The sequence below is a fragment of the Jaculus jaculus genome, chromosome 2 (genome assembly GCF_020740685.1).
Source record: "Jaculus jaculus isolate mJacJac1 chromosome 2, mJacJac1.mat.Y.cur, whole genome shotgun sequence".
Classification (NCBI taxonomy): domain Eukaryota; kingdom Metazoa; phylum Chordata; class Mammalia; order Rodentia; family Dipodidae; genus Jaculus; species Jaculus jaculus.
In genome coordinates this window covers 68,097,269-68,241,447 of record NC_059103.1, presented here as the reverse complement: position 1 = coordinate 68,241,447, position 144,179 = coordinate 68,097,269, and the positions used below count along the sequence as shown (strand labels likewise).

Below are 144,179 nucleotides of genomic sequence, written 5' to 3'. Positions count from 1 at the left end.
AGCTGGCCCCGAAGATTCAAGAATGTGCTGCCCATTAACTTGACAAGGAGGACTGACACCACTCTAAAAAGAGTCCACTATTAATGATTAGCTTTACCCTGGGGAGAGAATACATGGATTGCACTTGGGAGCTGTCTGTTTCAATGCAATGTTCTCCTCCAAGGATTCTAGAGCTGCTTGTTTAAGAGGGGAGTAGACCAAATGATCCCAGACAGACTTCCAGAAAGGACTTGGTAGGTGAGTGGTTTTTATAAGGGATAGAGAAGGACAGGGTCATGCATCATGATGGCATTCACCAGGCTTTAAGAAGCACAGCTAGCAAGGACAAGAAAAATCTCCACATAAAAATATCTCATAATTCTTGGGAGCCACAAAAGAAAGTGTCTATTTATTAGGTCTCGATGAGGCAGCAACAATGGGTAATACCAAGGGGAGCTTTGGCCAAACAAAAAGATAGGACTTGGGAACTTGGGTAAGCATGAGTAAAGGGGGCTAAGAGTGAGATGGTGATCAAGAAAAAAGGCCTGTCTAGGGAGGGGAGGCCAGAAGAATGAGACTGGGCCATCCATGGAAGTGGAGAGGGCCCAGCAACTTCAAAAGCAAAAAGTATCCCTCCCCAAGGCCTAGGAAGGAAATCCTCACCTCTTATTCCTTTAGAAAGTAGGAGAGGGAAGCTGCCAACATACCTAGCAAGCATCTCAAAGACTAGACAATAGGGAGGGTGAGGAAGGGAGGGGAGGGTGAGGGAGAGAATGAGGGCCACAAAACTGGACCCAAATGGCAATGGAAATGGTACCATAAAACTCTACATACTAAAAGACAGACCAAATGGTTGAACCTTCACCAGGCCCTTAGAAGGAACATCTGATTCACAAGGACCTGGAGAGGGTACAACAAAAACCTTTATCTCCTCCTGTTTCTGTTTCTCTCTCTCTATCTCTGTCCCTCCCTCCTTCCCTCTCCCACTCCCTCTTCTCTCTAATCTTTCTATCTCTTTTATATCACTTATCTTATTCTTCCCTCTTCTTGAGCACTGACCTGCAACTCCCAGTGCCAGCAGGTGGCTATCATCCACAATAAGCTTTTGATACTAGAAACCTATAAGGCTTCCCAAAAGAAGACGGATTTCTGTCAGAGCACTGGATGACCCACCATAGGTCAGTGGTAAGATCCCACCGCTGAAGACACCATATGCTGTTGGCATGTAACATGGAGTGACATGGCTGGAAGCCTGAAGAGAGTCAGTCCCCAGACAGTTAGCATGTCTAGGGCTGGTAGATGCTACAGGAGTGACTGGGGGAAAATGACCAATAACTGTCCAAGGAACATATGGACTAACCTACTTAACAGCAAACAACCTGATGTGATGCTCACACAGTGTAATAGTACAGCCATGGTAGGAAACAAACTGCTCTTGATTTGGCTAACTGTTCTGCTCAGTGGAACAGGACCCATAGCTGGAGCTGGGAAACAAGTCAGAACCATATCCAAAAATGAGCCTGTTCTCCATTATCAAGCAACGGCCAATTGTGGGCTACAAGTAGGCATACATCTATTAAACTCTCTCTAAAAAATAGTGGTTGTCACATTTATTTGGTGCTAACTTTACTCTCCATCAGAAAATCTGCTCTTTTACAGATAGACACAGATCCTAAAGAGAGAACCACCCCCAAATACCTTAAAAGGGCCCCAGCTAAAACTAAGAATAATTGGGGAAACATGTAAGCATGTTTTCTTGGCAAACTTGGAGCTAACACAATGGTGAAGGAGATAGACACAGAGAATAATCAACCCCTACCAAACCAGATATTCAGAGACACAGAGGCTCCCAAGACCTCATCACTGAAGCAGACCTAAAATGAACTCAACATGGCTCAAGGAAATTTGAAGAAGAAGGGGTGGAAAGAATGTCAGAGCCACACATTGGGAAATGATATGCAGAGACATTTCTTTCGGCCCAAAACTAAAGACTAACCCCACAATGCACAACCCACATACCCCAACAAGGAGGGTCCCTGTGGAGGAGGAAGGACATGGAAGGGGCTAACAATGGTACCAACTTGACTGCATTCACTGAGTACAATAATTAAAAGAAGAATGAACCAAACAAAAAACTGTCAGAGATGGCTTAGTGGTTAAGGCACTTGCCTACAAAGCCTAAGAATTATGTTTGAATCTCCAGGTCCCACATAGCTAGACACACAGTGATGCAAGTGTGCAGTGTTGCACATGTGCACAAGGGGGCACGTGTTTCTGGAGTTCATTTTCTCTTTCTCTGCCTCTTTCTCTCTCTCTCAAAATAGATAAATAACAAAACAAAGCAAAAATTATAAAAAAAGAAAGTAGGAGAGGGACCTGGAGAGATGGCTTAGCAGTTAACACCCTTGTCTGCAAAGCCTAATTAACTGAGTTTGATTTCCCAGTACCCATGTAAAGACAGATGCGCAAAGTGGTGCATGTATCTGGAGTTTGTTTACAGAGGCTGGATGCCCTGGTACACCCATTCTCTCTGTCTCTCTTCTTTCTATCTCTCTTGGCTTGCAAATAAATAAATAGAAGGAAGAGAGAGAGAGGAAGAAAGAAAGAATGGAGGGAGGAAGGAAAGGGAAGGAAGGAAGGGAATGAAAAAAGGAAAGAGAGAGTGAAAGAAAGAAGGAAAAAAGGAAGGAAAGACCATATGTCATGTGTAACTTTTTCTCTGAGGAGACACAAGCATATATCAATTTACCCCACTCCAGATAGGGCAGAGATGGCAGACCAAAATATGATTGCACCAAAACCAGTGAATGAATGAGTTTATTGTGGTTACTTACAGAGCAGTGTGAGGGGTTTCTTACAGGAGCATGGATGACTCAAAGGCAGCTACATCAGCAAAAAGCCCACCCCAATATAAATGACAACTCATGGAAGCTGCATTTCTGGAGCTCATAGGATGCTTTTCAGCAAGCTTGGCTTGTCAGATTAGAAAGTCTCCTCCCAAGCATTTGTTTAACCTTTATATAACATTAGGGAGAGGTGTTGTAGCCTTTTTCCTCATCTTGATGACCTGCTGATTCTCTTGAGCCTTCCTTCTCTGCCCAGAAGAGAATGTTTCAATTCAGAGAAAATTGCTACACAGCGCTGGTCAGAGTTTGCCCCCTCAGCAGTTATTTACTATTCCAATAACCCTAGCGGAGTGGTTTTGTAACCTTTGAAGTTTCAACTCTCCCAGAGTTGATGTCCCTCCTCCTTCTGGAGGGCATGCTTGAATCCAGAGGATTTGTTATACAACACAGTGTGAATGCCAGACATTGAACATTCTAGAGGCTTCTGCCTAGGTTGGACTCTGACTCAAAGGTCATTAGACTTAAATTCTGCAACCTCATTTTAGTGCATAGGGCAGAACTCAGAGACCAACATATACTGCTTTGGAACTATTTTGCCTAGAGACAGTGTATCTGAAAACAATAATTTACAACAGTTATAATTTCTAAAGTAATTTTGTTAGGTCTGTCAGTCAAAATTCAATAAAAATAATAGATGTGGGGCTGGAGGAATGGCCCAATCAGTCACGTGTTTGCTGTACAAGCATGAAGACTTCAGTTCAGATCCCAGCACCCATATAAAAATTGGTCATTGTGGCACACATCTGTAATATCAGAGCTGGGAATACACAGACTGGAGGGTCTCTGGGGCTTCCGGGCTAATTAGTCTAGCTGAATTAGTTAGCTTTGGGTTCAGTGAGACACTCTTACCTCAAAAAATAAGGAGAGGGGCTGTAGAGATGGCTTAGCAGTTAAGAGCTTGCCTGTGAAGCCTAAGGACCCCAGTTCGAGGCTCAATTCCCCAGGACCCATGTTAGCCAGATGTACAAGGGGGCGCATGCATCTGGAGTTAGTTTGCAGTGGCTGGAGGCCCTGGCGTGCCCATTCTCTCTCTCTCTCTCTCTCTCTCTCTCTCTCTCTCTCTCTCTCTCTCTCTCCGCCCCCCATGTCTGTCTGTCATTCTCAAATAAGTAAAAGTAAACAACAAAAAAAAAAAAACAAGAGCAACTGAGGAAGACAAGCAACGAGGACCTCTGGTCTCCACATGCACATGAATACACATACACATGCACTCATCCACATGTGCAAGTTCACCCACACACACTACAAACCTTCATACACATATGTATACCACACACACACACATGCATGCATGCATGCACAGCCACACCAATAAATAATACTTGTATTTATCACCAATTGATACATTAACAAACATCTTAATAGCTCTTACAATACATAGTTTCCCTTCTGTTGAACCTAGGTTAGCTAAAACAAAACTAAAGGCTGGCTGTCTTATCAATCTGGAACCCAGGCAGAAGGTAGTGTTCACACAGGATTTGCTTCAGGATACCCCTGCACATATGGTAGGAAAGGGTACCCAGGCCAACATAGTTCCACTTGCCTCACTCCAGAGCAATTCATTAAGGCAAACCAAAGCCAATGAGAGGGGGATATGTACTCTCCTTTAGACTGCACTGAGAAGTCACATGGGAATAAATGGGGCCATATAGCCCTACTACAGGAAGGGAAGAGATTTATGGGAACAACAATACAATCTACCACTTGCTGTACTTCAAACCAAACTCTGAAATTGGATGTTCACAGAACAGTCAGAGGTTCTGAGCAGATACTTTTAAGTAATGGCTCACAGAAGGAGATGGAACCATATGCTGATTCATTCATAGCCAGAACAAATCCACCTTGGAGGTAGAAATGAATCGCCCAAGACAAAAGAAGCTGACAATGAGTAGGGGATCTGTTATGGACAGACTCACCTGTGCTGCTCCCACAGGATTTGACAATGCGCTAGCTGTGAAGACTTCACAGATTTTGTATCCTGTATAGTACTGAGATGTCCAGTCACATACTCCACATTAATATCAGGAAAAAGACAGCCATACAGTGAGCACACCAGAAAGTACCTGCCAAGTTCTACTTTGCTAGGAATGTCAGAGATCATTGGGCCAGTATGAAGAATGTAACAGGCTAGAAGAGAAGCAGAATGGTGAAGTTTGGCTGATTTCATTTATTCATCCATCTATTTATTCAGTAGAAATTTATAGAAAACAGAGCTGAGGTCTCATTGGGTAGGAGCACTTGCTGCATACGGATGAAGACCTCAGTTTTATTCCTTAGCACTCACATAAAAAGCTAGTCATGGGCTGGGCTGGAGAGATGGCTTAGCAGTTAAGACAATTGCCTGCAAACCTAAAGACCCTCGCTGGATTCCCCAATTCCCATGTAAAGCCATATGCATAAAGTGGCACATGTATTTGGAGTTTGCTTGTGGAAGCTGGAGGCCCTGGTGTGCCCATTCTCTAGGTTTCTCTTCTATCTCTCTCTGCTTGCAAATTAATGCTAGTCATGACATGCATGCCTATAACACCAATGCTGGAGGGTAGAAGAGACAGACAAACTGCTGGAGCTGTCTAGTCAACCAGCCTAACCGGAAAAAAAAAAAAAAAAAAAACAAGTGTGAGCCCCAGGCTCAATGACAGACTTTGTCTCAGGGAAATTAGGATAGAAAAGTAATACAGGAGGTTGTCTTCCCCTGGTCTCTGCATGTGTGCACATGGGATGTGTGCATCTACATACATACAGCACACACCTAAGCCACACACACACATACATCCATACACACAAAGAAATTTACAAAATACATATTGTGTCTCAGTCACCATAATTAGCTACAAGCAGGATTCACATTTTCTCTGAAGCAATACAAGATGTCAGTAAAGCAACATGGGTGTGTCAGGAAGAAAGACAGGAACCTGGCATACAGTGGGGAACTCAGAAACTGCCCCCCTCATCTGTTCTAGTGTAACTTCCTACATGGAACAGGTTCAATGAGTGAGAGCATAGAAGAGATGGATGAACTTGTTAGACATGTTTAAACACTTGGTCCCTGGCTGGTGATGGCATTTTGATAGGTAGGGCTAGCTGGAGGAAGTTCTGGGGATATGCTTTTGAAGGGTATTCCAAGTTCCTGGACTCTTTCTCTTTTTATGCTTCCTGCCTTCCATAAAGTGAGTAGCTCCAGTCAACATATTTTGCCATACTATGGCTCAGAGTCAATAGAGTCAAGGACTATGGACTAAGGCCTTTGAGACATGAGCTAAAATAAATCTTTCCTCCCTTAAATAAATGTTGTAGTAGCATATAATGCAATGGTAGCCAACTTTCAAAAGAAAGAAAATGTTTACACATGCTACAGCAAAGATGAACCCTGAAGACATGCTGCATGAAATGAGTCCGTCACAAAAGACCAAGTGCTGTATGATTTTATTTACTTATAGCATTTGGAATATTCAAATTAGTAGCAACAGACAGTAGAATGATGGCTACTAGGAGCTGGAGGAAAGGGCTAAGTAATCATGTAATGGGTACAGAGCTTCAGATGGGCATAGTGAAGAAGTTCTAGAGATACCTTCAGGACACTTGTCTAGTTAGTGGCCATGAATGCCTGAATAAAATAGTTAAAATGGGGAGAATAGGAAAGGGAGGGATAAGGACAGCTTGATCAGTGGACACTGAATTACACTTAGAGGGAACCAAATCCTCAGGTAAGCTGTTGCACAGTGGGATCACTATAGATTCCAATAATAGTCTGAAATTTTCATAAAGCTAAAAGAAAGGATTCTCAATATTGTCATTGTAAATACCAACAGACCCAGTTATACCACTACTGGGCATATACCCTAAAACATTCAAACCAAAAGCCAGAGAGATTTGCTCAACCATGTTTGTAGCGGCTCAATTTGTAATAGCTAAAAGCTGGAATCAACCCAGATGTCCATCATTAGAAGAATGGATAACAAAGATGTGGTATATCTACACAATGGAATTCTATACAGCAGTAAGAAAAAAACGACATAAAGAAATTTGAGGAAAAATGGTTGAACCTGGAACAGATCATTCTCAGCGAATTTACCCAATCACAGAAAAAAAATCGACACATAGTCTCACTCATCTGCAACACCTAACCTGAATCTGCCCAAGATGCCTTACATACCCAGCAAGCACCTCATGGACTAGACAATAAGATGGATGGGAGGGCGGGGAGGGAATTGAAGGGTGGAAAACAGTAATCCGGACCCAAACAGCAATGGTACCATAAAATTCTACTTCTTAAAAGACACACCAAATGGCTGAACCCTCACTAGACCCTTACAGGAAACACCTGAACCACAAGAGTAGTGGAAAGGGTAGGATCAAGACTGACCTAAATCTCCTACATCCTCCCTCCCTCTCCCCCTCTCCCCGCTATCTCTCTCCTCTCTAACTCTTATATATTAGTTATGTTTTTCCTCAATTTCTTAGTGGACACTGACCTGTAACCCCCACTTCCAGCTTGGGCCTACCATCCACAATGAGCTTTTGATCAGAGAAACCTACAAGGTTTCCCAAAACAATGACAGACTTCTGTCAGAGTACTTGATGACCCACCAAAGGCCAGTGGTAAGATCCTATTGCTGAAGACTCCATACGCAGCTGACGCATAAAATGGAATGGCATGGCTGGAAGCCAGGAGAGAGTCAGTCCCCAGACAGTCAGCGTGTCTAGTGCCAGAAGGTGCTACATGGGAGACTGGGAGAAACGACCAAGATCTGTCCAAGCAATGCATTGTTTAACCTAATTAGCAACAAATAACCTGATGTGATGCCCACACAAGTGCAATAGTGGTACACAGCCATGGTGAGGAACCAATTGCTCTTGATTTGGCTAACTGATCCACTCAGTGGTACTAGACCCATAGCTGGAGCTTGGAAACAAGTCAGAACCATACCCAAACACAAGCCCACTCTACAATATCAAGCTACCATCAATCACAGGGTATAAGAGGGCCTACACCTATCATACTGTCTATCAAAAAAGTAAGTGTTATCTCAATTTTCCAGGTGCTAACTTACTCTCCGTTGGAGAATCTGCTTCTCTTTTCCAGATAGATGCAGATCCTAAGAAGAGAGCTGCCCCAACATACCTCAAAAGGGGCCCAACTGAAACTAAGGACAACTAGTGAAATAAGCAAGGGTGAGGTTTTCCTGTGAACCGGATACCAGCACAAAGGGGAAGGAGACCAACGCAGAGAAAAATCAACTCCTACCAAATCAGAGAGCCAGAGCCTCAGAGGCCCCCAACACCTCAGCACTGAAGCAGACCAAAAATGAACCCAACATGGCTCAGGGAAATTTTGCGGAAGAGGGGGAAGAAAGAATGTCAGAGTCACACGTTGGGTCATGATATGCAGAGACATTTATCATACCTATAACTGGGGGCTAACTCCACAATGCTTGACCCATTTTCATTAACAAGGAGGGTCTAATGGAAGGGGGTAGATCACAGATGAGCCTAAACAATGGTACCAAACTGCCTGTATTTACTGAAACAAAAACTAATAAATTAAATTAAAAAAAAAAGAAATGATCAATACTTGAAGATATTAACCTTGATTTAAACATTATGCAGTAATGCATGTACTGAACTATCACATGATATACCTATATATGTAGATTCTGTGGCTTTGTATATCAGCTAATAAATTTAAGGGTTGGAGTGCAGCTCAACAAATGGTAGAGTACATGTGGAGCATTCGTGAGACACTAGGTTCAATCCCCAGCATAGCAAAAACTATTTAATTGAATGATAAGAAATAAAATGATGGGCTTTATGTTATATGGGCCTTATTAGACAACTAAAAAGAAAAGCTAAATTAGATAAAAATATATGAAGAAATCTGAGCTGTAACTGACACTCTTCACTTTCATACTCTGATAATGCACAGTGTTATTTCCAGGAAGTACATGAGGACAGATTAGCAGACTAAATACAGAAAGAGGATCTAACAAGGTTCCATTGAGATAGATGTCAAAGACATTTTCAAGAATATAAAATGATGGGACTTCTGGCCAAGACGGCGACCACCTAACTGCACCACACAGCCCCAGGGCAAAAAGGCAAGGCATTAACTGTTCACTGGGTCTTTTAGGGGTGAGAAATCTCTAATAGATTGCCAGTGGGAGGGCACAGAGGGTTAAAAAAAAAAAGGGAATCACTGATTCCCTCACTTATGGGTAGCCCACCAGTCCTCCAATCCCCCAGTCCCCCAATCAGCTGTCATACCCACAGTACCAGCTTCAGGATACCCCTGCACATATGGTAGGAAAGGGGACCCAGGCCAACATAGTTCCACTTGCCTCACTGCACAGGGGCGATCACCCTGCTACCCCTGCCCATGCGTGACATTAGGCAGGCTCCGCCTGCTGGCCCTCTGGAGCTCAGGCTCCATTTGCCTGCCATACAAGTGCCTCTTGTGCAAGCTTAGCCTGCTCTTCACATTTGCCCACTTACTGCTCTGGCCACTGCCTATTATTAACTCGTGAGCCCAGGCCCATTCCAGCTGCCAAGGCGAGCTCAGGCTCACTCTGCCTGTCGGCCTGTGACAGCTCAGGTGCCAGCCCATCCCTGCCTGCCACACCAGCAGATTGCCATTGTCCTGTTGCTGACGAGCTCAGACCGCTTCTGGGTCCCAGTGTTCCACCACGTGTAAATTTAGGTTGCTTTGGTGCTTGGAGCTTTAGCATCCCTCCAAGCACAAGCACAGGCAGCTTTGGTGCATCACAGCATGAGAGCTCAGGCAATGTTGGCACTGCTGCCAGGCAGGAGCTCAGGCAGCTTTGGCAAGTGAGAGCCAAAGCTTGGACTGCTTGGCATCTGGCTCAGGCTGCTTCAGCTTCCCACTGTACTTGTGTTCAGGCTGATCCACTAACCGATGTGTTAGCTCAAGCCCACTCAACCAATCTGCTTGCCTGCCCACTAGTCCAGGCCCCAAGATGTACCACTTCCCCTGCCAATCCAGACCACAGTCCTACTCTCCCTGCCCATATACTGTGATAGGCAGACCCCAGTACAAAAGAAATAACATGAAAAATCAAATGCAAGAAAATACAGTAAGATCACCCAGTCCTACAATGAACAACTCTAATCAAAACATAGAAGAGGGCTAGAGAGATGGCTTAGCGGTTAAGCGCTTGCCTGTGAAGCCTAAGGACCCCGGTTCGAGGCTCGGTTCCCCAGGTCCCACGTTAGCCAGATGCACAAGGGGGCACACACATCTTCAGTTCGTTTGCAGAGGCTGGAAGCCCTGGCACGCCCATTCTCTCTCTCTCCCTCTATCTGTCTTTCTCTCTGTGTCTGTCGCTCTCAAATAAATAAATAAATAATTTTTTAAAAAAACATAGAAGAGTTATTAGGATCAGAACACCAAAAAGAAGTTATGATCAATGCAACCCTGACCAAGCTACTGGTAGAACTTTCAGAAAAGCAACAAAGGGCTGATAATAGTGTGGATGCTGCCATCAGTAGAGTAGACCTAATAGATAAGAAAGTGGAATTAATTAAAGACAGTTAAGAGATATGAAGGAGAGTGAGAAAAAAGAGGACCTCAAAAATCAGCTGGTGATGCTAAATGAAGACATAAAGAAATGCAAGGATAAATTCCAAGAAGCATCAAGAAAATCATAAAATGATGTGAAAAGGGAGCTTTACAGAGGGATGGAAACTATACATAGAAAAGTAGCAGAAAATGCAAACCTAATTGAACAAGTCCAAAACTCTCTAGATGCTCTCAAGAATAGAGTAAGCCATGTGGAGGATAGAAACTCTGATCTGGAAGACAAGATGGAAGAAACAGTTGAAGAGTTCAAAAGTTTCAATAAGTTCAAAAATTGCTGTGAACAGAACATGAGGGAATTGTGGGATACACTTACATCCTAATATCAGGATCATTGGAATACTAGAAGGAGAAGAAATTCAGACCAAAGGCGTACAGAACTTATTTAACCCAATAATCAAAAAAAAAAAAAAAAAAAAAAACTTGCCCACTCTCTCACAATAAAGGCCAATCAAGATACAAGAAGCTAACAGAACTCCAAACAGATTGGACCAAAGAAGAAACTCTCCAAGACATATTGTCATTAAAACTCTAAACATTGACACCAAGAGAAAATTCTAAAAGCAGCTAGGGAAAAAAAAGCACATCACTTTTAAAGATAACCTCATCATAATTACATCAGACTTCTCAATGGAAACCCTGGAATCCAGAGGGCCTGGAATGAAACACTGCAAAGGCTAAGAACTGATGGTTTCCCAACCAAGCTACTCTACCCAGCAAAAGTATCCCTCATAATACATGGTGAAAGAAAAACTTTCCATGACAAAACAGCTTTCCAATTATATGAACATTTAAAAAAAGCTACAGAGAGTATTTTAAGAAATTCTCCACACAGAAGAATCAAATAATCAACCTCAAATGCCTATAAAAAGTAGATCACAATAACCAAACTCAGAGAAGGCACAAAAACTTCAAAGTCCATGAAAAAACCAAACCACATATACCAACTCAATATGGCAGGGATCAAATCAAACCTCACACTCATTATCCTAAATATTAATGGCCTTAATTCACCCATCAAGAGACACAAGCTAACAGGATGGATCAGAAAATTAGACCCCTAATCTGTTGTCTTCAAGAAAGCCACCTCACCACTAAAGACAGACACCTCCTCAGGGTGAAAGGTTGGAAAACAATATTCCAAGTAAACTAGAATAAGAAACAAGCAGGCATAGCTATATTAATATTGGATAAAATAGACTTCAAACCAAAAATAATCAAAAAAGACAAAGAAGGCCACTTCCTACTGATCAAGGGAATGATACATCAAGAGGATATTACAATCATAAATTTGTATGCACCAAACCCAGGGGCACCACAGTTCATAAAGCAAAACCTACTTGACAATAAAACAGAAATAACCAGCAATACCATCATAGTTGGGGACTTCAATACACCATTATCAGTAATAGACAGATCATTCAAACAGAAACTCAATAGGGAAATAAGAGAGCTCAACAAAACCATAGAGCACTTAGACCTAAGAGACATCTACAGAACTTTCCATCCCAAATCCACAGACTACACATTCTTCACAGCAGCCCATGGAACATTTTATAAAATAGACCAAATACTGGGTCACAAAGACTGCCACCATATATCTTGGAAGACTGACATAATTCCCTGCATGATAACAGATCACAATGCTATATTGCTAGAAAGTAACAACAAAAGACCCACCAAGAATCCCATTGGCACCTGGAAACTGAACAGCACACTTTTAAACAATAAATGGATAGTGGACAAAATAAAAAATAAAACTGCAAAATTTCTAGAAATGAATGACAATGAGAACACATCATAACAAAACTTAAAGGACACAATGAAGGAAGTCCTCCCTGGAAAATTCACAGCACTAAATGCCTTCATAACAAAGACAGAGAAATCACAAATCAATAACCTAATCATCCACCTAAAGGCACTGGAAAAGTAAGAAAATTCCAACCCAAAAAGCTCCAGAAGGAAAGAAGTAATTAAGATCAGAGAAGAAATTAATGAATTGGAAACTAAGAAAATTGACAAAACAAAGAGCTGGTTCTTTGAAAAAATAAACAAGATTGACAAAACCCTGGTCAATTTGATCAAGCAAAAAAAAAAAAAAAAAAAAAGAGAGAGACAGAGACTTCAAATTAAAAAGGAGAGATCACAATAGACATAAAAGAATTGGGAGAATCATCAGGACTTATTTCAAAAACCTCTACTCCACAAAACTGGATAATGCAGAGAAAATCGATACATTTCTGGACACAAGCCATCTATCAAAGCTAAACTCAGAGCAGATTAATCTCGTAAACAAAGCTATCACAGTCATTGAGATTGAAAAAGTAATGAAAAACCTCCTCCAAAAGAAGACTCAAGGACCAGATGGCTTCTCAGCTGAATTCTATCAAACCCTCATGAAAGAACTCAAACCAATCTTCTGCAAACTGTGACACACAATTGGAGAACAGGGAAAGCTACCCAACTCCTTCTATGAATCTAGTATCACCCTAATTCCAAAATAAGGCAGAGATGCCACAAGAAAAGAACACTACTGGCCTATTTCCCTGAAGAACTTAGTTGCAAAGATCCTGAACAAAATCTTCGCAAACTGAATGCAACAACACATCAAAAGCATTATCCACCTTGATCAAGTTGAATTCATCCCAGGGACACAGGAGTGGTTCAACATATGGGAATCTGTCAATGTAATACACCACATAAACAAGGTTAAACACAAATACCACATAATCATTTTGATAGATGCAGAAAAGGCCTTTGACAAAATAAAATATCGTTTCATGATCAAAACATTGGAGAGGGACTGGAGAGATGGCTTAGCGGTTAAGCACTTGCCTGTGAAGCCTAAGGACCCCGGTTCGAGGCTTGGTTCCCCAAGTCCCACGTTAGCCAGATGCACAAGGGGGCGCATGCGTCTGGAGTTCGTTTGCAGTGGCTGGAGGCCCTGGCGCGCCCATTCTCTCTCCCTCCCTCTATCTGTCTTTCTCCCTGTGTCTGTCACTCTCAAATAAATAAATAAAATATTTAAAAAAAACATTGGAGAGAATTGGCTTGGTTGGTTCATATCTTAACATAATAAAGGCAATGTCAAAAGCTCCTAAGGTTCAAATAATACTTAATGGAGAGAAACTGGAGGAATTCCCATTGAGATCAGGAAAAAGAAAGAGTTGTCCACTCTTACCTCTACTCAATATAGTACTGGAAGTTCTAGCTAAAGCAATAAGAGAGGAGAAAGAAATAAAAGGGATACAATTTGGAAAGGAAGAAGTTAAGTTAGCTCTATTAGCAGATGACATGATTGTATATGGAGACCCAAGAGATTCCATCCCAAAACTCCTGAAGGTGATTAACTCCTATAACAAAGTAGCAGGATACAAAATCAGTGCACAAAAATCAGTAGCCTTAATATATGCAAATGGCAAACATACAGACAAAGAAAAAAGGGACATGGCCCCATTTTTAATAGCAAAAACTAAAATAAAATACCTTGGAATAACATCAACCAAGGAAGTGAAAAATCTATACAATGAAAACATAAAAACACTCAAAAAAGAAATTGAGGAGGACTTGAGAAAATGAAAAGACCTCCCATGCTCCTAGATAGGCAGAATTAACATTGTGAAGATGGCAATCCTACCAAAGTCGATTTACAGATTTAATGTAATTCCAATTAAAATCCCAACATTGTTCTTCACAGAGATAGAAAAAAAGATCTCAATTTCCTTATGGAAAGGCAGAAGGCCTCAGATATCCAAACATATCCTCAACAAAAGAAATACCTCTGGAAGCATCATCATACCTGATCTAAAGCTATATTACAAAGCCATAGTAATAAAGACAGCATGATACTAGCATAAAAACAGGAGTATAGACCAGTGGAATAGAATTGAGGACCCAGACTTTGGGTCAAGCAACTTCAGCTACTTGATATTTGACAAAGGCCCTAACAATACAGGCTGGAAAAAAAGACAGCATCTTCAACAGATGGTACTGGACAAACTGGATAACCATATGCAGGAAATTAAAACTTGATCCACACACATATCATCATGCACAATACTCAAGTCCAAATGAAACCAAGACCTCAATATAAGACCATAAACTCGGCTACTACTGGAAGAAAATATAGGAGGAACTTTCCATGATATAGGAATGGAAAAAGACTTCCTGAACAAAACCCCAGTTTCACATGATCTTAAACATTCACTCAACCAATGAAATCACATGAATCTGAAGAGTTTCTTTACACGCAGCATATAATAAGCAAAGCCAATAGTTTACTCACAGAATGGGAGAAAATATTTGCTGATTATCCAACTGACAGAGGCCTAATCTCTAGAATCTAAAAAGATCTCAAAAACCTATAAATAAAACCTTTAAACCACAGTCCAGAAAGATTTGCTCAACCATGTTTATAGTGGCTCAATTCATAATAGCTAAGAGCTGAAATCAACCCAGATGTCCATCACTAGAAGAGTGGATAACTAAGATGTGGCATATCTACACAATAGAATTCTACACAGTAGTAAGAAAAAAATTACACAATGCAATTTGGAGAAAATTGGTTGAACATGAAACAGATCATTCTCAGTGAACTTACCCAATCACAGAAAGATAATCGCTGCACAGTCTCACTCATCTACAGCATCTAACCTGAATCTACCCAAGATGCCAAAATACCCAGCAAGCAACTCAAGGGCTAGACAATAGGGTGGGTGAGGAGAGAGGGGAGGGCACGGAAGGGGGTAGAAGACTCAAATCTAGACCCAAACAGCAATGGTTCCATAAAATTCTACATCCTAAAAGGCAGACCAAATGTTTGTACCTTCACCAGGCCCTTAGAGGGAACACCTGAGCCACAAGACACTGAAGAGGGTATGATGAAGACTGACCTTAATCTTCTACAGCTTCTCTCTCTCTCTCTCTCTCTCTCTCTCTCTCTCTCTCTCTCTCTCTCTCTCTCCCTCTCTCTCTCTTTTCTCTCTAACTCTTTTATATTAGTTACCTTTTTCTTCCTTTTCTTAGTGGGCACTGACCTGTAACTCCCAGTACCAGCATGTGGCTATCATCCACAATGAGCTTTTGATCAGAGAGACCTACAAGTTTTCCTAAAAGAAAAACAGATTTATGTCAGAGTACTTGATGACCCACCAATGGTTAGTGGTAAGACCCTACTGCTGAAGACACCATATGCAGTTGCCACGTAAAAAGGAATATATGGCTGGAAGCTGAAAGAGAATCAGTCCCCAGACAGTCAGCATGTCTAGTGCCAGAAGGTGCTACATGGATGACTAGGGGAAAATGACCAATATCTGTCCAAGCAACTCATGGTCTAACCTACTTAGCAGCAAATAATCTGTCCTGATGCTCACCCAAGTGCAATAGTGACACACAACCATGGCTGGGAAACCAGCTGCTCTTGATTTGGCTAACTGATCTCCTCAGTGGAATGGGACCCATAGCTTGAGCTGGGAAACAAGTCAAACATGAGCACACTCTCCATTATCAAGTTACCATCAATCGTGGCCTACAAGAGGACTTACACCTATTAAATTCTCTATAAAAAAAAAAAATAAGGGTTATCTCATTTGTCTGGTGCTAAATTTACTCTCTGTTGGAGAATCTGCTTCTCTTTTTCAGATAGACACAGACCCTAAGTAGAGAACCACCCCATAATACCTCAAAAGGGCCCCAGCTGGGGCTGGAGAGATGGCTTAGCAGTTAAGCACTTGTCTGTGAAGCCTAAGGACCCTGGTTCGAGGCTCGGTTCCCCAGGTCCCACATTAGCCAGATGCACAAGGGGGCGCACGCGTCTGGAGTTCGTTTGCAGTGGCTGGAAGCCCTGGCGCGCCCATTCTCTCTCTCTCCCTCTATCTGTCTTTCTCTCTGTGTCTGTCGCTCTCAAATAAATAAATAAATAACTTTTTTTTTTTTAAAAAAAAGGGGGCCCCAGCTGAAACTAAGAATAATTGACGAAACAAGCAAGGGTGCTGTTTTCTTGGTGAACTGGGTACCAGCAGAAGGGTGAAGGAGATCGACACTGAGAATAATCAACTCCTACCAAAGCAAATATCCAGATACCCAGAGGCCCTCAAAGCTCATCACTGAAGCAGACCAAAAATGAACCCAACATGGCTCAGAGAAATTGTGCGGAAGAGGGGCCAGAAAGGCTGTCAGAGCCACTTGTTGGGTCATGATATGCAGAAACATTTCTCCTACCCATAACTGTGAGCTAACTCCACAATGCATGACCCAAATACCTCAACAAGGAGGGAAAAACTGCCATGATTTTGTGTTTTTTTTTTTTATTAATTAGTTTTGTACTCAGTGAGTACAGTCAAGTTGGTATCATTGTTAGGCTCATCCATGTCCTACCCCTCCTATTGTCTTTGTATAATTACATATACCTGTAAACATATGGCATAATTGCACACACATACTTCCCCTCCACACATCCCCTCATGCAGCCCATTGTTCACTCATCTCTATCTCCTCGTGTTTCTGTGTTCTCAACACATGGATAGGCCTGCAAGTCTCAGACATAATATGGATCATATCAGATACAGGGTGGATAGTAAACATTTTAACCTTATTTCTGGATACTTGGACTTTGGGAGCATACATATTTATCCATCTATTGCCAAAGTTTGATCCACCAGCTGTTCTAAAGGTAAGAGGACACAGTCTGCATTAGTTGGTCAGAGTGAGTTCAAAGTTTTCACACTCCAATTTATTGCCATAGTTTTTAATTCATACAATTTTTGCTAAACCCTGGCCACATGGGTGGACAGTTAGAAGTCAGTAAAGCAAGATAGAATTGTTCTCCAACATAATGGAGCTCATAAGTCTAGGAAAGGAGACAGGCATATGCATAAATGAACAGACTGTATTCAGGAGACAGAAGGTGTAGGTTGTTTATCCTCTCAACTTTTTCCTCCAGTGTTATCAGATAGATGTTATGTGTTAAAGAGATGGTAGAATATCTCCTTTGTGTGTGTGCATTGAATTTTCTTTTCATTTTCAATGCAATGAAAGATGGAGGTTTACATGCAACTAATACCATCATCCTGAATGTACAGTTTGAGGCTAATTGACCTGTGTTATGCCCTGCCTTCATAAGCTCGGGATGCTATATAAAATACCATAGCTGAGAAGCTCAAGCAGGAGACACTTCCCATGGTTCTGAAGGCTGGGAATATGGTCTTGCTCGGTGAAAGCCCTCTTTCTAGTTCATAAGTGGTCACCTTCTTGCTTTACCCAAGAGAGAGAGAAATGAAGGGAGATAATATCACTTCCTCTTTTTCTTATAAGGACACTAATATGTCCTTCAGGGACCCTTTTGCTTCCTATTACAATTACCTCCACAGCTCACATGCGGTCATCCATGAGCTTATCCAACACATGGAACATTCGGTTCCTATAAGGCACCCATGTAACCAGCACCAGATCAAGACTCAAAATATCTGTATAAGTGCAGGTTCTTATACCTTTGCCTTACCAGGCCCGCACTGGTAACGTAATAGTTCTTCCAACTTCCAGCACAGTGGATTTCAACTCTCCATGCACTGTGTGTAAATGCAGTTAGAGGATGTACAACCTTTTGTGCCTTGTTTCCTTTGCCCAACAAAACCATATTGTTACATGTTTCAGAAATTTTCTAAATTGTTCTATGATATTCCATATTAGGAATCTATCATCATTTCTTTCTATCTTATTACTGATGGAAATTTAGGATATTTCCAGTCTGGCAGTTTTATCTGGGAGAAATTCTGAAGAACAAATGGGATTTTATTTTCCTATAGAGTTTGTAGCAGTTAAGATCTCCATGCTACAGCTATTCATTACCATGGAGCAAGGAGCAATGCAAATGGCCTCATTTTTCTTGCTAAGACACAAGAAATGTTGGACTTTAATTATGATGGAAGGCTGGAGTTGTTGCCTTCCTGGGCCGGCAAGTCTCTGGAGCCATTTGTTGCTCATTCTAACATTCATTTGGCTTCCAGAAGCAAACCAGGCCATGAGTAACAACACATGAAAATAAATATAAAGTCCAGTGGGGAACTAGAAAGTGGTGAGTATGTGGGGCAAATGTCTGAGGAGAGTGAGAGGTTAAACTAATAAGAAGGGCATATGCAGGCTGAGCTTGGTATACAGTGAGGCAACCAAGAATGTGACAAAGAACACTTAAAGAAAATGTTTGCATGATGTGCTCATGCTTATCTATCTTTTTTGTCTAGATGCTTTGATGAAACTATTAAATTCCCCACAAAGCAAAGAATGGGGTTGTTGCAGTCCGGTTTGCATTGCTGTTAGAAATCACCCAACCAAGAGTAGCTTCTGGGAAAAAGAGATTTATTTTGGCTTCCAGGCTCGAGGGGAAGCTCCACGATGGCAGGGGAAAACGATGGCATGAGCAGAGGGTGGACATCACCCCCTGGCCAACATAAGATGGACCACAGCAACAGGAGGGTGTGCCAAACACTGGCATGGGGAAACTGGCTATAAAGCCCATAAGCCCATCCCCAACAATACACTCCCTCCAGGAGGCATTAATTCCCAAATATTCATGAGCTGGGGAGCTAGCATTCAGAACACCTAAGTTTATGGGGGACACCTGAATCAAACCACCACAGGTGAAAATGGTATTAAACAACATACCTGTAAATACTGGTTCCACCACTTGCTGGCAAGATACTTTATCCTCTGAATCAGTGCCTCTCTATAAATGGGAATATAAGTACATATTTCAGTACCAGCTCTTTTATAGCATTTCTTTTGAATTGTCAATAGCATTAACTCTCATTTAGCTCAGTTATTACTCAAAAAATATTTTCAGAAAAACTGGCTTGAGATATTCTATTATAAATCTAATCCCAAAAGGGATTAACTAACATCAAGAACCTTGTTTGCAACAGTATCTGGTCTCTTCCCCTGGATGTCAGAGGCATTGTGGACCCTCAGGGAGTGTTTGTGAGGGTAAGTTCTAAAATGAGCAGGATCAGCCAGCCAGGGCTGACAAAAGCGTTCTAGGTTAATCTTGAACCTTTTTATTAGAATTATAGGCATTCATTCCTCTTACTTGTGTCTTGAGGATAGATGAGAATTGTGAGGCTTTTATTTATTTATTTATTTATGAATTTATTAAGTATTCACTGTGAAAACAAAATGCCAAGCTCTTGATTTTGTGGGGACTTCATTCTACTAGAAACACTAGATCAAGAAGTTGCTGGCATTACAGGTGGTAAAATGGCTATAGGAAGAGTAAAGCAAGTCAAGTAGGGGCTTAGTCCATTTTCTGTTCCTAAAACATAATACCTGAGGCTGTGTGATTTATAAAGAAAAGTGTTATCTTTTGGCTCATGGCTCTAAAGGCTGGGAAATCTAAGATTGGGTGGCCATATCTGCTCATCTTGAAGGTAGCCTCATGATGTTTTAACTCATGATGCAGAGAGAATGGGGAAATAAACATATGCAAAGACAAAGCACTAGGAGCCACCTTGCTTTGTAGCAACCCATTCTCAAGAGAGCCACAGCTCATTCCCACTATAATAATCTAATCATCTATTAAAGGCTCTGCCTCCAAATACCTCAATTTCTACATATCCTTTGCTTCAAGCCATATTTTAACAATAGCAGCTGCTAATTCCAACATGGTGGGCAGGAAAGTTCTGTGTCATGGAGACACATGTTGAGAGAAGTCTGGGATTATCAGATACACCAGGCACTGCACTCACCTCCTGAGGTTGAAGTGAGGGATGGGGAAAAGAGGACAGTGATACCCCAACACACTTTGAAGTAGTTGGAGTCCCATGTGCACAATGTGGACTCGCATTATACTATACTAAACCACTTGAAAAAAACACCTGGGGAATCCTGTGTCCTACTGTCTGTCTCCTTTCGCCAATGTGTCTTGCGTGTGACCCTCAGTGCATTCCCCCTCTGCTCTCTGCCTCTCACCTGACTGCCTTCTCTGGCTAGAGAGTCTTCCTGGCAGGGCTCCTCCAGCAGGCTGATGACAGTTCTTGATATGGAGAGTCAGGAAGGGCTTCAGAGCACAGATAAGGACCACAGAGCAAATCATTTCTGACCATAGCGACCCTACTGTGCTAGAGAACTTATTCCTTCTATCTAACTGATGTTACTGATGTGGTTCTTATTTCCTGTAACTCTTCAGAGCACAGTCAGGATGTCTTCTGTGAAAACAGTTAAGTGAAAACCCTGAGTCAGGGGTTCCAGGACAGATGAAGAAAGCTGGGGGAGGAAGGGAAGACACCCACTGTGGCAGGATGAGCAAGGTCCAAAGTTACAAAAACCTACAAGTGTCATTGGAAAGACTGGGAAAGAAAGATCGGCCAAGGTCTAAGAATGAGTGGTTTGCCAAGGGAGAAGCCAGGCTTATTACCCTTGCCATTCAAAGCCAATTACTACAATCTCACCAGAAGACTTGCCTTTCTCTATGAGCTCCCACACCCCCTAGCTCTTGTGTACCATGCAAACAACATTACTGCTCCTGAGCTATGTGCAGAAACCTTCCCACAATAGCACCTTGCCCTCACCCTAAAACATGGCTCAGGCTGTATGCCACTGAAGTCCTTTAGAGCCATGCTGACACTCACACTAAGCTTTCTCATGAACAAGAGCCATGCTTATCCTAGACCCGTGGAAGACACTCTTAGATAAAACTTGAGTTGGACAATCTCTTTTTTAATATGTTTTATTTATTTCTTAGTTATTTGAGAGATATGGAGGAAGAGGAAGATAGAGAATGGGTCTGCCAGGACCTCTGGCCACTGCAAACAAACTCCAGATGCATGTGCCACACTGTTCATCTGGCTTTATGTGGGTATTGTGGAATTGATACTGAGTTCTTAGGCTTTGCAGGCAAGTGCCTTAACTGCTAAGCCATGTCTCCAGCCTGAGTTGGGCCATCTTTTTCCAGGTAAGGATGGTGAAGCCAGAGATTATAAACTCAAGTCTATAAATATTGGAATGTGGGTAGGAAAGACCCCAAATACCTGACCTCAGACCTCCAAAATAATTAAGAACAAAAAAGTTCAATAAGGGCTGGAAAGACAGCTCAGTGGTTAAGATGCTTGCCTAGAAAGCCTAACAACAACCCACGTTCAACTCCCCGGGATTCATGTGAAGCCAAATGCACAATGGCTCATGCATCTGCAGTTTATTTGCAGTGACTAGAGGACCTGGCATGCCCATTCTCTCTCTGTCTCTCTTCTCTCTCCACTTGCAAATAAGTAGGAAAAATATTTTTAAAAAGAAGTTCGATAGTAATGTTCCTATAACTTATTAAGTATATACTATAAGGCAAGCACTGTCTCTAAGACATCTTACTTACCTTAAACTCATTTTATTTTCCCAGGTACCATGTAGAAATCCTTAGAGTCAACCTACTAAACTTAGAATGCTGCTCCACTGCTTACGGGGTGGTTTAGAGCAAACTGCCTCATCTTTCTCACCTGTGAGTTGTGTATCATGAAATATCACAGAATTATTATAAAAATGTAAAGACAATATTTGTGAAACAGACTATGTGATAGATGACATAATCATGATATAGATGAGGGATGCTGAGGTTCTGAGACCAGGATATCGTCCCACTGTGCTCTTCTAGCATTTCTACTGAGCTGCCCCAGTGTGTTCTCTGGTGCTATGAGATCTCTAGAACATGGGTTCTCCCCATTTGACAAATAAATACACATAGGGGAACTGGAAGCTCTATTTAAGGTCATAGCATTTAATGCCAGCAGAGGCTGATTGGTGACCATGAGAAATCCAAGCTATTTTCATTTTTATAGGGATGAAGAAATTAGGTTTCTGTTCTTCTAACACCTGCAATAGTTTGACTTCAGAGATGCCCTTTGACCTCTGTTTACACTCCCAATGATGGAGCTACTTGAAGAAGTATAAACCTAAATGTATCTGTTTCCATACCTGAGTGAGATATAAGAATGCCCAGATATGAAGTAGCCATATTATCATTACCCATAGCCAAGGACCTCATCTAAATAAAGAGGCCAAGCCATTTCTGTGCATTTATGCACATTTCAGGAGTAAGGGGCACTGTGAGCTTGGTAATGCAACTCCAGAACTTTCAAATGTACTAAAGGAGTCACTAAAATGTGCCAAATTGTCCTAAATTGAGCCTTGAATACAGGTTAGGGCATGAAAAAAAGTCAAATTATCCAATGAAGGAAAACGGAAATCAATTGTGGAAAGTACCCTAGAGTGTGCATGAACAAACATCTCAATATTACTCATTAGATGAGAGCCAGAGCAGCAGGAGAAACTCTCCATGGAATAGATGGTGCTGCAGTCAAGTTCACATTGCTGGCAAAAAACAAAAACAAACAAAAAAAAAAAAACACCCAACCAAGAGAGCTTATGGGAGGAAAAGGCTTATTTTGGCTTACAGACTCCAGGGGAAGCTCCATGATTGCAGGGGGAAATAAAGGCATAAGCAGAGAGTGGACATTACCTCTTGGCCAATGTAAGGTGGACAACAGCAACAGGAGAATATACCAAGCACTAGCAAGGGGAAACTGGCTACAACACCCATACCCACAACCAACAATACCTAAATTCCAGGAGGTTCAAATTTCCAAAATTCCACCAAATGGGAACCTAGTATTCAGGACACATGGGTTTATAGGGGACACCTTAATCAAAGTACTACAGATAGGAGACTTCGAGTTAAGATGGCAGTGCTGGAACCACGCCAAAGCAGTCTAGGGGAGAAAAAGCCAAAAAAACAAAAACAAAATCCCAGCAAAATACACTCTTCTATTAAAAAGTGAGGTGTGTAAGAAATTGCCAGTGGCAGCAGAGAAGTAGGAGAGAACCAGAGCATCCAGAGCCCACATAGGAGGCAGGAGCAGCTCCAGCAGCAGCAGCAGCAGGGCCTCAGCAGCAGCAGGTCTATGGTGGCAGCAGGTCCGCGGGGCCACAGCTGCAAGGCTCGGCTTGACCTGCAGGAAGAGCCAGGTGAGGGGACTTTCCACTCACACCGGAGCTCCTCTCAAACTCAAGAAACACGAAGAGAGGACCGCAGTGGCCAACGGAGGAGCAGATCACGAGGCAAAAGTACCGCAGATAGAATAACTGAAGCTAAGGGAAGAGATCCACTTTGACTAAACAGTATAGGGTGGTGATTCACAGCAGGTCTGCCATGTGCAGTTGTTCAGGTAGTAAATTGAACACCTATTCATGACAGCCCTGGGGCAGGGGATTTACATTTCATAAACACCGTAACTCCGGTTTTCTCTGACCACCAGGACAATCCCAAGAAGACACAGATTAACATTTGAGGGGAATTTTGTCTGCTTAGAGACCAAGGAATTAAGGACTCAGATGGGTATCTCACTTTATGGGATGGGCAGATGATATCATCAACTCCAGCTGGCAAGCTTGGCTTCTGACTGGGAAGATTTTCCTGGATCTTCGTTCTGGCTGGTTCTAGAATCTGACCATGGTCCAGAGGTTGGGTGTTCAGGCTTTGCTGAAGACAGACTTCTGCAGGTACCATAATGGGTCGTCAGAGGTACACCACCCTGATGTTGTAGAGAAAGCAGTGATCAGCAGCCCAGAAACCACCCAAGAAGAAGTGACAAGGACAAGTGGCCTCGGGGTTTAAAAATGCTACAAACACAAAACACAAGGACAGTGTTGTAAGGTGGTTAAGATCACAGACTTTGGGGCTGGCTGGTTTCAAATCTTGACCCTGTTAGTTACTAACCATGTGATCTTCTGCAAGCTACTTGGCCTCTCTGTCCCTCAGTTTCCCTACTCTAAAACTTTTTATTGATAATTTTCATATATGTACACAATTGTTTTAATCATAATCCCCTCCCATTACCTCCTTTTCCCCTTCATCCCCTTCTTCTTTCCAAGTAGTTCCCCTTCTATTTGATGTCATTGTTTACCTTCCTCCATCCCCCATGACAACATGTTGATGAGCCCATTATTGTTCAGATCTTGTACAGGCAATGACAGCTACTCTGAGGTTGTGAATGCAACAGCCACTTTGTGTCAAGAAGTCAGAATTCCAAGGCACTCCTTAGATTTCAACTCCTACATTCTTTCCAGCACCTCTCTTCCAGTGTTTCCTGAGCCTGAGAGGGGAAAAAGAAGTCTCATTTGGTGCTGAGTACCAGTCACTTACTCTCAGCACTTTGGTAAGCTTTTAGTCTCCCCAGCAGTCGCCACTATCTGCAAAAAGAAACTTCCCTGACCAGCAGTGGGAACAGCGCTAACCTATCGGCATAAACATAAATATTTAGACCATCAATTTGATGGTCACAACAAACTTATTTAACAGAATAACAGTAATAGCTTCACCCCTAAGGTCATAACCTTCCTGGGAATAGGCTTTTGACCAAGAATGGTTTCCCTCCAATGGAGCAGGTCTCAAATCTAATCAGTGAGCAGTTGGTTACCCCCATAAGTCATACCTCTGTTGCACCAGTGGGCAGACGTTATGGAAATGACCGTTGTGTAGTTCATGGAGACTACTCCTGGTTAAGACTGTTGGGAACTTTACCACCTTTCTTCCAGCAGCCCGCATAACACTTTTCAGCACTGTAAAAGCTAACTAGGAAGGAAGAGGCTTCCAGCTCAGATCCACTTTGATTTCTCAGTATACTGTAACTAAATCATGTGGTATCTTTAGAAACCAGGTTTTGCCATCTAGTTCTTGTGGCACCAAGAACATTGGTAATAGCTTGTATTGTTGTAAGGACCTCAGAGGCCTCCCTGGCCAACAACTCAGGTTATTTTGTTGCTTGGATTTTCCATGTGTTTTATCAGTTGTATTCTTAGAATACAGTTCAGAAGTTATTTCCTCAGTTTAGGAGCTCAAGATGCCACTTGTGGCATCTATGTTACTCCTAGAATAGAATACTTGCAGCAAGAGGGACCAAAGCTGGGAGATATGCCTGCTCTACATATGTCATAGTAGCAAATTTACAATAATGGGTTCTTTGACTTCAAAACTGTTGGTGAATATGTGAAAAAGGCTACAGTGGGGGATGTTAGTTACTTTTAGTTACTAAAAATAGGAGGGATTTAGTGTTAACTTTGGGGACTAGTGTTAACTTTTTAAAAAGATTGAGCTGGCAAACAAAACATATCTGGGAGAGAAATGTTGAGTTTTCCTATTTTGAAGATGAAGGATTGTTGCAAGGATTCAATATGATAATATTTGCTAGGTGCTTAAAATAAGACCTAGCATTTAATAAGCAACACATAAGGATTTGTTTCCTGACCCAAAGAATAGAGGAAGAGTTTGAGCATAAGAATACAGCCTTTGACCTGTGGATTGAGGATAAAGGGGGGAAATAACCCTAAAATACCAGCATAATGAGAATGAGCATAGCTTAGAGTGTGTAGAGAATGGTTAAGGCAGAAGAGCAGTGCCCAGGACACCTCTGCAGAGTCCAAACTGGGCAGTGTCATACTGCTGGCAGATATTGGGTATATGAAATGTGAAACCATGATAACCACCAATCAAGTGAGTCCATAGGAGGGGATCTTCTACCAAGATTTGAGTTGTATACAATTTTATTTTATTTCCTATAATTCAAACATAGAAAATGCATCCCCATTCTTCAGTTGCATAAATTTAAGTTTGGAGAAGATATGCAACTCATTTAGGGTTAGCATTTCTAGTCTTTATTTTCCTCTTTCTTCACTCCTTATATCTACTTTCTCTCCATCAGTGTGTGTTGTCCCTGGGGTATGAAATGAGCCTGGTGTCTATATATTATCCTTCCTTCTTATCCAGTCAATCACTTGATAATGAGCTTCAGTGTGCATCATTCTTATCTGCTAGTTTTCTTCCCCTTGGCCCAGATATTATAAGGCAAAATTGTGGGGATATAAAGATAGTGGTCAAGGTGAATTTTTTTTTTCCCTTATCGCAGGAGAAGCATAAATACTCTGCTATCTCCTGTCTTGACCCCGTCCTTGCTGCAGGTCATGAAGGCATCTGTAGACTTAGCCCCACAGTTCCCCTCCCATGATCAGGACAAATTCTCTAAGGATCTCCAGCTGCACATGATGTCAATAAACACACCATACAAATCTCCATGGAACATAAGGCCTTCAGGATCCCATACCCCCTGAACATGTGGAAGACCTGCTATAGTTCTCTTCTTTAGGGAGAAGACAAGGCCCCTAATTCCAAAGTTCTCCCTACCAGTGACCAAAAAATCCACAAAGACAACCAAACTATTGTCTATGTGTAAAAACTAATGACAGCTTTGACTCAGTCTGAACTAAAAAGTCAAATGTCTGGGCTGGAGAGATGGCTTAGCGGTTAAGTGCTTGCCTGTCAAGCCTAAGGACTCCGGTTCAAGGCTCGATTTCCCAGGACCCACATTAGCCAGATGCACAAGGGGCACAAGTGTCTGGAGCTCCTTTCCAGTGGCTAGAGGCCCTGGCATGCCCATTCTCTATCTATCTATCTGCCTCTTTCTCTCTCTGTCACTCTCAAATAAATAAATTTTTTAAAAAAGGCAAATGTCCACATGGCAACAAGATGCAATCTGTTTCTGGCCTCTGTTTACACTCTGTGCACTGAGTACTTGCTTAATATTCATGGCTATACAGCTCCCAGTTGCAGGTGACAGAAACCCAACTTGGCATCCATTGCTTGCACAGTACCCAAGTTCAAGAAAGAGTGCAGCTTTCATCATGGCTGATCTCAGTCATTCCTATGTTGTAGCCAGAGATTTCTCTTTTACTCCTTGACTCTTTTTGTATTGAAATGTTTCCCTCTATGGCCCTGTCCACTCTAAATGTACATTTTTAACAGCTTAGCAAACTCCAGTAGAGAAAAGGCAAGCATTCCTCCAAAAGCTCCCAGCTTAGGTCATATGTCATTAAACTGATCCCTCTATCCAGGACAAGTGGTCATTCTTGGAAAAAGTAAAGAAAGGATAGGAGAGATGGCTGTGCTATACACCAAATGTTGACTGATGGAAGAATGGGTAATTTCCATACTAAAAGGGAAGTGCTGTTACCAGAAAAGGCAGACAACATGGATTGATGACACCCATTTTTATCTGTTTTCACCATGGGAACAAAGGCTCAGACACTGACATGGCAAGAAGATTCCATGTCATTCAGCTTCTTGTCTCTGTGACAAAATTCCTAAGAAAAACAACTTCAAGGGGAAAATATTCATCATGATTGTAGAGATACTGTCCATAGCTGGCTGACTCCATTGTTTTTAGACCTGTGGCATAGCAGAAACATCATGGTGGAAGTGTGTGACAGGGTGTCAGCTCATGACACACAGGAAACATAAAATGATGAAGGGGTCAGAGACAACTAGGCCTTCCTCACAAGTTTCTTCCACTTCCCAATACTGCCATCAAGTAGAGCCCATCAACAAGTCAAATCCATGAAGTGTTCATGACCTAATCACTAACTTAAAGCACCACCTCTGAACACTGACTAGGCATCAAGCCTTCAGTGCATGATCTTTTTTCTTATTTATTTATTTATTTATTTATTTATTTATTTATTTATTTGAGGGAAAGAGAGAGAATGGGCATACCAGGGCCTCTAGCCACTGCAAATGAACTCCAGACACATGTGCCACCATGTGCATCTGCCTTATGTGGGTTCTGGGGAATCAAACCTGGGTCATTAGGCTCTGCAAGCAAAGTCAGAGCAGCCACATTAGACTGACAGCCTCTTGGATTCTGATGTATCATGGGTGCCAAGGGAAGTAAAAGAAGGGAGAGAGAATAGAAGGAAAGAGGAAAGAGGGAAGAATGTCACAAATTTGGACTGGTACATAGCAAGCATTTAAAATGGGGTATTTTTTCAAAGAGGCTAAACATTAAATCACACCAAATATCTTAGGAATTGTGAATTGTAACTGAATATTTTGTAAGAATGTCTCAAAGTTGATCTGAGTCAGTGTGAGAAGGAGAAAGAGGACCTGGTGTTCCCATGTGACACAGGAACAAATACAGGCTGCCATAAGAAAGGGTGTGATATTGTGTTCCACAGTAATCCTTAGCTGAGGTAACACTTGAAGGGGCTGGCCAGAGGTGAAAGAGCTCCATTTCTTTAGGGGAAATCAGCTGAACATCAGTCTACCACAAGGCTTTTCAGCCTCAAACTGAGAGGGACACAGCACAGCACAGACTCCGAAGTCACATTATTGGATTCAAAATCCACTTCTGAGCTGGAGAGATGGCTTAGTGATTAAGATGTTTGCCTGCAAAGCCAAAGGATCCTGGTTCAGCTCTCCAAGACCCAAGTAATCCAGATGAACAAGGGGACACATGCATCTGGAGTTCATCTACAGTGGCTGGAGGTCCTGGCATGCCCATTCTCTCTCTCTCTCCCCCAGATAAATAGATAAAATATATTTTTTTAAAATTCACTTCTGTCCATTATCTAATAGCTCTGTGTTCCCAGGTTTCCTCCCCTTAAAATGAGGTTAATTATCTCTTCACAGGTTGTTAGGTGAGTTAATATTTGCTTGGCACCAGAAACTTACAGGAATGACGTACATAGCAAGCATTTAAAATGAGGTAGTTTTTCAAAGAGGCTAAGCATTAAATCACACCAAATATCTTAAGTATTGTGAATTGTAACTGAATATTTTATAAGATAAAGTGAAGGGGTTCTATCACACTTTGTATAGCATGTTACTCAAATACCCTTCAATGGTCTTTCCTGTCCTTTCCTCCTACCAACCATGCACAGTCCTTCTGCTCTCTCTTCATGGTAAACAGAGTGGCAGCCTTCTAAGCATTAAACTGGGATCTGACCTATGGCTTCCTTGTACTCTCTATGTGCCCATAGAGTCCAAAGGGTAAACATGTTTTAGAAAAGATGGCCTTTATTGCAACAACTCCACTTTATACTTTCATGCGTTGGCAATGAGGCAATACCATTGTCACCTCTTATCCAAAGCCCCTAGTGAATGACTGAAATCACAAATTTATACCTATGTAATGATATGCTTCTCTTACAGATACTACATAAGTTACTTTCTTTTATCCTGAGACAACAACTCAAAGGAAGGACTTATTTTGGCTCATTGTATCAGAGATATTGCCCCATATTCCTTGTCTACAATGATTCAGGGCCCATATGAGACAAAACATCATGAAAGGAAACATATGGAGAAGGATGTTACCTCATGGTGGGTAGGAAGCAGACAGAGTGATAGGAAGGGGCCAGAGCAAGATACAGCCCTCAATAACACATACCCAGTGAACTACATCCTCCAAACATGCTGTTGCAGTCAGCTCTTCAACGCTGGGACAAACATCCAGCCAGAAGCAGTTTGTAGAGGGAAGGGTTTATTTCAGGATGACAAATTCCAGAGAAACACCACCAGTGATGGAAGAGTCTGGCTCATTTTCATAGATACAAACAGAGAGACACCATCAAGTAGCCAGCACCACAAAACACGAGCAGCCAGAACTCCAAACTGCTCTCCACACACAACTGAGGGCTGGACATAAGATCCTCCCCCGAACATACCTTAGGGCTGGACTCCAAGATCTGCCCCTAGTGATATACTTCTCCCCAGTAGGGCTCTACCCATTGGAGACTCAAGATTCAAGCCTGAGTCTATGGGACCACACATTCAAACCATTACATCTGCCCACTTCCTACTTTTCACCTCATCCCAATAATGCCATCATCTTATAAATCCATTGATGAAGTCATTAGGACTTCATATCCTAATGAACATGGCCATTCATTAGATCAGCCCCTATGACCTAAATACGTCTAAAGACCCCCTTTAATGCTCCCACACCTGTTTTACTAATCTTCTGAGTGTCTTTCAATATACTCAAACTGATAATCAAGATTCACCACTATACAAGCATACTTCTGGAATTTCTTTTAACTTTTTTATTGACAGCTTCCATAAATATAGACAAACCATAAGTTCTTCCCCCAGTCAAGTCTCCCCTCTCAAATCCACCCTCCATTGAATCCCTTCTTCTTTCCAATTAGTCTATATTGATGTCTTCTTTCCCTCCTATTATGAAGGTCTTGAATAGGTAGTATCAGGCACTATAAGCAGAGTATCCCCTCTTTATCCATAGCTTTGAGTTCTATAGTTCCAATTACCTGTGGTCAGCTACAATCTGAACTACATCTGCCCACTTCCTAATTTTCACTACATCCCAATAATGCCATAATAACATGAATCCATTGATGAACTCATTAGGAATTCATATACTAATGAATTTTGTATCTGGAAGATTGCATTGTAAGCAGTCTTACCCTTCCTTTGGCTCTTAAATTCTTTCTGCCACTTCTTCTGCAATGAACCCTGAGCCTTATAGGGAGTGATAGTGATGTCTCAGTGCTGAATACTCCACTGTTACTTATTCTCAGCACTATGGTGGCTTTTGAGACCCTCTTCCCCTACTGGTAAACTCTAATTTACAATTCAAGCACAATAAGAAACTAACAACAATAATAAAATAAATCAATTATAACAATCTACTATGATAAAATTCATTTAAATATGAATCATTTGCTTCTTGAATTTTGTAGTTAATACTTTCAGATTATAGTTGACCACAGGTAATTGGAGCTATAGAACTCAAAGCTATGGATAAAGAGGGGATATTCTACTTATGTGAATGGTTACAGTTGTGTTTAATTGGTAAAAGGGCTATATTTTGCCCACAGACCATAGTTTGTCAACATCTGATCCATCCTACTATTATTTGAACAAATTCACTCCTCAACAAAGTCACTCTGGCTTTATGGAAGAAGTCTCATATGAATTACATATATATATATATATATAGAGAGAGAGAGAGAGAGAGAGAGAGAGAGAGAGAGAGAGAGAGAGAGAGAGCGAGAATTGGGACTAAAATGCAGAGTTTGATATAGAACCTTGGGTGTGTAACCACTTAGCCACATTTTATTCCTTTGTAAATTCTCCTCTCTCCAAGACTATGTCAAAGATCAGTCCACTAAACCTTCCATCCCGGTTCTAACACGTTCTTCTATGCTTGTTGTGGTAGTTTGATTCAGTTGTCCCCTATAAACTTATGTGTTCTGAATGCTTAGGTCCCTGTTGATGCAATTTCAGAATGGAAGCATCCTGGAGGCAGTGTATTGTTGGGGACAGACTTATGGGTGTTATAGACAGTTTCCCCTTGCCAGTGTTTAACACACTCCTGCTGCTATTGTTCACCTGATGTTAGCAAGAGGTGATGTCCACCCTCTGTTCATACCATCATGTCCCCCTGCCATCATGAAGCTTCCCCTTGACACTGTAAGCCAAAATAAACCCTTTCTTCCCACAAGCTGCTCTTGGTTGGGTGTTTTCCACCAGCACATAAGGGTAACTGCAACACTTGTCTAAGGAACTCTCTAGATCTTCTTCCTGCATACAGGGCTGCCTTGGAACTTTCCCAAGCTCTGCCCTCATTCATGAAGCCTCTGGACTTAAGAGGTTCCACTGCAGCAGCTCCTTTGAAAAATCCAACCCCACTGTGGTCATAAATGACACACTAGTCTGAATGGTCACAATAGCTGAGTTTTTATTGGACATGCCCAAGACCATCACAGGGAAAAAATGAGCAAGCAAAGCTTCAAGCCAAGGAGTGAAAGATGTCTGGGAAAGCCCGAACCCAGTGAGACTTCTGAGAGCTCTCTGTATGCTCATTCCTTGACATTTGGGTGCCCAGCCTTTCTGTGAGGACAGAAGATTATGTATGCAGTGGCATGTGTTACTATCACAGAATTCTGACTTGTTAGATGATAGTAGAGAAAAAATGAGGGAGCAAGTGATAGGGGTGTAGAGAAAAAGCTAAGAAAAATGAGTCAGAGAAAGATGGAAACACAAGGTAAATCCAATAAAAATTAAAATAGGAAGGTAAGAAACAAGGGTAGGAAGAAGAAAAGGAAGAATGGAATGAAAGGAAGGATTAAAATACAGAAAATAAAGAATTAGAGAGGCAATTAGTAAAAGAAGGAAAGAATAGAAAGATAGAAAGTGTGGCTGGGACATTAGAGGCTTTCCCAAGTCACTCCAAACCTCAGGGGTATCAGGACCAGAGAAGAGGAAACACTATGGAGCATGGAAGATTTTCCATGTGTTAGACATCATTCTAGACACCATGCACCATCCAATTTCATTGGCTTACATCTCCAGGCTGGACTCATGGTTGTGGGAGAAATGTAAGTACTTCAAAGATGTCAGTTCCTGTGGTTCATATTTTTTGATGGTAGTTATACTTCCTAGAATCAATATTAAAACCATTCACAATCAATATCCTGAAGATAGAGATGGAGAGATGGCTTAGAGTTTAAGGCACTTGCCTATAAAGCCAAAAGACCAAGGTTCAACTACCCAGGACCCACATAAGCCAGATGCACAGGGTGGAGCATGCATCTGGAATTTGTTTGCAGTGGTTGGAGGCCCTGGTGCACTCATTCTCTCCCTGATTTTCTCTCTCACTCTCTCTCCCTCCCTCCTCCTTTCTTTCTCTCTCTCTGAAATAAATAAATAAAATATAAATATAATTTTTTAAAAGCCAGGTTCAGTGGCACACACCTTTAATCCCAGCACTTGTGAGGAAGAGGTTGGAGGATCGCTGTGTGTTTAAGACCACCGAGAATACATAGTGAGTTCCAGGTCAGCCTGGGGTGGAGTGAGAACCTACCTTGAAAAATCAATAACAAGAAAAGGCCCTGAGGATAGTCTTTGGGGAAGATAAAGGAGGGACGTCTCCAGTGGTTTTGTTTGTGGGTTGAGAAACCTATGGAGTGTGACTGGCAGCTTGGGCTATGGATAAACCACAATTGCAGCTCCTAGGGCTTGCTGGTCCATGTTTCTGGGCCCAGAAGAGAAACCTAGAGACCTTTCTTGCAGTATTTGGTAAGATTAAAAAGAACGCAATGGTTCTTGGGCTGGGAAGATAACTTAGCGGTTAAGGTGTTTGCCTGTGAAGCCTAAGGACCCAGGTTCAATTCCCCAGTACCCATGTAAGCCAGATGTACAAAGTAAACCAGATATACAAGGTGGCACATGTGTCTGGAGTCCATTTGCAGTGGATAGAGTCCCTAACACACCCATTCTCTCCATCGCCCCATCTCTCTTTCTCTGTCTCTGTCTCTCTCTCTCTCTCCCCCTCTCCCTCTTTCTATCTCTGAAATAAATAAATAAATAAAATATTTTTTTAAAAAAGAGTACAATGATTCTTAAAGTCTGTTTCTCCTTAAGAACATTCAAGAACATTAACAATAAAGGCATCACTAGGGCTACAGAGATTGCTTAGTGGTTAAGGTTCTTTCCTACAAAGCTTAAGGGCCCAGGTTTAATTCCCTAGTACCTATGAAGCCAGATGCACAAGGTAGTGCATGCATCTGGAGTTTGTTTGCTGTGGCTAAAGTCCCTGGTGAGTCCATTCTCATTCTCTCTCTCTCTCTCTCTCTCTCGCTAACAAAAAAAAAAAGACAATGCTCAAATTATATTAATCAATTGCCAAGCATTTGTCAAGAGTTGGGCAGTATGCCAAGAACATATAAAAACTAAGCTTACTTAGTGCTCATAATTATATGTACCATTATTTTTCATTTTAAAGAGGAGAAAAATGCTTGGAAAAATTATATAGTACTGCCTTGTTCATGTGGACAGTGACAGAGTCAGGCCTATCTGTGTAAGAGTGAATCTCTAGGAGGGTGCAGATTCTAATGGCTCTCCAAAATGTTGGAGGAAATTCATACTAGAAAAACTTTTGAAGAAAAACGAGGCAACATATCTCAATGATGCCCAAAGCTGATAAGCAGTAACTTACAAGACTCCATGACCCAGCATGGTATGTACATACCCTGATTGATCATTAGTTTTAGCAGTTCCTCAGATATAAACCATAAAGTATCCCAGACTTACTGTTGTGATCCACAGATAGAAAATGAGCTTACTTTTGGTCAGTACAAGAAAATATCTGAGCTAATCAACTTCTGAAGAGAAAAGGTTTGTTTTAGCTCACGGTTTTGGGAATTTCTGCCCATGATGGGTAGGGCTTCTTGTTTTGGCCCTGTTAAAAGGCAGCACTTCTTGGCATGGGCACATGACCAAATAAACCTGCTCACGTTGCAAGCCAGGCAGGAGAAAGAGAGTGAGGAAGGGACCAGGATGTAATCACTGATGTAAGTATGCCCGCCTCCAGGAACCCAAAGATCTCTTACTAGGCTTGCCCTTCAAAGGTTCTGCCACCTCCCAGGAGTGCAATCCCAGGAATCAAGCGTGGCAGGCATTCAGCATCCAACCTGCAGCACTCCACCTCCACCGGCCGACTTGCTGCTGTCACCTGCTGACAGGAGGGGATTCACACGTAAGAACCCTGGAGAAGGGAAAGAATGTTCTTGCATCCCATACTACCTCAGCATCAGGCTCAATTTGTAGAATGACAGAATTACAGAGGCAGTGATTATCATATCCCATAAGAAGTTTGGAACCTTCCTCCTCACAACTAATGTCTTAAAGTGGTTTACACACTGAAGCTGGGAGACAGCTCTTGGTGGGTAAGATCAAGTGCTGCACAAGCATGTGCAACTGCGTTTGATGCCCAGCATCTATGTTAAAAGTCAGTGGGAGAGTGACAGAGGAGGAGTGAGTGAGTGAGGTGCACACACTTGTACATACACAGGGCACAGAGACAAATGACAATAAAATTCAAGAATAAAATAAGGTGGCTAGCAGAGAGCAATGAACTCAGCCACTACTCATTTTTAAATGATTACCTTGATAACTGGATGGAGAGTGTGTTAAAGGGAAAATTGAGAAATGACAAGAAGAATCCCTTCCTTTAAGAACTTGGTGAATTAATGACTAAGAAAAAAGGCACTTTAGGATGGCTTCTGGAATTTTATAGTCAAACTGGGTCTATGGTGACCTTCTGAGAAGTGTAGATTTGGAGGTAAGGATATTGAGTTCACTGTGGTCATGCACATTCAAGTTAGCAATACTAATTACTAAATATTATTATCTAGTTGGCTATGTCCAGTTTTAATATTTAGTAATTAGTTGCATATTTCAGTGTGAACTCAGAGGTCAACCTTTCTCAGTGGGGTGGAAGTGTACAATGTATGCATGTGTGTGTGCAGATGTTCATGCCTTAGTTACACGTGCACAATGCCAAAAAAACCATCTGGTGTTCTCTTCCATCACTCTTCCACCTTGCTTCCTCAAGATGTGGTCTCTCACTGAACCTGCTGCTCAGGAGGTCTCTCACAGACCTGCTGTGTTGATTAGACCAGCTGACTACTGAGCCCAGCTATGCTCTTGGAACTACCCCCAGCTCCAGCACTGGAGTAATGAGCCTCCATGGCCATGCCTAGCTTTTTACATGAGAGTGAGGATCAAACTCAGGTCCTTATGCTTCTGAAGCAGGTGCTGTTTACTCTCTGAGCCATCTCCCCATCCCTGAGGTCAGACTTTTAAGTATAGTTCAGGTAATTATCTCCCAAGCAATGATTGGAATAGGCAACGAATGCATGTGGAATAAGAGGAACACGTTGGCTGAAGCCAAGTCCTTGAAGAACAATGATGATTGCAGGGTGAAAAAGGAGTATTATAAAAAGGTAGCTGTGGTGTCAGGAGTATGAGAGAGGGCAATTCAGGAAAGATTGCCAAGCACTGACAAAAATAGCCACAAGTGAGAGCCTAAAAGGAACCATTGCATCTGATGGAGAATGTATATGCATATGTTTCTCCTCCCTCACCAAAAAATCCAGTTCAACACTTCGGGATATAACACTGGTAGTTGTTGGTTTAACCATGAGAAATGGAAAGACAGAACTTGCGAATGCAAGCCAGGTATGGTGGTGCATGCTTTTAATCTTAGCCCTTGGGAGGCAAAGGTGGAAGGATCACTATGAGTTCAAGGCCACCCTGAAACTACATAGTGAATTCCAGCTCAGCTTTTGCTACAGTGAGACCCTACCTTAAAAAACAAAAGCAAAACAGAACTAGCAAATGCAGAGTACTCTTTCAATAAATATGAATAAGAAAAGAATTTTAAAAAAAAGTTTCAGGGGGTTGGAAAATGGCTCAGCAGTTAAGGTGCTTACTTACAAAGCCTAGCAGCCTGGGTTCAATTCCCCAGTACCTACATAAAGCCATATGCACAGATGGCACATGTATCTGGAGTTCATTTGCAAAGGCAGGAGGTGCTAGTGTGCCCATTCCCTCCCTTTCTCTCTCTCTCTCTCTCTCTCTCTCTCTCTCTCTCTCCCCCCCTCCCTTCCCCCTTTAAAATAAACAAATAAATATTTTTTTCAAAAAAATGAAAATTGTAGGTTCAAGGATGAGTCTTGTGGAGGAGGGAAGGAATTCAGTGATGCTGTACTTCATACGGATCCTATGGAGCATCCAGTCCCCTCATCAGCTCCGTACACTCAGGTTCTTACTAAAAAGAATTGGTTATGAGAAGCACTGTGGGCCCAACAGTAGAACATGAATCATGATCTAAGAAGTCCTCTTCCAGTTTTCTTCAGTTGAATCAACAAGAAAGTTTCACTTTGCCAAGTCCATGCCTTCTTTAATGTCTGTGATAAACTCTACTTATTACTCACTGAATGATTCCCTCTGGTTATATATTCTATGCCACTGAAGTTAAGCATGATCCACTGGAGTGTAAGTGGGTGTGACTTACATTCACACCCAGAGATATTCAAAATGCTTACCTTGTCTCACTTGATTTGTGACGTATCTGCTGCCCTTACAAGAAGAACACACCCTTGGAGAGCCACTAGTCTCACAAGAAGATCCTTGAAAAGCAAACCCAGAGCCCCCAGACAGCCAATAGACCTATGGGAAAGAAGTAAATATGTGCTGCTGTAAGTCCCTGAGATTTGAGAGTTGCTTGTCATGCAACATAATCGTAACAATAAACAACTCTGACACTTGGCAATGACTATACTCAAATAGGATTTAGCAATGCTAACAATGAGTGTTTACATTGTATTTCATTTCACTTGTTCATGACACACAAAAGTCTTTTTTTTTTTTTAATTTGAGAGAAAAGGTTACATTTTGCTTAACATTTGGAGTACTGGACTGTAACTAAGTGATAAGAGGACTTGCCTTAGATATACAAGACCCTGGCTTCAATACAAAGTACTGAAGAAAAAAACTTCAAGGAAGCAATATTAAAAAACAAGTAGAGTCAATAAGTAATAGTGTATGGTTACAGAAAAAAAAAAATAGAAATGAAGCATGAGTGCCTTAAGCTTGAAAAACGCTTACCAAGACTAGGTCAAGATCACTGGGAAGAAAAAGGCGAAACCAGAAAGAAACCACAAGAACAGGGCAAGTGTCATCTTACCTAAAAGAAAGGAGCTAGGATCCATGGGAAAGTAGCTAACTTTCAGAGCTGGAACAGAGACTCAGCTCCGTCTCTGTTGCTACTAAGAATATGCCTCCTGCTCAGACCCTTGGTTTCCTCAACTTGGAAAAGTGAAGACACAGTGGATTCATATAGCTCTTTCCTGTGGATGACCTAGTGGGTGTCAGGTAAGGAAACAGGAAGTGAGGGCATGTGTGGGAGGTAAATATGCCAGGGCAAGGGTCCTGAGCAAGAGAAGGAAGCTGCCTCACCCGTCCACAGATGATTGGGCTGGTCATAACCAACATGTTTTGTGGCTTAAAATCATAAAATAACTGCTTGCTCCATTTAATGACCTTTTCTCAGCCCACTGCGAGACCTGTCAACCACAAAGGGGAGATGGAGGTGAAGTGTGACAGAGGAAGGTGTGTTTTCCCAGAAACCAGGATCCAGTCTTGTTTTCAGACATTCTGCCAACTCTTGATGCCTTTCCATCTCCTATCTCCGTCCAAGGGGATGGGTGCTTGACAAGGAGGAAATTCTCCAAGAGAGAGAATTGGCGAACCCTGGGCTTACATGCTGGATGAAAATCCCCATCCACAGTTGATTTTGGGACACCAGGTATCCCAGAAAGCTGAACAGAAAAATTTATGAGATTTGTTAACTGAGCCTGTATTGGCAAGAGTCTCCCAGAGGAGTCAGCCCTCTTCTCAAAGAAGACTGACTGCTCCTGCTGAGATCTGCCTTCATGCTGTCTACTATCAGCAATTCTGAGGTTGGCCTTGTAATGACTAAGAATTATTTAGGAAATGGATGGAGTTTCCTGGGGGTTTCCCATTCCAATTAAGTTGCCAGGGATATGAGGAAAGGACCTGACAGAATGTGAACTCTCTCTGAAGGGTGGGCTAGATAGATTCATGGTAGGGAGCTCATAAAAGCCCACCTGAATGAAGAGGGAGAAGACCAACTCTACTTTCTACTGTCTGACCTCTTCCAGGCTCCTTCTCCTTGCAGATATTTCTGGAAAGATTCCCCAAAGGCCAGTACTATGACCTCTTGTTGCAGTCAGGTTCACGTTGCTGGTAGAAATCACCTGACCAGGAGCAGCTTTTGGGGAAAAAAAAAAAAAAAGGATTTATTTTGGCTCACAGACTCAAGGGGAAGCTCCATGATGCCAAGGAAAAAGATGGCATGAGCAGAGGGTGGACATCACCACCTGGCCAACATAAGGTGGACAATAGCAACAGGAGAGTGTGCAAACACTGTCATGGGGAAGCTGGCTATAACACCCATAATTCTGCCCCCAATGATACACTGCCTCCAGGAGGTGTTAATTTCCAAATCTCCATCAGCTGGAAACCTAGCATTAAGAACATCTAAGTTTATGGTGGACACCTGAATCAAACCACTACACCTCTAGATAAGGAGAGCTGTGGGGAGTTGTTTTTAGCATTGGGAGATACACTTCTGTGGTGCTGGAAATTGAGGCTAGGGTCTTGTGTGTGATAAGAAAATGGCCTACCACTGAGCTATACCTCTTGCAAAAGATAGAATTTGACTTAGTCCTGAGGCTATCCAGTGCACCTGCAAATGTGGAACATGGCATGTGTGAATTCCTCAGACAAGATGCATATTCCTACAGAGCACCTGAAATAATCACAAACATATTTTAGTGTGAGACGTTGTAGGGTGATAGAGACTAGCAACCTGCAGAAAATCTCTGACAATGAGTATGCATTCATTCATTGCATAGGCAAAGCTGAGCCAGTACCCTTCACTTTGCTAAGTGCCGAGGAACAGAATAAGAGACTCCCCTGCCTATCCCAGGCACCTCCCATGCACACAGCACATTCTCTTGCCTTTTTTGCCTCTTATTCTAGACCAGCAGTTCTCAGTTGGGGGAAACTGTGAATCATCCCTGCCCCATACTGCATGACACTGGACAATATCTATGAACATTGCTTGGTCATGACTGAGAACCGTCACAGAATAGGCCTCAGAGTAAGTAGTGCTAAGTTGAGAGACACTGGGCTGAAGTTGTAGCATCAACCTGCCTCAAGTGTGTTTACCAGTCCGCATGCATGCGTCACATGCCTTTGGCCACTCATCCAAGTCTCCCTGCAGGATCCCTCCTAGGACTGTGTGTGCAACCTGAAAGGACAGTGAAGGGTTGCTGGATAATGGGAAGTCAAAGCGAGTGAATACATCAATCCTGCTCTCTTTTCCTGGCAGACATGCCATTGCTACAGTTTCTTGAAAGATAGTTCTGTCCCATGAAGCAAACTGTCCTGTAGAGTAGGACCAACTTGATGGTACTTCTTCATACATGTTCTCTTTTCCTGTGTGTCACTGCCTTATACTGCATTCTTGTTCCCCAGGGTCATGTTCCTAAAGTCATGCCATGTAAGCCTCTTTATTATGGCATTCTGCAAATTATAGGACAGTGTTTTGAATTTTAAGATATATCACTTTACTTTATTAATTAAAGACACTATTGAAATAATGCAGGGACTAATAAATTAATAAAGTAAAATGTATGCAATAATAACATTATCATATATGTCAATAACAGGCTTCCATTGTCATGGCAAATTCCTCACAAATTGATGAGTCAATTTAAAGTGATTCCACTCAAATTCACAATTAAAGCTTTTCTACAATGTGAGCAGGTAATCTAGACCATGCATGAATAGATAAGATCTCAAAATAGCCAAAAGTAGACTACTGACTATTTTGAAGATATTAATATAGATTAGAAAATTAAAGGAATTTTTATGACATTCTAGTTTTGCTGCAAAGATAGAACAAGATAAAAGGGGAAAGGCATTCAGAAACAGATTATTAAATTATAACTTAATGCCACCAAGATGAAACTTTACATTAGTGGCATGGGCATGTAGTACTAAATATATAGTGCAGACATATAAGCCCACACGAAACCTCTGTCAAAGAACAACTGTGGGTATGTCTCAAGTAATAAGACAACAAGGATGAGGATTTACAGAGTACATCAGTTAATTTTCTTATTGTAGGCAAATAACTTCAGGGAGTCTTTATTTTGGCTCACACTTTTGAGAGGATTCAGTCTATCATGGTAGATAAAATAAATATACAGCAGGGGGGCATGAAAAGCTCTTTCAGGACTTCCAGTGGGAGAGATGGCTTCCACCTAACCACGCTTCAACTCACAGGACAGTAACAGGCAACATCGGTGGGTTGTTACTGCCGCAGATCCTAGCAGACCTCCAGTGGGAAGGTGCAGAGGAGCAAAGTAGGAAATCCACTGATCCCCATGCTCTTGGGTAGCCCACCAGTCCCCCAAGCCACTCAAGCAGCTGTTTCATTGGCTGCACCAGCCACAGTGACAGCTGCCAGGCCCAGACTAGGATTGCTCCTGAGCTGCTTACAGCCTCCACAGACCCAGGCCAGGCGCCACTCACCTTTCCCCACACCAACGGGCTCACATCTCTCCCTCCATCCTGTGGCTTTCCTCCTTTCCCCACCACCAAGACTGCTGCCCCATGTCCCCCACCCTTCACCCCATAACACCACCAACTCCGGAACCAGGCAGTCCCATCCCTCCACCCTGCCCCACCACACAACCGGTCTGCCCTGTCCATCCCCCACACTGCTGCACCAGCAGACTTCTCTGTTCCATCCCCCCCAAACCCTGCCACCTCACCAACTGCAAAGTCTCATCCCCCGCCCAACCAATGGACAACAGGCCCCACCACCATGTCCCCGGGGCCTCACCCAGGTCACCTTAATTCCTCCCACCTGAGCAAACATGACCCCTGGCCTGTGGTACATGCATCTGGAGTTCCTTTGCAGTGGCTAGAGGCCCTGATGCAGCCATTCTCTCTCTCTCTCTCTCTCTCTCTCTCTCTCTCTCTCTCTCTCTCTCTCTTTCCTTGTCACTCTCAAATAAATGAATAAAAATAAACAAAAAAATTTAAGCCTAGTCTAGTTAAACATAAAAGAGTTCAACATCCCTAATCATCAGGAAAATGCAAATTAAGTCAACTATGAGATTCCACCTTACCCCAGTAAGGACAGCAAACATTAAATGAAAACAAATGTTGGTGAGGATGTGGAGAAATAGGAACCCTCATTTACTGCTGATGGGAATGTAAGATGGTACAACCATTATGGAAAACAATATGGAGACTCATATAAAGGTTGACTCTAGAGTTACCAACAGACCTTAAAAGCTCCATGCCTCAGTTCAAAGATATTTGCTCAACCATGTTTATAGCTACTCAATTAATAATAACCGATTTTAAAGAGGAATGTGAGAGGATCCAAAAGCTTTGCCTAAGAAATGCCTTGAAGTGCTGTAACTACAGGGTGATGGACTATTTTAGTTGGCATGGAAAGGCCTGAATGTGGTAAGAACTATGGACTGTGAAGTTTGGCTTATAAGGGTGAGAGTTTTGCCTGGACTAGGCTTGAAGCAGTTTGTGTGAGAGTCTTACTGTTATGCCTATGTCCTGAGAACTGGTGCAGGATTGCTTTGCATAGAAACAGACTGATGTGAGGAGAGGGATATGGCACAGAAGTTAAATATTTGTGCTGAAACTTCTGCCATTATTATTGTCCAGTAGTTTTGTTTTATAAATTGTAGTGCACCTGTGTTTGGTGCATATATATTTATGATTGTGATGTGCTCATAGTGTATCATTCCCTTGATGATTAAGAAGTGGCCTTCTCTGCATATCATGACCCAACATATCAGAGTCTAACTCCACAATGCACAACCCATTTACATCAACAATGAGGGTCCATTGGGAGGGGGTAGATCATGGATGAGCCTAAACAATGGTACCAAACTGCCTGTATTTGCTGAAAAGAAAACTAATAAATTAAAATTTAAAAAAAAGAAGTGGCCTATTTGTACTTTTTGATTACTTTTGGCTTAAAGTTGATTTTATAAGATATTAATATTGTAACACCCACTTGTTATTTAATTCCATTTTCATGTAATATCATTTTTCAACCTTTCACCCTCAGGAGGCATCTATCATTAGTGTTTAGGTGGGTTTCTTGAAGACAGCAGATAGAAGGGTCCAGTTTTTTGATCCACCCTCATAACTTATGTTTTTTGATCAGTGAGTTAAGTCTATTATTATTTAAGGTTATTACTGTGTGGTTTGCATTAATGCATGCCATGATAGATGTTTTATGGTCTTTGGTGTTTTCTTGTGTTTTGTCCTATTTTGAGCCTGGTGTATTTTGGTTATTGTCATCTTCTTGTTGGCCCTTGAGATTGGTTGTTTGACTGTTCTATGTGGAGTATTACCTCAAGTATTCTCTGTAGGTTTGCTTTGTGTTCATATAATCATAGAGTTGACCTTTTTAATGGAAACTTTTTCTTTCACCATCTATTATGAGGGATACTTTTGCTGGGTAGAGTAGCTTGGGTTGGAAGCCATAGATTTTTAGACTTTGAAGTGTTCCATTCCAGGTCCTTCTGGATATCAGGGTTTCCACTAAGAAAACTGATGTAATTCTGATGGAATTGCCTTTGTATGTTGTGAGTTGTTTCTCTGTTGCTGCTTTTAACACTCTCTCTTTGTTTTCTTTGTTGAGAGTTTTAACTATGATGTGTCTTGGAGAGTTTCTTCCTTGGTCCTATCTGTTTGGTGTTCTGGGGGTTTCCTGTTTCTGGATGGGCCTCTCTTTTGAGAGATCCAGATTTTTTTTTTTTTTCATATTGCTGAAGACTCCACATACTTGTGCTGCAAGACCACTAAGAAATCCTGCTGGAACTGAGATGATAACCTCCTCCATGTAGACCAGCTGATAGAAGGCTGGAAGAAGTCATTCTGCATGCAGTTCAATGGGATAGAGAGAAATCACCAGTGAAGATACTCAACAGTAGACACTTCAAGCCTTATAATTGGCCAGCCAGGCCAAATGAGCCAGTGGGTGCAATAGTGGCACAGCTGTTATGGTGGAAACCAACTGCCCTCTAATTGGACTGGAGGCCCACTCCATGGCATGGAATACATCCTTGATACTGAAAACTTAAAACAGGAGTAGTCATGAGCCCTAGGGGTGTAACATCTGCCATTGTCTGGCTAAATGTATATACTATGCACAGTAAACTACCTAGTAAGAACTTCTCTTAATGTTCATACCCATATATTAATGCTACTCTCACTTTTGATTAGAGAACCTTCTCCTTTCAGATGACCTTGGGATGACTCAGAAGGCATCATGGTTCTGGGAAGAAGTGATAGTGCTCAGCACTGCAATATCTCTATCACATCTCCAAGGCTCAGGGTCTATTGCAGAGGAGGTGGTGGAAAGAATGTAACAGCCAAAGGAAGGGTAGGACTCCTTACAATGTGCTCCTCCAGACACAAAATGGCCTGGATATCCATGACATCACACTGCCTGACACCACCTACACAAGACCATCATAAAAGGAGGAAAAGATCATGACATCAAAATAAAAGAGACTGATTGAGAAGGGGAGGGGATATGATGGAGAATGGAGTTTCAAAGGGGAAAGTGGGGGTAGGGAGGGCATTACCATGGGATATTGTTTATAATCATGGAAGGTGTTAATTAAAAAAAATTGAAAAGAAAACAAAAAGAAACTTTTCTTCAATAATTTTGTTGAATTTTTTCTCTATGCCTCTGGCCTGGATTTGCTCTCCTTCTTATATACCCATGATCCAGATATTTCATTGTCTTAGGGTATGCCACAGTTCCTTCATATTCTGTTCACTTAAGTTGTTGAAGTTAGCAAAGTTTTTGGCCTCCCAATCAATTTCTTCTGTCTTGTCTTCCAGGTCAGAGATTCTGCCTTCCACATGAGTAACTCTGTTGGTAAGGGGTTCTGAAGAGGTTTTTATAATTTCTATTTGATTTTTTATTTTCTGTTGTGCTATTTTTGCATTGTGTCCATCTCTTTTTTGAGGTATAATTTCAACTGAAGCTCTGGATTTCTTGATGCTTCTTTGAATTTGTTCTTGCATTTGATCAAGTCTTCATAAAGCTTAATCATCTGGTTGTTCATATCTTCCATTTCTTGACTCACCTTCAATTTATTCATATCTTTCTGGAGAGATCTAATGTTTTCCTCAATTAAGTTAAGACTACTGTCAAAATCTGAATCCCTAGGAGTGATTCTGTTCAATTTCATTGATACAATTGTTGGTTCTGTGATGATTTGCTTCCACTTCAGCAATTTTTTTGATCAGGGTCTCACTGATTGTTGCATTTTCATTTTGGGAATCAATTTCTGTTTATTTCTCTATGATTTCATTAGAGGCTTCCATTGTAGGACTAGGAATCCTTGGTGGAGATCCTTCAGGTTCTTGATTTTCTTTGGCTTTTTTGCATTGTTGTCTACCCATTTTAGCGAGACTTTATTTTATTGAGAAGGAAGGTTTTTGTCATTTGGCCTGTGCACACTCAGACCCAGGTGAAGAAGGATATTGGTACCCACAGCTCACTCAGGAAGCAGGCCTCCCCAAGCAAGGCACAGTGGGACCTAACAGGACCAGGGGACTGAGAGGAGCCAGGAGACAGGGATCTGGCCTACACACTCCATACCACCTCACCAGTCTGTACATCATCTGCACAGGGAGCCCAGACCAGAGAGCTGGGAGGAGCTGAGAGGAGCCTGAAGACAGCAGTTACATTCATTCATTTCTTTTTTTTCTTTTCTTTTTTTTTTTTTTTTTTTTTGAGGTAGGGTCTTACTCTGGCTCAGGCTTACCTGGAATTCACTATGTAGTCTCAGGGTGGACTTGAACTCATGGTGATCCTCCTACCTCTGCTTCCATAGTGCTGGGATTAAAGGCATGTGCCACCATGCCTGGCTCAGCAGTTACATTTCTTATTTCCCATACTCATACACATAGACACACAGACTTAACACACACACACACCAAAACAAGATTTCTATACATTTAACATGCGTCAGCACACACTAAACATTACCAATCCAAAAGGGAAGAATGGCAATATGGAAAGGAATGACTGTACTTATGCAGGACTGAAGATCAGTATGGCAAATGCCAAATTGTACAGCTCTATGTCTGCCACCTAAGAGTTGTGATGGAATCATCTGACCTCCAATGGGCTCGTGTGTTCCACCCCTCTAGATACATTTCCTGTAGCACCTATAGCCTCTCTCTTAGAGTAGCCCCACTCCAAACCTGCATCTTTCCTCAGCAGATAGTCTATGGTTCTGGCATCTCTAACATGTCGGAGTCTCTACCTGGAACTTTTGGTTCACATTCATAGCTTCAGGCAGTGTCTTCTTAGGGCCTCCTTGCAGGGACTCTGGCTCTGCCATATTTTCATGAAGATTTTATACAGATTGAACAGAGAAACTTAGCAAGCCAACAAGTGATCTCAGAAATCATTAATCTAAACAATCTTGAGTATTGTTTTATTGTAAGCATACATGTAATGTTGATCAGGCAGGAACTGTACCCATTTTTTAAGAAGGGCGCCTTGTATCATTGACCACAACATTATACAAACAGAAACTAGGTGTAAGGTGAATAACAGGTTACTTATTTCTTATACCCCAAGGACTGTATAAACACCAAGGCTTACGCTTCCTTGTTAAGCGTTCCCATAAATGGAAGAGAATGCCATAGCCTCCTTTTTACTTCATAATTCACCCATCTATTACCGAATTCATCATATCCTCCCTCATAGGGGAGTGGGTCTAGGTAGTTCCCAGCTCTAGGAGTCTACTATCAGCCCTTGATCAAGTACTGAACATATCCCCCAGGAAGTTTCCTGGTGGGAAAGCCTAAGTTTTACAACTCCTTATCTGTAGAACTGTCATACTTCTAATGAACATTACCGATTAACATTTCTACTTTCACTTTCTCAGGATCAGTATTGTTCTAAAACATCATAAGCTGTTTCTACTCTATACCATCTAAAAACTGTTTTAGAGTTAATTTTTTATTCCTAGTAGAGTTATACATTCTCTCCATTGCCCTAATCATAGGAGGGGCACATTCAATGCTTAGATTGTTTCTTGTGCTCTGATTGCGTGCATGATTACTAATAAGTGTTGAATTAGCTGTTCTTAGACAAACAGCTAGAAGAAAGCAGGAAAGAAACAGCATTGGCGCCAGCAATTAGGTCGTCGTGACTTCATGGGCAGCAGGAACCTTTACAGTAACTGACTGCCAAGGGGTCACCGGGGGCATCCCTCCGAGGAGTGCTGGCCCTCTGTCCTCAGCTCTCTTCCAGTGCAGAAGCATTTCTGCTTGCTACACAGGCGAGGTCGCCGTGGACGTAGCAGCCATATACTACTTGGTCTCAGTGGCTCTCTGACATAAGACCTCATGATGCTCTCAATCTTGCATTTTCCATTCCTTCAAAAACCAGTACCACATGGAGGATGATGCTTCCAAACGCTACTGTCATCACAAGTTTCAGTCTGGTCCTATCTCCCACAGTTGTGATTGCCTCTGCCTGCTTAAATGATTGTTTTCATTGTTTTTAAACACAGAATCCATCCATCAACATGCTCAGTTCAGGTTCTCCTTTCAAATGTATTTGTGTTCACATAAATTAGAGCTCTCAGTAGGTATAATCTTAACTTGAACTGTTCCAGTTCAGAGCATATAGCTTTGATTTAATAATTTCAGGGGTTTTTTCAGCATATTCCTTATGGGAACTTTTAAATGTGTTCACATTCTTTTCCATGTCAGGTTTCACATTTTTCATATCTTTCTGCTTCATGTTCTTTCTCCCACTACAGACTTGAAGAAGAGCAATCAATAGTAGCCATGCCACAAACCAAGTGCTATCCTGCCTTGAAATATCCTCTGCCCAACAAGTTAGTCCATTTCCTTTAAATTCACTCTCACTCAAGTTCTCAAGACTTGAGCAGAATGCAGACAGATTCTTTTTCAGAATATCTCAAGAACGACGAATGACCCTGTGGTAGTTGGGATAGATGGCCCCCAATATATTCAGTGTCTTATTAGTTTGTAGTTTGCATATGCAGCCACCTGGTTGGAGGTAGTGTCACTGGGTGAATATTAAGGTGTGATGGTAGGTTTCATATTTCAATCTAAAGATATGCAAAGTGTGCCTAGCTAGAGTACCTGAAGTGTGCTGTGCTGTGTGGCTTTTGACTTTAGGCTTGTGCTTCTCTCTGTGTGTTTGGTCCTATTAAAATAGGCCAGCTTCTTCTGCCATTATGGAACTTCCACTGGATCTGTAAGTTTCAATAAAGCCCTTCCTCCATAACTGTGCCTGGTCTAGAAGTTTATCTCAGCAAACCTGAAGCTCTGTGCTACAGATCCTAACCCAGTTTCTGATAGTCTTTGTTTCCCTCTGAAACCTCCTGAGATATGCCACCACTGGCTGTATTTCTTCCAGCATTTTTATCTTCCTAGCTCCCACTTGAATGGTCCAGTTCCAAAACCTTCAAGCCAGATGGTCAGCAATAACCCCACTCATACCAATTTTCTACATTAGTTACTTTTCTTGGTGCTTTGATAAAATAGCTAGCAAGGCACAAATAAATGGAGGAAAGGTTTGTTTTGGCTTACAGTTCAAGGTTATAGTCTTTCATGCAGGGAAGACCTGGCAATAGAACCATGAAGCAGCTGGTAATATTTCATTCACAGTCAAGAAGCAGAGAGTACTAAATACCAGTGCTCAGCTAGCCTTCTCCTTTTTAACCAGTCCAGAACCCCAGCCTTTGAAATGGTACTGCCCACAGTTAAAGTATGTCTTCACACCTCAATTAACCTAATAATGATAATTCCACATCTACATGCCCAGTGGCTAACCTAATCTAGACAAGTCCTCACAAGCCAACTAAGAGGCTCATTTCATACATGATTTGAAGTCCAGTCAAGTTGACAACCAATATAAACCATAACACCTTATATTAGTATTTGTGCATTTAAAGGAACAAATTCTTCTTTCAATCCCTTTCAATCCTCATAAACTGGTTTTGGCTGATTAAGACCTTTGGTTAGATCCTTGAGCTGATGTTGCCTCTGAGATCATAACCAAATGCTCTTAGAACCAGTCACATGACTGCTTGCTGAGTATATAGTTGAAATACCTGACCAGGGCTCTCTTAAGAAACAATAGTTCTGCATAGTCCACAGGTGGACTGCTCTGTCCAAGTACCTAAATCAAAATCTGGTACACGGTGGGGGTATATTTCAGAGTGCATAAGAGATTATCACTGGTTTTCATATGGATGCGACAACATCCTTTAGTACAAAGGCCAGGTTCCTACTGGATCACTAAGTGGGTTGTTAGCCAGCGCAGATACAATCTTGGTTGTAACCAAGTTTCAGGGCTGGGTTGGTTTCTAAAGCAGAGTCTAAAGTCTTTAAATCCACCTCTGGTGTCACAAATGGACATATACTCCAGGGATCTCCTGACTAGGGATCCTCCTCTCAATCTGCAGCTGAGAGAAAGTGAAGGTGATATTCAGGGCTACCTTTAGATCTACTGAAGAACCAAAGTTGGTAAGCCTGCCATAAGAACTAAGATGAGCATGTCTATTCAATTTATACTTAGGTTGGCAGAATTACTTTCAAGTCATAGTTTAGGAACTGAAATTCAGAGCCCTTTAGAATCTATTGTGCAACTGAGGTAAGTTAATGTGTCCTAGAGTTGCACCCAGTCAGGATTGCTCTTTGAGTAGAAACAAGACTCAGGGCTCTTTTTAGAACTACTGTTGTGTGCTCAGATTGACAAGCCTACCATAGGTACTAATATTGGCATACTTCCCTCTGGGCTGATGTCACATTACAACTGAGATGGGCTGGAGATGGAGTCACATGGTCATTTCATTTCCTTACGTTTCAGGATCCACAATTAGGATGTAATGAAGAGGGCCTATCAACTAAGGCACTAATGAGCACGGTTCAGTCCAGGACTCTTGGCAGATCCTTTTGGAATCAAGGTCAAGGTCACACCATACTAGCCAAGCCTGCATGGGGGCCATTTATAGATCTGGAACCTGAACTTTGGTCCAAGAGTCCACACAAATATATACACATGCATGTACTCATGCACCTTATACACATGTATATTCCACATACTAACACACACATGCATAATAAAAAATACATTTTGAGAAAAAACAACCTACTAATACCTTAAGCTATATCTCATAAAATCAAAGATGTACAACACAGAAAATTTACTACTTCTTAGGATATTGAAGAAACTATAAAAAATGAAAAGATAGAATAAATAGGAATATCAGTTCTCCTAACATTGCTTTATAGACTTAATGCAGGTCCAGTTAAAATACTAAAAATTATCATCACAGAATTTGACAAATTTATTCTAAAATATATGTGAACAAGAAGCAAAGGGCCAAGAATGAGTAACACAGTAATAAATGAGTGGAATAAGGAGATACTTGCTCTATGAAGTATGAAGACCTCCATCTTCTTATCTGCGATAAACAGCACTGTAGTAAATTGTGTGCACTTGTCTGCAGAGAGCCACAACCAATAGAAGCTGTTGACCCAGGCATAGCTGTGTCTACCTCCAGCTGAACCAGCAGAGACCTGAGTGGGGCATAGCTGCTCCTTAAGTTCTCCTCTCGGACTGTTTGTATGGATCTGACCTTGTGAAAAAGAAATTATGTTCAGAAAAACAGTCAAAAGCTGCCTCATTCCTACATCATCTGACCTTGTTTCCCCATTGCCATGCTTTTTCTATATTTAATAAAAGAAAGTTGTCCCCAAAGCTTTTCTGAGTGTGTATAAAATAAGCCAACACTGGTTAGGTGGTGTTTCGGTGTCTCCATCAGAGCCTGCAGTCCTCCCAATTCCAGCTTTCTCTGTTCTTTGTGTTGTTCTTTCTTTTTTCTAATCCTTCCTAAACCTTGAGCCACACTGGTCAAAATATTTGTCCGTGTACCTAAGAAAGGAACTACATTCCTAGTATTGGATATAAAGCTGATATGGGCATAGTCACAGAATTCACATGTGTACTTTTACTGGAAGAGCCAACATGAACACAAAATGTTGGGTGGAGGTATGGGTTTAAATTTGCAGTCCCAATCTGATTTTCTCCATTAACCCTTCCAGGCCTCATGACATCTGGGGTGTTACACACTCTTACCTTAAACCAAGACTTCAATAAAAGCACTTTCATCTGTGGGCATCTGAGAAATTAATGATGCTATGAGTGGCCAAGGAACAGACCACTTTGCTAATGTCACTCCCTATATTTATATATGGTGTTGTTTCATTGTCTGTCCATTTGCTTTCAGTGTTACTCTTTCTGTTATTTAGAGCAATTATTTCTTTTGAACAAATTTCAAGTTTACTGACTTTATTTGAGCCTCTCCAATCTATTAGAAAGTTTGTTCAAGCAGTTAAATTTTAACTTAAGATAAAAGTTCTTTCAGTTAATCATTCTCAATTAAAAAATCTATATTTATCTGCTAAGAATTTTTATTTGTTCATTTTTAACATTATTTCCTTCGGTCCTTAAGTATACTTATTATGGCTACAATAGAGTTATTAAAATCATTGCCTACTTATTCTGAGTGTGTGTGTGTGTGTGTGTGTGTGTGTGTGTGTGTGTGTATGTGTATGTGTATTTATGTTATGGAGGATGGAACCCAAGACTTTGTACATACTAGCTAACTAGTCAAGCATCGTTCTGCTAAGATATGCATTCAGCCATAGTATTTTTGGATTTTATACTAAACCTTGTCATTAATACAACATAGGTTATGGTTTTCATTTTGATTTTTTGATCTCTTTCTCTCTCTTTTACAAAATCGGGCAGTTAACTTGTTCAAAATCATAGTCCAAACTCTATTCCCTATACTGTTCAACAACCAAAACTCATGTTCAGTTGTAGCTCAAGGCTACATAGATGATGTGTGTTTTAGGAATCAGCTAGCAATTTATTCCCATAACTTGGGATTTTGTTTATTTCTACCTTGGATTTTCTCCATGAAATGGGATATTCACCAAATGCCATTCACTTCTCCCATGTGTAGCTTCTCCTATGTATAGATGGCCTCAAATTTCATCCTGCTTTGGTTGTTTTGCTCTCAAATACATTCTTGTAATTTTTTAAATTTTTTAAATATATTTAATTTAATTTTTAAATTAAAATTTTTTTTAGGTTGATAGTTTCATTTGCATAATTTATATTTCTACAGACATTGATGATAAATATTAACATGCAATTTAACAACATTCACATCTGATATATATGCATGTGATCCATGCATATTATTCTTTGTATTTATTCATGATCTAATTTTTTTTTCAATTTGTACAACTTTTTTTTTCTTTTTTTAATTTGATTTATTAGTTTTCTTTTCATCAAATACAGGCAGTTTGGTACCATTGTTTAGGCTCATCTATGATCTACCCCCTCCCATTAGACCCTCCTTGTTGATGTAAATGGGTCGTGCACTGTGGGGTTAGTCCCCAGTTATTGGTATGCTAAATGTCTCTGCAAATCATGACCCAACATGTGACTCTGACATTCTTTCCACCCCCCCTTCAGCAAAATTTCCCTGAGCCATGTTGGGTTCATTTTTGGTCTGCTTCAGTGCTGAGGTGTTGGGGGCATCTGAGGCTCTGGCTCTATGATTTGGTAGGAGTTGATTTTTCTCTGCGTTGGTCTCCGTCCCCTTTGTGCTGGTATCCGGTTCACAAGAAAACGTCACCCTTGCTTGTTTCACCAATTGTCCTTAGTTTCAATTGGGCCCCTTTTGAGGTATGTTGGGGAAGCTCTCTCCATAGGATCTGCATCTATCTGAAAAAGAGAAGCAGATTCTCCAACGGAGAGTAGTTAGCACCAAGAAAATTGAAACAACACTTACTTTTTTGATAGACAGATTGATAGGTGTAGGCCCTCTTGTACCCCATGATTGATGATAGCTTGATATTGTAGAGTGGGCTTGTGTTTGGGTATGGTTCTGACTTGTTTCCCAGCTCCAGCTATGGGTCTAGTACCACTGAGGGGATCAGTTAGCCAAATCAAGAGTAGTTGGTTCCTCACCATGGCTGTGTGCCACTATTGCCCTTGTGTGGGCATCAAGTCAGGTTATTTGCTGCTACTTAGATTAGACAATGAGTTGCTTGGACAGATATTGGTCATTTCCCCCAGTCGCCCATGTAGCACCTTCTGGCACTAGACACACTGTCTGGGGACTGACTCTCTCCTGGCTTCCAGCCATGCCATTTGATTTTCCGTATCAGCTGCATATGGAGTCTCGAGGGGGGATGCGTGCTTCCCTGTTTTTCTCCACTCTGTGCCCTGCCACTGGCAAGAAGACCCTGATAACCCTTAATTTCTTGCCTTTCTTTGACCGGGGAGCGCTGGGGGTGCGGGGCAAGCAGGCAGCACAGGAGCACCGGGGCTGGGGCGCACTCCCGCAGGGTTGCATGGGGGGGGGGGCGGGGATGTGTGCTTCCCTGTTTTTCCCCACTCTGTGCCCTCCCACTGGCCAAAAGACCCTGTTAGCCCTGAATTTATTGCCTTTTTCTCCCGGGTATCTGGAGTGCAGCTAGGCGGTCGCCATCTTGGCCGGAAGTCAAATTAAAATGTTTTAAATATATTTAATATTTTTCCATGGTTAATAATTTATATATGTCAGAATTATGGTCTTACAAAAAATACCCTGCTACTTGGAGTGCAATTTCTGTCATTATAGTCTTTGTAAATTATTTGATTAATCTCTTCCATTTATTCATTGATTGTTAGGATATAAATTTTAATTCAACTAAAAAATATTACTGCACAGCTGGGCGTGGTGGTGCATACCTTTAATCCTAGAACTTGGGAGGCAGAGGTAGGAGGATTGCTTTGAGTTTGAGATCACCCTGAAACTCCATAGTAAATTCCAGGTCAGCCTGAGCTAGAGTGAGTCCCTACCTCAGAAAACCAAAAAAATAAAATAAAAAATTGCTCCAGGGTTGATAGATAACTTAACAGTTAAGGCACTTGCCTGCAAAGCCTAAGGACCCATGTTAGACTCCCCAGATATCATGTAAGCCAGACACATAGGTTGATGCATGGGCAAGGTCACACATGCACACAAGGTAGTGCACGCATCTGGAGTTTGATTACTGTGGTTGGAAGCCCTGGCATGCCAATTCCCTCTTTCTAAAAAAGAAGGCCAGTCTGTTGGGCTTGCCTTAATAATTCCGGAGGCTGAGGAGATGGCTCAGTGTGTAAGGTGTTTTTCACATAAGCATGAAGACCTAAACTTGAACCCCCATCACACACATAAAAAGCCAAGCATGGCATTACACGCTTGTAGTCCCAGAACTGAGGAGGCTGAGTCAGGAAAAACCTGGGACTTGCTGGTTGGATTGTCTAACTGAATTGCTAAGTTCCAGGTTCAGTGAAACTGTCTCAAAAATGAGGTGGAATGGGCTAAAGACATGGCTCAGTGGTTAAGGTGCTTGCCTACAAAGCCTAAGGGCCCAGATTCAGTTCCCCACTACCAACATTAAAGCCAGATTCACAAGGTTGCACATGTGCCTGGAGTTCATTGGCAGTGGCTAGAGGCCCAGGTATGCCCAGTCTCTTTTCTCTCCCAAATAAGTAAATAAGTAAAATATTTTTTGAAAAAAACAACAAAAAATGAAGTGGGCAGTGATTGAGGAAGACACCTTATGTCTACCTCTGGCCTCACCATACTCACAAGCACCTGTGTATATTCATATGAACACATATGCACATATGTACACACCACAGACAGACACAGAATAGCCACTCCAAAATTAATATAATAAATAGTTTTATTTTATTATGCAGAACAAAGTATGATTCAGAAAGTTTTTAGTTGGAGAATATGAACTTATATGTTTCAAGTCTTTTACAAGTATCCCACCATGCAATAAAAATATGTGAAAGTTTCTATTATTACCACTATTTTACTAAGGAAAATATTGACACTCAAGAATTTAAGCCATTTAACCTGAAATGACAGAAAGAACATTTGAATCTAGTTCACCATCTCTAAATTCTTAGCTGTTATTCACTATGTTTATTGAATATCATAATTTCGTCTTAGGAATATTTCCTAACTAAAGAAGCCACAACTTTTTACAAATCATTTGTTTTGACTTCTGTACTCAATATATCTGGGCCCAGCAAGTGTGAACATCCTGAAGTAGAATAAAGCCTATGTTGAAGCATGTGTGCTGACTTTATGCTAAAATGCTTTCATACCACCCTAGAACCTCTAAGAAAACTATATATTATATTAATATTTGTAGCAATTATATTCTCATTGCTGGGAACAATATATCAAATAAGAAGCAACTTATAGAAGAAAATGTTTATTTCTATTTACAGTCTCAAAGGGAAGCTTCATCATAGTGAAGAAACCATGGCAAGAACAGGCAGCCAGCATCACATCTCCACAGCAGCTAAGGGAAATAGAGAGAATGATCTTACTAGCACTGGCCAGTGGTGCTGAACTATAAAGTACCAACCCTTGTCCCCAGTGGCATCTCCTACAACAAAGCGCCAAATGCCAAAAGTTCTTCAAGCTAAGGATTAAGAATGAGACTTAAGGGCAGGTGGGCATGATAAGGAGTGAGTAGGCCAGATCCCTGTTTCCTAGCTCCTTCCATTTCCTGGTTCCCTGTGCCAGATGGTGTGTGGTGGGTGCTGCATGCAGTGAGTTAGCCAGGTTCCTGTCCCCTGACTCATTCCAGTGCCTTGTCCTGGTAGGTCCCACTGTGCCTTGCTTGGGGATACCTGGTCCCTGTGTGGGCTGTGAAATCAAGCCTTTTGCTCTGGTATTCTGACTGGCCACAGGATACCAAAATCCCTGTTCACCTGAGTCAGAGGGTACATGGGCCAAAGGACAAAAACTTGCTTCATCCTCAATGGAATAAAGAATCTCCCTAAAATGGGTAGACCACAACACACACACATACACACAAAAAAAAAAAAAAAAAAAAAAAAAAACACACTAAACTGAAAGCAAATCATCAAAGAACCAACAATTGTATCAATGAAATTGAAAAGAATTGTCTCTTAGAGCATTCAGATTTTTCCCGTAGACTTAACTTGATTGAAGAAAATGTTAGAACTCTCAAAAGATATATGAATGTATTAAAAATGAATCAAGAAATGGAAGATCTCAAAAACTAAATAATTAAAAATTTTAAAAAAGAAATGGAAGATTTCAACAATCAATTGATTAAGTTTAATGAATGCTTGATCAAATGTAAGACTGAATTTCAGAAGCATCAAGAAAATCATAACTTGAACTGAAATCATAATAACTGTAATCAGATGGACACCATGCAAAATAATACTACAAAGAAACAAAAATCAAATAGAACATAGAAAAACCTCTAGAACTCACAGATGGAGTTACACATGTGGAAGACAGACCACTTATCTGGAAGAGAAGACAGATGAATTTGATCAGGAGGCCAAAAACTTCACTAAGTTCAAAAAATCAACTGAACAGAATACAGAGAACTGTGGGATATCTTAAAATGACCAAACATCCAGATCATGGGTATACCAGAAGGAGAGGAAATACAGGCCAGAGGCATAGAGAAAAAAATTCAACAAAATTATTCAAGACAATTTTCTGAACCTCTCAAAAGAATGGCCCAGCCAGATACAAGAAGGCCACAGAACACCAAACAGATAGGCCCCAAAAAGAAACTCTCCAAGGCACATCATAGTTAAAACTCTTAACAAGTAAAACAACAACAACAACAAAATGTTAAAATCAGGAAGAGGGCAGGAGAGCTGGCTTAGCAGTTAAGGTGCTTGCTTGCAAAGCCAAAGGACCTCAGTTTGATTACCTAGTACCCACATAAGCCAGATGAACAAGGTGGAGCATGCATCTGGAGTTTGTTTGCAGTCACTGGAAGCTCTAGTGTCCCCATTCTCTCCCTCTCTATTTCTCCCTCTCTTTCCCTCCCTCCCTCTCTTCCTCCCTCCCTCTTTCCCTCTCTTAAATATACATATTTGTATATGTACATAATATTATATATATAGTATATGTATATAATATTAATATGTATATATTAAGAAAAGCAGGAAGAGAGAAACAATTCACAACATACAAAGGAAATTCCATCTGAATTACATCAAATTTCTCAACGGTAACCCTGAAAGCCAGAATGACCTGGAATGGAACATTTTGAAGTCTAAAAAAACTGTGGCTTCCAACCCAAGATACACTACCCAGCAAAACTATCCCTCATAATAGATGGTAAAAGAAAGTGCCCCATGAAAAAGATCAACTCTATGATTATATGAACAGAAAGCCAAACCTGCAGAGACTACTTTATGGAATACTCCACACAGAATAGTCAAATAAAGTCTCAAGAAGATCACAATAACCAAAATAGACCGGGCTCAAAATAGTGCAAAACACAAGAAAGCACCAAACCCCATGAAACACCTTATCATGGCAAGCATTAATTCAAACCACATAGTAATAACCTTAAGTATTAATGGTTTTAAATAAATGATCAAAAGACACAAGATATGAGGGTAGATCAAAAAAACTGGACCCTTCTATCTGCTGTCTTCAAGAATCCCACCTCACCACTAAAGACAGACACCTCCCCAAGGTAAATGGATGGAAAATGATATTCCAAGCAAATGGAAATAAAAAACAAGTGGATGTTGCTATGTTAATATCTGAAAAATAGACTTCATAGAAAAAGTAATTAAAAAGAACAAAGAAGTGGCCTTACACAGAAAAAGAACAAAGAACAAAGAAAAAGTAATTAAAAAGAACAAAGAAGTGGCCTTACACATCAAGGGAATGATCAAAAATGAGCACATCACAATCATAAATATATATGCACCAAATACAGGTGCAGCCTAGTTTATAAAACAAAATCTACTTGACAACACTCCACTATCATTAATAGACAGATCATACAGGCAGAAAATCAACAGGGAAATAATAGAGCTAAACAACATCATAGATCAACTAGACCTAAGAGACATCTACAGAATACACATTCTTCTCAGCAGCCCATAGAACTTTCTCCAAAATTTACTATATACTAGGTCATACAGTGTCTTCATAAAGTCAGGAAAATTGAAGTAACTTCCTGCATCATGTCAGACCACAATGCTTTAAAGCTAAAAATTAACAAAAGGCACATCAAGAACTCCTCCAGCTACAGAAAACTAAACAATACACTTTTAAACAATGAATGGCTCAAGGAAGGAAATTAAAAAAAAAAATTTAATTCCAAAAATGGAATGTTAATGAAAATACAACCTACCAAAACTTATGGGACATAATGAAGGCAGTCCTAAGGGGAAATTTTATAGCCCTAAATGTCTTCATTACAAAGACAGAGAGATCCTAACTTAATAACCTGACTGTCCATCTAAAGTCACTGGAAAAACAAGAATAATCCAACCCAAAGAGCTCTTGTAGACCTATATCCCTAATGAACTTAGATGTAAAGACCCTGAACGAAATTGTTGCAAACTGAATTCAACAACACATCAAAAGCATTACTCACCTTGATCAAGTAGGCTTCATCCAAAGGATGCAGGGATGGTTTAACATATGGAAATCAGTCAATGTAATACACCACATAAATAAACTGAGCCATAAGAACCACATGATCATCTCAATTCATGCAGAGACAGCCTTTGACAAAATATAACACCACTTCATGGTCAAAACACTGGAAAGAATAGGCATGCAGGGTTTATATCTCAACACAATAAAGGCTATATATAAAGCAAATAAAGCCCAAATAATACTTAATGGGGAAAGATTCAAGGAGTTCCCACTGATATCCAGTGCAAGGCAGGGAAGCCCACTCTCACCACTGCTCTTCAACATAGTACTAGAAGTACTAGACCAAGCAATAAGATGGGAGAAAGAAATAAAAGGGATTTAAATTGGAAAGGAATAAGTCAAGTTAGCCCTATTTGCAGATGACATGGTCCTATATATAAGTGACCCAAAAGTCTCCATCCCAAAACTTCTAAAGGTAACAAATTCCTTCGGCAAAGTATCAGGATACAAAATCAATGCACAAATTCAGTAGCTTTTCTTTTTTTTTTTTTTTTCTTTTTTTTTTTAAATTTTTTTTTTTAATTTATTTGAGAGTGACAGACACAGAGAGAAAGACAGATAGAGGGAGAGAGAGAGAATGGGCGTGCCAGGGCTTCCAGCCTCTGCAAACGAACTCCAGACGCGTGCGCCCCCTTGTGCATCTGGCTAACGTGGGACCTGGGGAACCGAGCCTCGAACCGGGGTCCTTAGGCTTCACAGGCAAGCGCTTAACCGCTAAGCCATCTCTCCAGCCCTCAGTAGCTTTTCTATTTGCAAAGGACAAATATACAGAGAAAGAAGTCAGTGAGGCTTTCCCATTTTCAGTAGCAACAAAAAACTTAAATACCTTGGAATAACACTAACCAAGGATGTAAAAGTCCTATATAAAACATAAAAACATGAAAAAAAATCAAAGAAATGCAGGAGGACTTGAGAAGACAAAAAGACCTCCCATGCTAATATTGTGAAAATGGAAATTCTACCAAAAATAATATACAGATTTAATAGAATACCAATAAAAGTATAGAATCATTCTTCACAGAGGTTGAAAAAAATGATCTTAAAATTCATATGGAATGGCAGCAGTCCTCAGATATCCAAACAACTCCTCAGGGGAAAAAAAAAAAAAGCCTCTGGTGGTATCACTATACCAGATCTAAAGCAATTTTACAAAACTGTAGTAACAAAAACAGCATGGTACTGGAATAAAAACAGAAACATAGACCAATGGAACAGAATTGAAAACTCAGACCTTAGGTAAAGTAACTATAGCTACTTGATCTTTGACAAAGGTGCCAATAATGTAGACTGGAGAAAAGACAGCATCTTCAACAAATGGTGTTGGCAAATTGGATAACCATACGTAGAAAATTGAAATTAGACCCACTCATTTTGCAATACACAAAAATCAAGTCCAAATGGATTAAAGAACTCAATATAAGACCTGAAACTTTTCAACTACTAGAAGAGTGTTTAGACCCTGTAAATTCTCTCTAATCATCAGAGAAATGCAAATTAAAACAACTATGAGATTCTACCTTACCCCAGTAAGGATAGCAAACATAATCAAATGAAAATAAATGCTGGGAAGGATGTGGAGAAATGGGAACCCTCATCCACTGTTGGTGGGAACATAAGATGGTACAACCACTTTGGGGAAAAAAAAAAAGCTGACTATAGGGTTACCAACAGACCCAGTTATTCCCTTACCTCACATGTACTCTAAAAACTCCATGCCTCAGTTCAGAGAGATTTGCTCAGCATCTTTATAGCTGCTCAATTCATAATAGCCAAGAGCTGGAATCAACCCAGATGTCCATCATTAGATAAATGGAAAACTAAGATGTGGTATATGTACACCATGGAATCCTACACAGCAGTAAGGAAAAACGACTAATGAAATTTGAAGAAAAAATGGTTGAACCTGGAACAGATCATTCTCAGTGAACTCACTCAATAAGAGAAAGACAATCGTCACATAGTCTCACTCATCTACAGCTCCTAACCTGAATCTACCCAAGCTGCCGACATACCCAGCAAGCATTCAAGGACAGGACAGTAGGGAGGGTGAGGAGGAAGGGGAGGATAAGTGAGGGGCTGGGGGACACAAAACTGGACCCAAATAACAATGGTACCATAAAACTCTGTGTCCTAAAAAAAATCTTCACCAGGCCCTTAGAGGGAACATCAGATGCACAAAACCCTGAAGAGGGTACAACAAAAACTGACCTGACCTTTATCTCCTCCTGTTTCTGTTTCTCTCTCTCTCTCCCTCACTCCCTCCCTCCCTCCCTTCCTCTTCTCTATCATCTTTCTATCTGTTTTATATCACTTATCTTTTTCTTCCTTCTCTTCTTGGGCACTGACCTGTAACGCCCAGTACCAGCAGGTAGATATCATCCACAATGAGCTTTTGATCAGAGAGACCTACAAGGTTTCCCAAAAGAAGACAGATTTATGTCAGAGCACTTGATAACCCACCATAGGTTAGTGGTAAGACCCTACTGCTGAAGACACCATACACTGTTGGCACATAACATAGAGTGACATGGCTGGAAGATGGAAAAAAGTCAGTCACCAGACAGTTAGCGCATCTAGTGCTGGAAGGTGCTGGTGCTACATAAGCAACTGGGGTAAAATGACCAATACCTGTCCAAGCAATGCATGGTCTAACCTACTTAGCAGCAAACAACATGACGTGATGCTCTCACAAGTGCAATAGTGGTGCATAGCCATGGTGGGAAACGAACTGCTCTCAATTTAGCTAACTGGCCTATTCAGTGGAACAGAACCCATGGCTGGAGCTGGGAAACAAGTCAGAACCATATCCAAAAGTGAGCCTACACTCCATTAAACTCTCCCTAAAACATAATGGTCATCACATTTACTTGGTGCTAACTTTACTCTCCATTGGAGAGCCTGCTTCTCCTTTTCAGATAGATGAGAATCCTAAGGAGAGAGCCACCCCATCATACCTCAAAAGGGCCTCAGCTGAAACTAAGAACTGAGGAAACATGCAAGAATGCTGTTTTCTTGGTGAACCAGGAACCAGCACAATGGTGAAGGAGATAAACACAGAGAACAATCAACTCCTACCAAACCAGATATCCAGAAGCTCCCAAGATCTCAACACTAAAGCAAACCTAAAGCGAACACAGCATGGCTCAGGGAAATTTGCAGAAGAGGGGGCAGAAAGAATGTCAGAGCCACACATTGGGTCATGACACGCAGAGACATTTCCTTATACCCAAAACTGAAGGCTAATCCCATAATGCACAACCTATATACCCCAACAATAAGGGTCCCTGTGGAGGGGGCAGGACAGGGTGGAGGCTAACAATTGTACCAACTTGACTGTATTCACTGACTACAAAAAGAAAAAAAAGAAAAGGAAAGAAGCTGCCCCTTCTGCCTCAGTATCGGTGATTTTGTACCTCAGTACTTTGGGTTGTTTAATGTGTAGCTTACTGTGCCTCATCACCTCACCCTGCCTTCTGGCCTACTCTTATCCACCAAAGCAGAGCCTGTCACATGCGAAGAAGTTCCCCATAAGTGAATCATCCAGGAAGCATAAGATTTGCTTTTCAGAAGCCAGGCTTGTCCTCAGTTCTGTCTACAACCATCTTTAGTGGGGTCTTAAGCATGCTTAAGCAGAGGCATGTCTATCTCCAATTCTAAATATCTCAAAAGAGCAGGACTGCTGGGAAAGCTGCACCAAAGCTCTATAGGTCCTTTTTTCTCCAACATGCCCCCAATATTGATCTAGTAGAAAAACTAATGTTACAGGCATTGGCTGTGTAAACCTTCATTAACCAAAGCACCATCTATATCCAACTTGTGTCTACATTCCTGCATTATGTGTTCTACAGACTTTGTCTCCTAATCTTTCCAGTGGTTACATGGAATAAGCCTTCTAATAATCTCCCCCCTGCGTGCTGTGGGTGAGAAAACCCTGACTCAAAAGCAGTTGGTGGGCTGGAGAGATGGCTTAGTGGTTAAGCACTTGCCTGTGAAGCCTAAGGACCCTGGTTCGAGGCTTGATTCCCCAGAACCCACATTATCCAGATGCACAAGGGGGTGCACACGTGTGGAGTTCGGTTTGCAGTGGCTGGAGGCCACGGCGCTCCCATTCTCTCCCTCTCTCTCTCTCCCTCCCTCTCTCTCTCTCTCTCTCTCTGCCTCTTTCTCTCTCTGTCTGTAGCTCTCAAATAAATAAATAATTAATTAATTTAAAAAAAAAAAAAAAGCAGTTGGTGACTGGCCAAAGGCCCTTCATGTAAATGACAGAGGTCAGGTTTCAGCTCAAGGCTTTGAAACTTCAAAGAACTGTATTTTACCAGGACACCAAATTGCTTCTCCTGTAATCCCTAGTGAATAAAACAGTCTGCAATGGCTGTGTCCAGAGAGAGACCATATGCTTTCTATGAATGATCTCATCTAATATGAACAAGCAAGCAAACAAAATCCTTGGAATTTGTCATTCTTATTTCATAAATAAAGTTAGGCATAGAGCAAGGGGTCCAAAAAGAATGGGACAGATGTTACAAGCAGATCTGAAGCTCATACCTAGAACTTTCTAGTATTTTCTCCAGAGCACAGATCTGAGCTATGAGGCTGTGATGACTTCCAGCTGTCATGTAGATGAAAAATAGAGGTGCGGACCTGGGAAATGGGAGCAGATCAGCTGCTGAGTCATGCTGCAATAATGGGAAGTGCTTTTATGTGGTGTTCCTAACTGATAGTCTCTTGCTGGAAGCCTGCAAGTGCCTTCTGCCCTCTCCTACAGAGTATCTCCTCCCCCCTGCAGCATCATCAAGGTTCTCCTCAGCCAGGGGCCAAGTTCAACTGTGTCCACACTCCTGGGAAGGACCTGAGTAGAGAACAGACCCTGCAAAACCTCCCTTGCTAACTCTCCCATAGACATAGCCCACCTGTGTCCTGCACAATACCAGGTAAGACAGGCAAATGACAGCTTGGTGTTGTGTGTGTGCGTGCATGTATGGTTGTTGTATCTGCCACCAAAACCTTACATTTAAAACCCATTTTTAAGGTCCGGTACTTCCACTGTCAAATAACATGATGGACAAATCATTTAACTTCTCTGACATTTCCTTTCTTTAACTGCAAGATGAGGCGTGTTAGTGAAAGGAACACCTGAGACTATACCTGACCTGTGTGGAGCATAGTAGTTGGCTTATAGAGGGTGATCAACTTGCTAGTAGGCAACTCTGATGGATGGAAAATGCAGAAGCAGTGGGGAGAGTCATTGAAAGTGAGTTATTTCATTGAATTAAAAATGTGTATCTAGCCTGGTATGGTAGCGCATGCCTTTAATCCCAGCACTCAGAAGGCAGAAGTAGTTTAAGGCTACCCTGATACGACATTACAGGTCACCCTGCCTAGAGTGAGAGCCTACCTTGAAAAGCAAAAAAAAAAAAAAGTGTATCTAGTGAGGAGGGAACTAGCTTAGGAACTTCTGGGAGTTGAAGATAACTTCAACATTTTGAATCATTAGTATGTTCCAGGCTTATAATTGGTGACATGATCTCTGTGGGTTACCTTACTAATCCTTACAAAAAGCTGGGATGGTGCCATCATTATACTGTGAAGTTTATAGGCTTGAACAGTGACAAGTCACCCAGATAGCAGGTGGTGAACCCAAACAAAAGTCAAATCCTGGCTCTATGACTCTGGGACCCTCTATAACACATTAAATTATGTCTATTAAGTTGCTTTGGAGCTCCAAATGCTTGTTGAAGACAACATTTTGGTTATAGAAACTTTTCAAAGCATTGGATTTGTAAACTTAAAGTTCTTGATTCAACTATCCCTCAAAGAGGAAAAGCCAATTTGCTTTCAGAATACACTTTGAAGTACTTCAGAACATTGGATTTTAAAGCCATTTTATAAGGTGTCTTTAGACTATCCATCACAAGAGAATAGAAATTCTTCTGATATAATAACTGATTAAAACCTAAAACCATACAGGTACTCTGATAACAAATGCTTTAGAAATGACAAGTACATTTTTCTTTGATTTAGACATTCTGTAGGTAAACTGCATTTTCTTTCCCACTTTCATCTCTCATTTCTCTGAAATATACAGGAAAGGGAAGAATCTCACATTTTGTTGAATGCTTATTAGATGTCAATAGGTAGATCACTATGAGTAGTAGGTAGATATTGACTTAGATAAAGATTAGTATAATGGTAAATATAGATATGTAAGCATAAAGTTATTGTCAATGATATATATACATATACATATGCATATACATATGGCTACAGGTATGTATATTGATATATAGATATAGCAATTGATATAGCCCTCAAGACAGACATGCCCATAAGGACAGACATAGATATATAGATCTAGATATCTCTCTCTTAAAAATGGAAGTGGGGGCAAGAAGGAAGGAAATGATGGCACCAAAATATGATGTGTCCATACAAAGTTTCTATTTAATAAAAATAATAATATTTTAATGTGAGTATGGATAGTACTGAGGTATATATATATATCATTAAAATTACTTGTACCTGTACACACTGAGAAATCACTCCTCACTTCTCTTTCATCTAGACTCTATTACAGAGGATAAGATATCATTTCTTTTGGTCAAGCTTAATGACTGCTCCCACAGACAGAGGAAGAGTATTAGCCATTAGCAGTTCATATTTCTAGAGTTTTTACCTGTACTGGGTTGTGTAGAATGTCCACCATCCATCACCATTGGTTTGAGTAATAGCTGCTGCCAGTTTTTCTGTGTTTGAGAGGTTAAATCAATGGCTCAGAGTGATATATGAGATGAATAGAGGGGCTGGAATTTGAACCTGTGCTGTTTGATCCATAAAAACTGTCCACAGTCCTCTTTACCTAGGATACTCACTGTTTGCCCATTCACATGGCAAATATTGTCAGAGCTGCCAGCACATTAGTAAAATGATACAAGAATTACTTCTTCATTATATGATCAAGAGGTCCTGACCTTACGTTGGGCCTTTTCACCCCGTTAATCTATTCTTCTACTTACATATATACAATACCAACCTATTAAATACCCTCCTCCCTTCCACTGACTGAATGACTTTTAATATTTGTATATTAAAAGTTCTGGAGGGTGGAAGTCCATTATGAAGATTGTTTATGCTGAGGATTCTTTTTGTGGCTTATAGATGACTTCCTGCTCACAGGGCATTCTGCCTCCATGTGTGTCTGGATCCTGATCTCCTTTAATGAGGCTGGCAGTGTTGTATTAAGGCCCACCCCAGTGACATCTTATTTAACTTAACTGTGTTTTTAAAGACCCTATCTCCAAATGCAATCACATTCTGAAGTATTAGGGATCATGATTTCACATATGCATTGAGGGGCACAAATCAGTCCACAGCAAAGTATTAATTAATTTCTTTATTATGCCATAACTTTTGTTTCAGTCTTTAGCCATTTTCAATTGTAATATTTTTTGCAGTGCTGGGGATTGAACCCAGAGCCTTGTATGTGTAAACAGGTGTCCTACCACTGAGCCACATGCCCAGCCACTTGATTTATTTATTAAGTGGCTATTTGCCCTCTCTTTGGGGAAAACAGCTAATTTTTTTTTTTTCAAGGTAGGGTCTCACTCTAGCCCAGGCTGACCTGGAATTCACTATGTAGTCTCAGGGTGGCCTCAAACCCACAGTGATCCTCCTACCTCTGCCTCCTGAGTGCTGGGATTAAAGACATGCATCACCACACCCGGCAAAAAGCATCTAATTTTTTTTTTTTTTTTGAGGCAACGCCACCACACTGCCTCTTTTTATGAAAGGGAGAGAGAGAGAGAGAATTGATGAGCCAGGTCCCCCAGCCACTGTAATGAAACTCCAGACTCATGCTTTACCTTGTGTGCATGTGTAACGTTGAGCGCTTGTGTCACCTTGTGCTTCTGGCTTACATAGGACCTGAAGAGTCCAATGTGAGTCCTCAGGCTTTGCAAGCAAACAACAATTAAGCCATCTCTTCAGCCCCAAAACAGTTAATTTTAAGGAAGATCCTGATGTTATCTATACCCCCGTGTAGAAAAATAGCAACTGAGTCTGAAATTCCCTCTCAAAATCCACTCACATATTTAAAGGGAGAGGTACATTGAAAAAAGGCAACAGAGGAGGCAGGAGGCTCACACCTATATAGGAGCCAGGCTTCTAGAACTGGCTCTGTTATTATACTTGCACCTTTGAGGAGATCCCTCCTGCAATGTTAGCTCAGATCAAGAATTTTTAAGCTCAAGTGTCGGTAGAGTCCAGACAGCCACAGTAAGTGGAGAATCAGTGTTGCATAAATGTTCCCTGGAGAGATGTAAACAAATTTCTGCCTCCCCCACATACAGCACCACCAGCAGACCAAAGTACAATTACACCAAAGTCCAACTTGGTGAACCAGTGCATTTATGCTAATAAACCTTAAGTGAGGGGCTCCTTACAGTTGCAAGGATGACCCTGAAGCAGCCACATCACATTTTGAAATGAACAAAAGTTTCTCCCCACAGCTGCATGAATGTAGTCTGTTCCCCCTTCAGTTCAACTTCCACACATGATATGCTATAGCCTCACCTGAGATCCCAAGATCACATGCAGCCTCGCCAGACAGGAGGGAGTGGATGAGATTCAAGGTGAGGGGCCAGTGGCCCTTCCCCCCTTCTATGAGGAATACCAGCAGGCCCAGTCTTGAGGGCTTCTTGCTAGTAGTTATGGCTGCTTTTGATAAAGATGCCAATGTCTGCTATGCTTGGAGAACAGTTCTCTACAACAAACAGGCAGATGTGCTATCAGAGACATCTGGAATAAGAGAAACAGGAAATTTTTCATTCCAGCAAGTTTGTGCCATTGTGAAATAAAGGCTCTGTGTTCCTGGCCATTGCTAGTTTTATTGATCTATTGTCAAAAGTACTGAATTACTACTGAAACTGAAGGAGAAAAGACTAAGTTGTCAATAAACTGCTCTTATCTCACAGTAATTTGCAAAATCGCTTTCTTCAGCCAGCATTTTTACAGATAGAACAAAACATCACATCATGCCTCATAAATTCATCAAATTACTATTTGTCCATTAAAAACAAAATAAAAATTTTAAATGACCAGCAAGTGCCTTTTACAATAAAGCTAGCAATCTTGTCACCAGTTAAGACAATTTGATCCAGTCTGTGAAATCTAAAGGTAACCCTCAAATACATACCACTCAAGTAAAGGATTTGTCTTCTTAGAGACAGGATCTTGCTATGTAGCTCAGGATTTGTCCCATAGTTGTTTATATAGCCAAGGATGTCATTTTTCTTATTGAAAACTTCCATAATTATATACAATAAACCATGGTAATCCCCCCTTCACAACTCCACTCTCCAGCATATTCCCTCCTTGTCTCAATCAGTCTCTCTTTTATTTTGATGTCATTATCTTTTCCTCCTAATGTGAGAGTCTTTTGTAGGTATTGTCAATTACTGCAAGGTCATAGATATCCAGGACATTTTGTGTCTGGAGGAGCACATTGTAATGAGTCCTACCCTTCTTTTTGCTCTTACATTCTTTCACCACCTTTTCCACAATGGCCCTTACCCTTGGAAGGTATGATAGAGATGTGTCAGTGCTGGGCACTCCTCTGTCACTTCTTATAACTCTGGTGCCTTCTGAGTCGTCCCAAGGTGAGGCTGTCCTTAAACTAATGGTTCTATTGCCTTAGCCTCCCATGCTCTAATTATAAGCTCTAATTATAATTATAAGCTCAAAGAGAAGATTTTCTAACATCATAAAGCAACAACAAAAATAGTTTGATGGAAATATAGGTTCTAGCTTAAGTCAATTAAGAATGACCCTAACAAATGAGAGTTCTGGTCTTCATCAGAGGCTTCTGTCAGGCACTGGAAAGACACAGGCTTCATTCCATGGTCTGACTCTGCTAAAGCTGGAATAGCTGCCAAGGATACTGTTCTGGAGAAAATCTCAAGGCCACATAGGCTCAACAAGAAACATGCTTGGATACTAACACCATCTGCCCTGTGGATTGGTATAAGTCTATCAGAGTCCCTATAGAAACCCACAGAATCTAGGGTAGGATATTAATCAGAGATCAGCAAGAGGTTTCAGGAACAACATGAAGCACAGATCTTCCTATCTTTGGGGTTCTTGATGCCCCTCATCACTACGTCTCTGAAAATGAGTATAGTGTCTTCCTCTCTCTCTCTCTCTCTCTCTCTCTCTCTCTCTCTCTCTCTCTCTCTCACACACACACACACACACACACACACACACACACACACACACACAATTTGGAGATGGATTGTGATTGGCCCAGCTTGAGTTAAAAGATAACAGGGACTCTCTCACTGTTCAGCCCATCAGCTTGAGGGGTTTAGAGTTACCTGAGATGTGACAGTGGTCATGGGAACTTTAGACTTGGCAGGAAGAGAGGACTCCTTAGTAAGAATAGCCCAGGGAACAGAACCTTGCAAGTGGTCAGTTTCTACCATAAAGGGGATGGACAGGTAGCTACCACCTTGGACTTACATTGGAGGATGTTGAAGGAGGAGTTCCCACCGGAATGTGTCTCAACCTCATGAAGCAGCTATAACTCCTCCTTAGCTTTTTGCTGTTTGTGGTTCCTCAGCTAGGAGAATAAATCTAAATTAACAATCTAAATTAACAAGCCATGCCTTAAAGATTCAGATCTGGAAGAAAGCCATCAATCTAGCATGAGACATGAGCATTGCATCCATTGTGTGGAGAAGGTTCTTACTGTGTGACTGACCTTTAAACCATCTCTTCTCAAGGCTTGAAAAGTTCCGTGTCTGCTTCCAGAGGACTGACCCACTATGCAGTGGCTGATGAGGTTCCGCCTCCCACAGGGCATTAGCAAATTGATCCACAGCTTCCACCTTGCCCCTCAGCTGCGGCACTACCAGCCTTTATCAGGAGTTGAAGCCCAGAGATGGAGTGAACATAATATACCTGAGGAATTTAACTTTGCAAGCCATGTGCTGGACTACTGGGCTCAAATGGAGAAGGTAGGAGGCATCACGTAGGGGGTAAAAACAACAGAGGTCTATTGGCATTATCTCGCTCTTTACACTGAGGAGCACAGTATAAAGGGTAGCTTCTTCAAAATAGTAGTGTAAGGGCCGGGTGGTGGAGGCAAAGTCACTCCTGCCATTTGACATGGTCCCAGCTAGGAGGAGGTTTCTGATGGCTGGAACTTCATGATGGAGCTGAAACCATTCAGGTCCCTGTGTTTGATTATCTTATTAGCAGTAGCACTCCTGTCTTTTTTACGCTTTCAAGAAAAGAAAACTCAAACTGCTCCCTGCTGTAGAGAAATAAGAAGGCTGAAAGAAAATGAAACTAGAATCATTTGTATAGACTTATGCTCCCTAGATAAATATAAGACTATGACTAATAAGGAGTTCTTTGCAAAGTAATGGGGAAAAAAAGAATTATCTGATCTTCCCATTACAACACTAGAAATTCCTAAGTCCTCCTTGAGGAGCTAAGGCAAGTGCATTTAGGGTTCCTGATCCTAGTGACCCACCTCTACCCTATACAGTAATTTATGATGAAAACTTAGGTCATGTAGTGAATAAGAATGGAAAATGGGTATGCTACAGTTCATTGCTCTTCTTGGAAAGACTTGCTCCATCAGGCCCTTCTTGGTGTTTATTATCCAGAGAACAATACAATTCTTTAATCAAACAGGTTAATAAGTGCTTTGCTAAGCTTGGCTACAAGGAATGTATAAGAAAGTCAGAAGAATGACCTTTTGGTATGGAACAGTCTGCCTAGCACCTTGCTGATTTTTTTCTGCTGAGAACTGAGTGTTTTGATATTTCCTGAAAAATAAGCCTGCTTTTGTTCTGTAGTAGTACAAATAAAACACAAGGTTTTGAGGAAGACAGAGACACCTGAAACAACAACCTGGTGTCTCTCATTCTTCCCCCACTGGCTCTGCATTTCCTTCAAGGACCTCACTCCAGCTGGGGCTGGCTCATAGAAGCCAGGGATATGGCTCCATGGGTACAAAGTTTGCTGAGTTTATGTAAGAATCTGACTTTGATCCACATAAATCAAGCATGGTGTTGTATCCCTGTAATCCAAACACTTAGAAGGTAGAGGTAGGCAGATTAGAAATTCAAAGCCATCCTTGGTTACATAGCAAGTTACAGGCCATCTTGGACTACATGAGACAATATCTCAAAAAGAAAAGGCAGTATAGTGGGAGAATCTTATACTCCAGGGTCTATCTATTTTCTCACATCTCTGAGTTTCAGTGGCTTCATCTGTGAAATGAAGCCAAACTCGTTTTTAAAACTCACTTGAATAACAGGTAAAGATATTGGATGCATAGTTATCACCATGACCTAATGCAAAGTTCTTATCACAGAATCAGCAAGTTCATATTAGCATGCCAAAATGACTACTAAAATTCAAGTAATGAGACCAAATCTAACTGCAACTCATTTTATCACACTTGGGATTGACTTTAGGCTATACTCATTGTAGCCTCTACCTCCTAAATGTGCATATGAGAGCCATTCACACTTACTCAAATCAAGTCATCCATCTTCCAAAAGAGTGGTACACTAACTGGGACTCTCCCATGCCAGCTACCTCCTTGAGCGTGTCTTTAGGGTTTGTGTAAGTTACTTTCTTGTTGCTGGGACAAAATACCCAACCAGCAGCAGCCTAAGGAAAAAAAGGGTTTATTTTGGCTTAAACTTTCAAGAACTCTGACAGAGCAGGGAAAGCATTGCAGGAGCAGAAAGCAAGTTCATATCAGCACATCAGCCAGTGAGGCTAGACTGTAAAATCCCAAGGCCTTCTCCTAGGGACATACTTCCTCAAGCAACGATCCACCTTATAAAGGTTCCACAACCTTCCCAAACAGTGCCACCAGCTGGAGATTCAAACAGGTAAGTCTATAGGGGATATTTTATATTCAAATCCAAAAATTGTCTAGAGAACCAGTCCCTGATCTCCAGAGTTTACAGTTCTCTTCAAAAAAAAACCTGTTGGCTTGTCACAAAAAAAAAAAAAAAACCTGTTAGTGGTTCTAGGAGTTAGGATAGACAGTGAGTGGTATTTCTAGCTTCTGAGTCCAAGCTGACAAAGTCTGTAGATTGACAATTCCCCCAACACAGTGAGAAAATTTCCCTAAGATGGTATTGGAGAGTTCACATAAATTTTAATTTGTCCATTCATATGCTGCTATTCAAGGCCAGTGTACCTTCAATGATTCTTCCTGACTATCATCTTCATCTTCTTTACTCTGAATTTTCATAACAACCCCAGTAAACATAAAGACCTCATACATAAAGAGCCTTTTAATCATGCCAATCACATTTCATCCTCTGAACTGATGGACACTATTATTGTCCTCATTTTCAAATGGGGAAACTGAGGGCCCAAGAGTTTACATAACCTGCTGAAATCACCTATTTTTCTAACAAATGGAGAAATGGGATTTTTTTCACCTGGTCTCATGATTTAATGAGGTCAAAACACTTCTGTTTCAGTGCATAAACTGACTTTCCTCATTGCCCAGACCAGAAATCCAGTGAAGAATAATTGAAGCATGAGATGGGTTGGAGAAAGAAGTGGCAGTAAAGAGGAGATGGTTGTATCATATAGTTGCTGGCTAGCTCCATAAGGGTCTGAGTAGTAATTCTTGGACCAACATTTGGAATTAATTATAAAGGTAATATTCCCCAAGTGAATGGCATAATTGGTGGGTTTTGTAACACCATTTATCAGCCATAGTCAGTTCCTTCATATCTCCTTATCTTCCCCGTCAAGGCCTCCCTATCCCATTATTAGTCATTTTTAGTATTTTGTCTCTATCCTGGTGCTTTGAATGTGAAACGTCCCTCATAGATTAATGTGTTTGTGATTAAGCCTCACACTCAATCATCAGCTGGTAGAGACTTTGGGATGTAGAACCTTGCTGGAGCACGTGTCACCAGGAACAGATCTTGAGGTTTATTGGTCCAGCCCACTAGAGACTCTCACACTTGCTGCTACCCCTGAGCTGATGTGACATGATACAATGCTCTCCTCTACCTTGCCACGTTTTCTCCTCCATGATGAAAGTTGCCCTTAAGACTATCAGCTCTTTCCTTCCATATGCTGCTTTAGGTTGGGTGTTTTGTCTCGACCGCAAAAAGGTAACCGCTAGTCTTCTTCCACTTTTCCAGTGCCTTGATCATGATTTGGATTTTGTAGCAACATTTAGGGTATTTAACATAAGTTCCTTAAATCATACTTTTGGAATAAATTAATGTTGGTTCCTTCTTTGTTTTCATTCCTATGAAAAACACATGGCTTTTTGGATCTCCCCTTCCAAATGAACAAGCATCACACAAAAATTGAAACAATAACAACACTGTTTTAACTATTACAGTTACAATGCACATTTTGATTCATTTTTTTTCAACTTTGTGGTGGTTTGAATGTAAAAAACAAAAAACTTCCATAGGCTCAGGTGTTTTTCATGAAACTTCCAACTTGGTATCTATCTGGTGGAGCCTTTGAGAAGTGGCGCCTTGCTGGAGAGGGCATGTTACTGGGGCTGGGCTTTGAGACTGATCAGTCTATCCCACTGGATGTTGAGAATTAGCTCACACTTGACGTTCTTTCTCTGCTGTGGGTGTGTTATTGTGACCTGGTTGCTTTTCTGTACTATGATAAACTGTAACTTGAAACTGTAAGCCTGAAAAAATTCTTTTCTTTCATAAGCTACTTCTTATGGCTGGGTGTTTTCTTGCCAGCTATGAGAACAAAACTAAGTGGTATAGAGAAAGGTTCCAGACCAGGAGTGGTGGTGCACGCCTTTAATCTCTACTCGGGAGGCAGAGATAGGAGGATCGCCATGAGTTCAAGGCCACCCTGAGATTACATAGTAAATTCCAGGTCAGCCTGAGCTAGAGTGAGACCTACCTTGGAAAAGAAAAAGGAAGAAAGAAAGAGATAAAGGAAGAATGAAAAGGTTATAGGAGTGGAATTGTTGCTTCAATGAACCTTACTATATGTTCTTTGGTGTTTTGGAACTGTTTCAAGAAGGAAGATGTAAGGATTTGGTACTTTGGACTGGATAAGTAGGGTCATTCCGATGAGAGTTTGAAAGGTCTATATGCAGAGAAAAATGTGAACTGTGAAAATTTGACATACACAGTTTCAGAGAGCAAAGTAAGGGCATCGTTGGAACTGGACAGCTGGCAGAAAGACTGGCTGTATTCTCCCCAGATCCTAAAAATTTGAGGAAAGTTGAATTTAGAAGTAATAGACTAAGATATTTATCTTGAAATATAGATCAACAAGATATGAAAGATGCACTGTTTGGCAAGTTTGAAGTGTCAGGAACAGAGACTATTTTAGGCCACTTATACTGCAATTGTTATTGCACTCTTCTGTACTGATAGAGACAATGAGAAAGATATTCTGAGGATGAAACCTGACCCATTAAAGACTCAAGCTAGAAAAAGTCCAAATTCTTTTGAAAGGAGGAGGCCTGAAGGAAGAATGCTAAAGGAAGTATACTGCTCTTTAAGATCGAGCTTTATTCCCCACTTATTTACAAGTTTGGCTGTGTTGCCTACCTGGTACTGGTTTTGGAAGCTCTAGAAATGCAGGAAAAAGGATCATGAAGTGCAAATGGCTCTAGGAGTCACTGAGATACATGAGTGTGATGCAAAGCTGAAACTCCTCTATGGAGTTTCTATAAGGCCACTGTGTAGAGCTGGAAAGATGGACGATGTGTTGCAATGGAGAGCTAGGAATTTTAAAGAGTCCAGGGCTGTGAACAGCCAGCAAGTAAAGTTGTTCACTGTGGCTAAGGTAGATCAACCACAAAAGCAGGCAGTGCAGTAGAAGGGCAGAACAGGGCCTTTTGGATTCCACAGGACTTCATAACAGATGCCTGACAAAGCTTCAATATTCGATATCTGCCCTCCAGAATCTTTTTTTTTTTTTAATGTTCACTCACACATAGTTTATAAAAGCTAGAAACAGTTTATATATTCAGGTAGCTAGACAAATGAGAGAATTAATTTTAATATGGGCAGAAGATGAATTTTTTTTTGGGGCTTTTAGCAGCGGGGTTGGGTTTTGGGGGGTTTTTTAAATTAGTTTTGTACTCAGTGAATACAGTCAAGTTGGTACCATTGTTAGCCTTCTCCATGTCCTGACCCCTCCCTGTCCCTCATTGTTGGGGTATATGGGTCATGCATTTGTAGGGTTAGCCCTATGTTATGGGTAGGAGGAATTTTCTCTGTGTAACATGACCCAATGTGCAGATCTAACATTCTTTTTTTTTAAAGATAAATATATATTTTTAATTTATTTTCAAGAATGTTTTTATATCTTAAAAACAAGACATATATATATATGTGACTGAACAGCCTGATGACACCTACAGACCAAATGTACACTGATGAGCTTCTAAGAACCATTTAATGTGTTGACAGCAGTGCTGGTGCAAGCAGACAGGATAAATAATAGTGCTTTGGGAAGGGCAGTAGTGATGGATCTAAATTCTTTCCACCGCCTCTTCCACAAATTTCCCGGTTGGGTTCATTTTAGGTCTGCTTCAGTGATGAGGTTTTGGGAGCCTCTGTGTCTCTGAATATCTGCTTTGGTAGGGGTTGATTGCTCTCTGTGTAAATCCCCTTCACCCTTGTGCTGGTACCAGGTTCACCAAGAAAACAGCACCATGCTGGTTTTGCAAATTATTCCTAGTTTCAGCTGGGGTCCTTTTGATGTGTGATGGGGTGGTTCACTCCTTAGGATCTGCATCTATCTGAAAAAGAGAATCAGATTCTCTGACGGAGAGTAAGTACACACCAGATAAATGGAATAACCCTATTTTATTTAGAGAGAGTTTAACAGGTGTAGGCCCTGTTGTAGCCCACAGTCGGCAGTAGCTTGATAATAGAGAGCAGGCCCATTTTTGGATGTGGTTCTGACTTGTTTCCCAGATCCAGCTATGGGTCCTGTTCCACTGAGGAGATCAGTTAGCCAAATCAAGAGCAGTTGGTTTCCTACTATGGCTGTGTTCCACGATTGCACTGTGTGAGCATCACAACAGGTTATTTGCTGCTAACTAGGTTAGACCATGAGTTGCTTCAACAGATATTGGTCATTTTCCCCCAGTCACCCATGTAGCACCTTCTGGCACTAGATGCGCTGACTGTTTGGGGACTGACTCTCTTCCAGCTTCCAGCCATGTCACTCCATGTTATGTGTCAGCCACATATGGTGTCATCAGCAATAGGGTCTTACCCTAACCTTTGGTGGGTCAACAAGTACTCTGACAGAAATCTGTCATTCTTTTAGGAAACCTTGTAGGTCTCTCTGATCAAAAAAGCTCATTGTGGATGATAGGACCTGCTAGTATTAGGAGTTACAGGTCAGTGCCCATGAAGAGAAAAAGAAAAAAGATAAGTAATATAAAAGACTTAGAGAGAAGAGGGAGAGAGAGAGAAAAGCAGTAGAAGATTAAGGTCAGTCTTCATTGTACCCTCTCCAGTGCCTTGTGACTAAGGTGTTCCCTCTAAGGGCCTGGTGAAGGTTCTATCATTTGGTCTGTCTTTTAGGGTGTAGAATGTTATGGTACCATTGCCATTTGGGTCCAGATTTGTGTCCCCCACCCCTTCCCTTTCCCTCCCTGCCCTCCCCACCTACCCTATTGTCCAGTTCTCAAGATGCTTACTGGGCAGTCAGCATCTTGGGTAGATTCAGGTTAGGTGAAGTAGATGAGTGACACTATGTGGCAATTATCTTTCTGTGATTGGGTGAGTTCACTAAGCATGATCTGTTCCAGGTTCAACCACTTTTCTTCAAATTTCATTTTGTCACATTTTTCTTAGTGTATGTAGAATTCCATAATGTAGATATAACACATCTTAGTTAGTGATGGACATCTGGGTTGATTCCAGCTCTTAGTTATTACGAATTGAACTGCTACAAACATGGTTGAGCAAATCTCTCTTGACTGAGGATTGAAGGTTTTAGGGTACATACCCAGTAAGGGAAAAACTGGGTATGTTGGTAACTCTATAGTCAGCTTTTTTAGTAGTCTCTATATTGCTTTCCAAAGTGGTTGTACCATCTACATTCCCACAAACAGCAGAAGAGGGTTCCTATTTCTCCACATCCTCAACAGCATTTATTTTCATTTGATTATTTAATGTTTCCCATCATTACTGGGGTAAAGTGGAATCTCATAGTTATTTTAATTTGCATTTTCCTGATGATTAGGGATGATGAACATTTTAAGTGTGTGTTTGCCATTTGTATTAATTCATCTGTGAACTGCCTCTTGATGGATCATGCCCTTGATAAGTAGAAAGTGACCTTCTTTGTCTTTTTTGATTATTTTTGTTTTTAAGTATATTTTATCCAATAGTAATGTAGCTACACCTACTTGTTTCTATTACCATTTGCTTGGAATATCACTTTCCACCATTTCACCCTGAGAAGGTGTCCATCTTTAGTGGTGAGGTGGGTTTCTTGAAGACAATAGATTGAGGGGTCTAATTTTCTCAACCACCTGTTAGCTTGTTTCTCTTGATGAGTGAATTAAGGTCATTAATAACTAGGGTAATGACTGTGAGGTTTGATTTGATCCCTGCTATATTGAGTTGGTATATGTGGTTTGGTGTTTTCATGGACTTTGAAGTTTTTTGTGCCTTCTCTGAGTTTGGTTATTGTGATCTGCTTCTTGTAGGCAATTGAGGTTGATTATTTGATTCTTCTGTGTGGAGAATTTCCTGAAATACTCTCTGTAGGTTTGGTTTTGTGTTCATGTAATTATAAAGCTGAGTTTTGTCATGGAAAGTTTTTCTTTCACCATCTGTTATGAGGAATACTTTTGCTGGGTAAAGCAGTTTAGGTTGGAAGCCATAGGTTCCTAGACTTTGCAGTGTTCCATTCCAGGCCCTTCTGGCTTTCAGGGTTTCCATTGAGAAGCCTGAAGTAATTCTTATGGGGTTACCTTTAAAAGTGATATACTGTTTTTCCCTAACTGCTTTTAGGACTTTCTCTTTGGTGTCAATGTTTAGACTGAATGACAATATGTATTGGGGAGTTTCTCCTTTGTTCCAATCTGTTTGGAGTTCTTTTTAGCTTCATGTAGTTTGATGGGCCTTTCTTTTGAGAGAGTGGGAAAGTTTTCTTTGGTTATTTTGTTAAATAAGTTCTCCATGCCTTGGCTCTGAATTTCTTCCCTTTCTGGTATTCCCATGATCTGGATGATAGGACATTTAAGGGTATGCCACAATTCCCTCATATTCTGTTCACAGAAATTTTTGAACTTGTTGAAACTTTTAAACTCTTCAACTGTTTCTTCCATCTTGTCTTCCAGATCTGAGTTTCTATCCTCCACATGGCTGATTCTATTCTTGAAAGCTTCTAAAGAGTTTGGGGTTTGTTCAATTAGGTTTTCTTTTTCTTTGATTTTTAATATTTTTATTTATTTGTTTGAAAGCAACGGGTAGAGAGAGAAAGAGACAGAGAGAGAGAGAATGGGCACTGCAGGGCCTCCAGCCACTGCAAATGAACTACAGATGCTTGTGCCCCCTTGTGCATCTGGCTAACATGGGTCCTGGGGAATCAAGCCTCAAACTGGTGTCTTTGGGCTTCACAGGCAAGTGCTTAACTGCCAAGCCATCTCTTCAGCCCAAGGTTTGCTTTTTCTACTACTTTACTATGTATGGTTTCCATCCCTCTGTCAAGTTCCCTTTTCACATCATTTTCTGATTTTCTTGATGCTTCTTGGAACTCATCCTTGCATTTCTTTATGTCTTCATTTAGTGTCATCATCTCATTTTTGAGGTCCCCTTTTTTTCATCCTCCTTCATATATCTTAACTGTCTTTGAACTCCTTCCATCTTCTTATCTGCTTATATATTAGGTCTAATCTAGTGATGGCAGTATCCACATGATTATCAGTCCTTTGTTGTTTTCTGCAAGTTCTAGAGCATAGAGACACAGAGGCTCCCAAGACCTCATCACTGAAGCAGACCTAAAATGAACCCAACATGGCTCAGGGAAATTTTTTGGAAGAGGGGGGTGGAAAGAATTTCAGAGCCATATGTTGGGTCATGGTTGCATTGCTCATAGCTTCAATTTGGTGTTCTGATCCTAATGTCTCTTCTATGTTTTGATTAGAGACATTCACTGTAGGATTGGGCAATCTTACTGGATTTACTTGTATTTGATTTTTCATGTTATTTCTTTTGCACTGTGGTCTACCCATCACATTGTTTGGGCAGGGAGAGTAGGAGTGTGGTCTCGATAGGCAGGGCAAGTGGTGCCTCTTAGGGGAGTGGGCCTGAGCTCACAGATGGGCAAGCAGATGGGCAGAGCAATCCTGAGCTCACACGTGGGTGGGCAGATCAGCTTGAGCTCCCAAGTGGTTGGCAGGTGGGGGTATTGGGCCTGAGCTTACATGGATGGGCGAAGCTGGCCTGATCTTGTATTGTGCATGGGCAGAATGGGCCTGAGCTCACATGTAGGTAGGTGGAATGGGCCTGAGCTCCTGCATGAGCTCAAGTGCATGGTGGGCAGATGGGATTAGGCCTGAGCTGGTTCAAGTAGACAGGTGGAGTGAACCTGAGCTCATGTGTGGACAGGTGGCATAGGCCAGAGCTCACTCATGGACAGGTTGCCAGATCAGCAAGCAGGCAGATGGACGGAGCAGACTGAGCTTGCACAGGTAGATGGGTGGTGCAGGCCTAAGTTCATGCCTGCATGGCAGGCAAATGGATGGATTGAGCCTGACCTTATGCAGGCTGGTGGACGGAGCCAGCCCAAGGTCATGCATGGGCAGGGGTAGCAGGGCAATCTCCCCTGTGCAGTGAGGCAAGTGAAACTATGCTTGGGTCCCCTTTCCTGCAGTAAGTGCAGGAGTATCCTGAGGCTGGGACTATGGCTAGGGCCTCTGCTTGGGGGGTTGGGGTACTGGTGGGCTACCCGAGAGCAAGGAAATCAACCTATTCCCCTTTTAATTCCCCTCTGCGCCCTCCCACTGGCAATCTATTAGAGACTGCTCTCATCTAAAAGACCCAGTGAACGCTTAATGCCTTTCCTTTCCTTCCTGGGGTGGTGCTTCACAGTTTGGCAGATGCCATCTTGACTGGAAGCCAGTTTTTTCTGCCCTCCTGAATGTTGATCTTGCCTTGGTCCAATCTTTCCTTGTTATGCCTTCTTCTTACAATGTGAATGTTTACTCTGTGCCATTATGTATTGGGATTTTTGAAAAGTGTTGGTAAAGACATTGAGACTCTCAAAGTTGGAATGCATCTCTTTTTTTTTGGTTTTTTGAGGTAGGGTCTCACTCTGGCCCAGGTGATCTGGAATTCACTATATAGTCTCAAGGTGGCCTCTAACTCAGGGTGATCCTCCTAACTCTGCCTCCCAGGTGCTGGGATTAAAGGCATGTGCCACCATGCCCAGCTTAAGGAGTACTTTTTTTTTTTGGAGTGCATTTTTTATTGTGGTATGATCATGAATCTTTGGGGACCGGGGGGAAAATGTGATGATTTGAGTATAAAATGTTCCCTATAGCCTCAAGAGTTTGTGCTTAAGCCTTCTACTTAATCTCCAGTTGGTGGAGCTATGGAAGGTGGACCATTGCTAGAGAGGGTATGTTGCTGGAGACAGGCTTGGGTTGAATAGCCTAGCCATCTGGATGTTGCAAACTAGCTTATCCTTGATGTTCTCTCTCTGCTGTGGCTATATGACATTGTCAGCTGATTTCTTTTCTCCACTCCCCTCAAAACTGCAAGCCAGGGCTCCAGAGATGGCTTAGCAGTTAAGCACTTGCCTGTGAAGCCTAAGGATGCTGGTTCAAGGCTCCATTCCCCAGGACCCTCATTAACCAGATGCACAAGGGGGTGTACGTGTCTGGAGTTCGTTTGCAGTGGCTGGAGGCCCTGAGGTGCCCATTCTCCTTCTCTATATGCCTCTTTCTCTCTCTGTCTGTCACTCTCAAATAAATAAATAATCTTAAAAAACTGCAAGCCTGAAATAAACTCTCCTCCCATAAGTACTTCTGGTCAGGTGTTTTGGTCCAGCAATGAGAAGGTAACTGCTACAACATTTAACTTGTAAAATGTAATATGGAAATCTGATATTTTATGGGAAATTTTCAGGGACTTTAGACAAATAACTAATTAGAAAACAAAGAACAGCTTGCATGGTAGTGAATGCTTTTCATCCTAGGACTCTTGAGGCAGAGGTAGGAGAATCACTGTGAGTTCAAGGACAGCCCGATACTACATAGTAAATTCTAGGCCAGCCCAGGGTTGAGTGAAACTCTGACTTGTAAAACCAATAAATTAATTAATTAATTAAAAGCAAATAAAAGGAAAAACAAAATTAAATTTTAATCTAGACAATATAATCAATGACTGGAATTCAGTTACTCACTGAATTTCTAAGTCCTGGGTGTTCTGAGAAACTAAACATTATATTAGTATTCCCTTCTCAAATATTACACTTACATTCAATTGATTCCAGGAGCAGCCTCAACATTTATTCATGAAAGATCACATTCATATCAACATTAATTCATCCTGTCTCCTAGAGACTTCATTCATGCATATAACTAAGACTTGATGAGCACCTAAAATGAGGATGGGAAAATAAGTAAGACAGACAATATGTCATATTCCCCTGCCATTTTGTCTATTGTTTTGTTGATGCCTTATAGTTTTCTTTTGCATTCAGTTGAATTTTTACAGGGACACTTTTCATTTCCTTCTGTGTATATTTGATAGATATCTTTCCTTGTGATTATGATGAGGATTACATATAACATCCTTAATAATAACAATCTTTTATGTTTCTCAAGAAAAACAATGTGGAGTTGAACTGTGGGAATGAAATATAAGAACATGGAAATGAACTATGCTAAAGGACTGTGGGAATATTTCTTACAGTCCTTACAAAAAAAATTTACTTGTGTTTGTACATCAGATTCTCTTGCATCTACAAACACTAAATACATGTAGCACTTTGTTTCCAGGTTTATGTGAATGTCACAGAATTGAACCCATGGGCAAGTTTTGCAAAGAAGTACCTATAACTGCTGAGCCATCTCCCTAGCCCCTGTTTTGTTTTGTTTTGGTTTTTGCTTTTTAAAATATTTATTCATTTTTGATTTTTCTTTTTTTATCTGGTTCTTTCTTTTTATTTTTATTTATTTATTTTTTACTAATTAGTTTTGCACTCAGTGAATACAGTCAAGTTGGTACTGTTATTAGCCTCCTCCCTGTCCTCCTCTCTCTCCCTGGCCCTTCCTTGTGGAGGTAAATGGGTCATGCATTGTGGAGTTAACCCTCAGTTATGGCTAGGAGGAAATGTCTCTGTGTACCATGACCCAACATGTGGCTCTGAAATTCTTTCCACCACCCTCTTCCAAAAAATTTCCCTGAGCCATGTTGGGTTCATTTTAGGTCTGCTTCAGTGATGAGGTCTTGGGAGCCTCTGTGTTTCTGGATATCTGATTTGGTAGAAGTTGACTGCTCTCTGTGTAGATCTCCTTCACCCTTGTGCTGGTACCAAGTTCACCAAGAAAACAGCAGCCTTGCTTGTTTCACCATTTATTCTTAGTTTCAGCTGGGGCCCTTTTGAGGTATGATGGGGTGGTTCTCTCCATAGGATCTGTATCTACCTGAAAAAGAGAATCAGATTCTCTGACAGAAAGTAAAGTTAGTACCAGATAAATAAGATAACCTTATTTTTTTTAGGGAGAATTCAATATGTGTAGGCCCTCTTGTAGCCCATGATTGGTGGTAGCTTGATAATGGAGAGCAGGCTCATTTTTGGATGTGGTTCTGACTTGTTTCCCAGCTCAAGTTATAGGTTCCCTTCCACTGAGCAGATCAGTTAGCCAAATCAAGAGCAGTTGGTTTCCTACTATGGCTGTGTGCCACTATTGCACTGTGTAAGCATCACAACAGGTTATTTGCTGCTAACTAGGTTAGACCATGAATTGCTTCAACAGATATTGGTCATTTTCCCCCAGTAACCCATGTAGCACCTTCTGGCACTAGATGTGTTGACTGTTTGGGGACTGACTCTCTTCCAGCTTCCAGCCATGTCACTCCATGTTATGTGTCAGCCACATATGGTGTCATCAGCAATAGGGTCTTACCCTAACCTTTGGTGGGTCAACAAGTACTCTGACAGAAATCTGTCTTTCTTTTAGGAAACCTTGTAGGTCTCTCTGATCAAAAGCTCATTGTGGATGATAGGACCTGCTGGTATTAGGAGTTACAGGTCAGTACCACTGAAGAGAAGAAAGAAAAAGATAAGTAATATAAAAGACTTAGAGAGAAGAGGGAGAGAGAGAAAAAAACAGTAGAAGATTAAGGTCAGTCTTCATTGTACCCTCTCCAGTGCCTTGTGACTAAGGTATTCCCTCTAAGGGCCTGGTGAAGGTTCTATCATTTGGTCTGGCTCTTAGGATGTAGAGTTTTATGGTACGATTGCCATTTGGGTCTAGATTTGTGTCCCCCACCCCCTTTCTTGCCATACCCTCTCTCCACACCCACCCTATTATCTGGTCCTCGAGATACTTACTGGGTATGTCAGCATCTTGCCCAGCCCTTTTTTTAAACTTTTAACAACCTCAATATGTAAGAAACCCCATTCTTCTAAAGTTCTGTCCCATTCACCCCAATTTCATGTTATTAAAGTTAGAAATTCCACCTGTTTATAATATAATCATGAACACACATTTATCATTATTTCATGCTTTATCTTTTAGATACAACTAAAGAATAAAATTGGAGTTACAAGCCAAAAGTATAATAGCAATAATATTGTTGTTCATGTAACCATAATATAACTTTATTATTCCATATTTTTTAATTTAACTTATTAGTTTTCTTTTCAGCAAATACAGGCAGTTTGGTACCATTGCTTAGGCTCATCCATGATCTACCCCTCTCCCAATGGACCCTCCTTGTTGATGTAAAAGGGTGGGGCATTGTGGAGTTTGTCCACAGTTTGTTTTTTTTTTTTTGTCCACAGTTATTGGTATGATAAATGTCTCTGCAAATCATGACCCAACATGTGACTCTGACATTCTTTGCGCCCCCTCTTCCGCAAAATTTCCCTGAGCCATGTTGGGTTCATTTTTGGTCTGCTTTAGTGCTGAGGTGTTGGGGGACTCTGAGGCTCTGGCTCTCTGATTTGGTAGGAGTTGATTTTTCTCTGTGTTGGTCTCCTTCCCCTTTGTGCTGGTATCTGGTTCATCAGGAAAACAGCATCCTTGGTTGTTTCACCAATTTTCTTTAGGTTCAGTTGGGCCCCTTTTGAGGAATGTTGGGGCAGCTCTCTCTTTAGGATCTGCATCTATCTGAAAGAGAAGCAGATTCTCCAACAGAGAGTAAGTTAGCACCCATAAAATTGAGATAACACTTACTTTTTTGATAGAGAGTTTAATAGGTGTAGGCCCTCTTGTAGCCCATGATTGATGGTAGCTTGATATTGGAGAGTGGGCTTATGTTTGGATATGGTTCTGACTTGTTTCCCAGCTCCAGCTATGGGTCTCATACCACTGAGGGGATCAGTTAGCCAAATCAAGAGCAGTTGGTTCCCCACCATGGCTGTGTGCCACTATTGCACTTGTGTGGGCATCACACCAGGTTATTTGTTGCTAATTAGGTTAGACCATGAGTTGTTTGGACAGATAATGGTCATTTCCCCCAGTCGCCCATGTAGCACCTTCTGGCACTAGACACACTGACTGTCTGGGGACTGACTCTCTCCTGGCTTCCAGCCATGCCATTCCATTTTACGTGTCAGCTGCGTATGGAGTCTTCAGCAATAGGGTCTTACCACTGGCCTTTGGTGGGTCATCAAGTACTCTAACAGAAGTCTGTCATTGTTTTAGGAAAACTTGTAGGTTTCTCTGATCAAAAGCTCATTGTGGATGACAGCCTCATGCTGGAAGTGGGGGTTACAGGTCAGTGCCCACTAAGAAAATGAGGAAAAACATAACTAATATACAAAAGTTAGAGAAGTAAGAGGGGGGCGAGGGAGAGGGAGAGAGGGAAGATGTAGAAGATTTAGGTTAGTCTTGATCCTACCCTCAACAGTGTCTTGTGGTTCAGGTGTTTCCTATAAGGGTCTAGTGAAGGTTCAGCCATTTGGTCTGCCTTTTAGGAAGTAGAATTTTATGGTACCATTGCCATTTGGGACCAGATTAGTGTTTCCCATCCCTTCGATGCCCTCTCCTCCCTCCCCATTAATCCTAGTGTCTAGTCCATGAGGTGCTTGCTGGGTATGTAAGGTATCTTGGGTAGATTCAGGTTAGGTGTTGTAGATGAGTGAGACTATGTGTCAATTTTTTTTCTGTGATTGGGTAAGTTCACTGAGAATGATCTGGTCCAGGTTCAACCATTTTTCCTCAAATTTCTTTGTGTCACTTTTTCTTACTGCTGTATAGAATTTCATTGTGTAGATATACCACATCTTTGTTATCCATTCTTCTAGTGATGGACATCTGTGTTGATTCCAGCTCTTAGATATTATGAATTGAGCTGCTCCAAACATAGTTGAACAAATTTCTCTGTGGTTTGAAGGTTTTAGGGTAGATATCCAGTAAGGGTATAACTGGGTCTGTTTGTATCTCTATAGTCAGCTTTTTCAGGAGTCTCCATATTGCTTTCCAAAGTTGTTGTACCATCCTACATTCCCACCAACAGTGAATGAGTGTTCCGGCTTCTCCACATCCTTGCCAGCATTTATTTTCATTTGATTTTTTGATGTTGGCTATCCTTATTGGGGTAAGGTGGAATCTCATAGTTGTTTTAATTTGCCTTTCTCTGATGATTAGGGATGATGAACATTTTCTTAAGTGTGTGTTTGCCATTTGTATACCTTCCTCTGTGAACTGCCTGTTCAATTCTGTGCCCCATTTTGTGAGTGGGGTGTTTTTCTTCTTATTGTTTACAATTTTGAGTTCTTTGTAGATTCTAGAGATTAGGCCTCTATCAGTTGGATAACCCGCAAATATTTTCTCCCATTCTGTGGGTATTCTATTGGCTTTGCTTATTATATGCTTGTCTGTAAAGAAACTCTTCAGCTTCATATGATCCCATTGGTTGAGTGACTGTTTAAGAACATGAGCCACTGGGGTTTTGTTCAAGAAGTCTTTTTCCATTCCTATATCATGGAAAGTACTTCCTAAATTTTCTTCCAGTAGTATTCGAGTTTCTGGTCTTATGTTGAGGTCTTTGATCCATTTGGATGTGAGTGTTGTGCATGGTGAAATGTGTGGATCAAGTTTTAGTTTCCTGCATGTGGTTATCCAGTTTGTCCAGCACCATTTGTTGAAGATGCTCTCTTTATTCCAGCCTATATTGTTAGGGCCTTTGTCGAATATCAAGTAGCTATAGTTGCTTGACCCAAAATCCAGGTCCTCAAGTCTATTCTATTGGTCTATACTCTTGTTTTTATGCCAGTACCATGCTGTTTTTATTACTATGGCTTTGTAGTATAGCTTTAGATCAGGTATGGTGATGCCACCAGAGGTATTTCTTTTGCTGAGGATATGTTTAGATATGCGAGGCCTTCTGTTTTTCCATATGAAATTTGAGATCATTTTATCTATCTCTGTGAAGAACACTGTAGGGATTTAAACTGGAATTGCGTTAAATCTATATATTGCCTTTGGTAGGATTGTCATCTTCACAATGTTAATTCTGCCTATCCAGGAGCATGGGAGGTCTTTCCATCGTTTCAAGTCCTCCTCAATTTCTTTTTTGAGAGTTTTTATATTTTTGTTGTATTGATCTTTTACTTCCTTGGTTAACGTTATTCCAAGGTATTTTTTGTTGTTGTTGCTATTGAAAATGGGACTGAGGTAGCAAACCCTGAAGCTGCCCTCACTCTGGCTGGGAACACTGGGACCTGCAAACAGTCTAGGTCTCCTGCCACAAGGGAGTGGGGGATGGGCAGCAACAGACAGGTAGAGGTGGCACCTGAGCTGGCGCTAGTGACTCAGTGTGGGCTTGTGTGGCCCTTGCTGTGGGACTGAGCCCACTGCACATGCAATTTTACTGCAGAGGCAGCTGCTGTGTGCACGGGATCAGGGCACGGTGGGGGCTGGACGGAGGGGGCACGATTAGAGCACAGCAGCTGGGGTGGTCCCTGCAGGTGTGCTAACCGAGCACAGCATGGCGGGCCAGCACTCGCGATCAGAGCATAATGGCAGAGGTCCCCGCAGGTGTGGAGATCCCCATGGGTGTGCAAACAGAGCACAGCGGTGGAGGCCCTGGTGGGTGTGCAAATGGAGCACAGCAGTGAAGGTCCCCCGCAGGTGTGCATTCAGAGTGCAGTGGGCTGGTGGGTGCGCGATTGGAGCACTGCCGCTTGGGGCGCGGGGTGCAGCAGCTGTATGGGGGAGTAGACTACCCACCTGAGAGGGGATTTGCGATTCCCTGGTTTTCCCCACTCTGTGCCCTCCCACTGGCAAGAAGACCCTGATAACCCTTTATTTCTTCCCTTTCTTTCCCTGGTATTTGCAGCGCAGCTAGGCAGTTGCCATCTTGGCTGGAAGTCCAACCTATTATTCCATATTTAATGTGATTCATTTCGACTTGAGAACTCCTTTTAGCATATCTTTTATTTTAAACTTTTATTGCATATATATATATATGTATGTATATATATATGGTACCTAATCATAATCCCTTCACACAACCCTACATTGTCATTTCTCCACAGAGCCCCTTCTTTCCAACCATCCCCCCTCTATTTTGTTATCATCATAAATTTTTTATCTCACATTCTGCAGGTCTTTAATAGGTAGCAACAGCCACTGTGAAGTCATGAAACTTCCACTTTTTGTCTGGAAGATAGCATTCCAAAGCACTGCTCCCCATCCTTTGGCTTTTACATTCCTTCTGTCACTTCTTCTGGAATGATCCCTCAGTCTTGTTGGGTCTGATATAAATGTCTCACTAAGTGAGACATATCCAATAAGAGAGCAATTGGTTTCCCCCATAACAGACATCCACCATTGCTTCAGTTGGCACATTTTTTCTGGGGTGTCCATTTGTGTAGCTTGTAGGGTACATTGATTGTTAAGGCTGTTCTCCTCAACAGGCTACATAGCACTTTCCAGCACTGTGACAGCTAATCAACAGGGAGAAGGCCTCCAGCTCAGCTCTAGCTTGATTTCTCAGTGTCCTATAGTCAAAGGGTATGTGGTATCTTCAACATCAAGGTCTAACCATCTAATTCTAGTGTACAACCAGGAGCCATGGCAATAATTTGTGTCATTTGAGGAGTGACAACTAACTAGGAGGTAGCCTACCCCTGACACACTGAATTTTTTCTGTTGCAGTTTATGGCTTCTAGGCAAAGCTTATCCATGCCCAAAGAGTATTTCTGACTCAAACTCTTTCTTTTTTCAACATATATATTTTGAACTAGAGATAACGTAGGTTTTGAGAGCTGGACATGGTGATGCACGCCTTTAATCCCAGCACTCAGGAGGCAGAGGTGGAAGGATCTCTGTGAGTTCCGGGCCACCCTGAGATTACATAGTGAATTGCAGGTCAGCCTGGACTAGAGTGAAACCCTACCTCAAAAGAACAACAAAAAAAGGAGGTTTCTATATGACTTATTCATAACATCTTTAATTTTGATTAACTCTCCTCCCACCATCTTCTCTTTTCCATTCCCCTCACCTGAACACTTAAATACTTCCATCTCTAGTATACTTCCCCTCTATTGACATGTTTACTAAACCCTCCCTTAAACGATCCCCTGTCCTCACTCATGGCCTTTTTCTAACTTTATGGCCTCTACAAGTTCAGTGATAATAAATTCCCTCTAATTTTATTTATTTGGGACTATCCTAATCACTCTAATATTTAAAGAAAACTTTTGCTGAGTATGGAATTCTTGGTTGGCAGGTGTTGTAGTTACTTTCTTATTTCTGAGAAATACATCTGACCAAAAGCAGCTGATAGAAGGAAAGGATGTATTTTGGCTTACAGTCTTGAGGGGAAGCTTCATAATGACAGGGGACAGCATAGCATGAGCAAAGGCTGGAAATCACCTCTGCCTCAGCAGGTGGAAAACAATAGCAGGAGAGTGAACTAAACTCTAGCAAAGGAGAGCTGGCTATAACACCACTAAACCCACCCCCACTAATACACCACCTCCAGCAAGGCTCTACCTTCCAAATTGGCATTAGCTAGGAACAAAGCATTCAAAGCACATGAGTTTATGGTGGATGACTGATTCAAACCACCACATTACACTCCTGGTCCTCATAAATTCACAACCATCCATGATTTAAAATTCATTCAGTCCAACTTTAAAAGCCCCAAAGTTGTGGGGTTTTTGTTGTTGTTGTTTTTGTTTTTTTTGTTTTTTGTTTTGTTTTTTTTTTACCAATCCTGACACTGTTTAAATATCCCCTGTACTTCAAGGTCTTTCAACTATGAGCCTATAAAACCAAAAACACATAATGGCACAAAGTAAATATTCACACTATAAAATATGGTATTGGGAATAGCAAGAAAAGATTGAACCATTGCAAGAACTAAAACAAACTGGACAAACATCAAATCCTCTAAGTCCAAGTCTGATATCTGTCACTGGTGATAAATTCTCTGGAGTTCCAATCCTGCCTTTCCATCTGGACTATTCACAGCCCAGTGAAAATGCCATCCCAAACCAGCAGCTATCCTTGGCAGCTATCCCACAAAAACCAGCCATCTCTAAAAGATCCTGGGTCTCTGCTGCAAACCATGACTCACCCTCATGGCTCCACTGGGTCTCCATGCATGAAGTCCTATAATCCTGCCTCACATCATCCATTGGTTATTTTCAAGAAATAAACCATGTTGTAAATCCAATGACACTTTTTTTTCTTGCATTTATTGTACTTCCAAGACAGGTAGAACATGGAATTTGCTGCTAAATTGTTATTGAGAAGGGAATAAAGCCAACTCTAAGGAGCAGGAAAACTTTAGCATTCTTCCTACCATTCCATTGCAATGCACCAAAGCTGGCCCAGTCTCAATGGTGGTAATCTTCCAGACAATTGCAGTAAAATAATGCTACTATCTCCTGCCTCAAGTTTTATTTATTTCTCTGCCATATTTTTCTGCTTATACAAATAAGTTCCTTCTAAATTCAACTCTGCTCAATTTCTAAGGCAGAACACAACTATCCTCTCAAACAAACTGCTTTTGGCTCTGTCCACACAAAGATCTTTCTTCCTCTCATAAACCAAGCCTGCACAGTTTTCTACACTTAATGTCTTTCAAACTCTGACCAGAATGGCTCATCAAACTCTGCTTACAGCACTGCAAGGCATCAAGTAATACAAGGTTTCACATTCTTCCATATTCTTCCCATAAATCAGTTCCAAAAGACCAAAAGTCACATGGTCAGGTTTTAGCAGCAATTACCTCACTCCTCTGTTACCAATTTCTGTTATAGTTCCCTTCTCTTTGCTGGCACAAAACCTAAGCAAAAATAATTTATGGGAGAAAGGGATTTATTTTGGCCTATAGTCTCAAGAGGAAGCTTCATGACTTCAGGGAAAAGCACAGCATGATCATAGACTGAACATCACAATCTGCCACACCAAGTAGAAAACAGCAGTAGGAGGTGTTGTGACCAGTTTTATGTTGTTGAGATGAACCTCCAGACCAGCCAGAGTTATGGGAGGAAGGGAGTTTATTTGAAGCTTATAGATCTAGAAAAAGTTTTATAAGGACAGTAGAAGCTGACCCCCCTTTTAAAGGTCCGCAGAGAAAAGAAATCACCACAGGCACAAGCAAGCACACTCTAGGAACCCAAGGCAGAGCTCAAGCACTCTGCATATCTTTGGCTGGAATTTAGTTCTTCCTCCAACATACCATAGGGCTGCACCCTAGGATCCACCCACAGTGATATAAAGTCACAAGTTTGAATGAAACTCCTGAATCTATTGGGGAATATTCATTCAAATTACCACATTTTATCCCTGGCCTCCAATAGATTTATAACCATCTCATACCATATATTGTATTTAGTTCACTTTAAAGGTCCCACAGTCTTTACTAATTTAAAATTGTTTCAAAGTGCCAAGTATCATTGAGATTTAAGACTGTCTCTTAGCTTGGCATGGTGGTGCATACCTTTAATCCCAGCATTTGGGAGGCAGAGTTAGGAGGATCACCATGAGTTCCAGGCCACCCGGAGACAACATAGTGAATTCCAAGTCAGTCTGAGCTACACTGAAACCCGACCTCAGAAAAACAAAACAGAAAGTAAAAGACTGTCTCTTAACTGTGAGTCCTGTAAATCAAAACAAGTTACATATTTTTAACATATAATAGCATGAACTAAACATTTTTTTTAATTTATTTATTTGAGAGCGACAGACACAGAGAGAAAGACAGATAGAGGGAGAGAGAGAGAATGAGCGTGCCAGGGCTTCCAGCCTCTGCAAACGAACTCCAGACGTGTGCGCCCCCTTGTGCATCTGGCTAACGTGGGACCTGGGGAACCGAGCCTCGAACCGGGGTCCTTAGGCTTCACAGGCAAGCGCTTAACCGCTAAGCCATCTCTCCAGCCCTGAACTAAACATTTTTAACTGTAATAATATATAACAAGGAAAGGCTGAACCAATTGAAACTCAATAACCATTAAGCAAACACAAAACATCTATAGTTTAAGTTCAATATAACCAGTGACTGACAGTCTCTGATTTTTTTTTTGTAAGGTCTCACTCTAGTGACCTGGAATTCACTATGTAGTCTCAGGGTGGCCTTGAACTCACAATAATCCTCCTACCTCTGCCTCCAAGGTGCTGGAATTAAAGGCATGCACCACATACTTGGCTTTGAATTTTTTTTTTTTTATTTTGTCCCTCCAGTTGGGCTGTATAACCAGGGAAAATTTTAATCGCAAGTCAACAGTGCCCTATGGTAGTCCTTGTATAGTCTTGGTAATATTGTTGGATCTCTATGTAAACTACAGTTCATCTTTCAATGCCTTTGTCAGCCTCTTTTATCAGGGTCATCACTCCCTATCTCATGGCATTTCTCAGCAGTGGCTCTTGGAACAATGTGTACTTTACGATCCACTTTATGCATTTTTTATGTTTTTTAAACCAATAACAGGTGTGTAGGATACAGCCATATTTCTAATTAAGGGATGAAATAAATCAGTGACTTTGAAGAGTAGGTTGTTTCCTTACAAAGAATATTTGCATTTTTAACCATTTAGACTTTTCTCAGACATCATTTTTATTGCTTTAATGTAAAGTAGTAGGGCCACTTTTTAAAATGTTAATTTGACAATAGCAGCTTCAGCAACCAGTCTCAGTGTCCATAATTTTAAACTTATTTGTTTTTTTTAAACTTTAAATCTTATTTTCTTTTTTTTAGTTCTATATCCTTAGCCAAACATATCAGTTCTTTACAAATTTAACCTTGATCAAACTTTCTGAGCATGGGCAGCAGAACACAGCCAGCCCTTATGTCAGCAGCCCAGTTCCAACAAAGTTTTTGTAATCTTTATTTTTCCTTAGAAAGTTTATAAGCAAAGCTTCTAAATTCAAACTTTTTGTAGTTATCATTTTTAAACTTTCATAAAAATAGTTCATAAAACTTGGCTTAGTGCTCTGGAAGGCATCTTCAGTTGCAAGGACCACGTCCAGATCCATTCCTCCAAAACAAAAGTTCCAAAAAAACAGCTGAGCATGGTGGCACATGCCTTTAATCCCAGCACTGAGGAGGGAAAGGTAGGAGATCACCATGAGTTTGAGGCAAGACTGACACTACATAGTGAATTCCAGGTCAGCCTGGGCTAGAGTGAAACCCTACCTCAAAAAAAAAAAAAAAAAAGTTCCAAAATGACCAGAATCTACATGGTCAGATATATCATGCAGTAATATCCCACATCTGGTACCAAGTCTGTTGCAGTCAGTTTCACATTGAGATGAACCTCCAGACCAGACACAGTTATGAGAGGAAGGAAATTTAATTGAAGCTTATATTACCAAAGGAAATTTTATAATGGTGGAAGAAGCTAGCCCACTTTTACAGGTCCACACAGAGAGAAAAGCCACTACAATCAGCACAAGCAAGCACACTCTAGGAACCCCAGGCAGAGTTCAAGCACTCTGCATATCTTTGGCTGGAATTTAGCTCCTCCCCAAACATACCTTAGGGCTAGATAGCAGGATCCACCCACAGTGACATCAAGTTACAAGCTTGAAAAAAATCTCCTGAATCTATTGGGGGACATCCATTCAAGCTACAACAGAGAGTGAGCCAAACTCTAACAAGGGGGAACTGGCTGTAATACCCATAAATCCACCCTTAGCAACACACTTCCTCCAGCAAAGCTTCCCCTCCCCATTTGCCATCAGCTGGAAACCAAACATTCAAAGCCCATGAATTTATGGGGGACATATAATTCAAACCACCAGAAGAGGCTTTGTTTTTCTCTTTACACTTTAAGTGTAGTAATTTTTTTGTTTACTTTTATTTATTTATTTGAGAGTGACAGACAGAGAAAGAGGCAGATAGAGAGAGAGAGAGAATGGGGGTGCCAGGGCCTCCAACCACTGCAAGTGAAGTCCAGACACATGCACCCCCTTGTGCATCTGGCTAACGTGGGTCCTGGGGAGTTAAGCCTCGAACTGGGGTCCTTAGGCTTCACAGGCAAGTGCTTAACCACTAAGCCATCTCTCCAGCCCTCTCTTTGCACTTTAAATACATAATTCCATTACCTTATACCTTGTAAGGTTTCTAAGAAATTCACTGATAATCTCTTTGAGGGTACCTTGTCACAATAAGTCACTTTTCTTTTGCTACTTTTGAGATTATCTCTGCATTTGTTTTTCACATTTAAATTATAATAGATCAGGTATGGCTCTCTTACAATGGGTTTGTTTATTCTAGAGTTGTTGAGCCTTTTGTATTTGTATGTGCAGGTGTTTACTCAAATTTGGCAAGTTTAGGATAATTATTTCTTCAGATAAGCTCAATGTCTCTTTTTCTTATCCTTCTGGAACCTCCAAAATGTATCTATTTCTCTGTTTTATAGTATTCTATAAGTTCCTTTAACTGTCCATCTTCCTTCAGTATTTTTTTCTTGTGCTCCTCAGATTCAATAGTTTTAAATGACATGTCTTCATCTTTATTCATTCTTTTTTTTCTGCCTCTGAACATTCAAAAGAAACTCTCTAATACATTCTTAATTAAATTACTGTATTTTGGCTCTAGAAGTTACCTTAAATTCTTTTTCTTTTCCCTATACTGTGAACTTTATAGTGTGAGCATATTGCACATTGGTCATATTCTCATTGGGTTATTCTCTTATATTCCCTATCCCCTATCCCCATTGTACTGAGTGGCCTGCTCAGTGGGGAGATTGGTATTCACTGAGAGTGTCTGTGGTGGGGCAATATTTGGGAATATGCCTTCCCACCCTGTGGCTCTTACAATCTTTTTACTCCCTCTTCCACAATGGTCTCTGAGCCTTAGCAGATGTGTTATAAGTCTCCTTTAGTGTTAAGCTTTCTACAGCCTCTGAATTTCTACTTTGATAAATTATGATTCTTCTGTGTCTACCATAATCTCCCTAGACTACGTTGTCAGGTTAGCAGTGAGAGAAGCACTCATGTTTAAATTATCACTTCCTCTGTAATGTCTCCTGGACCCTTGTAGATGTGATAGATTTCATTCATTTCATGGTAGGCAATTGGCTATCTTTTCTCATCATTTTAATGGATATTGGTTCTCCCTAGTATTTGCTGCCGTCTGTAAAAATCAGATCTTCCAACCAAAAGTAAATCAGCATGGATTGAAGGGGATAAGCATAGTACGTTCAAAGACTTTTTGATGGGCATACCCCTTCTTTTTAGCTAAGAAAGAGTAAGAGCTTCATTGGAGAGTTTACACCCTTCCTATCAATAGAATCCATTTGGTTCTTAGTACCGTACCAGGTATGAATTACCTCCCACTGAATGAGACTCATATCCAATCAGAGAACAGTTGATTACTCCTATAGCCTGTGTACTACTATTGCACTGATATGTATCTTGCTGCCAATTGATTTTGTAGCTTGCAGGATCCCCTGTTTGTCCACACTGTTAGTGACCATTGTCCTCCATCATCTTGCATAGCAATTTCCAGCACTATAAGGGCTAGCATCCAGGAAGTTGGCTTCCTTCTTAGTTCCAACATGACCTGTCTTTATCCTGTGTTCACAGCCTGTGATGTCTTCATAAAATAGGGTCTTACTAATTAGCTTTGGTGTGCAACCAAGTGTGTTGGCAATAGCCTGCATGGTTTGGGGGACCTCATGGGCATCCCTGACCAACATCTGTCTGTGGGCAATAACTCCACTCTGTCACTGGGATTTACTATGCAGAATGGATGATTTTAGGGTTAAGCTTTCTCCACCTCCTACAGAGCACTTCAGCCTGGACAATTCCCCCTTTAATAAGAGTTATATCTTTTTCTGAAGTAGGGTCTCACTGCAACCAGGCTGACCTGGAACTCATACAGTAGCTCCAGGCTGGCCTCAGACTCACTGTGATACTCCTAACTCTGCTGCCCAAGTACTTGGATTAAAGGCATATGCCACCATAACTGGAAAATTATATATTATAATTAGACTTGAGGAAGGGTTCTTTAGTACTGATTAATCCTATCATTAGTTTTGTGTGAGCCCACCCACCTCCCTTGTCTCCATCTCCTCCAAACCCTTCAGTTCCCTCTATTCTGTTCCTCCATTGAATGTCAAGCATTTCCTCCTTTCGTTTATCCAGATTTCAACATCCTCCTAGCCACATTCTAGTTCCATGACAGTACCACTGACACTTACTGCAGGTTTCCAACAAATCAATCCATTCCATGTTAGGAACAGCATGTAAGAGAGAATACACCATGTTTGTCTTTTTGAGACTGTATGACCTCACATAGAATGATTTTTACCAAATACATCCATCATTCTACAAATTTTATTTTTCCTTACCACTGAGTAGAATTTTCTTGTGTATATGTTCCATGTCTTCACTATCCATTCCTCAGTTGATGAATATCTGGCCTGTTTGGTGGAAGGTATGAGTCAAGGAATTCATCCATTTCTTCCAGATTTTCCAACATTTTGTAATATAGATTTTGGAAATATATCCTGATGGTTTTCCCAATTTCATTGGTATCTGTTGTCACATATCTTTTTTCATTTCTAATCTTGTTGATTTGACTCTTTCTTTTCTTTTTATCAATTTGCCAGGGATTTCACTAATATTGTTTAGTTTTAAAACAATCAACTCTTCATTTCATCAATTTTTTAAGTTGTATTCTTCATTCCTACTTCATTGGTTTCTTTCCTGATCTTCATTAATTCTTTTATCTGGTATTTTTAGGTTTGGGATTGTTCTTGTTTTTCCAAAGCCTACAGATTATTTATTTATTTGACATTTATCTGTTTTTGTAATATCTGCACTTAGTGCTATAATCCTCCTGATTATAACTGTCTTTATAGTGTTCAGTAACTTTTGGCATGTTGTGTTTTCATGTTCACTCATTTCTAGAATTTAATTTTTTTTCAACAACCTATTCATTGCTTACTAGTGAGTTATTCAGTCTCCAGGAATCCAGCCTGATAACCTGTGTCTTTTGATTGGGGAGTTAAATCTATTAATGTTCAGAGGAATATATGAGAAGTGTAAGTTAATCCCTACCAACAAATTGAAGACTGTGGAGTTTGGTGTTTTCTTGATCTTCATATGCTTTCATGTCTGTCCTAGTTTTGCTTATTGCCTTTTTCCTCCTTTAGCCCCTCAAGTGTGTTTGTTCCTGTCTTCATTGTGGAGTATTCTATTCAGTCTACTATGTAGGGCTGTCAGTGCTTATATATTCATAAAGTTGACTTTTATCATGGAAAACTTTTCTTTCACCTTCCCATATGAGAGATATTTTTATTAGGTTTAGCAGTTTGGGTTGGCAACAAGAGTCTTTTAAATTTTGAAATACTCCATTACAAGCCCTTTTATCCTTTAGAGTTGCCATGGACAAATCAGAGGTTATTCTAATGGGTTTACCTTTGTAAGTGATGAACTGTTTTTCTCTTATAACTTTTAGGCTCTCTTTTTCTTTTCTGTGTTTTAACTATGATATGACATGGAGAATTTCTTCTGTGATTCTGTCAATTTGGTGTTTCTATACATCTTCTGTACTACAACGGACCTCTCTTTTTTACTGAAAATATTATATATGCCCTTATCTTGTAGTTCTTCCCATTCTAATATGCCCATGGTCCAAATGTTGGTCTTTTTAAGGTCTCTTACATTTCCCTCATGCTCTGTTGCCCTTTTTTTGAACTTGAAATTGATTTTGTATTCCCAGACTATTTTCTGATTCTTCCTTCATGTGAATGATTTGGTTGGTGAGACTTTCTTTGGAGGCTTTTCTGTGAGCCATTTCATTTTTGTTGTCCACTATGCTTTACTTCACAGTACCCATTTCTTTATTGAATTCCATTTTCATTTCTTGGTTTGGCTTTCCTATTATCACTTGAAATTCATTCCCTCATTTAATCATGTCTTTATTGAGTTTTTCCATTGACTTTATTTTTCATTGATTTTCACCCATTTCATTCAGCTGTCTATGGAGTTCCTTTTCATTCTCTTTAATGTTTTAAAACAATTTATTTATTCATTCACTTATTTATTTATGAGAGAGAGAGAGAACATGCCAAGACTTCCTACTGCTGCAAACTCCAGATGCTTGTGTTACTTTTTACACCTGACTTTATGTGAGTTCTGGAGAATTAAACCTGAGTCATTAGGCTCTTCAAACAAACAGCATTAGACCTTGAGCCATATCTCAAGCCTTGTCATTGTTTTTCACTTTACTCAGCCATCTATTGAGTTCTCTCTGTTGATTCTCTCCCATTTCATTTAGCCATCTGTGGAGTTCTTTTTTGTTGATTTTCTTCCATTTCATTCATCCATCCCTTTTATTTATTATTTATTTACAGAGAGAGAGAAAGAGAAAGGGGGGGTGGATAATGAGTAACCAAGGCCTCCAGCCACTGCAAATGAACTACAGGTGAATGTACCACTTTGTGCATCTGGCTTTACATGGATACTGGGTAATCAAACCCAGGTCATTAGGGTTTACAGGCAAGTGCCTTAACCATTTAGCCATCTGTCAAGCCTTTATCCATCCTTTGAGAGTTCTTTTCACTCTTTTTGTCAATTCTCTTCCACTTCATCCAGCCATTATTACATGGTCCCATTAAGTTTGTTGAATATTCTCATTGTAATTTCACTTTGGGATTCTATGTCTAAAGTTTTCTCTGAGTATTCATTAGAGATTTACACTATGTGACTAGGCATTTTTGGTGGAGATATCTTGCCCCAGTGTCTTACAGTTTTTGTTTTGTGTTAGGGTTTGCCCATCTCAAGATAGTCTTCTTATCTTGCTAAGAATGCAACAATAGTAGTTCTTATACAGCCTCTATTAAGTGGCCTCATCACACTTGCACCAGGTGGTTGTGTGATGTTAGTATATCTTCAGTATGAGCTAGGTACCCTTTAATATGAGTAGGGTTCTCCTTGTGTGCATCCTCCAGGCAGGTCTGGGATAGATCCTGAGAGGCCTGGAATACTTGGGGCCCAGGCTGTAGAGTGTGATCCTCTGGGGAGTCCTTCTCTAGGAGATGCAGGCTGGCAGACCAGGCCAGCGAGTGAAAGGAAGTACACATAAAGAGTTTAGAGGAAGCTCTCCTGGGCCCTGGATTGTGTTTTGAGTAAGACCAGCTCTGGGGTGCCTACAGAAGGTAACTGCAGAGGCTGATGGGATAGAGGTCAGAGTTGGGATGGAAATCTGATGGAGGTATGTGGAAGAACTTGGTACTTTGAGACTGAAGAAGCCACACAAGTCACTAAGTCAAATTTTATGGGCTATTCTGTGAGAGTTTGAACACACTAAATGAGGAGGGAATTTTGTTTGGAAGCTTTGCTTGTGAACTTTCAGAGTAGAAAGGTAGACTGCAGAGAAGTTTGTTGAAACCGGATTACAGGCATAAAGGCTTGTTGTGTTCTGCTGCCCATGCTCTAAGAGTTTGATCAAAGTTGAATTTTACAATAATGGCTTTCTGTGCCTGGCAGAAGGTATCAGACTGAAAGATTATGATTTAAAATTGGAAAAACTAAGGCAAGTTTAAAGTTATAGGCACAGAGACTGGTTTTTGGTTGCCAGAGTTGCTATGGTTAAACAGGTCATTACCACTAAGGGTGGGCCAACTTCTTTTCACTGAAACACTGGAAAAGATGCTTAGGGTGAAATAAGTATGCCCAGGAAAGGCTGAATGGCAGAAATGAAATTCAAATTCATTGCAAAGGAGGTGACTGACAGAAAGAATTCTGAATGCTCAAAGACAAGATTTATTTTCTCCCTGGATTAACACAATGAGTGTGCTGCTGCACACCTAATATTGGTTTCCAAAACATTAAAAATGCATGGAAGTTAGCCATGAATTTCACATAGTTCCAGGAGCTGATGCTGAGATGGGGAATGGGAAACAGGGTTAAAATAAACCCTGTGTTAATGGCCCAAAACGGCCATTGGGAGATGGACTATGGTCTGCAGTAGAGACCCAAAGATGTTTTGGATCTACCAGGATTGTGCAATGGCTACCATGGAGAGCTGTTGGCTCAAGATGAAAGTATTCCCCTGGATACGCATCCCAGCTGGAGGGATAGAATTAGAAATCCAGAGACTGTCAATACTGATTATGAATGTCAGACTTGAACTACAGATGTTTGATATTTACCTGGTAGTTATTGATTTTGCAGTAGTATAGTCTTTTCTTGTTATGCTTTATAGAAAGGAAATTGTTTGCTTTGTGTCATTATGTGTTCAAAGTATGTAACTTGTTTTTATTTTACAGGACACACAGTTATGAGACAATTTTAAATCTCAGCTAAGACTTGTGGTTTTGGAACAGTCTTAAAGTTGATAAAGGTTATGGAAACCTTTGGATTTGGACTGAATATAATTTACAGTGAGAGATTGTCTATGGGGACCAGAGGTGGAATGTGGTAGTGTGAATGTGACAGTGTAAATATACGGCCCCATATACTCAGGTGTTTTATTAAAATTAAATGTGTTGACTGGGTTTCCAGCCATCTGGCTGCAGAAGATACCTCTGAGAGCAGATCCTGGTGTCCTGAAGTAGGTTTGGGGATAGATCTGGATTCCAGCCCAAAGGTGTATGGAGAGAGCAGTTTGTGCTCTGATAGTTTTTGCTAGCTTGCTTTTTGGTATTTGTTGACTGTTGGTAGTTTTTCTCTGCTTACAACTGCAGAAGCAAGCAAGCTTCTTCCACCATTTATACAGCTTCCCCTGTATTTGTAAGCTGAAATAAATCCCGTCCTCCCATAAACTATGTCTGGTTGCATATTTATCCCCATAATGTAGAGCAGACTACAACAGGATGGATGTTTTCATAAAGCCCCACTCCTCTCTGAAGGCCTATACACAGTTAAAGGTTGATGGGAAAGAGAAAGACATTTTCTTCATTGATAGAGCCACTGGTAAAGTGTTCATGCTCCTGGAAACAACCCTTCACCAATGCTCCTATAAGAAACCCAAGTAAAACCCATTGGTTCATCAAAAAGGACATGAAAATAGAAGAGGGGCTGGCTGAGAAGGAGAGGATCTGTGAGAGTGGGAGGGGAACAAAAAAGGGTAACAGAGAGTGGCTAATATGATCTAAATACATTGGTTACACATATGAAAATGTCATCATGAAATTAATGTATAGTAATAAAAATCACAAATAGCCAAATATTTAAGAACTACTTCAACTTTTTATTTTATTATGACAATTTTAAAAATATTTTTAAATTTTTATTCATTTGAGAGACAGACAGAGAATGGGCATGCCAGGGCCTCTAGCCACTGCAAGCAAACTCCAAATGCATTTACACCTTGTGCATCTGGATTACGTGGGTCCTGGGTAACTGAACCTGGGAATCTCACTGTGCTATGTTTACATTGGAATGTGACTGTGGAAATAGATCATCCTTTTCCTTGGAAGGATGAAGTAACACTTGGTATATGATCTTAACTAGGAAGGAAAGAGAGGTCCAAATCCAGCCCTGTGGTGGATGAATAGCCAAGGAGATGAAGTGAAGTGGAGCTTCAGTGAGTTGAAGGACTTAACCTGCCGTACAGCCAACATCTTCACACAGACCTGTGGCCTGAGACAGGGAGATCATCTAGCCTTGATTCTGCCTCGAGTGCCTGAGTGGTGGCTGGTGGCTGTGGGTTCCATCCGAACAGGTCAGTGACTCACAGAGTACCCACTTGACCACAGTGCTGTGGTGTTAGGTGCTGTATACCCAGCCTGAAACAGACACTGCTCAGATGCTCCAGCCACTGCTCCTACGTTGGGATCTTAGAGCAAGCCTCCCTCCCTTTGAGGATGGACAGTTCGGCTGGAGTGAAAACACTTCCTCTTCCCCCAATCCTCTTTCTCAAGTCCTTGTCCTTCACTCCCTCACTCATAATCCTGCACATTCTTCCTTTCTCCTTCACTCTAACATTCATTCATATTATCTAAAGCATTATAGTCTCTCTTCTTTCTCCCTCTCTTCTCTCTCTTTCTCATATTTAAGAGTCGGTTATGGGCATTGTGACACCTGCAAGTACAGATAAACACCTGTAAGCACAGGAACATATAAAGCTGCTAAAATCCAAGATATTCCCTTCATATAACCATAGTGGATTTCTCACAAAAGAAGGCTGGCACTGATGCATTATATTTACCTGATACACATTAATAATAAACATTCTTCCACTATCCCAATAATATCTTTATAGCTTGTCTTTCTTTAAATCTAATCAAGAACGATGCATTGGGGCTGCAGGGATGGCTTAGCAGTTAAGACATTTGCCTGCAAAGCCAAAGGACCCCAGTTCAATGACCCTGGACCCACGTAAGCCAGATGCACAAGGGGGCCCACACGTCTGGAGTTTGTTTGCAGTGGCTGGAGGCCCTGGCGTGCCCATTCTTTCTTTCCCTCTCTCTCTCTCCCTCTCTCTCTCCTCTCCCTCTTTCTCTGTTAAATAAATAAATAAAATATTTTTTAAAAGAACCATGTATTATATTTAGTGATAGATCTCCTTGGTCTCTTTCTATCTACAATGTTTCCCCACACTTTCCTACACACACATGACAGTGAAATTTTAAGAGTCCACACCAGTTGTCTCACAGAATGTGCCTCAGATTTTGCATTTATGACCCTTTCTTTTATGATTCTATTTTTGTTAAACTTTTTAGACAGGAATACTACAAAAGTTTTCCTCATTACACCACATCAGGATGTATGAAGTGGGCTTATCTTATCTTCAATAATAAATACTTCTTCATTTGAGCCAGGTGGTATTCATCATAGTTCTCCTTATAAGTAACTTTTATGAGATTATGAATGTCTCTTTCCCCACGATAGTCTTTCACATTGTGGCTTGGGTCTCTACTGGTAATTATTGGCTGAGTTGAAAATGACTATGGTGTTTTTACATATGGATCTTCTACTTATATCATGACATGTATATTTTATTAGCTTAAATTATTTTTCTTCAATTTGTATATTTCTGTAGAGAGGATGCACATGTGTGAATGTCAGGACAATATCATATCATGGTCCTCACTTTCACCCTTTTTGTTTAAGGTTAGACTCTTGTTCACTACTGCATTCACTAGGCTAGTTGGCCCACAAGTTACCTGACCCTGCCTCTCATCTTGTTATAGGTATGCTGAGATTACAGACACTTGCTACAGTATCTGACGTTTTGTTTTGTTTTGTTTTGTTTTGTTTTGTTTTGTTTTGTTTTGTTTTGTTTTGTTTTGTTTTGTTTTGTTTTTCCAGGTAGGGTCTCACTGTAGCCCAGGTTGACCTGGAATTCACTATGGAGTCTCAGTGTGGCCTCAAACTCATGGCAATCCTCCTACCTCTGCCTCCCAAGTGCTGGGATTAAAGGCGTGTGCCACCAAACCCGGCTAATATCTGACTTTTATGCACATTCTGAGGTTCTGAACACAAGTACTTATGCTTGCACAGCAAACACTTGTCCACTGATACATCTCCCCAACTCTAGTTCAAATTCTTCTGGTCAGATTTGCTAAGGGTTTATCAATCTTATTTATCCTTTCAAATAAATATTTGTTTCATTGATTCTTTAGATTTTTTTTTGCTTCTATTTCATTAATTTCTGCCCTAATCTTTATTATTTCTTCCCATGTATTGATTTTTGGTTTGCACTGTCAAATTCTTATATAGATATTTCCCTCATTTTAATTATCTATCCATATTTTATGTCTATAATTTAGAAACATTATGAACTTTTATTAGTCAGACTCTCATTGCTATGGAATAAAAGCTGAGAAAATATCAATTGGCTTAAAGGCAGAAAGAAGGACTGGAGAGATGGATGAATGGGTAAGAGCTTATATCATAAACTAAGGACCTAAGTTTGATCCCTAGCAGCCTTGTAAAAAGCTGAACATGACCATGCATGTCTGTAACCTCAGCACGGAGTGGAGGCAATGGAAACAAGAAGATTGCTGGGGCTCATTGGTCAGTTAGTTCACGACTCAGATTCAGTGAGAGACCCTGTCTCAAGGAATAAGGTATAATAGTAATAAAGGAGAATGCCCAACATCCTCCTTTGGCCTTCACAAGCATGTACATGGGGCATGCATATCTACACACATACAGACATGTTCATACACAACAGGTACACACACATCTAACATATACTTTACACATATACTCAGGAAATGGCATAAAAACTTCCTTTGGCCCATGGATTTACCACATTTTTAGTGGGCTTCATTGCTTTAGGCCTGAGGTAGGACAGAATATCATGGTAGTGGGAACATGTACTAGAACATAGCATCTCACCTCATGGCATCCAGGAAGAAGAAAATGAGAGACAGCAAGAGTTCAAGGACAAGATACCTTCAAAGACAAACTCTTAATGGCCTACTCTCTCCAGCCAGGACTCACCTCCACTCATCTCCCTTTACTCCATTTAATTGTGAATCCATCAGTGGATTAATTGATTGGTTAGGCCCTAACCCTTGTGATCCATACACGTCTCAATGACTAGATCCACTGACTAAGGACCAAACCTTCAAGACATGAGCCTTTTGTTGAACATTTCTTATGAAAATAGTAACAGGACTTACGGCTTCTCTCTTTCAATGACTTTTCCCATTATTCCATACATATTCATGAAACATGCTTTTGTTCATATATATCCTTTCTCATTTTCTAACAAACAAAATACTTTTTAATTCAACATTCAACAGAGTCATGTGTAATCAAGAATTAAGCCGGGCGTGGTGGCACACGCCTTTAATCCCAGCACTCGGGAGGCAGAGGTAGGAGGATCGCCATGAGTTCGAGGCCACCCTGAGACTACAGAGTTAATTACAGGTCAGCCTGGACCAGAGACCCTACCTTGAAAAACAAAAAAACAAACAAACAAAAAAGAATTAATAGGAAAAGCAGGAAAAATACAGAAAATAAAATCAATGGCATCTATAGAACTAAGTGGTGACCCATGGGAAGTCTAAGAGTTGAGTTGAGCCCTGTAGGATACACAGAATTAAAGAGGATTAGAAGAAAAGGTAATGCATTCAAGCACAGGCACAGTACATGCAAAGGCTGAGAGTTAGGACTAGCCTATGTGAAGAATGGCCATTTTGAAACAGAAATGAATTGTGTGAGAGAATGATGAAACAAGGGGGAACCTCCAGTGTCAGAACATGGAGTAGGTTGTTTTCCAGAAGAGAGAGAGGGTGTAGAGGAAAAACAATTTGAGTTTTATGAACCTGAGTTGGAAGGAAGATTCATAGCAGAGCACCAGGTGTGTAAATTCAGTAGTTACAACGAAAGGCTTAAGCCTTTTGGTGATTGGTACTGCTGTTAGAGATGAGAAGGTATGAATGTTCAGATGACAATGTGATCAAACTTACGAGTAAAATGAACAAAGAAGATTTAAGATTATTTCAAGGTACCTAGGGCAGAGTAAGGGTCCAGAGATGTAACTAATCCTAACATGAGAGACACTTTCCTCATAGCACTTTTCCCAGATCTGGTGACAATGTTAACAAACCTAGGTCCAGCTACACTCTGATTAGATCCAGCTAGAGCAAAACAGGTTAAGGAAGAGCATTTAGATATTAATGTTCATAGGGATCACTTGGAGGTCTGATGCAGTAGGTTTGGCACAGGGTGTGTAGTTCTGTATCCTCTATGATATGGAGGCTGCTTGTTGGTGAACAGCATTTTGTATAGCAAGAGGTTATGGGATTCTCATCAGATTAGCCAGGCCTAAAACCCACAGTTATTAAAACAAGATATTCCTTTCTCATTCCCAGGGATCATCATGATGCCTGGGACAACCCAGTTGAAAGCTAAAGACATTCTATACCGACTACAACTTTCTCAAGCCAAGGCCATCGTGACTGTAGACAGCCTTGCCCCAGAGGTGGAATCTGTGGCTTCAGAGTGCCCTGCTCTGAAAACCAAGCTCCTGGTGTCAGATCATAGCCGTGAAGGGTGGCTGAACTTCCGGTCACTGATTAAGTGAGTTTCTATATATAGAGTGGAGAAGAAGACCATCCACTGTCAGTGCTGGAGGCAAGCAGCCAATATAGAAAGCCTATCCAGTCTTATCATTAAATTGTCCTCAGCCCCAAGACTGAGCAAAAGAAAGATGTAATCAGGGACTTCAAAACAAATTGAATTTCAAGTTCAAGTTGAATGGCATCTCTAAGAGCAAAGACCTCTCAAGGACTATGTGCCTTCCAGGCAAAGTCAGAGCAGAACTTGAGAACAACTCTCCTCACCACTCTCCACATAAACAACATTGCCACTGCCCACACCAAACCCTAATTCTGTGAGCATTCATGCTAGGTATGTGTCCTTAGAGTAACCCCTGAGTTCCAAAATCCATTTAGCTCCCAAAGATCAACATTTCAGCAAAGCAACATCTGAAACAGAGAATTAAATAAACATTTAAAATCAAGAAAATGCTTAAAAAAATCACTCAAGTTGCACAAAATCAGTGTGGCACCAAGCCTTTCTTAGCAAGACCCACAGAGCTAGTGCTTCTTCCAGCCTGGAGACTATTTTCCATTTTGTTTAAATACCTTGAAAGCTGGCACTTACAGAGAAGGCCCAGGCACCTCTTGGTTGGAAAGAGGCTCCAGACAGTCAAAGCAGACTGAGAGAACACAGCCCTCCCTTGTTTATCATGCTATAGGGACTAAATGCATGTCTTCTACCAAATTACTCAGAACACTGCCTAGAACATACCAATATCATGTGTTTTGCCATTTCTCTTTAATAAATATTTTATTTATTTATGAGAGAGAGGGAGACACACACAAACACACACACACAGAATGTATGTGCCAGGACCTCTAGCCATTGCAAATGAACTCCAGATACATGCTCCACCTTGTGCATCTGGCATACATGGGCACTGGGGAATTGAATCTTAGTCCTAGGTGCCTTAGCCTCTAAGCCACCTCTCCAACCCAGCTTTGTCATTTCTTAATCCACTACTTTTACCCATGTATAAACATGCCAGTCTACTTGTCCAAATCACTCCATAGATAGTCTAATGCCCTACAGGGGAAAACCATTTTCCCCTCAGCCTTGCCGATCTCTAAGTTACAAATGCATGCTAAACATTGCTTTATTTGCTTCCTCTAAAGATGGACAACCAAGATCAATTTTTCTCCTTTTGTCTTGAATCTCTTTGCAGATCAGCATCCCCAGACCACACCTGCATTAAGTCAAAGATGGAGGATCCCATGATGATATTCTTCACCAGTGGAACCACAGGTTTCCCAAAGATGGTGAAGCACAACCAAGGACTTGCCTTCCGGTCCTACATCCCTGCAAGGTAAGACAAGTGCACTGAAGCAAAGGCTGGGCCCCAGATCTCAGGTGAGGTGTGTGCAGATGTGTGTGTTCGAAGTGGGAGTGGAGCACTGAACCGATGTGCCACCATCTTGTTCGCTACCTCTGTTCTCTTCCTTGATCTCTGAGGGTCTAACAGGTGAAGGCCTGGGATCCTGAATGTTTGCTGAAAAAGAAACCCTACAGTAATAAATAAGGTTCCTTTGGGGCCTAGATAAGCACTTTTACAGAAGGACATTCTACAAGCCACACAAATGACAAGGCCCTGTGCTGCTAACAATGGATGTTCTCAGTGTGGCCTTGCTGGGAGGGCCTTCCACTCTTCCAGTCTCCTCTCTACTAGTTATATTAAGGAGAGTGTATACTCTGCTTTCTAACTTATTAATTTGGACAGGTACAGAGAGTTTTTTGTAAGCAGGGCATAAGAGTGCAATGGTAGTTGAGGAACAGCACCTTGGGAGTAAAAAAAGCAAGACATTGAAATAATACATGCAAAAGCACAATGATGCAACAAGTGCTGTATATGTAACCATGGGGACTGAAGTGATATTCATGGGTAGTAGGGTCTGAAGCTTGAAAGAGGGTATCCCTACCTAGTAATTTCCTATGGGTGTTCCAAGAGAGATGAGACAAAGGCTGAGGCTGCATAGATGGCTTAGTAAAGCTTGTTTCTGCCAAAAGAAAAGCTCCTCCAAGCCACAGACTACTAAGGGGAGCATTATGCTTCCTCAAGGGCCTGGGCTCATAGCATCTCCTCGAAAGCAATAGAAGGAGGCAATGAAGTGAGAAACCTTCTCCACTCCACTTTCTGATTATTACCCTTTAGCTATTTGTTTCCATTCTGTTGCCAAGATAGAGTATTAAGTGTGTCTCTTCTTTCATCCCCCCCCCACCAGTGCAGATGATAGAAGACTTTGCAAAGCCCCTTAAAGCCAGGGTGCATAACAGTATTTATTAACGGTGCAGGGTTTGGTTAGATTAGGTTTTCAGCTCTCCATATCTCAGCTGTTTCTGCTATGTAGCCTCTCTCAGAAAGGCTCATCCCTGAGGCTTGGGGAGATGGCTCAGCAGGTAAGAGTGCTTGTTGTACAAGCATTAGAATGAGTTCAGATCCCCAGCACCCACATGAAAAAACTGGGTATGACTATGCATGCCTTTAACCATATGCCTATAACTCTAGCATTGACGAGAGAAGAAAAAGAAGGATCACTAGGGCTTGCTGGATAGCCAGCCTAGCCAAAAAAAAAAAAAAAAGAGGGGGAAGCTCCAGGTTCAGTGAGACCCTGTCACAAATAAAATATGTCAAAGAGGGCTGGAGAGATTGCTTAGTGGTTAAGTGCTTGCCTGTGAAGCCTAAGGACCCTGGTTTGAGGCTCGATTCCTCAGGACCCACATTAGCCAGGTGCACAAGGGGGTGCACGCATCTGGAGTTCATTTGCAGTGGCTGCAAGCCCTGCTGTGCCCATTCTCTCTTTCTCTGCTCTTTCTCTCCCTGTGTGTGGCTCTCAAATAAATAAATAATTTTTTTAAATGTCAAAGAGCAATAGAGGAGGATATTGAGTGTCCTTTGACCTTCATGCCTGTGTGCATGGGGCACATGCATGTACACACAGGTGCACACACACACAACCACTCAAAATCTCTGCCAGAACCACCAGGGACTCTGTCAGTCACTGACTCAGATCCAGCAAGATAGTAGCAAACCATGCCCAACGTTCCTGGCAAAGGCCTGTACAGATGATTAACTCTGAATTAGTTTCAGTTACATATGTATGGTCAGGAAATATGATGTAGCAGTGCACCTTTGGGACCTGAGGATGATGCTCCACAGCCCCACTGAGATCTGAGGAACTAAATGGGAGGAGGTGCTTCCCTAGCTGTAAACATGATCCCAAACTCTTGCCCACATGCTGGCATGGTGGCACAGCTGAGACCACTCTATCTTGGAGTTAGCAGGAAAACTATGCAGCTGACGACATCTGATATCATGTGGTGCCTATCAGACCCAGGTTGGATTCTGGCAGCTGTGGGTTGCATGCTTGAACCATGGACAGCTGGAAGTACAGTCTTCATCCACAACCTGTCCCAGTTTGACCCCAAGCTCATTATAGAGGTAAGAAGACCATTTTCTAGTATCAATAAACTCCCATAAGAAGCTCATGTTTCCAGAATCTGGAGCCAGCTGAAAAATACCTGATTAAAGCAAAGAAGTCCCTGTGCATTAAGTAAACCTGGTTCTGAAATTCTCACCATGTGGAATGCTAGGTCAGCCTCACATCATAGTGGAACCAGGAAGAAAATGCCTATTTCTGGGTCATTCCCCAGATTTATGGATTAGATATTGTAGATGTGAATCCCAAAATATACATGTTGAGAAATTAAAGCAGCCACAATATGTCCAAGTTTTCTGGAGCCAGATAGCATGTGTGTGTGTGTGTGTGTGTGTGTGTGTGTGTTACTTGAACATGTGTATGCATGTTCAATGTGTGTTCAGGTACACATGTATGTGCATGCATGTGAAGATCAGAGGTCAATATCTAGTGTGTTCCTCAAATACTCTCCACCATAGTCTTTAATACAAGGCCTCCCACAGAAACTGAAGTTCACCAATTAGGCTAAACTAGCTAGTCAGCAAGTCCCAGGGATCCTCCTATCTCCTCAGCACCAGGATTACAGGCATATACCAGCATACCCAGCGCTTACATGGGTGCTTGGGATCTGAACTCAGGTACTCATGTTTGCACAGCAAGCACTTTTCCCACTGAGCCATCATTCCACTACGATTTTTGTGGAGATTTAGTAAATTTTCAATTTTAAGTCCCTATTATTGAAGGTGGGAGATACGAACTAAAACTAAACTGCTCCTCAAATTTAGAAACCAACTATTCTAGTCCCTCTCTGCTCACACCATTCAGTTCAGCCCTTGTTGGCGGATTTTTTTATAAGAGGACCCTGTTCCTTACCCTGAGCCCTGCTAACAGCTCCACCAACCTTGTTCCTGAGCTCTGCAATGCTTCGAGTCTCTGCCTTTCTGCATCTCTTCCTCCCAAGTGACCTTCTTCACTTCCATTTCTTCCAAAACCTTGATAGTACAAGACCTGAAGACTATACCCATGGTGCAGTACAAAACGCTAGAGTCTAGAGTCCCTTTTCAAGTAGAAACTCCATGTAGAATGTTTGACTTGGAACTTTTCCTGAACTAACAATGTATGCTGAAATCCTCTCTTGTGATGCTGGACAGCTGAAGTGAGCCACAGCCTCTGAGTCACCCCATGACCAAGAGATGTGTGGTAGAACACTGTCCTCTATGCATGATATGGCAATGCCATCTCAAAATCAGAGGAGCTGCGACTACTGCACACTTGAGACCCTCACATGATTGGGTCTGTCAGTGTTCACTGGTAGAAGGAGCTGGTGGTGCATAAGAACTTCACCTGGGATTACTGCCATTCACACCCTCCTGCCTACCCAGCTACCTGTCATTCGGTTCCAGTTGCATTTAATCTCAGGAAGAGATTACACAGGATGTAGGATAACTGAAGGGGACTCCATATATACTAATTTCAAGAGGTCATTGCCCATGCTGCATTGGGGCTTTTCAGCAATGTAGCTGTTTTGGGCTTGCACATACTTCTATAAATAACCCTTCAACTGTATCCCTCTAAGTGCCAGTAACTTGCTGAATGGCAAAGCTAAACTTGGACGTAGTCAGTTCTTTGGTTTGTTATTACTTCCCTATGTTGTGTGAGTAGACATTTGTTTATGTCTCCCTAGGAAAAAGTAACATAAGGAGAGAACCAAAGGTCTAAGATGAACTGTCGGTAAGCTAGGGTGTTTAGGAGTTTAGGTGCATTAATGGAACTCTTACTTTCTGATATTTTCAATGTGTTATAAGCTTAGGATGTAATCTCATCATAAGCCAAGGAACACCTCTATTCCCCTTTCCATTAAGCTAGTTTGAGATGGGTATCTGCTACTGTGATCCATGGACGTGCTCTCTGAAGATAGTGGTTAAAGATCACTACATCAGGGCTTTATTCAGAGTATAGTGCTTAGCAGGTGATCACCATATTAGAAAGGGGATCTGGTTGTTGGTAATCTATATTTATCTTGGTTCTTTCTCACATGTTCCTGGAGTAAGGTTACAGATACATGCATGGCAGTGGGTGGAGAAGGATGTGAAGACATGGAATGGCACCCTGTGGGTTGCTAGCAGGAAGGATGGATAAGGGTCAAATTAACAGGAACGATATTAATGTGAGAAATTGCTGAGGTAGAGGCAGATGCTCAAATCTGATTGGGTCTAAGAGAAAGGCCATAGTGTCCCAGATGTGTCCATTTTGTGCTCAGGCATAAGATAGATGAATATTGACATTTTACAGATAAAGGGAAAGTTAAGCTACCATGTTTAAACTCAGATCAGGTGTACCCCTTAGCCTACCTCCAACTTCGATCTAAATTTATGTTGACTCCTCTCTCAGATGAATGATGGGGAATCGTGAATATTGGAGACCCTAAGTCATCTGGCTCCAACTAACCTCAGTCTACCTGCACATGCCTCTTGCTCTCTTCTCTGTCTAGGAGAAATTATTTGGCTTTATTGAAGTGTTTCTTCAGTTCCTGATAATTTGCTTCCTGTGGGTACTATTACATCATCACCATGCCAATGTCTTTGCCTAGTGACATCATATCCCTATTAAATGCCACCTCCTCCATAAGCTACTTGGAGCACCCAACCAGATTGAATATTTACTCTATGTTCTTATAGAACTTCAGCTCTCTCTTAGGATATCTAACAATTTCTGCCTTAACATTTAATTCCTAGTTTTATTTTTTGTGTATTATATATACATGTTCATATGTGTATGGGTATATTATTCATGTAGAGGTCAACATGGAACATAGAATGTCTTCCTCTGTCACTCTCCACCTTTTAGAAGACAGTTTTTCACTAAACCCAAGACTTAATGATTTGGCTAAACTCCCTAGCCAGCTTGCCAAGGGAATCAGCCTGTTCCCAGCTCCCAAGCACAGGAATTACAGGTACATGACACCATACCCAGCACTGATGTAGATGCTCAGGTCAGAACTCAGGTCCTCACACTTGCATGACAAGCACTTTACCCACTGAGCATCTCCCCAGCTCCTTGTGAACTCTTTTTCTGTACCTTGTTAGCATCTACCCTTTAGAGAACCTAAAACATTAACTCTTTCTTTGCACATTTCTAGCAACACTTGACACATACCCTGTGTGAAATTCATGCCAATGTGCATATATTGAAAGAATGAACAGATAAATAAGTGAGCTCACATAGAAGGAGATTGTGATGGTTTGACTCAGGTGTCCCCCACAAACTATGTGATATGAATGCTGAAGTCTCCAGCTGGTGGCAATTTAGCAACTGCAGACTCCTGAAGGCAGTATATTGTTGGGAGAAAGATTATGGGTGTTCTAGCTAGCTTCTCCTTGCCAGTGTTTGGCACACTTTCCTGTTGCTGCTGTCCACCTTATGTTGTCTAGTAGATGATGTCTACCCTTTGCTCATACTGTGTTTTCCCCTGCCATCATGGAGTTTCACTTCAAGTCTATAAGCCAAAATAAACCCTTTCCTCCCACAAGCTGCTCTTGGCCAGGGGTTTTTGTTTGTTTTTTTGGTTGGTTTTGTTTTGCTTCTGTTCTTGTTTTTTTTTTGCCTGCAACAGTAAAGTTGATGTCAAGAATGGGGTCATTGCTGTTAGAAACCTGATGGTGTGGGTTTTGGCCTTTGGAGCTGATGTTTGTGAGGAATGTGGAAGGATTTGAAATCTTGGCCTAAACGACTCCTTGCAGTGCTGTAAGTATAGCTTGATGGTCTATTCTGGTCAGAGCTGAAAGACCTGAATGCAGAACGCAGGACCATGAGGTCTGGCTTATGAGAGTGAGAAAGAGCTTTGCCTGGACTGGGCAAAAAGCAGTTTTATGTGAAAGATTTGCTGTTATGCCTGTGTTCTGAGACCTTGTACAGGGTTACATTGCACCAAAATGGACTGCTATGAGCAGAAGGATATGGTATGGAAAAAACTGAAATATTTGAGCTGAAACTACTGCCCATTCACCTGCAGTTGTTTGAAAGATTACAACCATTGAAAATGGGCCAGCAAATCTGCATTGGGACAGCAGGAAGAAGGAGGACTCTTGAAGTAGGGGGCTTGAATGCTGAAGGAGTGTCCTGTTCTTCAAAGTCGGCTTGATTCACCCCTCCACCCCGAATTAACAACTTGGTAGCCCACCTGGTACTATGGAGTATAACAAATGTAGGAAAGAGAGGGTCATCGGATTTGCAACATGGTTTTGTATTTTGGAAATGGCCATGGACAGTGCAAATCAAGCTCATCGAATTACCTGTGTGGAGGCTTGATGGCGCCATGAAGATGGACTGTGGGTTGTAGTGGAGACCCAATGGAGATGCCAGGATTATAGGATGGCTGCCAAGGAGGGCTGCCAGCACTGGATGAAGTTTTCTAGGACTATGAATAGCCTACATGGAGGGGCAGAATTGGAACTCCAGAGACTCATGATTGGTTAGAAATATAGGACTTGGAAATGTGTCACTGACCAGAGTTGTAGGTCTTGGAGCAACAGAATGGAGGCCAGGAGCAGAATATGGTGGTTTAATTCAGGTGTCCTCCATAAACTATGTGTTCTAAATGTTAAGTCAGCTGGTAGCAATTTGGCAATTAGAGCCTCCTGGAGGCAGTGTATTTTGGGGGTCAGGCTTATGGGTGTTATAGCCAGCTTCCTCTTGCCAGCATTTGGCACATTCTTTTGTTGCTATTGTCTATCTGATGTTGGCCCAGAGGTGATGTCCACCCTCTGCTCATTTCACTGATTTCTCCTGCCATCATGGAGCTTCCCTTCAAGTCTGTAAGCCAAACTAAACCCTTTCCTCCCACAAGCTGCTCTTGGTCTGGTGTTTTGTGCCAGCAACTTGAAACTAACTGCAACAGAGATCAAAACTAAAATTCCAATAACTGGCTGAATTTTTTTTTCAAGGTAGAGTCTCACTCTACCCCAGGCTGACCTGGAATTCACTAGGCAATCTCAGGGCTACCTCAAACTCATAGTGATCCTCCTACCTCTGCCTCCCAAGTGCTAGGATTAAAGGTATGCACCACCACACCCAGTGAGATGGCTGATGCTTGTTTTTTTCTTTATTTTTTCGAGGTAGGATCTCACTCTAGCCCAGGATGACCTGGAATTCACTATGTAGTCTCAGGGTGGCCTTGAACTCATGGTGATCCTCCTACCTCTGCCTCCCGAGTGCTGGGATTAAAGGTGTGCAACACCATGCCCGGCCCTGGCTGGTACTTTTAACCATATCTTAAAAATAAAATTTCAGGGCTAGGGAAATGGCTCATTGGTTAAAGCACTTGCTTGCAAAGCCTAATGACCCAGGTTCAATTCCCCATTACTTATGTAAAGCCAGATGTACAGTGGTACATACATGTACAGAGTGCATACATGTACATGTACAGTGGCTAGAGGCCCCAGGATCCCCATTCTCTCTCTCCTCTCCCCTCCCCCACCACCCATCTCACTTCTATCTCTCTGTCTCTGCTTGCAAATAAATATATTAAAAATAAAATAAAATTCCTTCTCTCCTCATTTTCCAGGTGCTATTCAAGTATCCCATTACTCAGTGCCTTGCTGCACCAGGAGTATATCGAATGATTCTGCAGCAAAAATCTGCCAAGTATGTAGCAGTGGCTGGTAACGACCATCTTTGGTGGGGGGAATCTCAAGGTATCTGATGTGCCTTGGCTTGTCTATACTTTATTTTTTTTAATGGTGTGTGTGTTGGTAGTATTAATTATCAATATAATTAGTTAAATTAAAACATGACCCTGGTCTAAAGATATAGCCTCACATCCTTATGGGTTTATTCAAGTATTTTTTATTGTGAAATTACAAACATAGAAAAATACAGGCCATGAAAATTTACATAAACTATTAGAAATTTCTATGTTATCACTCATCCAAAGACACAAAAAATGGAACTTTACCACTGCCCCAAAGACTTCAATCTACCTCTCTGTATACCCTAAAAAATTACCATCACTTTTTATGGTGATCTCGTCCCACCACTTTGTAGCTTAGCAACTGAGAAATTATCTTGGAGGAAAGAATTCTGCTTTTCATGTTTTTGAACTTTATGTATACAATTATACATTATTTTTATATCTGGCTTCTTTTACCAACATTATTTTTCTTAGAGAGGTCCATGTTACACAATACACTTAATAATTTTCATTGCTATATAGTATCTTGTCTATAAAAATAGCACATCTTTTATACATTATACCATTAATGGCGATGTGGTCATTTTGTTATTGTGATTAATGTGGACAGTGTTCCTAAGGAACAGCACCCGAGGTTGTCCTCTGGCCTGCACAGCACACACTCAAAAACTATCCCTCTCAGCCACATAGGATGCTTTCTAAGGTGGGTTCTTATGAATACGCCTGTCTTCCTCTCATTACATTAACATCCAATCTTAACCTAAACATCCTGGATTTGACCCAATATCTTCACCACTGCCTACTTACCAATTCACAGAATTAACAGACACTGGCAGGAAGGAAATGATATCCATTTGCCCTTGACCATAAGTAAAATGATAAAAGGTGAATAAGGAAATGAGGGAACAAAAGGATGGATGATCCTTACAATAAAGCTATCAATTTTGAATGTCCTGGGTCTGGGATAGAGCCCATATCCAAGACTTGACACCTTCACTTCCCCCAAGTCTCAGGTTCCCCACCCTGGAGCACTGCACTACTGGCGGGGAGAGCCTGCTGCCTCAGGAATGTGAGCAGTGGCAAAAACGGACAGGCCTTCTCCTTCATGAGATCTATGGACAGTCAGAAACGGTAGGTGGGACAGGTCCTTTCACACCATTTCGATGGCCCAGTAATGACACAAACATGCTGAGGCCCTCCCATGTACACAGCATTGCTCAAAGCCAACAGAAGGCTCTGTGATGCAAGACTAATTTGCTCCAAATAAATTTGCATCAAGACAACTTGCAACTTGCCAACTTATGGAGAGACCAATAACCTGAAAACTGTTGGACAAAACTTAATGCCATCTAAGGATATTTTTTGAGATTTTAGCTACGTGACAGAGGAGCCCAAGAGGGAGGATGGGATAGGAGATCTCTCCAGCAATGTGGAAACCTCTGACAATAGACAAAACCTACTCCATGATCAGTGGAGGTGGAGCTGGCTTTAGAAGTTCATAGCTGATGCTTAGGAAGACAGTGCACAGATTTGGTTGTGGGATAATTGCAGTAGAAGATGAGGGGGCGGAGAGGTTCTGTATAAGCTAAGCATGCATACACATGCTCACATACATGTACATGCATGCAAATGTACACACTTCATGGAACCTGAGTATCACTGAGATAACAGATGGGCAATGCAGTTAGAGTGCCAAGCATTCTCTGAACCCAAGGAAGAGTAAACTGTGGGTGTGCATCTCTTTTCCAACATATTCTCTATCCATATCTGATACTGGGCAGAACCATGACCCTCATTTCCCATTCCTTGTTAACTAATAGAAGAATGTCTCCTCTCAGCTATTAACAAATTAACTATTGTAGTCCTAATTCATATGCTTGGCTGTTTTTTGTTTTTGTTTTTGTTTTTGTTTTTGTTTTTGTTTTTGTTTTTGTTTTTGCAAGACCAAACACAACAGTGACTTGGTTTACTTCCAGGCCTGAAAAAATGTTAAGACTTTAGACCTGTTGTTGAATGTTTACAACTTCTGTCTGGACAAGGAAAAGGGTAGATGGGAACAACATGTTTCTCTGGTGATCTAGTCCCTTTGCCTCAACTGTTTGCAACAGTAGATGGTGCTTTCTTCCACAAAGCACTTCACACTGCCCCCCGGCAAATACAGCATTTTTCATAGCCCTACAGTGGGAGCACTGGCTTGACAGGTGGAAAAGGGCCTCCTTGCCCAGGAGCTCAGTCCAGAGTCCAAGTTTCAGCCCTATCCATTACAGGCCTCAAGTCTTTTGTAAGTCTGTCAGTCAACCTTTCTGAGCATTATCATTCCTCTCTGGGATGTGAATATTATTGTAGTGCCACTCTTAGTAGATGGTGGTAGGTAAACTAAGTCTAGCAAGCTCAGGCCACAGTGTTGAGCCTATAGCTCATGCTAAAGTCACTGTGGTCACTGGAGTTTTTAGGTAGGCACCATGACAGATTCCGGAAGAGCACAAGTGAATGGGACAATATCTATTTTTAGGATGCTCACCATCTGCTGAAGGAAACAAACAAACAAAAGCAATGACAGGGCTGGAGAGATGGCTTAGCGGTTAAGCGCTTGCCTGTGAAGCCTAAGGACCCCGGTTCAAGGCTCAGTTCCCCAGGTCCCACGTTAGCCAGATGCACAAGGGGGCGCACGCGTCTGGAGTTCGTTTGCAGAGGCTGGAGGCCCTGGCGCGCCCATTCTCTCCTCTCTCTCTCTCTCTTTCTCTCTCTCTCTCTCTCTCTCTCTATCTGTCTTTCTCTCTGTGTCTGTCGCTCTCAAATAAATTAAAAAAAAAAACAATTAAAAAAAGCAATGACAATGCTCTGTGAAGTTGAATTGCAGAAACATTGTATGGAGACAAAAATACACAAAAAATGTTCAGTGTGATCCTCGTGGTGCCTGAATAATAATAGTTCATCATAGTCATCCACTGAGCATCAGGTGTCTACCTCTCACTGTGCAGAGAGCCATGTGTGGTTTGCGCATGTCTATAATCTCAGCATGTAAGAGGCTGAGAAGGTGGATCACAAGTTTGAGGATAGCCTTGACTCAATGGAGACTCTGTCTCAAAAAAAAAAATGGGGGCTGGAGAGATGGCTTAGCGGTTAAGCGCTTGCCTGTGAAGCCTAAGGACCCCGGTTCGAGGCTCGGTTCCCCAGGTCCCACGTTAGCCAGATGCACAAGGGGGCGCACGCATCTGGAGTTCGTTTGCAGAGGCTGGAAGCCCTGGCGCGCCCATTCTCTCTCTCTCCCTCTCTCTGTCCTTCTCTCTGTGTCTGTTGCTCTCAAATAAATAAATAAAAATTTAAAAAAAAAATGGGAGAGAGGAAGGCTATTCTCATCCACTTGGAAGTACAATGGGAAGTAAATGTTATAATTGTCTCCTTTCAACAAAAAAGAAGAGGTCATTTATTGACACAAGGTTAGTGTATAGTGGTCTGACTGTAAATCACTAGCCATAGAAAAAATGACAATGAGGCTAGAGAGATGACTTAGTGAGTAAAGTTCTTGCCACATGGACATGATGGCCTGAGTTGCGATCCCCAGCACTCACATAAGAGCCAAGTGTGTTAGTGTGCACCTGTGATCTCAGTGCTGGAGAAGTAGAGGTAAGAGGATCTCCAGGGCTTGTTGACTAGTAAGGCTAGCAGATACAGCGGGCTCTAGGGTTAGTGAGAGATTCTGTCTCAAAGAATAAGGTAGATGCCAGGTATGGTGGTACATGCCTTTAATCCCTAAGCAATATCAGCCCAATCCTGAGAAGTTGAGGCAGGATTTTATCACCACCCAAGAACTGTTTCTTCAGTGACTTCACACCTTTCTCTGGCAAAGAGACATCTGCCCAGACTATGGTGGGCATGCCACACCCCACCAAATATGTCACTATCTCAGGCTTACTCCTTTGTCTTCTTCCTTTGAACTCTGTCAACCGAGCAGATAGTACAGACCCAGTGCATGCTGGGTACAAATGTCCACGGAACCTAGACTCTCAGTCTCTGATGATGCTTCAGGCTCTTTGTACATCATCAGATGCCCATTGTGAGTGAAGGGTATGTGTGTGATGGCTGTGATGATCAACCCCATCCTCTTTCTTCTGTGAGCAGGGATTAACCTGTGCTATCATGCGGGGAATGAAGAGCAAGCTGGGTTCCATAGGGAAGGCCATCCCACCCTTCGACATGCAGGTCTGGTCCTTGGGACACGAGTGGGGTGGGAGAGCAACTTAGAGCTTATTGGGGGTGGGATCTTTGTGTGACAGCAGGTGACGAGTCCAGCCACACCCCATACCCTAGTCATCCTACTCCTCTCCCACTTTTTCCTCTATTTTTCCTGCAACTTCCTATGGTGGCTGCAGGTGACAGCTGGATTCCTGTGGGCACTAATGCTACTCACCTGGCAGGGAGGTGCAGCATGCACAAAGAATGGGAAAGAATAAAAGCAGAGGTGCTGCTTGCCCTCTGGAAGGCATATTGGTGATTGCCACACACCTATGAAACAAATAGGCCCTTATTTGGGGCTCCATATCTGCTGACTGCAAAGACCTTGGCAATTTTACTCTATTTCTTGGAAGTTTCTCCATGAATAACCCCATTTGTCCTCACTGGTGACCCCATAACTTCCAACTGGTGCAGAGGGCTGGGGGAGTCCTTCATGGTGGGATTCACAGGCTTCCTGCTCCAGATCATCGATGACAAGGGCAATGTCCTCCCACCTAACACTGAAGGATACATTGGCATCAGGATCAAGCCTATCCGGCCCATAGGAATCTTCATGGGCTACGAGGTAATTGCATTCTATCCACCTGCTCCATAACCCCAAGAATTTCTGTGAGGACCTATATGCCCTGAGATTTCTTCCAATTGCTCTCTTCATTATAACTTGGTAAAGCCTGTTTTAATTAAACCCAAGCTCACAATGAATTAGCACAATCTTTTCTGTCCTAATCTATTTGGGATTTAAGAGCTGACTGATATGGTAGAAAGAAGACTGGGTGGTCCCATATCTCCTGTAGTTAAGGCTTATTCTCACTAAGCCTCCAATAAGTGTTATGAATGCCTTTGTTCCAGAGGGAGAACTGCATACTGGGAGTTTCACATCTCTTCTCCATGTCAGATGAACAGCAGGTCTAGAACCTATGTCTTTGAGGTGTCAGACCCTAAATGAGAAATCTAGGGTCTGCAGGAAACTGGATCGGGCTATAAAAAACTTGGTGAAACTCTTGATTAAAGAAACCCTACCATTGAGGAATGGACAGATCTGGAAAGTGTTCACAAACTCTATCTGCTTTTTCCAAACACACTTCATTGGTAGCTCTCCTGTTATGAAGCCCAACTTCCCATTATAGCCTCAAGGGTGTGCTGTCTGCACATGTGTTTATAAAACTCAAGTGATTCCAATATGTAGGCAGCTTTGCAAAGCACACACATGCACATGTGTGTGCTCGCACACGCATGTGTGTGTGTATGTATATGTAAATTTATTTTCTCCAGTCTTAGAATTGTGCTGCTGAAACAAGGTTAAGACCTGCCTGCTTGCTTTGATAACAGTCTTCCTCTCTAAACCCACAGCCTTCAACAGAAGAACTCTGTTCTCTTTGCAGAATGACCCAGAGAAGACTGCTGAAGTGGAGTGTGGGGACTTTTACAACACTTGGGACAGAGCAATCATAGATGAAGAGGGCTACTTCTGGTTTCTGGGGAGGGGTGATGATGTCATCAATGCCTCTGGGTAGGTGTGGCTAACCCTGGGCTGGTTCTTGGCACCCTCACATGTCTCATGGCATCTTGCCTACCTGACATTCCTCCATGTCTTGGTGATGGGATCTTCGACCTGACTGTGAACAGAACCAGGTCCAGGATAGCCTAATACCTGGTGTCTGGGCATTTTCACCACCTCTGCATCCAGAAGACTTAATTAAAATGAAGTTCGATGATAATAAGCCATTATAAAAATAGAGGAAGAGCTGATTGGGGTGGCATAGGCCTATAATCCCAGCTACTCAAGAGACTGACACGGGAGAATCCTAACTTAAGTTCAGGTCCTGCCTGGGCAATTTAAAATTAAAAGGTAAGTAAAATTAAAAGTAATTAAAAAGAAGGCTATGGATACAGCTCAGTGGTAGAGTATGTGCCTAGCATGTGTGAGACCCTATGTTCAGTTACCCACCCAAAATAAAACAATAAAGGAGGCTGGGGGCTGGAAAGGGAGATTGTTTTTGTCCCCATGGGTTGGAGAGCTTGTGTTGTATTTGAGCTTCTCTCGTGTGAAACAATGTCACATAACAACAATGGCAATACCTTTATAGAATGCTTACGACTGAAAACTCTCTCTTGGGTGCTTTATACAACTGCTTCTCAATCCTGGCAATGAGATGCAGTCATCATCAGTGATGAGGAAACATTACTTAGGAAATAATATTTAGAAGGTGGAACCCAGATTTAAGCCAAGGTAGTCTGGTCTAACCTAACCCATACATGGTTTTTTTAAATACATAATTTCTACTTAATATTTCAGAAAAACTGAGAATTTGTCACATTTATCGATTTATTTTAGTTTTTGAGATAGGAGCTTGCTCTAGCCCAGGCTGACCTGAAATTCACTATGTGACTTTTCAGGGTGGCCTCAAACTCATGGCAATCCTCCTACCTCCTCATCTCAAGTGCTAGGATTAAAGGCATGCACCACCATGCCTGGCAAAATTTTGTCACCTTTAATAGACAAATTTGTCACATTTAATTGAAAATGTCTATGGGACACAATGTGATGGTATACATGTGTAACATATCATGTGGCGATCAAATCAGGGTCATAAGCATACATTCAACATTTATTTGCATAGAAAGCATTCAGAAACTTCTCACTATTTTGGAATATATAATACATTAGTGTTAATTAACACTATGTTCACCTTGCTGTGAAATGGAAATATTGTGCTTTTTCCACCTACCTATTTGTAGGCTTCAAAACCATGCTGAGATAGGTAGATACAGATGGATCAATGGAGGGGTAGATAGGTAAACAAATGATAAAAGGATAGATCAATGATGGTGATAGATGATAGATAGATAGATAGATAGATAGATAGATAGATAATAAACAAAATAAAATAGAGTATGATGATACAAGGGAAAGAGAATGCTAGATTTGCTTAAGATAGAGTGTGAGGCTCCCAAGAGCTCTGGTGCTATGGGAAACTGCTTGGACCAAGTTCCCAGAGCTCTTTGAGGATCAACTCTGTAGTTTCCCTCAGCAGAGGCACCCTGTGAGGCATGTCATCACATTTTGGGCCCAAAACACAGGTCTCTGAGTCTCTATCTCCCTATCACCTTCACCCTCTGTCAAGGGGTGATGTGATCTTTAGAGTACAAGGTGTAAGAGTTGGTTTGCTGGAGCCCTGACATCTGCTCCAGAACAGTTGTTTCTCCAGGTACCGCATCGGACCTGCGGAGGTGGAGAATGCCTTGGCGGAGCATCCAGCAGTGGCCGAGTCGGCTGTGGTGAGCAGCCCAGACCCTACTCGAGGACAGGTAGGAGGACGCAGAACTCTGTTTTCCTGTGTGGGTCCAAGGGTGGAGCGAAGGCAGTTGATGTGCATTGCACATACATGTTATGGTCACCAGGAGGGCACAGTGGCCTCCTAGACTCAAAAAGATCACGAATGGGGAGGCAGAAAGACTAGTGAGCCATGTGCCAAACCACTTCATTTTCACAAAACTCAGTAACCTGAGGACTTTTCCCATACTGTTGTTATAGGTCAAAAAATGGATATGATTAATAGTGTAAAAATAAATGATTAGCTGTTGTCACAATATTATTAATAACTATCATTGTTGTTATAATTAACTACAACCATGCTGGAAAGATAGCTCCATTGTTAAAGGTCCTTTCTTGCAAACCTGGTTCTATTCCTTAGTACTCAGGTAAAGCCAGGTGCACAAAGTGTTACATGCATCTGAAGTTTGTTTGTCGTGGTAAGAGACTCTGGCATGTCTCTTGCCCTCTCTGTCTCTCTCCTCACAGATAACTTTAAAAAGTAAAAGATAAAAAGTATTCGAAATTAACTATCAAAAAGTATTACTGCTCATTGGCTTCTAAGCACAGACCTACATACAGAATAAATACTGAACATACTAATAATAGTAATGATTAAACAGGTCAGATATATTTCATGTATTCTCAAAATCCCTATGAACAATGAACCTTTACTGTCCTCATTTTATAGAGAAAGACATGGAAGTTAAGCGAGGTTATGTACTTTTCTAAGGCATACCATGGAACTAGGGAAGATATGCAGTGGAACCTGGTCCTCTCCTTTTCCAAAGGCCTCATGCGCTTAACCACTGCAGTCTCAATGAGACTATCTGGTTTTGTGCAATCTATTCCCTGTCCCTAGACAAGCATAAATAAAAACGATGTTAAATGTTGAAAAAAATCACTTACCAATATTCATTTTATAAGGGGTTAGCACTCATATCAGCCTCCATGCTCCTTCTGCAGGTGGTAAAAGCATTTGTTGTCCTGACCCCAGAGTTCCTGTCCCATGACCAGGACCAGCTCATCAAAGAGCTGCAGCAGCATGTGAAGTCAGTGACTGCACCATACAAGTACCCCAGAAAGGTGAGCAAGGGCAGGTGGATGGATCTGGTGACTACCCTACATCTTACAGAGTGGCCACAGGGAGAGAATCTTAGGCAGCAGCCAACCATTGTTTTTGTGTTACTGTTGCTGTTGTTTGTTTGTTTTCCTCTGCAAAAGAAGCAGTATGGCTGGGCATGGTGGCACACACCTTTAATCCCAGCATTTGGGAGGCAGAAGTAGGAGGATTGCTGTAAGTTTGAGGCCACCCTGAGACTACATAGTGAATTCCAGGTCAGCCTGAGCTAGACTGAGACCCTACCTCAAAAAACCAAAAACAGCAACAACAAAAAGTAATGTGGTTTACAGATGGAGGGAGTACACCTGAATAAAAAGGAAACCATAACCCTATACCAGAACACACAAAAAATAAAAAATAAAAAAAAACTCACTGCTGGCATAATAACCTAAAGAAAACATCAGAAAAGTACCAGTGACATTGAAAAAGGTTATTTATTATCCTGAAATTGGCACTTTTGAAACCTTTTAAACATGATTCGTGGTAAGAAATAGGCCCTATTTTGTAGCCCAAATTACATACACAAAAGATAACAAAATACTTATTCTTATAATATGCATTATATTCTGAGAGGGATATTTTATCACATTTGTTTTAATGCCATGTGCAGAAAATTTTCCGGTAGTGAAGTGATTTGTTCAAAAAATTGAAGATTGTCCTATAATTAAACTATTGATGCAGATTTTTATGGTTTTTTTTTTTTTTTGGAAGGAAGGTCTTACTCTACCTCAGGCTGCCCTGGGGAGCTCACTCTGAAGTCCTAAGTTAAATTTTATGTTATTTTGTTAATTTGTTCTATGTTATATTTTATTTTTATCTCTTATTATTTTGTTATTTATAACTTTATTTGATGTTATTTTGATATCTTATTTTATGTCATGTATTTTTTGCTTGAGACAGAGTCCCCATGTAGCCCAACGTGGCCTAGAACTCACTGTGTAACCCAGGTTGGCCTTAAAATTGCCATTTTCCTGCATTAGCATCTTAAGTGCTATGATCATGGGCATTCACCACCTTGCCAAGCTTCAGATTTTTTTCTTTGGTGTTTACCTAAAAATATCTTCTTAAGATAAAAAATAAAAATATAAATTAATATGCCTAGTGCTATTCTGTTGGTTCAAAGCAACATACACAAATACATATGTCACAAAGTTACTTTTTCTACATCTGTGCTAATTTCTTGCATCACCTGAATATTTACTATCAATGTGAACAAGTTATAAAGCTTCAGGTTACTATTTACTGAACATTGACTGTGTGCTCCAGGCTCTGGATTCAACACTTCACATGCATTGTTAACCACCCGACTTTAGAGAGAGGCCTAGAGGCTCAAAGTACAATTGCCTGAGGCTGTGGTCAATAAGAAGCTGATCTGGAGTAAGAGGCATGTGCGTGACAACAAGATCACACTTTGGACAGAGTAGATCTTGCCCTTGGGGTCGGTTAGATGTTACTGTAGGTAGTGCATTGCCCCAAACAGTGAAGCTTTATAACAGAGCACATCTCTTGCTCGTGTCTACTATGGCTCTTGGGCAGTCTTTACCCTACCTCCCCTCATCCTAGGACCAAGACACCACACAGCCACCTGCCTTGTTCTATAGGAGATGGAGAAGAAGGTGGTCAGTATCAGTGGTTGAAAACTCTTCTGCCTGAAGAGGACACGTTTCACTTCCACCCATACTCCATGGGTCAAAGCAGATCACATGACTATGTCCTACTACGTTGTGTCAGAAGGAAACCTGTAATACTCAGTGGAGCCCCATCCCCCACCCCAAGGTCACTAGAGGGTGTCAGCCTAAAATGGGCAAAGCAGGCTGTGGGTAATTGAAAGGAAATACCAGGATTAAGTAAGGATGGATTTGCTTTCTTCTCTTCCAGGTGGAGTTTGTTCCAGAGCTGCCCAAAACAGTCACAGGCAAAATCAGAAGAAGTGAACTTCGGAAAAAGGAGTTGGGTCAAATGTAACCGAGCAATAAACCCAGAGTCCACTCTGTGACCTTGGACAGCTACCTGGATGGCTCAGTTTCCCCACTGTTGTGGGGTGAGAATGGTGTGGAGGAAGGGTAGACTTGGAAGGGTCCCAGCCTTTTTGTTCTTTCAAGCTCAGTTACTATCCTTCTTGAGTGCCCTCCCTTTTCCTCGATGCCGTAGGTGAGCTCTCAGATTAGGGTTGTTGAAAATAAAATATTGACATTGATATCACTCTGTGTGCTCCATTTATTCTGTGAATGAAAAGTACATGCCTATACATAAAAACTAAGATACACAATTGCACACAGGAAGATTCATAAAACACATATACAGCTATTGCAATTCCAATTTCCACATGAACTTTGACTAAAGGTGTGGTCTTCTAAGTACCAAGCACAGTGCTGGGCATTGGCCACTTGTATAGCCTTGTGTGCTGTGGCTGGATTCTGAGTGTCCAGTTAAGGTGGCCTTATGGACAAGTTCGTGGGATCAGTGAGAGGTATGGCCTTTGTCTTAGGACATCAGTAAACCAAGAAAGGGAGAGAAGTGTATTCCCAGTATCCTGCCTTTTAGGGGTATGTTGACACCCTATAGTCATGCTTTCAGTGTTATTAGATATTATCATCCCTGTAGCAAGTGGAAATGAAGGGACTTGGCTAGAAACCAGCAGGTTCAGCCTAACATTCAGACCAAGTCCAGCAACAGAAAACCAGGCTGTTAGTTAAGTGTCTCTCTGGTCCTTCTCCCTCTCTCTACTCCCTCTCCCAGACACAAGTACCTCTGAATCTTTTTCTGTGTGGTTATAGTCCCTCCCTAAAAATTCTGAACTGGCTTCTTCATCTGTGTGGTTGGGGTTGGGGAAGGTACCTAAGGTCACAGGCAATACCACCTGCAAAGTGAAGCACTTGCCTCAGGGAGGAACAGAAGAAGCCATTGTCGTCATTAGTGTCTCCAGGGCCTGGGAACTTTGGGAGATGCCTATTATAGTCAGCTCCACTTTCTGGGATGAACATCCAGCCAGACACAGTTTGTGGGAGGAAGCAGTTCCTTTCAAGTTTTCATGAAGATCCAGAGGTAGTTCCATCAATGGTGGGAGAAGCTGGCTCCTTTTCATAGATCCAAGTACAGAGAAACCACCAAGCCCGCACCACAAGCAAAAGCAAACCCACCAGAACTCAAAACTGCTCTCCACACATCTTTGGGCTGGAATCCAGATCCACCTCCAAACACACTTTAGGACAGACTCCAGGACCCCCAACGACTCGTCCTCCAGCCAGAATATATTTAATTTTAATAAAACACTTGAGTAGCCGGGCGTGGTGGTGCATGCCTTTAATCCCAGCACTTGGGAGGCAGAGGTAGGAGGATCACCATGAGTTCGAGGCCACCCTGAAACTACATAGTTAATTCCAGGTCAGCCTGGACTAGAGTGAGACCTTGCCTTGAAAAACCAGAAAAAAAAAAAAAAAAAACACTTGAGTATGTGGGGTCATACATGTATACTATCACATTCAAAATACCACAACTCCTAACTAGGAGAGACAGTCCCAGAAGGTGATGATGCTCATGTATACCAGTGACTTAAGAGACCATGTCTCGAGCTGTCTGACAGGGCTCTGGCCATGCCAGGCCACATCAAGTTCTTCTTGTTTCAATATATACAGGGTAACATATGGAAACCCAAAAACTATAACTTTAGAGTGTGAATAAAGATGGATGTGTGATTTACTGATAGGTATAGAATTGTAGCCTTTAGTGGTAGGAATTTTACGGTATATGAATATATCTAAAAAAATGAAATATTGTTAATTTAATAGAAATCTCAGGGTATACATTCATTCTGGAAGCCCTGTGTAACATCCCCTTCAATTGCCACAACTTTCAGTTGTACCCGATGTGTTCATATGCCCTGTGTCATCCATGTTTCTGGAAGTATGGCAGCCCTAGGTGTGTGGTATCCAGTTCTTCATCTGAGTTTTAGCCCATCTGCTCAGTGTGGTTATTTTCACGATGTTCTTTCTGTTTGGAGGACTTTTATCAATCAAGAACAATCTGGTCCTCCTGCTCTTGGATGCTGTCCCCAAGGATTCTACAGCAGCCAGATAGGTGGGAGCCCTGGAACACCCCCACTGGAAAGGAATGACTGTATCCTATTGGGAGGATTAGGTCTAGAATGCATAAGGAGGGAGAAGACATAGAGGTGGAAGTTTTATTTGCTAAAATATTTTTATTTATTTTCAAGCAGAGAAACAGAGAGAATGAGCCTACTAAGGGGCTCCAGCTACTGAAAATGACCTCCAGATGCATATACCACCTTGTGTCTCTAGCTTATATGGTTCCTAGGGAATCGAACCTGGGTCCTTTGGCATTGTAGGCAAGCACCTTAACCACTAAGCAATCTCTCCAGCCCTCCACTGGACAATATTAACTGTTACCATTTTGAATGTGAGTTTCTCTTGGTTTGTTTGGGCTTGGGTTTGGCATTCGTTGGGATCCCTCCTTATTGCTGCCCCGTTGGGTATTGACCATATTCATCTTGAACATATTCAGATGATAAACAGATATTCATCATCAAAAAAGCACAAATAAGCAGGAACGTTTTCAGTCACTGGCCTTTCTATTTGCATTCAGAAATACTGTTCTCTTAATCATTGCGTTTGCTATGTAGTACAAGGTCTGTTTTCACTTTCAAGCTACCCCCTCAAGCCTGAAAGCCAAACTAAACCTCTTTTTCCCATAAGCTACTCTTGGTTGGGTGATTTCCACCAGCAATGCGAACCTGACTACAACAAAGGATTTTCCATAGACGCTGGTTCTGTGCCACACTAACCCTAGAGCCCTTACTCATAGGACTTCATTTCATCCCCATAGCAAAGATATGCAGCAGGCACACATTTAACCAAATGATCAGTTTAAAAAAAAAAAAAAAAACTGGTTCAGGCTGGAGGAATGGCTTAGCGGTTAAGGCACTTGTCTGCAAAGCCAAAGGACCCAGATTCAATTTCCCAGGACCTGCTGTGCAAAAGGGAGTCCATGCATCTGGAGTTCCTTTGGAGCAGCTAGGGGCCCTGGCATGCCCATTCTCTCTGTCTCTCAAATAAATAAATAAAAAGTTAAATATATATTTTAAAAACTGATTCCTTGAAAAGATAAAAAGGTGATAAACCCATACCTAAACTAACCAAAAGAAATAAGGAAAGTTGAAAATTTAGATACTAAAAAATTGGAAAATATTAAAGAAATTGAACCAAGAGGGCAAAAACTTCTAAACAGGCTGGGAGTGGTGGCAAATGCCTTTAATCCCAGCACTTGGGAGGCACAGGAAGGAGGATCACCGTGAGTTCCAGGCTGACCTGAGACTACATAGTAAATTCTGGGTCAGCCTGGGCTAGAGTGAAGCCATACCTTGAAAAAACAAAATGAATAAATAAATAAATAAAAATTCTAAACAGATCACTAATAAGCAATGAGACTGAGACTGTAATAATGTCTCTTGAGCTAGGGAGATGGTCCCATGGCTAAAGTGCTTGCTCATTAGTGCAAGTACCCGAGTTCAGATCCCGATAACCCATGCAAAGCCATATGCTGCAGCACAAGTGTCTGTAATCTTAGCACTTTTATGGCAAGGACCGAAACAGAAGCTCACAGGCCAGCTAGCATGTGGAAAACACAAGAGAACCTGCCTCAAACAAGATGAAAGGCCAGGACTGACACCAAAAGGTGCCTTTGGACCTCCACATGCCCCCATTTATACATATGAATATGCACACCTACAGCACAAAGCACATATTCACATACATACATACACACACACACACACACACACACACACACACATATATATATATATATATAATCTTTTAACAAGGAAAAGCATGAGATTGGTTGAACTCAGCACTGAATTTTACCAGATGTTTAAGGAACTAATACCAATGCTCCTCAAACAACTGATCAAATAGAAAAGAAAGCATGCTCCTAAGCCCCTTCTTTGATGCCAGTATTACCCTGGTACCTAAACTGATAATAAAATAAAAAGCATATACCAATATCCCTTATCAACATAGATGTAAATATCATCAAATAAAACATGTTCAAATCAAATTTTAAAATCACATATCATGTCCAAGTTAGTTTTATATGGCTCCACCATATGAAAAAAAGCCCTTTTGTAGAAGTAGCCCCTGGTTGTGAACTGGGGTCAGATATTATGAATGAAGGATTTACTAAGACAGATTTGTAACTTATCCTACAGACAGAAAGCCAATGCCCCTATTATATAAGGCATTCTTAAAAAAGGAAAAGACCAAACTTGGGAGAAAAGTAAGCAAAATATGTGATTGAACAGTTCACAAGAAAAGCTAAATAAATTCTCCTTCACATGAAAAAAGTCAAAATATTGCTTTGAAAATTTTAGCATGAACTTACAATTTTTTTTTAAAGAAAACATGTATTCCAATTTTATGTACTGCATTTGAAGGTCCTGAAAGCAACATCTCTGAAGCACAGCCCACTCAGGCCATGCAACTTGACTTCTAAGCACACTTCTTGTACTCAGGAGCACAAAATATCAGGTGAGCTTGTGGCTTCTTATCACATCAAACTGTGAGAAGTTCAAAGATCAGCAGAGAAATGTCAAGAGAACACAGAAGTTGACATGAGAGGACTTTTAGTAGACAAATTTTAGACAATTTGTGAAGCAAAGAGGGATAATCATGGAAGTTTGATTTAAAACATTCCTTTCTTTAAAAATAACCCATGACCCTATAATGATACTCAGGGTGGAGTCAGGAAACTTCAAAGAAAGCAATATAAGATTAAAGAAAAATTTTAGCTGGGTTTGGTGGTGCACATCTTTAATGCCAGCACTCAGGAGGCAGAAGTAGGAGAACTGCTGTGAGTGTGAGTTTGAGGCCACCCTGAGACTACCTAGTGAATTCCAGGTCAGCCTAGACTACAGCAAGACCCTACCTCCAAAAACCAAATATATACATTAGTTAATGTAGAAAGAATAAGACACTACAGTAACCAACATTTCATAACCTAAACCAGGAGGTGTAGCAGCACACATCTTTAATCCCAGCACTCAGGAGGCAGAGGTAGGAGGGTTGCCATAAGTTCAAGGCCACCTTGAAACTGCATAGTGAATTCCAGGTCAGCCTGGGCTAGAGTGAGACCCTACCTTGAAAAATCAAAGGAAAAAGAAGAAGAAGAAGAAATTAGCATTTCACAACCTCCACAGGTTTATTCAGATGCAGTTGATTATGAGATGCTACAACATCATTGTAGAAATAACACCCTTTTCCACATCCTTGTCAATCTTTTGTTTTTGTTTTTGATAAATGACATCTAACTAGATGCCTACTAAATAGTAACTCAGTGTAGTTTTGATTGATATTTCCCTGATGGACAATGATATTGAACATTTTTCCTACATTTATTGGAATCCTTATATGATCTTGGTAGGAATATAAATTAATACAACCACAGTAAACCATAAAGGAAGAGTCTTAGAGAAGCTTGGAGAGGATAATCAGGGAGCAATCAGAGTGGGGGGATACTAGAAAGGCAAGTGGATGAACAGAATGTAGAGTGGTGAAAGGGCCTGGAGGGAGAACTGCAGTAAGAGAGGGAGGGGAGCAGGGAGATACACAACACTAATGAGGGCATGAATCAGTACCAAAGAAACCTTCCTCTTGGTGAGGTAATTAATTAAAAGATGCAGGCCTTTAATCCCAGCAGTCAGGAGGCGGAGGTAGGAAGAACACTGTGACTCTGAGGCCAGCCTGAGACTACATAGTGAATTCCAGGTCTGCCTGGACTAGTCTAAGACCCTAACTCAAAAAAAAAGTGTAACTCTCTTAACAAGAGAGAGAGAGAGATAGAGGATCACTTTGGCAGAAGCACCCTGAAGGGGTGAATAAAGCTTTACCCTAAAACCACTAGCTATTGCTGGTAAATCCCGTGCAAGAATTGGGTTATCCCCACAGTGAGCTGTTGGTCAGGAAGGTCTGTGAGGCCCCCAAAACAACACAGACTATTGTCAAAGCATTTGCTTATCCACCAGAACTACATGGTAAGACCCTGTTGCTGAAGATATCTACAGGTTGCAGCTTCAGGACCTGAGATGCTAGAACTGAGATGGAAACCAGCTCCTTTCTGGCTAATCCTCATAGTGCTGGCAAGTACTATGGAGCCACTGGTGGAAAAAGGTCACCAACACTGTGAATAAGCAGTGGATCCCGCAAGCTATGAAACAACTAGCCAGGCAAGAGGTACACATTGGTGCAATATGTGGCACACTGGCTATGTGGGTAATTAACTACTCTCTGATTAGATAGAAGGCCCATTCAATAAAAAAGAATTCATACTGGGTACTGAGAACCAAGTCAGAAGCTTAGGGCTCAGAAGATCTGAGACACTCCAACTAGTCTTTGTTGAGAAGGAGAGTTTATGGCCCATCAAAAGGTCTTCTAGGATAGCCACTAGTTCAAGGCCACCCTGAGACTACATAATGAATTCCAGGTCAGCCTGGGCTACAGCAACACCCTACCTAAAAAAAAATTTTTTTTGCATATATCCCCTTTGATCCATGCTGCTGTCGTAGCATGCTCTTGGTTAGAGATCTGCCAGTGAATACTGGGGAGACTCGAGACCCATTAGTATGAAAAGAAAAGAAAGCCAACTGCCTAGCACAAGATGAGTCATCTCTATTACATCTGCCAGGGCCCAGGAAACATTACAGAGGGAATGGTAGATTAAATTCATGTGCTGCTAGAAATCAGTAGCTTTCCTATATAATAACAAGAAACAAGCAGAGAATGAAATCAGGGAATCGCTCCCATTCACAATTACCTCAAAAAAATAAATAAATAAAGTACCTTGGAATAAACTTAACTAAGGAAGTGAAAGAGCTTTACAATGAGAACTTTAAAACACTCAAGCGAGAAATTACAGAGGACACAAGGAAATGGAAAGATAGCCCATGTTCTTGGATTGGAAGAATCAATATTGTGAAAATGTCAATCTTACCAAAAGCAATTTACAAGTTTAATGCAATCCCCATTTAAATTCCAATAGCATTCTTCACAGGAATTGAAAAAAAAAATCCTAAATTTAATTTGGAAGCAGATAAAACCTCAAATAGTCAAAATGATTTTGAGCAACAAAAATAAGGCTATTGGTATCACCATACCTAATTTTAAGCTATATTACAAGGCCATCATAACAACAGCATGGTATTGGCAAAAAGACAGACATGTAGATCAATGGAACAGAATAGAGGACCCAGATGTTAATATGGGCAGCTACAGCCACCTAATTTTTGACAAAAATGCCAAAAATATTCATTGGAGAAAAAACAGCCTCTTCAACAAGTGGTGCTGGGTAAACTTGTTATATATATGTAAAAAGATAAAAATAGATCCTTGTCTTTCTCCATGCACAAGAATCAAATCCAAGTGGATCAGGTACCTTAATATCAGCCATGAAACTCTGAAACTGCTACAGGAAAAGGTAGGGCAAACAGTTCAACATATTGGCATAAGCAATGACTTTCTGAATAGAACCCCAGCTGCTCAGCAAATATAACCACTAATCAACCACTGGGATCTCATGAAATTACAAAGCTTTTGTACAGCAAAGGACACTGTGAATAGAACAAAGAGACAACTTACAGAATGGGAGAAAATCTTTGCCAGTTATACATCTGACAGAGGATTAATATCCAGAATGTACAATGAACTCAAAAAACAGAACAATAAGAAATCAAACAACCCAATAAAAAAAAAGGGCTATGAAACTAAATAGAGAATTCTCACCAGAAGAAATACAGATGGCATATAAACATCTAAAAAAAGTGTTCTACATCCTTAACCATCAGGGAAATGCAAATTTAAACTACCTTGAGATTCCATCTCTTTCCCATCAGAATGACTACCATCAAGAAAACAAATGACAATAAATGTTGGCGAGGATGTTGTAAAAGGGGAACCCTTCAGCACTGTTGGTGGGAATGTAATTTGGTACAGCCATTGTGGAAATCAGTGTGGAGGTTCGTGATACAGCTAAAAATAGATTTGCCACATGATCCAGCTATAGCACTCCTAGGCATATATACTAATGATTCTTCTCACTACTTTAGAGATAATTGCACAACCATATTTATTTCTGCTCTATTCACAACAGCTAGAAAATGGAACCAGCTTAGATGTCCATCCACAGATGAATGGATAATAAAGATGTGGTACATCTACACAATGGAATTCTATTCAGTGGTAAAGAAAAATGAAATAATGAAATTTGTAGGGAGATGGGTGGATCTGGAAAGGCTTATACTAAGTGAGGTAACCCAGGCTCAGAAAGCCAAACATTGCATGTTCTCTCTTATATGTGGAACCTAGCTACAAATGTATAGACTTTTGCATGATCTGGAACCAAAATCAGTAGCAGAGGCCTATAAGCTAGAAAAAAGGCTATAAGGGAAGGAGGACAGGAAAGGTCTTAAGAGGATGGTATTGTATATTTGTAAGTAGAACAGATTACAGGGAGGAGAAAGGCCTAAGTGAGGTCAGGGGAAGAGATTGTATAAAAGAAGGGCAGGGGGCAGGGTCAATCAAAAGTCAAGATATTCTGAATAGGAGGACTTCCAGTTAAGATGGCAGCATAGGAACCATGACAAAGCAGCCCATGGGAGAAAAAGCCAAAAAAAAAAAAAAAAAAAAAAAAGCAAAGTACACTCTTCTACTAAAAAGTGAGGTATATAAGAAATTTAAATGGTAGCAGAAAAGTAGGAGAGATACAGAGCATCCAAAGCCCATATAGGCAGGCAGAAGGGGCTCCAGCAGCAGAAGCACCAGGTCTGTGGGGCCACAGCTTCCAGGCTCACCTTGAGCCACAGGAAAAGCCAGGTGAGGGGATTTCCCACTCAAACCAGAGCTCTTCCCAAACTCAAGAAATGTGGAGAAGCACAGTGAACAATGGAAGAGCAGATCATGAGGTAGAGGGTCACATGGACCAGCAAGAGAACTAGAGCCACCATTGACAACCTCCCCTCCCCCACCACCAGTGCAAGGGCCAGCAAGCACCAGAGACCAGCAGAAGGGAGATCACAGCACCCAGCACCAGCAAACAGAGCAGTGATCCCACAGCCTACTTGAAGCCACAATGCACCAAAGAGGGACCCAAGCAGGAGTGCAGCACATCTGAGACCAAAATCATCCCAAAAAGTAACTGGGATTACACCAGGTCAGTACCCTCCTAACAAACCTGGTATATAGCCCTGAACCGGAAGTGTTAATTGCACCTTCCACATCAGGATAAATTATATGTTAAATCTGATGGATGGTCAGATTTGACCTTCTTAAATAAGATAACTTTTGGGCTCTTTATTTGTTGCTTCTTGATCTATAGTGGCTTTGTTTCCTCTTCTGTTATACATTAGGGAAGGATCTTACTTGGTTACAAACTAACGTGGAACCCTCAACAGACCAGAAACCTTAACCTCCTTGTTGTCAGGATTAAGGGTGTGGGGCACCACACACACTAAGGGACAGTTAGAAGATCTGGTTGTCATAATACCTACTCTGGCATAAATACTCTGTTCTGTTTTTTATTGAAAGTGTACATTGTACAGTTAAATTTTAGAATCTGCCTATATTTTGTTCCACTCAGCCTACTCGAATACTCTCATAGCAGGCAAACCCAACACCTAGGGTCACTTTTGTAGATACTCTGAGAGTCTTGAGAGCCACACCTAGCACCTTAAGCTCCTACCCTGAAGATATATAACATCAGATTGATTGATACATCAATAATACTGCAGCTAACTAGAAAATCCAAGCATTAAATTAACCCAAGATGCAAAAATATGTACATTATAACATAAGAAACACCAAAAATCAAGACAATATAAATCCACCAAAAAGTATGCATCAGAAATGACCCTTAACAAATCTGACCAAAAGAGACAGAGAAGAGACACAAATGAATAAAATTAGAAATGAAAAAGGCAGCATCAAAACAGATACCAGAGAAACCCAAAATATCACAGGGACATACCATAAAAAACATATACTCCACTAAGCATGGAAATCTGAAAGAAATTGATGATTTCCTTGATTTATATGGCCAACCTAAATTAAATCAAGATGAAATTAATCATTTAAATATGGACTGAAGGATAAAATCACATGATCATCTCATTAGATGCAGAAAAAGCATTTGACAAAATCCAACATCCCTTCATGATAAAAGTCCTCCAGAGATTGGGAATAGAAGGAACATATCTCAATATAATAAAGGCTATTTATAGGCTGGAGAGATGGGTTAGTGGTTAAGCGCCTGCCTGTGAAGCCTAAGGACCCCAGTTCAAGGCTCAATTCCCCAGGACCCAGATGCACAAGGGGGCCCACATATCTTGAGTCCGCTTGCAATGTCTGGAAGCCCTGACATGCCCATTCTCTTCTCTGTCTCTTTCTCTCTCTGTCTGTTGCTCTCAAATAAATAAATAAATATTTTTTAATTAAAAAAAATAAAGGTTATTTATGACAAGTCATATTACTAAATGGGAAAAACTACAAGTATTTCCACTAAAATCAAGAACAAGACAAGGGTGTCCACTGTCCCCACTTTTATTTAATATAGTTTTGGAAGTTTTAGCCATAGCAATAAGGCAAGAGACACACATAAAAGGGATACAAATTGGAAAGGAAAAGATCAAGTTATCATTATTTGCAGATGACATGAATCTATGCATAAAGGATCCTAAAGACTCTACCAACAAACTGTTAGAGCTAATAAACACCTATAGCCATATAGCAGGATACAAAATAAATACACAGAAATCAGTAGCCTTCCTATATGCTAACAACAAACACACAGAGGATGAAATCAGAGAATCACTCCCATTCACAATTGCATCAAAGAAAATAAAGTACCTTGGAATAAGCCTAACCAAGGAAGTAAAGGATGTCTACAATGAGAACTTTAAAACACTCAAGCAAGAAATTGCAAAAGACACTAGGAAATGAAAAAACATTCCTTGTTCCTGGATTGCATGAATCTATATTGTGAAAATGGCAATCTTACCAAAAGACATCTACACATTTAATGCAATCCCCATCAAAATTCCAACAGCATTCTTCATGGAAATAGAAAAACATCCAAAAATTAATTTGGAATCACACAAATCCTCGAATTTCTAAAACAAAACTGAGCAACAAAAATAAGGCTGGTGGTATCACCATACCTGATTTTAACCTATACTACAGAGCCATAGTAATAAAAACAGCATGGTACTGGCACAAAAGCAGACATGTAGATCAGTGGAACAGAATTGAGGACCCAGATGTAAGTCCGGGTAGCTATAGCCACCTGATATTCAATAAAAATGCCAAAAACTGGATATATGTCGGTAGAAGGATGAAAATAGATTATTCTCTCTCTTCATGCATAAGAATTAAGTCCAAGTGGATTAAAGACCTTAACATCAGACCTGAAACTCTGAAACTGCTAGGGGAAACCCTTCAACATACAGGTCTTGGCAAGGACATTCTGAATATAACCACAATTGTGCAGGCAATAAAACCACAGATTAACCAATGAGACCTCATGAAATTACAAAGATTTAATATGGCAAAGGACACTGTGAATAAAGCAAAGAGGCAACCTACAAATGGGAAAAAATCTTTGCCAGCTATATATCTGATAGAGGATTAATATCTAGGATATACAAAAAACACAAACCATTAAATAATAAGAAATCAAACAAGCCAATTAAAAAAAGGACTATGAAACTAAATAGAGAGTCCTCAAAAGAAGAAATATGGATTGCATATAAGCATCAAAAGAAAAAAATGTTTTACATCCCTAGCTATTAGGGAAATGCAGATTAAAACTACATTGAGATCCCATCTCACTCCTGTCAGATTGGCTGCCATCAGTTCTACTCAGTGGTAAAGAAAAATGAAGTTATAAAATTTGCAGTAAAATGGATGGATCTGGGAAGGATTATACTAAGTGAGGTAACCCAGGCACAGAAAGACAAGTGTCGCATATTCTCGCTCATATGTGGATCCTACAGATGGTTGGACTTCTGTGTGAGTAGGAAGAAAACTCAATAGCAAAGGCCAGTAAACTAGAAAAGAAATATAAAGGGAAGAGAAAGGAAGGGAGGGGATACTTAATAGGATGGTATTGTATATACATAAGTAGAAGAATAGATTAATGGGGGTGAAAAGGCCCAAAGTGAGGTCACAGGAAGGGATTGAGTAAAGGAAAGGTGGAGGGAGAGCTAATTAAAATCTAAGAGGGTATAAATAAATCATATAGAATCCTACTTTTTTGGACAATGGAATACCCAAAAGAAGAAAAACAGATGTTATATAAATTTAGGATCTCCATTTTAGTAGAGTAAGATTAAGATATGAATAGGATCCTTAAGTGTAGGGCTTTCAGGGCAGTTTGGTGAGAAAAATATATACATTTGTCCAGACAAGAGCAGACTTTATACTCCTAAGGCTCTTGACCTCCCCTGCCATAGGCTTTTGATTAGGTTTTCAGTTCCAGGCATGTATTCCCTCCCATAGAGCAGGCCTTCAGTCAAATTAGAGGGCAGTTGGTTACCCCCAGAGCAGACCCACCACTATTGCATGTTTGGTCATTTGGCCTGTCTGGTCAAACTTGAGGCTTCCAGTGTCCACCATTTTCACCACTAATGACTTCTGTCTCCCATAGGGTTGCAAGCAGTGCAGGTTTATCCAGCTTTCAGTTGGCTGGTCTACATGGAGAAGGTATTCTGCTCAGAACCAGCTTGATTTTTCAGTGACTTTCCTGCTCAGGCATGGGAAGTCTTCAGCAATAGGGTCTTACCACCTATTTCTCAAGGGAAACTAAGAGCCTTGACAATAGCCTGTAATGTTTGGAGGCAACAGGGACCCCCCTGGCCAACACCTCACTAGAAGGTATCCCATCCCTGGCACTGAAAAATTTCTAGTAACAATCTATGGCTTCTGGATGTGCCATTCTTCAAAAAGGTAGGTTTTCACATGTCTTCTTCAGAATATCTTGAATTTTGATTGATCCCCCCCATCCTTCTTTTACACAATCTCTTCCCCTGGCCTCGCATAGGCCTTTCTCTCCCTGTAATCTATTCTTCTACTTACATATATACAATACCATCCCTTAAATCCATCCCTCTCCTCCCTCCATTAGAGACTTTGTCTAGCTTACAGACCTCTGCTACCAATTTTTGGTTCCAGCTCACATACAAGTCTGAATATTTGTAGCTAGGATCCACATATGAGACACATGTAACATTAGGCTTTCTGGCCCTAGGTTATCTCACGTAGAATAATCCTTTCCAGATCCATCCATTTCCCTGCAAATTTCATGTTTCTTTACTGCTGATTAGAACTCCATTGTGTAAATGTACCACGTCTTTATTATCCATTCCTCTATAGAGGGACATCTAGACTGGATCTATTTCCTAGCTATTGCGAATACAGCAGCAAGACACGTGGTTGTGCAAGTATCTCTAAGGTAATGAGAAGAGTCAATAGGGTATATGACTAGGAGTGCTAGATGGGTCATGTTGTAAATCTATTTTTAGCTGTCACAAGAAACACCATACTAATTTTCACAATGGCTGTACCAGATTACATTATCACCAACCATATAGAAGGATTCCCCTTTTTCCACATCCTCACCAACATTTATTGTCATTTGTTTTGTTGATGGCAGCCATTCTGACAGGAGTGACATGGAATCTCAAAGAAGTTTTAATTTGTATTTTCCTGATGGCTAAAGATACAGAACACTTTTTTAGATGTTTATGTTAACTCTCTATTTAGTTCCATAGCCCATTTTTAAATTAAGTTGTTTGATATCTTATTGTTCTGTTTCTTGAGTGCTTTGTATATTCTGGATATTAATCCTATGTTAGATGTGTAGCTAACAAAGATTTCCACCCATTCTGTAGGTTGTCTCTTTGCTTCATTAACAGTGTCCTTGGCTATATGAAAGATTTTGAATTTCATGAGATCCTAGTGGTTGATTAGTGGTTTTATTTCCTGAGCAATTGGGGTTAGATTCAGAAAATCATTGCCTACGCCAGAATGTTGAAGGGTTTCCTCTACCTTTTCCTTTAGCTATTTCAGAGTTTCAGATCTGATATTAAGGTCCCATCCACTTGGATTTGATTCTTGTGCATGGAGAAGGACAAGGATCTATTTTCATACTTATATATGTAGATATCCAGTATTCCCAACACCACTTGTTGAAGAGGCTATCATTTCTCTATGAATATTTTTGGTATTTTTGTCAAATAACAGATGGCTATAGCTGCCTGAATTAACATCTGGGTTTTCTATGCTGTTCCATTGATCTACATGTCTGTCTTTGTGCCAGTACCATGCTGTTTTTGTTACTATGGCTTTGTAATACAGCTTAAAATTGCGTATGGTAATACAGTCAGCCTTCTTTTTGTTGTTCAAAATTGTTTTGGCTATTTGAGGATTTTTGTGCTTCCAAATGAATTTTATGAATTTTTTTCTATTTCTGTGAAGAATGCCATTGGAATTTTAAAAATTTTTTTGCTCTTTATTTATTTGAGAGTGACAGACAGAGAGAGAAAGAGGGGGAGAGAGAGAAACACAGAGAATGGGTGCACCAGGGCTTCCAGGCACTGCAAATGGACTCCAGATGCGTGCACACCCTCATGCATCTGGCTAACATGGGTCCTGGGGAATCAAGCCTCAAACCGGGGTCCTTAGGCTTCACATGCAAGTGCTTAACTGCTAAGCCATCTCTCCAGCCTGCCACTGGAATTTTAATGGGGATTGCATTAAATGTGTACATTGCTTTTGGTAAGATTGCCATTTTCACATTATTGATTATTACAATCCAAGAACATGGGTTTCCTTTCCATTTCCTTGTGTCTCCTACAATTTTTTGCTTGAGTGTTTGAAAGTTCTCATTATAGAGATCCATTACTTCCTTAAGTTAAGTTTATTCCAAAGTACATTTTTTTTTTTTTGAGGCAATGAGGCAATTGTGAATGGGGGAGATTCCCTGATTTCTTCCTCCACATGTTTGTTTTAGTATATAGGGAAGCTACTCATTTCTGAATGTTTACTTTGAGTCCTGCTATGTTGCTAAAAAGTATTTATTAGCCTTAGCAGTTTGCTGGTAGAGTTGTTAGGGTACTTTATGCATAGAATCATATCATCTGCAAATAATGATAATTTATCTCTTCCTTTCCAAGTTGTATCCTTTTTATGAGTGTTTCTTGCCTTCTTGCTATAGCTAAGACTTCCAGTATGATGTTCAATAAAAATTGGGACAGAACCAAAGGAGGGTAAGACTCTTTACAACATGCTCCCCCCAGACACAAAATGGCCTGTATATCTGTGACCTCACAGTGCCTGAAACTACCTATATAAGACCATCATTATAGGACGAAAAGATCATGACATCAAAATAAAAGAGACTGATTGAGATGGGGAAAATGGAGTTTCAAAGGGGAAAGTGGAAGGAGGGAGGGTATTACCATGGGATATTTTTTTTATAATCATGGAAGTTGTTAAAAAAAATATTTTGAAAAGAAAAAAAAATACAAGAAAGGGGAAAGTTGGGAAGGGGAGGGTAATACCATGGTTTCTTGTCATTAAGTATAGAAGTTATCAATAATATATATATATATAATACATATGTATATACATAATGTATATTATATAATTATGTAATTTAATATATATTAAATAATATTTTAAATATTTTTAAGAGAAAATGGTAAAGCCATCCAAGAATATGTAATGTAACCCATAACCTGCCCTGACAAGGAATGAGATGTTATCACTTTCAATGCAGGCTTATGTACCTGTTTTTTGTTTGTTTATTTGTTTGTTCAGTTTTGTCATTCAGTCTTGTTAGCTTTTGGGGTGACTTCCAATCTCAGCAATGCTGAGTGCCCACCTCGATTCCTCTGTGTTGTGCTCAGGAGCTGGAGTTCTGATCAGCTGTGCTGGATGCAATTGCCACTGTGGGCTGAATGCTAGAGGTTCACAGTTCTTATGGTTGGGAATGGGAGAGTCAGAAAACCTGGAGCTGCTCATGCAGTCCTGCCTGTATTTCTTTCAGTAGCTCCTTAGTTGATCTCAGCAGTCTTTCCTTCAGATTTCTTGACTTTCAAGGAGGCTGATGAGGTTAGAAAATCCCCTTGTTTGGTTTCGGCTGCTGCTGCTGCTGGGGCACCTGGTGGGAGGTGCTGGGCAGGTACATGGATTGGCAGGCTGCAAGTGCCTCAGTGGGATTCTGCCTGTTTTCCTCCTTTCTGGTAGATCTTGGTGTCTCCTGCTTTTCTGCTATGTCTAAGAATAACCCATACTCCTTCACTTTTCAGAAGAAGAGTGTATTTTGCTATGGTTATACTTAAATCCCTCCCTAAGCTGGTTTGGCATGGCTCCTAGGATGTCATCTTACCCAGAAGTCCCCAAAGTAGTATTTTAATGTCAGAGCACAGTGGTTCAAACTCTAGAGTTCTGCGAGGGCAAGAAAATTTAACACAAGATTCATACTCATTCAACTTGCCCTCATTTTATAAAGCCAGTAGACATGTGTTATTATCCAAGCCAGGGCATAGTAAAGATATAACAACAAATCCACATTGGGTAAGAGGTCAATGGATGTATAAAAAAAAATGCTTAAACCAAGCCACGTATTTTGTCTGTTTCCTAGGGAATGGAAAAACAGTTACCCATATATCCTACCAGGTAAGCAGTTCCAACCCCAAAGACATTTTTCTCCTAACATGCATACAGATGCCTTCCTTGACGTCCATGCATATTCCTGAGACCATCCTCTTTAACTACAGACATGGGGTTGTATCATGAAGGATGTCTCCATCCCAATAGGGTAGGGTTTGATAGCACTGTGATTAAACTGAACAGTGTACTGGTAACACTATTTGGCTGTCAGATTTGAGATCTGATTAACAATGGCCTTCCTATCCTAAGTATTTCAGACTAATGTTACTTCATTTTTACCTTTTCCCTTTTATGTGATCAACATTACTTCACAGGAAAGCACTGATGAGCAATTTGATAACATCACTGGAATTATATGTCCCAGGATCTCTCATCAGGATGGATAATTGTTAGCCATAGGGGCTTTACACCACACTTGAGCAATGGAAGGTAACTGAAAAGCCAGAGCTTCAAACAAGTCAGAAGTAATATGAAGAAATCTACTGGGACCAAGGGTAAGTATATATTTTCCAAGTATTGGCCTGCAATTTTTTTTGGTTTTAGCTGTAGTTCTGATGCATAGAGTTATGCAAAGGGACAGTAATTTGAATAAAACAAATCAGAATCAAACAGGCAATTACAACTGGTAGTAAAATAACGTGTAATTCAGATCTCAGGAAGGCCTCTATTCCTGACAATTTATATATATATATATATATGCAATCAGTTCAGTTAAAGGAATTAGATGAAATGCTAGGATGTCCCTTTAGAGATTAAGAAAGTTTAAGGAGCTATATTGTTTCTAAATCCAATTTTGACAGTATTAATGCAGATGCAGTAAGACACAGTAATAATAGTACAGAGTGGCTGAGGAGCTCAGTGTTAAATGTTTGACCCACAAGCATGAGGACCTGAGTTTGGTCCTCAGCACCCATATAAAAGCCAGGCATGGTAGTTCATGCCTGTAATTTCAGTGCTAGGGAGGCAGAAACAGGAGGATCCCTAGGACTTTCTGGCCAGCTAGTCTAGTCAAATCAGTGAGCCTGAGGCTTAGTGAGAGACACTGTCTCATAAAAGGTGGAGAGTGATTGAAGACACCCCTGATGTTGTCCTCTGAAATTCACACATATATGAACACACATGATCGTGGACACACCTATGAACATATATGTATTAATGTATATCATATACTAATGAATATCATACACATACATGTGAAAAATAATACTGCAGAGCCCTTACCATTCAATGAGGAGATAGGTCAAGACTATGTAAGTATCAAGGACTACTTGAGCTAGAGACCAGAGGTCTTTATCAGGCCGTGTGGTTTGTGCAGTAGATTAGGTGATTCAGGAGCAATTTCTGATCATGTATCGATTATCAACATGGCTAATTTATAATCAATACAATCCTGTCATTCTTATAGTTCTTGGCCTGTTACTGGGGTAAATCTAGTTGCCCTCAGTGAAGTAGGTAGCACATCAGTCTCACAATCTGGGGTTAACCCCTCTGGCTGAGGTGAGTCTTGGGCCATGTACTAGAGCACAGTTGAAAGAGTAGCCAAACATCCTAGGAGGCACTGTCCACCCATCTGCCACATGTCCAGACATACTTGAGGCCACAAGATTTTTCCACACCCATAAATGAATATATAAGGCTCTATAACTAGGGGATAGTAAATGAATTATCATATTGGTTTGATTTTTTGATATCATGGATATATTCTACCAGTAGCAAAGACTGAAGGCACCAAATCACTTGACCTGTGAAATGTGTGCCTTCATTGCTATGAGGGAAATGTTCTTTCCAATATCATACCTATAACTCCGGGCATGACACTTTGGCAAGGACTGCCTAAACCCAACAATGAAACATAAAAATCATTATTAAAACATATTTATGGGAGGGAGGGTATTACCATGGGATTTTTTTTATAATCATGGAAGTTGTTAACAAAAATTTGAAAAGAAAGAAAAACCTATGTTGAGATTCCATCTCACTGCTGTCAGATTGGCTACCATCATGAAAACAAATGAACATAAATGCTGGCAAGGATTTGTTAAAAGAAGAACCCTTCTACACTGTTGGTGGGAATGCAATGTGGTCTGGCCACTGTGGAAATCAGTATGGAGGTTCCTAAGACAACTAAAAATATATCTACCATATGACACAGCTATAGCACTCCTAGGCATATTTCCTAAGGACTCATCTCATTACCTTAGAGATACTTGCTCAACCATGTTTATTGCTGCTCAATTCACAAATGGGAAATGGAATGAGCTTAGATGTCCCTCAGCTGACGAGTGGATAATGAAGATATGGCACATCTATACAATGGAGTTCTACTGAGTGGTAAAGAAAAATGAAGTTATGATATTTGCAATAAAATGGATGGATTTGGAAAGGATTATACTAAGTGAGGTAACCTAGGCCCAGAAAGCCAAATGTCACATGTTCTCTGTCATATGTGGATCCTAGCTACAGATGATTGGACTTCTGTGTGAGTAGGAAGAAAACTCAGTAGCAAAGACCAGTAAGCTAGAAAAGAGATACCAAGTGAAGAGAAAGGAAGGGAGGGGGTACGTAATAGGATGGTATTGTATATATGTAAGTAAAAGAATAAATTAATGGGGGTAAAAAGGC

The 144,179-nt window shown here is 41.1% G+C and overlaps 1 protein-coding gene across 1 annotated transcript; it reads left to right on the top strand.

Annotated features, from left to right (window-relative positions):
* The first annotated feature begins 63,157 nt into the window (after window positions 1-63,157).
* Acsm1 (acyl-CoA synthetase medium chain family member 1) lies at window positions 63,158-125,028 on the top strand. Its single transcript, XM_004665443.2, has 14 exons — window positions 63,158-63,311; window positions 69,159-69,392; window positions 100,505-100,715; window positions 104,824-105,031; window positions 106,218-106,358; window positions 108,329-108,488; window positions 114,029-114,108; window positions 115,162-115,285; window positions 118,277-118,357; window positions 118,854-118,955; window positions 119,773-119,900; window positions 121,600-121,699; window positions 122,670-122,789; window positions 124,705-125,028. The coding sequence occupies exons 2-14, from the start codon at window positions 69,201-69,203 to the stop codon at window positions 124,789-124,791; spliced, it is 1,734 nt and encodes a 577-aa protein (XP_004665500.2). The 5' UTR covers window positions 63,158-63,311; window positions 69,159-69,200; the 3' UTR covers window positions 124,792-125,028.
* The last annotated feature ends 19,151 nt before the right edge of the window (window positions 125,029-144,179 follow it).

Coding starts and splice junctions, on each gene's coding strand:
- Acsm1 (XM_004665443.2), top strand. CDS start 69,201: ATGCAGTGGCTGATGAGGTTCCGCCTCCCACAGGGCATTAGCAAATTG. Junction 106,359..108,328: donor CGGTCCTACATCCCTGCAAG/GTAAGACAAGTG, acceptor TCTTGGAGTTAG/CAGGAAAACTATGCAGCTGA. Junction 121,700..122,669: donor CAGACCCTACTCGAGGACAG/GTAGGAGGACGC, acceptor CTCCTTCTGCAG/GTGGTAAAAGCATTTGTTGT.